At 36.6% G+C, this 144179-nt stretch overlaps 1 protein-coding gene across 1 annotated transcript; it reads right to left on the bottom strand.

Moving 5' to 3' along the window:
• Positions 1-12507: 12507 nt before the first annotated feature.
• Positions 12508-71058, bottom strand: LOC131027217 (uncharacterized). The gene is made up of 5 exons (XM_057957223.2): positions 70668-71058; positions 34084-34335; positions 33712-33780; positions 13475-13667; positions 12508-13146 (listed from the first exon to the last, which is right to left on the bottom strand). Exons 1-5 carry the CDS (start codon positions 71031-71033, stop codon positions 12686-12688), a joined length of 1341 nt encoding a protein of 446 aa, XP_057813206.2. The 5' UTR covers positions 71034-71058; the 3' UTR covers positions 12508-12685.
• Between the last annotated feature and the right edge of the window lie 73121 nt (positions 71059-144179).

Consider the following 144179-nt stretch of genomic DNA (forward strand, 5'->3'; position numbering starts at 1 on the left):
TGTTCATAAGGTAGTACCACCCTATATCATGGGGAGAGATTATCAATGATGCTTTGTGCGAACAACTTGCAGCAGTCCCTACTACCATGACTTTCTACATAAATGCATACTTAATGTATTTAGCAGCATCACTCAGACATTTCCCTGGTCTTTCTACCAAGGGTGATCGCTCACTTATACTTGTGTGGGAATATTATGATCAGTTGCCCTTGAGACCCAGCAGATTACATTTCAGGAGGGTTCAAGATGCATTCTTTGGTTACTTCATGTGCCAGTTTGACAAGACTCTAAAGAACAGAAGGGTGTCAGATGAAGCATGGGAAAGAGTGAATGAGTGTGGGTGCTTGTTCCTTCAATTCTCGACTTTCACTTATATAAGAGTCGGATGCTACAATGGGAAACCATGCATGCTTCCTAGATATTCAACCGATAAGATCATTCTTATGGAGTTGGCAAGACAAATCATGGTTGTGCACGCTCATCAATCTATCAAACATAAGGTTGGGATGGGGATTTCTACAACTAACCCATTGAAGATTGGTCGGTATTCTCTTGTCACATTCGTCAAAGCCAAAGCTATGGAGACCAAGATGCATGAGATTAAACTCAAAAGGTTTAAGTCAAGGGCAGATTTTGACTACCGAGCTATGAAGGAAAAGATCAAAAATTCCTTCATACATGTGCATCGTATTGAGGATATCTGGGTGGATCTTCGTACAGAAATGGAGGTTCTCAAGATGGACTACTGCAGGCTCAACCTTGAGCAGGTTATTGATTTGAACCTGGTAGACATTCCACAAGGGATGATTGATGATGGGAATGTGCTTGATCCAGAGTATGTCTCACGAAGGGTTGAGGAAGCCCCACTTCCTTTAATCCAATGGTCACATAAAGAATGCACTTCCATTCTTGAAAGATTTTATCCTATCTTAGCTAACACCAACACTTGGCTCAAAGGTAATGGTGTTAGGCTCATCAAGATCAAGGTTGGAAAAGAAGATGAATTTATGGGGCCTCTGTTGACGTGTATTTTGTACACCATCATACACAGAATAAAATACCTAAGGGCATCTTATCCTCTCTTGAATAAAGTCGCTAACTGCTGAAGATTCGCATGAAGGATCAATTAGGATGACTTCAAGGTTCCTTTTGGTAGGGTCTCTACATGTGGATAAGCTCCAGTGGTATGATGTGATTTGCTGGAATCACAAGGGGACTTACATGTGATGATTGAACTTCCGATCTGCTTTGCTGGACACAGGCTCTTACTAACTTAGATTTGAAAAAAAAATGAAAAAAGGATAAGGGCGAAGAGAGGATCTAATCCTAATACTAAGAATGTAGGAGCAATGACTTGATTTTTGATGAAACTCTAACTAGATCTTGTTTTGACATCAATGGAACATCTACACAAGACTAGTGCGATCTTCTAAGGGAAGCTTTATGATATTCAAATCATCACCGCTGGCATAGATACCATCCAAGTTGATGCATATCAATGAAGAGGCAACAAATTGAAATTGAGCTTAAGCTGAACGATTCCAGTTGACTACACAAGGCAAGTTTGCAATCAACAAACTGCTAGTAGTATGGATATACGAATTTCCACCATTAATCAATCACATTTCCTCCATTCATCTAATCATCTACCATCTAGAATCGAAGACTCAACAAGAAACCATGCAAATTGCAAGAAACGACACACTTCACCATTACTTCAATGAAAATGGAGTTTGTTTACAATCAATGGCAACAATTTCTTGCCTTGTCCTCCTATTCTACTCTAATTGCTATTCTATCAACTATATTCTAACTCTTCCAACTATTTACATACTATCTCTAACTTAATGCTAATTCCTTACAACTCTCTCTAATTGCTAATTAGCCTTTACAAATGAAATGCCTGGGCTTATATAGTGCCCACAATACAATTTGATGGCTTAGATCAATTCGAGATCAATGGCCAAGATTCAACAATGAAAACCCTAATTAGGGTTTGTTACAACCATTACATAACATTTAATGCTTGACCAATGATAAAATTGTATTGCTTGGACACATGTCCTCTCTGGAAAAATCGACCAATGGATAGCCAGGGTAGGTACATCGGAGTTTGTGCCACCTTCCATGAGTTAGGTACATTGAATCTGGACATGCTGAGGTGGACCACACTGACTGGAGGAGTGATGACTAGGATGCCACCTCATCTGATACTTGTAGCTTGCTAGATATTCAATTTGATGTCGTTGAGAGGCTATCTTTAATTAACTCTTGTCCTAACTCCTTTTGTCCTTGATTTGCAAGATGATGATGTACCTCGCCTTGGAACGCTGGATTGAAAGAGGTCGCCCCTGTCCTGGCTTGATCGTCCCAGCGAAGACCGTCCTTGATCCGGCTTGATTTTTCTTTGATGAGATCTCCATTTGATGCCTACACAACATTTCAAAATTAGGAACATGATTTTGCAATATATAACATAAATTAGAAAGCAAATTTTAGGAAACTTAATGATTAGTCCTTTATTAATCATTTCCTAAAAACGACTATTGAGCTATGAATTCAAAATTTCAAAATTTCAAAATCTAAGCTATGACGATCAAAAACTAAAACAATAAAACAAATATCGCCATACCTCAGTAGAGAGCTAACTCTAAAATGCAAAATGAAGAAAATCGCCTAGGCAAAATTGACGTTAGATCTCTCTTCAACGTGATCTCTTTTTCAAAATAGCAATTTCGCCACCTTTGATATATCCTTGACGTGATCTCCTCTAAATGATCTATCTTTTATCAATTTGCTCAAGTGAAAACTAAGTTCGCTCCCCTTAGATGATCTTGGCGCCTTCCTTTGCTTGAAATGACTCTAACACACAACTCGCACTTCTCCTTCCAAGATCGCATGTAAGATGGTGAAATGATAATGTGAAAATAATGATTTTCACTTCTCCTTTATAAGCGCTCTCACCACAATTACCATATAGGCCGACTTTGGAAAAATTAAGCAATTAAAACGATTTTTACATCAATAACAAGGCCGACCTCATAACCTTAGCGCTCCTTTTGTTTTTTTATTAATTAATTAAATGCCTTTGTCATTTAAATTAATAAATTCGGTTTTTCTTACAAGGCAAAATAATTAATTAATACCAAACGCAATTTTTAAATGCTTTCAATTAAATATCGATTTTTTTTTTAGCATTTAAGATAAATTCAAAAATATTTGCTTGAGCGCCAAATTTTGAAGATGAAAATACGTACCTCATCGCCCTGGTCCCTGACTGAGGGACAGGAGCGATCTACCTTCTTGGTCTTGATTCGTGCAATTTTGACGTCCAAAGTATTTATTTCCACGTTGAATTAGACATTTTTGCAAGGATCTTTGAGCTTGATTGTCTTGTTCTTGCAAATGAATGTCCTTTTGTGGTGATATAGCCTTGGTCCCTTGGAGAGGGACAGGAGCGATCTTGATCTTTTCACTTGAAGTTCTTCGTTCTTGATATCAACTTCTCCTTTATTACCTTTCAAACAACGCTTTGAACCCTTTGCAAGTTTGTTTTGTCATGATCTTCAAAGGAAAATGAGTGCTTTGGCAAATATCGCCCTGGTCCCTTCCTGAGGGACAGGAGCGATCTTAGTGTCCTGGCTCAAATTTGCAAACTTTTGATCTTCGTTCTTCGTTCATTGCCTTCCAAAGGACGTCCTTGACCTTGGCTATCCTTGCCTTGTCTTGGTTTTGAAGGAGCATGAGTGTTTTAATAAAAATCGCTTTGGTCCTTGTCCAAAGGACAGGAGCGATATAGGCTCCTTGGCTCAATTGATAACATTTTGACGTCAAAAACCTTTGTATATCATCTTCAAAAGACATCTTAGACCTTGTATGACCCCGCAAAACCTTGACTTAACATGATTTTTGAGAGATTTGGCCAATATAATCAATATCGCTCTGGTCCCTTCCTGAGGGACAGGAGCGAACTTCAAGTTTTTGAGCTTGTCCTTGCTTCCATCAACTTGCCATCACTTTCATCGCGTAGAATGAAGTCCCTTTGATCCCCTTGGATACTTGATGTTTGATAAACTTTCAAAATTTAGAGCTTCATGAGGATTTCGCTCTGGTCCCTTGGAGAGGGACAGGAGCGAACCTAGGTTTTTAAGTGCAAATCCTTCATTTTGGCGATCCTTGTAACTTTGTGCTTGATTGAGACGCTTCGAAATGTCCTTGCCACCTCTCTCCTTGATTTGGAGTGGTTTGAATTTGAGGAAAAGGCAACATAACTAAGATATCGCCCTGGTCCCTTGGAGAGGGACAGGAGCGAATTTGTACTTGTAGTCTCCATCACACTTCGCCAGCTTCCAAATTTATCTTCAACGGTCTCGTAATGTCCCCTTTCATTCATCCATGCCTTGGAATTCATTGTAACTTGGCAAGAAATTTGTCTAAGACAAAAATCGCTCTGGTCCCTTGGAGAGGGACAGGAGCGAACTTGGGCATTTGGGTCCTTTGTTGACGTTTGATAATCTTCAATTTGTCTTCAACGGGTTCAATTCATCTCCTTTCTTGCCTTCAAACATAAAAATTGCTTGATCTTTGCCCAGATCGTACCTTATGAAGAATTTCGCTCTGGTCCTTTAGTGAGGGACAGGAGCGAATTTGACCCTCTAGGCAAAAACTTCATCATTTCATTGTTTTTGATCAAGTCTGGATGCTCCATCATGCTCATTTCGTCCTTCACCATGCCTTTGATGTCTCAATTCGTCCAAACACGGTCAGGAATAGCTCAAATAAGTATTTTCGCTCTGGATCCTCAGTGAAGGACATGAGCGAAATTTGACTTTTCGCACTCTCTACCAGGATAATTTTTATGGAATATAACATTTAAGTATAAGTGACATTTCCTTCTATGTTTCTTCTTTCTTATACTTTAAGTTATATTCCATATATACTTTCAGGATGTTTGAGAGTGGTTTCAGACCTCCAGGAGTTATATTGCAAAATCTAGTTTTTGGAGGTTTTTCAATTTCCAGACTTAGTCAGATTTCAGGATCAGGACATTCCAGACTTAGCCAAATTTCAGGATCAGGACCTCACTCAAGCCGGACTTGCTACCCTATTGATCCCCTGGGCGACGTTCAAAATGCAAAGGCCAACTAACAAAACCCTAAAAAACCTAAAGAACAAACCCTAAAAAGCAAAAAACATGGGTCCCCATTTGCAATGGGGCGATGTGTGAAAACGTCACAATAGCCTCTTGGACGTAAGTTTGAGATTTAGATTGACAACAAGGAAGGTGCATCATCTTCAGGCACTAGGATCAAATTGCGGGTTAGTCGGGCAATAGTACTTCCTCCTGAGGAGGCAACAATTCGTAGAAAAGAAAAGTCCCAGATTCACATTCATGTGATTGATCCCGATAATCCGAAGGAAGGACAACAATCGGATGATGCTCCTAAGTCACTGGCTTCGGAGTCACCTCATGAGATTCCCTCCACGGTTTCCATGGAGTTTCCTCTATCTCCTCTTGACATAATAGTAGAGGAGTCTCCTCAGAATGTCATTCCTATTTTAGCAGTTGAGCTACCTCTTGATCATCAACAAGAGAGTTTGTTGGAAATCTCTGAGGATACTCCTGCATGCATCCATTTGTCAGAGATTGATACATCTACTTCTGGCTTTGAAGAGTTTATGAGGCAATATGCATGCCCTTTAGTTACAGAGAAAACCATGGTTGCCATCCAGACAGATACTCCTCCCAAGGTGGCCACGGTTGTTCAAACAGAAACTACTTCTCCTTTGTCTTCGGTAGCTACCACAGGAGAACTAGTCGTCTTACCTCCATGGCTTAGTTCTTTTACTCCAAAGAGGAAGAAACAGGAAATCTCTCTTGATGTATTTTATTATCAGCAACTCAAGCAATCTAGGCCTAAGGTTGCTAAAAATGCCAAGACAATCTCAAGGGTAACTATTCACAACAACAAGATGAAAGTCGCAGAAATTGTTGAGCCTCTTGCAGATAAGTCGTGTGAGGAAATGCAAGTTGTTGATTATAGGGTTACAAGGATAGAATTGGGTAAACAAACGCATGAAGTGGTCAAGCATGATGCCCAGCAATCTGTAGCCTCACTAGTACAGCAGTATGATGAACTTCTAGCCAAGAAAGACAAGCTAGAAGAGGAGAATAGGCAACTTGTTGCAGCTTTTCATAAAATTACAAAACCTGTTGGTGAAGGGATTAATCCTACAAGTTCTTCTGGTTCACAAGAATAAATCTGGGGAGTTGAAAGAGCTACTCAGAAGGTACAAGCATTAGATTCTTGAGTGGATCAACTTCATGATCAGTGTGCGCAAGTGCTGAAAAACATATTCCAAATTATGTCTAAGTTGGAGACCATTGAAGAAAAATTGAATAATACCTGTGAGACTTTCAAACAGAATTTGTAAAGGGTTGAAGGTAGCTTGACAGTTTGGCGCAAGATGCCTCGACAACAGTTGAATGTTCTTCAGGAGCATGACATTATTCCTTCCAGGGTCATGTATTTGGAATTTGAAGAACTTCTAGAGAACAAAGCCCTTGTTCTCAAATCCCTCATTGAGGATATTGATGACGCAATGAGATTGCGAGTTGAAGTATTCCAAGGTGTTGTTTCTCATTGTGAGAAGGCCTCTTGCAATATAATGAGTCGGAATGGAGAGTTGATACAAGAAGAAGAAGTGCTCGCATATTTACAAATGAAGATTCATAATGAGTGGAGAAGCGAACAATTTTCAGCTGCCTCAATTCAGGTTTTGATGAAACATCAAATCTTCTTGCACGAAATCCAGTCCACTTTGGAGAAGAACAACTCTATGCTTCTTCAATGTCATGATACCATCGTGAAGACCATGGTTGTTGCCAAGAACACCCACGAACCGAATCCCACTGAGCTACAAATGATCATCCAGAAGTTCGAAGGATTCATGTCTTCACATGCTACAACTTAAGTGTTTTTCAACACTTGGTTGCATTTTTTCAGAATTGTAATCGCTTAGTTGTAGTTTTTCTTTTGACAAGTTACATGTAAAAACATTTTGTAAATTGCAAGTCAAGTCTTTACTTGCACTTTTGTAATTACATGTAAAGCAACTACAAGTTGTGTTCAGTTAGGACTGTAGTTGGAATAATTCATAGTTAGTTATTGAATAAGTCTTGGTGGTTGAGAGAATCTCTCAAGCTAGTTGGGATCCTCCCACCTTTTTCTCAAGACTCCTCCTTTATAAATACTTGAGGGATCTATTTTAATCTTTATCTTTTAGAAAGCAAGCAAAATCTCTGCCAAATTTACAGCAAAGAAGTCTTTGAGCTTTCATGTGTGAATTTAAGAATTGAAAGAAATGGAAGAAAATTGCTCAAGCCTTGAGTCTTTGTGCTACATTCTTGAGTTTGTGTTCCATATTATCTTTCTTGCAAGTGTTTCTTTGAGAGCTTAATCGAATCCGATTTGCAGTCTTTGAGCTGCAAGTATTGGAGATTAATTTAGTTAAAGTAGAAGTTCTATTGAGAAAAGTTGTAAGATTTTGTGCTTGCACTTGTTCTTAAGAGAGTTTAGAATTAGATTTTGTAAGAAATAGTTGTGAGTCTTTGAGCTCTTACTAGTTCTTATTGTTTCACGTAAAAGGAAATAAGTTCTTTCAGACTTTGTGTTGTTATAATTCGTTCTTAATATCGTTAGAATAGAAAAGGGTAGATAAGACTTCACATAGTCAAGACTTTGAGCTTGATATTAATGTCTCGTCCCGAAGGAAGTGACGGAAGTCTTTGAGCTTTCGGGAAACTTCATTTCCTTTCTCTCATTTCATTTCAAAAAGTTGTTATTGTTGTTTTATGTTAAATTGCTATCACTTTACTATGAAGAGAAAAGGTTATTGGCTTTCTTGAAAGAATTCTTCAAGTTGTAGATAGATAGGGGGAGCCTTCCCTTAATTATGAGAGTTTTACTCACACATTGTGGTTGAAACCACAATTTTGTATATTTCCCCAAGTGTACAAAATTTTCAACCAACACTTCTCTGCTTCCCATTTCCATATCTGCACTTGGGGTCAGCATATCTATTCCAAAATTGTTTGTTCATGCTAATCATTGCTAATTATACATCATTAGCCTTAATTCATATTGACTCTTATTCCCCTTTATGTGATTTGATTGTGAATGGGTTTATTTCCTAGTTCATATATAATTAGACTAGTGAACATCTCATTTCACAATTTGTTGATATTGTCAACTTGTGGTGAGATTTAACATTAAAACTTATTCTTAATTTTGACAAACTGGGCTAAAAATTTTGTGTATCCTCTGCTTTTGTCCTTCGTGTAAGTAAGGAAAACAAAAGTGAAATCCTTGATTAACAAAAAATAGTTTGAATTTTAATTTTAGAAATTTTAAATTTTAAATTTATATTGTTTATTAGTGTCACAATGAATTCTCATGGCATGAGTGAGGATGAGGTTGAGGTTCACAATGAAATTATTGAATCTAATTATGTACCTGAGGCTGAGGATGATGACTATGAGGTTGAACCTAAAACCTAAACTACTAGTTCTATGGCAAGTGCAACTACAAGTATAAATTACCCCTCCACATTACTAGCAAAGCATGCTAAGGGTCCTTTTGATTGTAAGTCTCCTTTCAAATAATTTGCAACAAAATTGCACAACGAGACTCGAACATCTAAGGGGCACAAGGTTGTGGAAGTGCAACTTTTGTTCGCTTCAATTTTATGCTAGTATTACTAGAGTTAATGTCCACCTTCTTCATATTCAAGGAAATGTTGTGGAAGCATGTGTTTTCTTGGGGAGACTGGCAAACTTAAAATACAAAATTGAGATATACAAGCTATGGGGTGTCATTGATGACAATGCAACTACACCTATGTCTACTTCTTTGTCTCATAGGCCGCAAGCTTATCAGAGCCAACCACATGGTTCTACTTATACTTTGTAGAGTAGAGTAGCAAAGATGCTAGGTTCTTCTCCAAGGGCCCATGTGGGAGAGGCTAGGGGGACACACAAATTGACAAGTGATGCTCATACCCCAAAGCTAATTTATTCAATGTGCAACTAAAGGATGATATATATCATGCCATTGGCAAAATTTTCTTCGTCAATGGCATTTTGTTTCATGTGCCTCGATCTCATTACAAGGAGATGATGGTGATGGTAACAAGGGAAGGACCGTCATATGTGCCACTAGGGGAAACCAAATTAAGGACCACAATCTTGGATAAAAACTATTCTAAGGTAAATGTGTTATGGAGAAAATTAAGGAATGTTGCATGAAAAGTGGATGCAATATGGTCATGGATGGATGGATGGACATTACGCATCATCCACTCATCAATATCATGGTTACATGAACATAGAGCCTATATTTTCTTAAGGCAATTTATTGTTCAGGGTATCACAAAGATGGTGATTTTCAGTTTCAAATCCTGAAGGATGTTGTTGAAGAGGTTAGACCACAAAATGTGATCCAAGTAGTGACAGATGCGACCTATGTGTGCAAAGTTGCAAGGAAATTCATTGAGGCAGCTTATGGAAATATTTGGTGGACTCATTGTGTGCATGCAATGAATAATGCACTTAAGGACATGGAAAAGATTGGGTGGATCAAAGCAGTGCTCAATGATGCTAGAGATGTGTAGATGTCTATCTACAACCACCACACTTCACATGCACTCTTCAGGAGCTTCTCCAAGGAGTTCTTGAAACTTGTTGAGACTAGATATGCATTCCATTTCATTATCTTGAAAAGTATGTTTGAATTGCAAGAGGTATTGCAAGAGGTATTGACAATAGAATGGAATCAGCGGCCCAAGTCTAAAACAAGGCAACGGGCAAGATACAATGAAGAGAGATGCTTTTTGGGGTGTTACAAAATATAGTCTCCATCATTACTCTAGTTTTATAGGTTATTAGATATGGGGATGTTGATTCACCTAGCCTTGGAGAGGTGTATGAGTGCATTGCTTCTATGCTTGACCATGAGGGTTGTCATGCGAGAGGACCCCAAATTAGCATTTTACAATGAGCACATTCAATCAATCATTCATCAAAGATGGTAGAAGCTCAACACTCCCTTACACATGGTTGCATATGCATTGAATACCAAGTGGTACAAGCATAGGCCTAGTAGAGTTACACCTATATAGGATGTTGAGGTAAAGGTAGGGTTCTTCAAGGCCATTGAAAAAATGTATGATCTTGTAGAAGCCAACCTCAGTCGTACTAAGTGGGCAAAATTTGCCACTCTTAATGCTTATTTAAGGTGGCCAAGATGGTTATGGCAACTATGGCACAAGAGAACCCAATTTTGTGGTAGAATTGTCATGGACTAATTTCTTCAACTACCACTTTAGCCATTTATTGCTTCAAGTTTCTAGTTATTTGATTGCTGAGAGGAACTAATCTACTTATAACTTCATCCACTCTCTTAAGAGTAACAAACTTACCTCTAGGAAAACATAGAAGTTTGTGGCTGAACATAGTGCTTTGTGTCTCATTGATAGCAAGATACTTGTGTACAAAGAGAAACCAGCAACACAATGGGATGTAAAGTCAGAGTAGCCAACACAAATTGATGAGGATGCTACAATTACAAAGATAGGACTGGTTGATATTAGTTTGGCGAACCTTGACCATGTGCAATCCAACAATTCTAGTGATGAGGAGTTTGGGAATGATTAGAGGCTTCCCTTAACTACATTTTGTTATTTTGACATCATTGTACTCATTGTAATCATCTTTACGAAACCTTGAATATAATATCAATTTCAAATTTAACATTTTCATTGTTCAAACTTCAATGTTAAATTGTTAATGTTGATGTCCGCTTCAAATTTTAGTAGTATTCAAATATTTTAGTATTTAGTATTTACTAATTTGTCAAAATTTCATTTGAAAATTCAAAATTGTAATTTGTATACATCCTTTTATAACTATTTTCAAGCCCAACCCCACCACCATACCCGTGCTGTCCCCAAACTTAGGCGCTTGGTCCCCCCATACCCTATCAAGAAACTTGGTGGAACATTGAATATTAGTGAAGCACCCTAGATGCCATTTCCAAGGAGGATTTGCCCCTCTTCCCAAATGGCAACTCCACACCTCCACAGCAATCAAATACCTTATCCACCCCTACTAAAAACACACAAGCATTCACCAGAAGCTTATTGCTGCCCAAAAATGGGCCTAAGGCAGCACTGCCCTGCACAGGGTTCGCTCAGCTGCTCCCCATTGAATATTGAGTACTAAATAATTAAAATAACATACATTAATGATTATTTTTTAAAAAAATCTATTTGCATTTTGAATTTGTGATTGGCAATAAGTAGCAGGTTGCTTTACTTTGATTTAATCCTCCTCTTGTTATTAATCCACAATTCATCTACTTAGAAAGCGATAGAAATTCACAAAATTTGGTCAAAGGATTCATAGTTATTATTTTTAGATGATGGTCATCTTTGCATTTTTTTTCTTTTAACACATTTTATTCAACTTCAAGTTTATCTGACATGAATTTTTAGTAAAAGATTTTTAATGGAGATACATAAAATGTTGATTTGAAAGCCAACTTAGTGGAGAATCAAAACAAATAAGCTACCCAAGACATTTGTATTCTTGATAGTCTGCAATCCTATCACAGAGATATGGCCCAGCAAGTGAATTATTTCATTTGATTGCCTTCTATACATATGACTTTGGTGCTTAACTCCATAACACTAAGAATAAATTAGAAAAAGAGAAGTGAAACAGTAAAAGGCAGGATTACAACCTGGAATTCAATGATTAATGATGCCTCAATGTCTCTCCTTCAGTTTTGGACAATTCTGGCACTGACAAAATCTTCCAGGACTGTTCTCTCAGTATAAAACCTATATAATTGCCAAAATAGGCTCAAATTTCGTCTCAGTTCACTCATATGAGATGGTGTACATGCACTCCAAGCTCTTTGGAATGCACCCCAAGTTCAGGAAGTTGAGTTCCTTTAGTGAACATAATTAACAGCCAAGGGTCAGATTTGATGGTCGTATGAATCTATTTTCACATTTAGAAGTAAAAACTAATCAAAGTTTTTTGGAAGACTAGATGAGCAAAAGGGGGATATTTTGGGCAGACTGTCAAAAATTCTGAAGGGATTATAGAAATATATATTTGGAGCTCAACGTTTTTTCTTAGCCTTCTACCATGAAACCTTCTTGACAGGGGTCAACCATGAAATTTAGACCCTATAATAGCAGCCAGAACTACTAGAGCGTACATCAGACAAAATCCCCACCTCTTTTACCGAAAACAATGCTTTAATTCCTTCACATTATGTGTTACTGTGTCTATACATCAAATCGCCATATATGGGTCACTGTAAAAATTCAATCTTTTGCTTCAGAAGATTCATTATAGGAAAAGATGTAACTGAAAACAGATGCAAATAGCAGAAATTCAAGTGATTCATTTTCTTTTTATGCAATGTCCCTGTCCGATTATGCAAAATGTAAAATCTATGTAGTATTAAACGATTCAAAACCAATATCAATACAGAAACCACAACCATAACTGCATAAGATATACCCCCCATATACTTGATTGGAAAAGAAACCATTTTACTTTGGGAATTTTGACTAGAAAAGAACCAGCTAAAAATAGGTGCAAGACTTTACATCAATTTTTCTCCAGCACTCTCAACTTTGCACTCCTACATCTCGTGTTTACATTTTCCTCTTCTTTACTGGGTATTATAGGTCGTTTTGTTAGAATCTTGCCATATTTGCCTTCTACTATGTGTTGCATCCATTCTTCACAGGAATCATCATTAGAAGCCTCTAGAGTTATTCTTTTTCTTCTGTATTTATTATATCTGGTCTTACCAGATATATGAACAAAATTTGCATCATATTCTGTATCATTTTTTTTAGAAGGATCCTTATTAATGATGTTCAAAAATGACTGCTTTACTATTCTGTCCTCCAAGCTATGAAAGGATATAACTGCAAGCCTTCCCTTTGATGACAGACATGTGAAAGCCTCACTAAGAGCATTTTCTAAAGTCGTTAGTTCATCATTTACTGCAATTCTCAATGCTTGAAAGACACGAATAGCTGTCTTCATCCACCCTTGCCTTCCTGCAAATATTTGGCAATAGACACCAACATCAAAAAATTTACTCAAAAACTATAAAGCCTTACTGTCTCATCTTCATGCTATAAGTATACCGTACTGCTGAAAAACTTTCATGGTCAGTTTTCTCTCTGTTGACAGTAGTAAATAGGGAAAGTCTGCCACTTTGTTGAGAAAGGCATAAAATTATAGACTAAAGATGAGATGTCAAAATACTGAAGCAGCAGCCAAAAGAAACACCAACTTAAGAAATATCCTCTTTGCGTCTCCCCTCCCTGTTGGTTAATCTTGCCTACATGAACATAGACACCAAAATATTAAAGACATTTGTACCTGAAAATTTGAAAGCAATGTTACGCACAAGCTCCACCAACTCGGAAGTAGAATGTATGCCACCAGCTAGACGAGCTTCTGCAATCTTTCTCTGAATTATACGCCACCGACTTTCTTCTCCATAATCACGTAAGATGCGTCCCAGCTCTGCTTCGGGCCATGTGTTTACTATTTCTTCTGCTCTGAGAAGAGCCTGTCATGTACCTTCACTTGTCAATCATCTTCTACAAGACTCCTAAAAAGTAAAAGCTGGTATGACCATTACATCTGAAACTACTCTCAACATACAATTAAACTAACTAGAGCACAGAGGCTTCACAGAACAAGAAAGATACAATATTCAGATTCTTCTAAAAAATATTGTTACGAAGAACTGATTTGAAGATTTCCTGGAAATATTGTATATTTTAAATGAGGCACTTTTAAAGGTGTTGAACCTAATTACTTTTCTAAGATCTTTCCAGTAAAGTAGCATATCAAGGGAAATTGTTACAAACTACATAATTTTCATATTTTACCTAGATATAATAAAACTGTAAACTTGGTTCCTGATCAAGTGATAACTTCACAAGCTAATCCAGCTTCTTTTTTCTCATAAAAATAAATTTAACACCTTCAGCAATAGACCACTGAATCCGGTTTCACCTATTTTGAAATAATTGAGCTGTTTCATTACAATTACTTTTAAAACATGTGTTTACGTGGTTAATATTAGATTTGCAATCCATGCATTACTAAACTTGAATGACATCAAAATCTTTAGTAATACATTCCATTCAAAACATATTTGATATTAGTCCTTATCTTTCTTAGCGCTGCTAAAAGAATTAAGTCAATCTATTTCTTTGTAACGACCTGTCATCTTACACAGGCATTCCAGAGTGAAGTAGAATAAAAGAATCTAGAAGCATTTAAAAAAAAAAGAATTTAGCCCGGTTGAAAAGCTAGTGATGACATTTTTACAATAATTTTCAATATTTGTAAAAAAAAATTCATAAAGATTTTCGAAAGCTAAGGACGATACATTCAAGGCCTCAAGAATAAGAATCAAAGACCTTGGTGTGACAAAGAAAATTGTAGTAAAATATCCTTCTATTGAGAATGCATTTTATATTACTGTGTCTTACTAAGGACTAAAACACAAGATTAATTTTGACTTTCTATTGTCAAATGTCCCCCTCAATTTTTTTTAAATTTTTTCACACAGTACATTCACCCATTAGCGTTAGCATGATAAAATGTAGAGAGCAATACAAATTCGCGGTTGGACCAACCACTTCCACTTTTCAGCGGAATAGAGAAAATTGGAATTTAACTACTACTTGGCGGTGTAACCAGCCAATTACAAATCCAAAATGATTGAAGTAAACAAACAATCACTCAATCACTTATTCAGTGGGGTAACTGTAAATAACAATAACTATCTACTCAACCACTTATTCAATGGGAGGACTGGAAATAACAATAACTATCTACTCAACCGCTTATTTAGCAAGTGGACAGGAGTACAATGAAATAAGATAGGCAGCCAAGCCAGCCTCTTCCACTTATTCAGTGGGTATTGTGAAACAATCCAGAAATAAAATAGCTGTTAGTACTACTAATCAGCTTTACAATACATAACATGGATTTTCAGATCAAGAAATATCACTGCCCAAAGCTGCAAATGATGTTCAATTCACTTCAAAACTACAAGAGACTAACTACCCAAAAACAACCCCCACACTACAAAATTCTAAATCTGATATACTTTTCCAGCAAACTGAAAAACACAAACCAGCAACACCAAATCACACTAAAATGCTCACAACTTCTCCCAAACTCAACAAAATGACTCAAAATTGAATGCAAATGAATTCTAGGAAGGAGACACCTTAGCCAAGACCGACAAACAGATGCAAACCTGCTCAAAACATTAATACATACATTCCAAGACAGCCCCAGACATGGTACGGCCTGGGAAGGGGGCGATTTGCTATAATTAATTCACAACTCCAAATTAGACTCTGAAAACTAACATGAAGGATCACCTAGGGCTTAGGAAAATATAGCAAGAATACCCAGAGGCCACAAAAATTCACCCTTGGACTTATGATGAAAATACCACTTTAGCTCTACAACCGACCTGCAATCTGAAAACTCACACACCCGAAAACACATTAGAAAACATCAAAAGTTACTACATCAACGAACTCCATCTGTTCTTCAGTGTAAAGAATAGTCTCACAATCTCAACTAGTTGCTATCTTTCAAGCAAGAAGCCAAGAACCAACTAGGAGGTATGCATTCCTTGAATGCAATCAATCGGAATTTCGGCAACACATCGTTGCGAATAAACATGGATACCAAAAACAAGAGCCCAACGCTCTTATTTATAACTTTTTGAAGCTCCAAGTTCAAATTCATCCCTCCAATTGCCATGAAATGAAATGAAATTACATCCAATTTGGACACCCAAGCAAAAATAATATTTGCCTTTATTTTAAATCATGTACTTCTCCAAAAGGGACGCCCACTTAAGTCAATAATACTTTATGAAATATTCATAAAGTGAGATATGGCATCCAAGGAAATAAAGTGAATTATTTCATAAAATTAACATATTTCTCTCTAAGGCATCCATCATGCCTTAAAAATAATTCACTTGTAAACTATTTTTTCTCAAGCATAAATCGCCCAAAATAAGCTCCAAAAATGTTGGACGACAAACTATTCAAACTGACCTACCAGAAATAGCCATCCGAATTGACCTGTTGAACCCCTGCTAAAAATAGTACTGCTAAAAATAGCACTTACTAAAAATAGCATACTGTTAAAAATAGTAAGTGTTTCCAAAGTGACTTTAACCACATTCTGAGCAGCTATCACAACTTACTAAAAATAGTAAGTCCGGAAAAGTCTTCAGATTCATTTGCATGTTACACCATTGCAAAGCTCTCTAAAAACAAAAAAAACCAGAGAAATAAGCTGCCCACGCCTCCATTTACTAAAAATAGTAAGTTCATCAAACTTCACTACTTGCTATGCATGTACTATCATTGCGAAGCTTTCTGAAAACCCAGAAGGAATCCAGAACCAAAACTGACAAACTCTAACATGCAAGCCACCAAAAATGCCGAAACATCTCCTTAGATGTAGGAAACCCTAATTTATGCTCCTTATTAGCCTATGGGTCTCCGGGATAGGCTAACGGCCAACTAAACTGGTCACTGTTGAGAAGGGGACATTACATTTTGTTTTGATAATGCAACTTAAATTGCTTCAAAGAATAAATGCTTCCATCAATCTAACAAAAGCATTATACAACAAGTCTCATCCTTAAAAACCAAAGAAGTTAACATATGAGACTAAGCAACAAAAGGAAAGGGTGCAAGTTGTAACATCTTTAAGGAAATAGAATTTTAAAAATAGCTAACTCCTACTTGAACAGACTTAGCTCTCCTATGCTGAGGAGGAAAGGGTCCCTATGCAAAGTATCATTACATGTTGACTTCTACAGGAATCCAACAGCAGTTAATTGTAATGCATGCAATAAAAAAATTGCAGTTGTCCTTGATCATCAAAGTAACTCTAATGACAGGACCTCTTCAAAGCAGAAGGTACTAGACAAATAATTAAATTCAACTTGAAATAAAGGCCAAATGTTTTCTTTAAAGGACATATCCAAAAGACATGATCCACAGATTCCTCTACCAACAATATTGCTTAGAGAATTTGTAGCCCAAATTTTTGAAGTCTTGACTTGGATGCCAAACTAGAATGGATTACTAACCACCCCAAAACTTTGTTGGAAAGAAGAGTATAATTTCTATATAGACATGCACATTGTATCCACGAACCCCCACCTCTTGTTCAATGCAAAGCAAGAGATGCAATGTGTCTCATTGAGTTGCAAATGTCACAAATTGCACAAGGCATTCCATTAAAACTCCATTTCCATTCTCTCCAAAAAGGAACTATTAACTTGTAGCTGCATTTTAAAAAGACAACTTTCAAAATCATTCTATAAAGATCTTGAAACAAGTTTGTCCACTCTATTTAACTTCAGCTCAATTTTAACTCGGCCAATTTTTCTTTAATTGAAACTAATGACTTAACCAATCCATGAAATGGAAAAAAAAAACACTTTTCTAACTAACTCTTTTCCAGCAAACGTGGTCAATGACTAAGCTGACCTCTTGAAAAGTGAATGTCCAAATAGATCTTAAAGCTAGATCTCAAGTATCCTACAATCCTAAAAATTTCCAATGAATAAAGGCAAACACAAAATTCCAAGAAGCCCCTTCTTTAAATCATTTTTCTATTGACACATTTCAATTTATCCTTTTTGAATTTGATGATATTGTTGTATGAGGAAAGTTGCTTAATGGGTCAATTTCTTCTAAAAATGTGGATGGCAATATAAAAAGACACTATTATTTGTGTCTAGCACAAATAAACACATGATAATCTAAAAAGATAGTAAGCAATCATCAATTTTCTACATTTACCCTTTAAAAGGCATTAAAACATTATCCTTGATTCCAAGTACCTAGGCAACAATATTAGTCAAAATCAAGTTACATGGCTTGTTGAGTACATGACGAGACCACTAGTTCTAGGCCCAAGTAAGCCAAGACAAGGCCATCCAAACTGAATCGCATACCTCAGCAATTTTTCTAACAGAATTGTGAGATTGTCAAACTCATCAAGTCTCCTAAAATTCAGAAGCTATAAAATAATTTCCAGTGTAGCGTTAGCACTTGGGATAACTTCTCATCACTCCTTGTTTACTATTTACTACACTACCAATTGAAATAATATATAGACACATAGTAATACATACCAAATTGATTGTACAATAATAACATAGTAAATGCTACTTGCTTGCTTGAGCTATTTGCCTATCTGGTTGAGCTACCTGGCTGTCTGGTTGAGCTGAATTGGATGAATATCTTTAAGTTACTGATTATTCTTCAATTTTTGGTTGAGTTACTTGTTTACTTGGTTGAGCTGCTTGGGTGTCAGTTTGAGCTACTTGCCTACTTGCTTGAGCTACTTGCATGCTTGCTTGAGCTATTTGCTTATCCGTTTGAGCTACCCGGTTGTTTGGTTGAAGTTCCTGGTTGTGTGTTTTAGCTAGCTGCTTGTCTTTGCTACCTACAACTAAAATGAACAATAATCAATAACTTAAAGATATTCATTCCAATTCAGCTCAACCAGACAGTAGGACTTGCTTGAGCTACTTGCTTGCTTGCTTGAGCTACTTGCCTACTTGCTTGAGCTATTTGCCTATCTAGTTGAGCTACCTCGCTGTCTGGTTGAACTGAATTGGAATGAGTTACTGATTATTCTTCAATTTTTGGTTGAGCTACTTGTTTACTTGGTTGTGTTGCCTGGGTGTTAGTTTGAGCTACTTGCTTGAGCTACTTGCCTGCTTGTTTGAGCTATTTGCCTATCTGGTTGAGCTACCTAGCTGTCTAGTTGAGCTGCTTGGTTGTGTCTTTGAGTTGGTTGCTTGTCTTTGTCACCATCTCTCGCCCTGATGATGGATCATGGTGTTTGATCCGAAACATTGGCAACATCAAAATCTACACGGTCAAATCCAAAAGAATTAGAAACAAATCATTATGGACTAGGGAAATTTCATGAATTTAAGTAGGCAAGTAGCTCAAACTAACATCTAGGCACCTTAACCAAGTAGCTCAACCAAAAATTGAAGAATAATCATTAACTTAAAGATATTCATTCCAATTCTCTTTTCAAAAACCAACCAACCATCCTTTGACATCAATGACAAAATCTGTAGCATGCTCCTCATCAACCTATATAGCATCTTTGAGATCAAAATCCCACCATGAGGTTGGAGTCTAGTGATACTCTAGGATCTATCAATCTTGTAGCTACAAGGCACTATGTATAGGCACTTTGTAGTACAAATAAAATAAAGCGTTCAGCCCATGAATTGTACAAATGAAAAGTTATTCTAAAATAGCATAATGCAATGTAGCATGTAAGCTTTGCTAGTAACTGATTCTTTGGTAAGTTTTGTATGAAGTTGTTAAATTTATTGCTAAGAGATTTCACTAAATGATAGTCTTGTATGATGTGAGTGGATGGTAAAATGTTACTAACAACACTACATTCCAAATTATTATTAATATCAAAAACATGTTTAATCATAGAGATTGCACCATCATAAAAAGCTTTGAAACCTTCAAAAACTTAGTAAGACCTCAAAACAACTACAATAAACTTGTTTGTGTTCCAGAAGGATAAAAAAACTTTTTATCAATGTATTGACTTGTATAAAGTAGAAGTAAAAGATAGACAAAACACATTTTAGGATAGCCATGCATAATAAGCATACCAAATCACAATGACCAAGACTTTGATGTCTCAAAGATTGGACATCTTGGTGCAATAATGGGTTATATATAAACATCAAGCAAATGTTTTTATGTCGCCAAAGGAATTTTTTCTACAACTCGTGCAAAGGATAAAATATTATAGAGATAAAAGATGAACTAGAAATAACATTACCTCTTCACTTCTAGTAATGAGACTGGTTAAAAAAAATGAAAGTAGCATTTCCATATTCATCATAAAAAAATGAAAGTAGCATTTCCATATTCATCAAGCAAAGCAATGATATGACAAAGAGCCTAAAATATTATAAAATTCAAGCCATTTAGCTAGGAATATGAGTTATTTCTTTCCAGAGAGCTGATTTACAACGCTACCACCATAGAAAAAGATAGCCCATCAAATGTTATTTGGAACAAATCACCGACCAATCTTCAAAATAGCAAACGTAGTTGTGTAGAAAATCAAGAATGATAAGGACATTCAATGTAGATAAGAAGTAGACACAAAATTTAACCATTTGTGACAGGATATTGACGATACTAACAGAAATCCAAGCATCTAAATATATATAAATTAAACCATGATAAAGTAGATACAAAATATGAAGTATGAACAGCAAGCTAAAATATAACAATAAATTGATATCTCTTTGGATGGACCCCCCACCAAAATAAAATAGATTTAATGTTATTCGTTGTTAATTTAAATTGAAAGATCCTTTCATGTGCACATTGAAAAAAAAATTTAACAAATTATTCATCTATTTGTATGAACTCGTTGAAATTTGTGTAAATACTATTTATATAGCGTGAAATTATAGACCGTATTTGCAAATTGCAGCAGTGTTACAGCAAAAAATCACCTACCTCTGGCTCAAACTCATTGCCTCTCAACTCCCTAAAAGTTTACGATTAGTTGCACCTTCTATGCACGTACTAACAAGCTCATGTTTGTAGTCATGCCCTAAAAATGTCACTAAATTACATCATTGATAAAATATCTTGCCATTTTGCAGCTTCTGAGGATTTCACAAGTTGGCGATAGATCAATTAAGGTTTCAAACACAACTTAAACATGATTTTTAAGTGATTTAAATACAAAAAAATCATTGAAAATCGTAGTCAACTGTTTTTTAAATAGACGGAATTATGAGGGAGAGGATCACTAGCAGAACAAATTCGCAAAAAATCAGGTATAATCCTGATTTTTTAAGTTTTTTGCTTCTCTGGGTTGAGGAAGTCCTTCCTCAAAAAACTCCTAAACAAAGCAAGTGAACTGTGATGGTTGCAAATAGCGTCCACCCATCCATGATGATGGAGCAGCCATCCTTATCCAAGTTTGCCTCATTTATTCAATCAACACACCTCACCTTAGAATATTCCCTATCAAGGAGAGTGATGTGTAGCCTATGTTCTCCAAGTGGGACAAATGAAGGACCAATAGTTGTCAAATCTTTGAACATTTGTTTGAAATAAGAAGAACATACCACAAAGGGCTAGGGCCTAGCTCAATTGCCAAGAGCTTCCAATGGTTAATCACGATGTCACGAGATCTAGTCTCCCCCCAGCCCACGTGGTACCAAAGAACGTGTCAGACCAGCGTCACCGATCACGTTAAAAAGTTTACCAGGCACATTGCAGTTTATAGGGGCATGCTGTAATATCCCTTGCTAGTTCTAACCTCAAACTGTTGATTAGAGGCTCAAGGAATATCATCAAACACTTTGCATACAACCTCTATGCTTGCTGGATTTGTGTTTCAATATGTTTATGCTTGCTTGGAATGATGTCAAATGTGATTGAAATGCTTGCAAAAGATATTTTTGAATACTTCTAGTGATGCATGATTGGTTGATAGTATAATAGAAATGATATACTAACTGTTTTTGACATTTCTCATACATATAAGTGACTGAAATGAACTTGTACAGCGAGTTGACATATTGTCAAACACTTTCCATGCAACCTAGGATAACCATATGCACCTACAGCAATTAGGTATTAATACAAACACTTAGCATGCATCTTTCAATTCCCAAATGCAAATCTTTATGCCAATTAGTCACTTACAGCAATTAAGCATTTTGAAAAACAAATGGCATGCAACCATGTATCTCCTTCATTTATATGCTAAACCATGTATAATGCTGATATACAACTAATCTAAATGCGATGCCAAGTCTCTTGGCTTACAATCAAAGGTCATTCCAATGACTGATATAAAATGTGCACCTACAGCACTATTGATGGCAGCGATCAGATTTATTTCTTTAGACAAATAAAAATGCAAGTAATGAACCTGAAGTGATATGCTGTTATAAATCGATGATGCCAAGGGAGACCTAGCAGCAATGAAGATGCCTCCACAATGAAGAATCTGAAGAAACACGTCCCTATTGTAGCTGTATATAATCTGCAAATTAAATGCTTGATTTCCTGTAGTACAATGGCAGCCAATTTGAATCTCCAAGTCTGCTGTAGATATATCTCCCAATCCTTCAAACCCTAGATGAAATCTTCCACCTATCAGCACAAATTGGACTCCTGGATGAAGCCCACAATCAAGCAATAATCTCAACTGGTATCTCACGGCCTCAATATTACACAAACACTGAAGAGTTAATGTTCTCCAATGGCTAGAAGTGCTGAAAACCCTTGGTTTCTTCCCACCACTCAAGAAAGAGGAATAACAAATGCTCAATCATAATCAATTCGATCTTCTCTTGGCACTTTATATATTTCTCATGAAAGGGTCGATTTCCCTCTAAAAAGCACCTTTTAAATCATTTAATAACATTACCAAGTTTGCAATTTATTAACAATTAATATCCTCCTTGGTTTAGGCACCTAAATAACTAAATAACATGGCCCCCCTTTAATGATGAATGGACCCTTGAGTTATAAAGTGCAAATATAACATTAAGATATAACTTTTGTATTAATATTTGACTTAATTTCATTAAATGTCCCTTATATCATAAAGTCCAAATATTAATCATTATTATTCACTTATAATTAATTATCATTAACGTATAACTTTAATAATAATTAAAATATCATAACTCCAATAATAACCATTATTTCTCAATTCTGCAGACACCATAGGGTAGCCCACTATGACAACTGTTCATCTGGATGCGTTACTAAAAATAGAAAGGGTCCCTCTCAATCAACCACTGACTTACCATAAATAGTAAGTGTGTGAAACTGAGCCAAACAAAGAGCAATCCTAAACACTTCTAACCTCCAAAATGGGAATAAGCCTCCTGCACTCCCAACTAGGACCCTTTGACCATCAGTCTTAGCCTACGAGGGACAATAATAGGCTAATCCAATCATAAATCATATCATCCCAAAAAGGGGACATTACAGTCCGCCCTCCTTGAAATTGCTTGTCCCCAAGCAATCTCAAAAACAAAATAACCCACTAGTCCACTCGGGTCCCAAAGGAAGAACTGTGTAATGTCCCTGCTAATACCAACTAGCTCCTGTAACACCAACATCAGAATAACTGACAGTACCTGCCAAACTAGAAGGTTGACAAAGTTTACTTCCCATAACTACGCAAGGTGAACTATCATACACGCTATCTAACAAATCCGCAGTTGAACCATGCATCCAAAAGGGGTCATGCACATGAGGATCAAAAGTAAAACTATAGGCACTACTCACTATGCAAAGACCTGAAAACTCCTCTGCAAACCCTGTCTGAAGACCCGATGCACTAGAAGGGTTCCAAACGCTATGATCAATGCTCATCTCGGGTTAAGAGAGTGATCAACATCTAACTTGAAAAGGGGATTATCATAAGACGATGTAGCATCTGCCTCAAACAAGGGGTTGTTCACAAATTGAACAATACCTCCATGTTGAACTATGTCATACAACTCTGAACCCCTAGAGTCATAAGTGGACGCGAACTCCTCTTGGATCATCTCACACTCCTCCTGAATAATCTCATGCTCTATCTTCCTACTCCCCTTACTAACGAGAGAGATAGTACGCAAGCTCCCATGCAAGTGTTCTGAACCGAAATCTGCAATTTGATATGAGGCTGTATCCACATCACTCACCTCATGGTAAGCAGCATCGTGTACAATCACCAGCGCACACATCAACAACTAAGGTACTACTGCTATGTACCTCATAGGATGGCTTAGAAGACATTGTAGAAACTGCTGATTTACAAAGTCTTCGCACTCTTCCTCTTCCACAGTAGTTGCATGTCCATCCAAAACCTGGTCCAGGGACTCATTCCCAACCAATGAATTTTCTGATTTATTTTCCAAGGTCTGATTTGCAAAATCAGACTCATCATGACATGAATCTACATCACCAATCTTATTTTTAGCACCCAAATCTTAAGTACCTTCATGTGGCAACAAACTAGAAGCATGTTCCTTAAGTGAAATGGCTGCTACCTCATGATAATGCAAAGAATTCTAACTGCTGCTACAAAAATCAGAACTGATAGAGCTTGTATCCTCTGCACATTCCTCATCTTTGGCACTTCCAACTTGTGTGCCAACGTTGGTAGATCCTTCCACAACATTTTTGTCATTTACTGACACGTCTACAACATGATTAAGCTCAATAGTTTGGCTACAATGTAAATCAGCACGTGTATAAGTCTCCTTAATCTCAATGGCTTCATCATGGGATCCCCTTCGTCCGTCCAAATGATGTGACTCGTGAATCCAATCATCTTCATGCAACAAGTGCATCTCCAAATCTGCCTCCTTCGTGGCTTCCTCTTCAATGCATCTAAGGTCTTCCTCAAGCCCCTTTACCTCATTATCTGTGCATTGGTGGTTAGGCTCCCAAAAACCCTTGCAAGTGAAGCATAGACCTTGTCTTCTCATTTCATTCCTGCTCATTATGGGAGTTCCTATAACCTGATCATTAAGTTTGGAAGTAGAACCACCTTCATAATTTGATTTAGTAGCTCTACCATACCTGCTCACACTATGCCCTTGGCTAAATGTTTTCCCTTCAAATGAAATTGCCTCATTATACACCCTCGTAATGTCCAATACCAACCCAGTCCTGTCAAGCCTCAAGATAACAACAAAGTCTAGAAAATTATTAAGAGTGTGTTGTGCTTTAAAAGCATCTGGCATATTCCGATAGTCCTCAAGGAGTCATGCAACTTCCTGTTCACATCTTTCCCTCATCTTAATGGCATCCTGATCAATCTCTTCCCCGGATTTCACTACAATACTGTAATAACCCATAACTTAAACTTGTGAGTGTTGGTTACTCAATTTCCAAGTGTGTGACCCCAATGATTTCCAACCCCAGCAGGATGGCAGGAAACCACTCTGATACCACTATAATATCCCTTGCTAGTTCTAACCTCAAACTGTTGATAAGAGGCTCAAGGAATATCATCAAACACTTTGCATACAACCTCTATGCTTGCTGGATTTGTGTTTCAGTTTGTTTATGCTTGCTTGGAATGATGTCAAATGTGATTGAAATGCTTGCAAAAGATGTTTTCGAATGCTTCTAATGATGCATGATTGGTTGATAATATAATAGAAATGATATACTAACTATTTTTGACATTTCTCATACATATAAGTGACTGAAATCAACTTGTACAGCGAGTTGACATATTGTCAAACACTTTCCATGCAACCTAGGATAACCAATATGCATCTACATCAACTAGGTATTAATGCAAACACTTAGCATGCATCTTTCAATAGCATGCATCTTTCAATTCCCAAATGCAAATCTTTATGCCAATTAGTCACTTACAGCAATTAAGGCATTTTGACAAACAAATGGCATGCAACCATGCATCTCCTTCATTGATATGCTAAACCAAGTCTAATGTTGATATACAACTGATCTAAATGCGATGCCAAGTCTCTTGGCTTACAATCAAAGGTCGTTCCAATGACTGATATAAAATGTGCACCTACAGCAATATTGATGGCAGTGATCAGATTTATTCCTTTAGACAAATAAAAGTGCAATATGCTGTTATAAATTGATGATGCCAAGGGAGGCATAGCAGCAATGAAGATGCCTCCACAATGAAGAATCTAAAAGAAACATGTCCCTGCTGTAGCTGTATATAATCTGCAAATTAAATGCTTGATTTCCTGTTGTATAATGGCAGCCAATATGAATCTCCAAGTCTGCTGTAGGTATATGTCCCAATCCTTCAAACACTAGATGAAATCTTCCACCTATTAGCACAAACTGGACTCCTAGATGAAGCCCACAATCAGGCAATAATCTCAGCTAGAATCTCAGAGCCTCAAAATTGCACAAACACTGAAGAGTTGATGATATCCGATGGCTGGAAGTGCTGGAAATCCTTGGTTTCTTCCCACCGCTCAAGAAAGAGGAAAAACAAATGCTCAATCATATTCAATTCGATCTTCTCTTGGCACTTTATATATTTCTCATGAAAGGGTTGATTTCCCTCTAAAAAGCACCTTTTAAATCATTTAATAACATTACCAAGTTTGCACTTTATTAACAATTAATATCCTCCTCGATTTAGGTGCCTAAATAATTAAATAACATGGCCCCATTTTAATGATGAATGGACCCTTGAGTTATAAAGTGCGAATATAACATTAAGATATAACTTTTGTATTAATATTTGACATTATTTCATTAAATGTCCCTTATATCATAAAATCCAAATATTAATCACTTCTAATTAATTATTATTAAAATATAACTTTAATTATAATTAAAATACCATAACTCCAATAATAGCCATTATTTCTCAATTCTGCAAACACCATAAGGTAGCCCACTACGTCCAATGTTCATCTGGATGCCTTACTAAAAATAGAAAGGGTCCCTCTCAATCAACCACTAACTTGCTATAAATAGTGTGTGAAACTGAGCCAAACGAAGAGCAATCCTGAACACTTTTGACCTCCAGAATGGGAATAAGCCTCCTGCACTACCAGCTGGGACCCTCTAATCGTCAGTCTTAGCCTACGAGGGTCAATAATAGGCTAATCCAATCATAAACCATATCATCCCAAAAAGGGGGCATTACACGTGCTATACCTTGTTGGTTGAAAATTTTGTACACCTAGGAAGGCATGCAAAATTGTGGTTTCAGCCACAGTGTGTGAGATATACTCTCCTAATTTCAAAGGGAAGGCTCCCCCTTTGCTTTCTACTTCAACAATTCAAAAATAAACTCCAACTCTAAATCTATTCTAAATCTGGGTGAAACTTTGTCTTGTTCTCTATTTTCAGAAAAGACACTTATTCTTTGCTCTTATTTCAGAAAAGAATCACATCTGAAAGCACAAATAAATAATGAAGTAAATTAAATAAAGAAGCAAAGTTTCCATAAAGGCACAAAATCCTTTGTTGCTTCTCCAAGACGGAAAAACAGAAAGAAAGCTCAAAGTCTTCAACCATCTACTCTCCTATCAACCTTTTTATATGATTTTCTGGTAACCTAGCATAGTATATAGTAGCTCAAACTCTAACTACATGATGCACCTCTTATGCACAAACATTATAAATAAAAGCAGCACAAAGCCTGCAAGCTACCCCCTTTGCTTGAGCGTCCTACAATAGTTTCAAAAGTGACAAGCAGCTCAAAGTCTGTAGTATCAAATCTTAAAACCAATCTAAAACTCCAAACAAAATAAGAAGCTCAAAGTCTGCAAGGTTGAGCTTGAATCCCTCTTGTATAACACCCCAAAACTCACAATCGATCTCCAGAAAATATCGTCACATAACACCTTGAATCAACGCAAAGTTTGAAAGCAATTTGCCTCTTTTAATTGATTGCAATCTAATTTACAACTAAGCTCAAAGTCTTAGAGTGTACATACAAACTAGCAGAGTCTTGTTGCATTGCCAAAAGATATCGATTACAATAGACCCCCTCAAGTATTTATAGGAGAGGAGCCTTGAGAAAAAGGTGGGAGGATCCCAACTAACTTGAGAAATTCTCTCAACCACCATGACTCATTCCAACTACAATCCTAATCTAACTCAACTTGTAGTTGCCTTACATGTAATTACATTTTACAAAAGTGCAAGTGAAAGTAACACTTGCAATTACAAAACTTGTTTTTACATGTAACTTGTCAAAACAAAATTACAAATGCATAATTGAAACTATTCTATGTATCCGAAGACATGACTCTAACTACATCATCCTTTGTCTGTGATGATCTTCATGGTGCTTCGGGATGCTAGAACTTGAAGTATTCAGGATTGGTGAAGACATCTCGAACCGGAACGGGAATTTGCATCCTTAGTGATCTTTGTGTCTTTGGCCAACGAACTTCAATCTTATCTTCTTGCTTGGGGTAATACTGGCTTTTCAAGAGGGAAGCTCTTTGCAAGGCTGAAGTAAGAAGCCTATCTTTGTCTTGAAAGCATTCTATGCTCTCAATCATTCATATCACTTATCCATCTCCTTGTATGACTCCATCATGTTGTTGTTCTTTCTCCAATCTTGGAATCTGCTTGCAAAATAAGGCCCATGCGTTAATTTATTGATTTGGTAGGCCGTGTGTGCAAACAGGACTGACATGGGTTAGACAAAGGGACTGCAAAAGTGGGGCCAAAGCTCAATTTCGGATTTTGAAGGCATTACATGTGTGGAAAAACAAGAGCATTGACTTGCAATTAGGGAGGATGAACATGCAACTTCATATGTGTAATGGGAAAATACAAGTTTGCACTTGTAATTAGACCCTAGAGACTCATTTTCAAGTGTTTTTTAGTGCATTTTAGACCAATTTCAGGTTTTGGGAGGCTAACTGCAAGTGGAAACCATTGCTTGCAATCGGGTCTCTGGACCCCGATTGCAAGTAAGCAAGCTTGTGTGACAATAAGAAAAATTTCCAAAGTTTGCTCTTGAAATCGGATCTTTAGAACTTGATGGCAAGAAGGCAAGTTTTACACATTTGAAACTATTTCTAATCGGATCTTGGAGACCCGACTACAAGTGCACATGGTTTGCAAACAAAAGGGTAGATGACTTAGCCAAGATACTTTTCCATTGCTTGAGAATAAAACACCTTTGGGAAGACAAATCAGGTCTCATAAAGATGAGTCGGGTTTTTGACTATATATGACACATAACAACAGCAAGAGGTTATAATTGGGTTTGTTGGTAACATGTTACACATCTTCAACAAGACAAATCGGGTTTTAAGAGAGGCATTACATGTCTTTTGAGAACAAATCAAACCTTTTCTAAGTCATTACATAAATCGGGTTTTAAGAGAGGCATTACATGTCTTTTAAGAACAAATCGGACCTTTTATAAGGCATTACATGTCTTTTAAGAACAAATCGGACTTTTCTAAGTCATTACATAAATCGAGTTTTGGATAAGTCGTTACATGTAGAGATAACTTGCAATGAAGAAGGCATAATGAGACTTGCAATCGGATTCTTAAGACCTGACTGCAAGTAAATAAACTTGCAATGAAAACATGTATCTTTACACTTGCAACAATGGACATTAAACCCCCACTTAACTTGTAACTTGACATTTTAAACAATGAACCAACTTGTAATTGGGTCTTAGAGACCCGATTGCAAGTAAGTGCATTTACTTGTAATGAGTTTACTTGCAGTGACATCCAAAAGTTCCCCAACTTGCAGTGACTGCTCTGAAACCCGAAATTGCACAGAAAGTGACCAAAATGAAGGCAAAAACTAACCAAAACTTCACAGACATGGAAGATAAGCTCTTAATTGATTTACCATCAAGAAATGTAGACTCTCCACCTTGGGAAGTGTGCCCTAGAGCCTTAAAATCTCAAATTTCAAGCAAAAATCTTCTACTTGTAGTGACTGCTCTGAAACACGAAATTGAAGAAAAAGCTAAGAAAATGAAGGCCAAAGCTCACCAAAACTTGGACAACAATGGCAAAGACACCCCTTGATGATCTGACCCTATCAAATATGAGTTTTGCACCTTGTAAAATGTGCCTTAGAGACAAAAATGACACATTTTGTGTAAAAATTCATACCGGTTATCAATTTTTTGAAAATCCAAAAATTGGGACAACATACCTAATTCCTGCAGTCTAAAAAAAAGAACATGCCACATTAATGGGTTTCTTGAACTTGCAGTCCGTATTACACTCCCACTCCCAAAGAAACCCCAATGGTAGCCATACTTCTATGACCTCTAGTTCTTTGTTGCATTTCAACTTCAATCTCTTCATTCTCACTACTCCCCTGCTGCTCATCGTTTCTTTTTGTTAAGAATTTAAAACACAATTGCAAATGCAAACATATAACAAAAAAAGAACAAAAGCCAAAAAAAATACAAAGGGATTTGAACAAATGAATAATAGATGGTGAACTTTCTTCAAATAACATGGATTTAATGCTCTATTGTCTTCTTTCCACCACTTTTTTCCTCTTCTCACTGCTGCTCCTCTTTCTTTGCTTCTTCACAAATTGGAAAATGTCAAATGAGTTCTTTTTGGGTTTTTAGTTCTTTCAAGGGTTGGTTTAAATTTAGGTTTAGTTTAAAGGGGTGTGAGAGTCCTTGTGGGCCCACCCATGCCTTTTTTAAAACTCAAAATTGTTTTTTATTTTAAAAAGCACCCAAAATGTCTGGTTTTTAGTTATTTCAAGTGTTGGTTTAAGTTTAGGTTTAATAAAAAGGGGTGTGAGAGTCCTTGTGGGCCCACCCATGCCTTTTTTAAAACTCAAAATTGTGTTTCTTTTTTAAAAAAGCACCCAAAATGTCTCTAGGTTGTAGGATATGGCTAGCTATCCCCAAGATAGATTGGGAGAAGCAAGTGGTGGTTGCATTTTGTTGCATTTTTTTATTTTATATAATATATTAATATATCATATGAAAATTGATGGTGAATTACGAAAGCAACTAGATTGTGACATTTGTTGATTTGTTTGATTCTCATGTGAACTCTCAATTGAACTCCAATGTTATATATCAAGAATCTATAATGTGCACGATGAATGCCTTATCAATATTATCATATCAATATTTGAAATTTCCCTATATTTTTAATAAATTTCCTATCTTTAATATAGCCATCCCCCTTGCTATCCCCCAAAATGGCCTCAAAAACCCATCCCCAAAAATCATCCCCCATCCCCATTCTAGAAACTTACTGGAAAATAGATATAAGCTAAATATCAAGAAGCTTGTGTTGTTGTTCTTTAAGTGGTTTTTATAAAGACAGAGTTGGACAGAGAATTGTGGAGCTATTTAAGAGCAGGAAACAGTGATGACAATTGCATAATACCAAATTAAAATCAATCGCATAAATAGAGAAAAAAATGAAATTGCCTTAAAGAACACAATGTAGTAAAATTCCAACAAATTCGATTGTGCCTCCTTATATCAACCAAAATCAGAAAGACATGTGTAATGTCCCCACTTTGAAATATAATTTAATAAAAATAATAGTAATAAAATTAAAATACAAAAAGAATAAAATTTAAAAAATTAAATTAAAATATTAAAAAATATAATTAAAATTTATGAATGGTCAAAAGGCATGAAATGACAAGTTGTGACCCGCCCCCGCCCCCAAATATGAGGTATCAAAGGGAGAAGAGAATTCATTTGAAGGGGGAATAATTGGGGAATTGGAAGTGCAGATCTGAGATAAATAGGAAGTGCAGATCTGATTGTGAAAGGTTGTATCCCTTTCAAAGGGCAGAAATAATGAAGAGTTGCACTCTTTCAAGGGATGCTAATGGTGAAAGGGTGTGTCTCTTGTCAAAGGGCATACATGATGAAGAGGTGTGACCTCTCCCTCACATTGAGAGATATAAAGGAAAGGAATCAAAAGCCTCCAATGATATCACCATCGATCAGAACAGATCAGAACAGCTATTAAGTTACAGGCAGTAACATACTTGTTCTTAGTGGCAGCCTCCAACAAGGAATTCAAACATAATCCAGGAGGAGAACAATCAGACCAAGGCAAGTAAGAGTTGGAACATAAATCCAAGAGCAGAACAAACAGATCAAGGCAACACATCATAGAATCATCAAACCATTTTAGCGGCACATCCCATTGGATCGAAGGGTCATAACCCTGTTGGAAAGTGCGGTGATAAGAGAGATCTCTCTTTCTAATAACACATCTCCTTCCAACAAAGAGACACAGCCAATCAGGAGTTTAAGAGGAGCCATCGGATGCCAGGGAGAGGATAGGGACACAGGAGAAGATAGATCGCACAAGCAAGCAAGTTCAGGATTTAGACAAGCAATACTCCAGCAACTCTGCCACAGTAACATCATTCTGATTACTTACTAGCATCATATCTGTATGCTGTTATGATCCACAGTCACAGAATTACAGTCATAGAGGAACAATATTAAATAACTTCATCAATCATAAGACAACTGGCACAAATAACATAAGCAGGTTAATATGCTGAATACTGATTTACAATTACTGGTAATTTACACAATCAAATAAATACTATCTCAGCAATTATTAGTAATCTCATACAATGAATACAAGATGTATACAGTAATATGAAAGGCTATGTAATGAATCATGGATTCTAAAATTATTAAGAACATGCTGATAAAAATATAAAGTATTCAAATCAGAATTACAGTGCTTACTTGTGAGAGAGGGAATGAAGGTGTAATGGAGAGGTTAGGAGAGACTCATAAGTTGGCTGTCCTAGAACGACCCCAGAGGCGTCTAGGACCTTGAGGAGTCTAGCAACCTGGTTACAGCCTCATCCCAACTCACAAGGTAAGTAAGCCATGAAGAAGGTTGATATATGAGGATAACCGTAGAGTCACCAAGTGGAGCAAGAAGGTTGAAGGAAACAACCTCTCTTGGGCTTGGGTAGAGAGACTCCACAGCAGTCCTCATGGTATCCTCCTTCCCCACTTCATGTTTATATAAATTGGAATTCGTATCATAATGTAAAACTTGCATGCTTATTTATCAAAGCAATGTATCTATTTACATATGGTTTTCTTATTATGTGCAGGAATCTATATTTAATCTTATGTTTCTAAGTTGACAAGGTATAACCTCTAACCCTAACTATGTAATTTATGATTTATAGGTCTGAATTTAGAAGGGGACATTACAACATGCAAGCCAATTACTCTCATAAAACCTCTAAGCATACTCTAGGACTTTTATAGCACTTCTACAATACTCTCACGAGCTTGACCTACACTAAATCTCACAGAAAACAAATTAAAACCCCATTGTCAGTTGTTCAAGCATTCTACAACTGTAGATGAGATCATATAATCTCGATGGGCATATCTATGCTTCTACATGACCAGTCAAATGCAAAGAAGAAGCAAAACACCTTGTCAACTCAACACTAGGAAGGTGGTAAGAAAGGCTTCTATAAGTTCTCGATGCCACAGTGTCTTCAAGGCAACCCCATGACAGCAAATATCCATCCTATGCCTCCTCAGTACAGCAATCATCGAACACATTTTCCATCCCGTGAGATGCAGCCAAAGGTAACATTGGTGGGCAGTAACTCAGTCCAACTGCAATTGGGGTCATAGTAAGTCCTTTCATAGAAAATTTTCGAAGTTTTTCTTCTTCCAATAATTTTACTTAATGTTGAACGTGTCCAGAATCTTATGTAATGTTAGGTTGTTATTCTCTGACCTTAGATTCTGAGGTACCTAGGAGTTAACCACAGATTCCTTGTATATATGCATATAAAATAGAAATATTGTTTACCGCAATTGTTTGTTCTGTAGGCTGAGAAGAAGTGCTTTAAGAATTTTAGTAGTTAGAGAAAATGGCACCTCAATGTGTTGGAACTAGGACCATTGCAACTGAAATGCTGATATGTAATTCAAATTCTTAAAAAAACTTTTGTAATGACCTCAGCCCTCTCAAAAAACAAAAAACAAATTAAGAGCTCAAGATCACGTCTTACTGTAGGATCCATACGCATATCAAGTGGTCCATCATATAGCACACTAAAGCCCCTTTCTGCATTGTCTAACTGTGAAAATATATCACAAAGAAACAAAGACCCCATTAGTTTTGAAGCACCTCAACGCTGTGCTTTTTCATTAAAACTAACAAATTAGAAGATCAAAAATCGAAATTAAAAAAATCCATTATTCTTGACATTAAAAAATACCAATTTACCCTACAAGTGCAATTATTGTTTCATAGATAATTAAAAGTGTAACAAAATGGGAACAGTTGGATCTGTACTATTTTTTGAAGTTGTTGGCCATAATTAAGGGGTTTTCCAAATGTTATCTGAATCTATACCATATCACATTGTCTGAAACAATACCTGCATTGATGACATGCCCAAGTCCATCACGATCCCATCAACTCCATCCACTAATAGGGTTTTATCCACTTGTCCCACAACACTCTTGATCTCTTTAAAGTTGTTGCAAACAATATTAAGTTTCAAATTTGAAGACACTGAACTTTGATCTTCATCAAGGATCGCCTGTAATTTGGGCTTTGCCTGCTCATGTGCTGCAGGATCTACATCAAGCCCAATGAACATTTGTAGCTCAGGATGTGCTTTAATAATCTGTACGTTAAGGTCATTATCAAATATATTAAACCATAGTTCATTAATAAAATCAAAATGCAATGAAACTAAAATTATTAAAACACAGAACAAGATTTACCATACCTTTGGATATAACTTATATGTAGTAAAAAGAAAACTTGGACTAAACATAAAGCATCCTACTGATACAATGTACTAAACGTTGTTGAAAAACTCAGACTTGGCAGACCCAAAAAAATTCAGCAAAATTTCTGAACATTAAAAGACACAACTTGTAAATCTATTCTTCAAAAACATACGTGGTACTGAATTTTGGTAACATATTACTGATTTCCTTAAAAAACTGAACTTGCAAAAAGTGGGGACTTTGAGACAGGCTTTGGCATTATGAACTTGTCGAGAAGGCCATAGCAGAGCTACTCAATTATTAAATATGTCCAAACAAGCCCAAAAGTTGAAACAATCTCTCTTTTTGAATCTGTCTTTTAGCAGTAGCTATTATTTCACAATTAGTGGACATTCTTCTTCTTTTAGATTATTCATCTTTTATACCCTATGCCTAGGAACGATTGTTCTGAGTTTATTATTTGTGGTGTGTTTGTAGAGAAGGAAATTTATGTATGTGACATCTTTCTGAAGAAACTAAGTGGCATTACAGATCTGTTCAGTTATGCAGATCTCAAGACTGCTACAAATGACTTCAAAAAGTGGGGCACAATTCAGATATATTTTTCAGGGGATGCTCATGGATGGGAAAAAAAGAGGCCATGAAATGCCTGTATAGAGCTGAGGAGGGCATGGAGGAATTCATTGCATAAGTCATAAAACCCACCTCGCTCAACCACTCAAATCTTGTTTGCTTACACAGCCTCTGCATTGAAGATTCTTGTTAATTGCTTATCTAAGAATTCATTGAAACCAGCTCTCTCTATGACTAGTTGTTCAAGGATAGAAATAAAACCATCAAGTGGAGTGCTCTAGCCTGCTAATGCACTAGCATATTTGCACAAGGAGTCCACCTCCAACATCTTGCAGACCAAGAGCAATGTGGCATCAAATTGGGCGGAATCAACTTATGCAACGACAGGTGAGTTTTGGTCTGATGCCCTAACTTATTGACAAGTTATTCAATGATTAACTTGCAAGCGAGTTTTTTAAGATTTTTTTAACTATGATACTAAAGATAGAACTCAAGACTAACAATACAGGATTCAATCACAAACTCAAGCCAACTCCAAGAGCAATATAAGTGTTGCACTTGGCAGGAATCACTCTTCCAGATTGCCAAAGACAAAAGACCCCAAAATACATAAGCTTAGACAGAAAAAAGTCTTTTTCTATTAGTCTTACCATGAGAAAACCAGTTTATTTCATCATAATCAATTCCTACCAAGCACCATACATAAATCAAATCTAAACATATTTACCAAAAGGTTAGGCTGAAGGATCGATCGCCTACAAACATTGGTTGTTTCACTAACATCAAAAGTGGTGTTCCTAGCTAGAGAAAAAAACGATAGTCTATACTCACTATTCAATAGTGTCATTATTATTAAAATCATAGTTTAAAAACTCAGACTCGGCAATTACTCAACAGACCAGAAAAATTTAAAATCTCAGGGACTAGCTCCGCAATATCTTATCTGTCAAAACCTTCAGGCATGTCTGATGAGGATTGGAATAAACTAGATAAGAAAGTAAGATGTATTATCCATTTGTCTTTCAGATACCTTATTAATGAATGTGTCAAAAAAATATTCTTTATGTTTTTCATGAAAGAGGATAAGAACCATGTATTAGTCTAAGAGTGTTATGAATAAATTGCTCTTGTAAAGAAAGTTGTACTCTTTAAAGATGATAGAGAGATATTGTAAATGATCATCTCAACACCTTCAGCCTAATTTTAAGTTAGTTAATGTCAATAGGAGTCAAACTAGAAGAAGAGAACAAGTGCATAATATTGTTTTATTCCTTACCTCATTTATCGGAGAACTTGATTATGATAAGCAGTGGTAACTATTCTTTGCCAAAATCAGAGGACAAAGCAAGTGTCTTGTTAAGTGAAGAAACTAAGAGAAAATCCATAGATGAAATCTCTAGTGATACTTTGGGTGTAAGGTATTGGTCAAAGTTTAGAGAGGATAAGAAGAAGGGTGGAGACAAGATGTCCAAGAAGCACGGGTCAAAGTCTCACTATAAAGCCAAAGTAAAATGTTGGAATTGTGGCAACAAAGGTCACATAAAGAAGGAATTTAAGTCTAGGAAGAAAGATGATTCCTCTAACAAATCCTTGAACAGTGATGAACATAATAGTGATGTTTTTTATTCAACTATCATTATTGGTGATGATTTTTGGTTAACTGACTCAAGTGCATCATACCACATGACTCTTCATAGGAAGTGATACACTAAATATAAGGAGTATGATGTAGTACAGGTTTTCCTTGGTGATAACAACTCTCTTAAGATGGTTGGTCAAGGAAAGATGAAGGTATCTTTTATGGATATAATGTTTTTCTTGTTCTGAGCGTAGCAAGAAATCTTATTTATGTTTTAGCTCTGATGAAAAGGATTCTAGGTTGTTAGAGGAACTTTGGTGTTGGCTACAAGTATTGGACTTGGAACATTCTTAAGACTAGAATCATCAACATTGTGGAGCTTATTCAACGTAAATGAGCCTAAATCAGGTATTTTCTGGCACCACAGATCAACTCACATAGAAGAAAGAGGCTTTAAAACCTCGGTAAGAAAGATTATGGTGGAAAGTCTTTCAAATTGTTCTGTTAGGTTTGAGCTTTGTCAACATTGTGTATTTGGAAAGCAAAATAGGTGTGCAGTTTGCTTCAAAAAGCACTAAATCAACGGAGATTTTGTACGTGATTAATAGTGATGTCTTTGGTCTTATGGATGTGCACTGCATTGGTAAGTCTCAATACTATGTCTCCTTCATAGATGATTATTATAGACATGCTTGGGAATATTTTCTTCGGAAGAAATCTATAGTTTTTCACAGGTTGGAGTTCAAAGCACCTGTAGAGAATAAAACTACTAAGAAAATTGAAGTGTTAAGCCAGATAATGGTGTAGAGTATTATTCTAAGAAATTTGAAGCATACTGCAAATGCATAGGTATTGTTAGGCAAAAGACAGCACCCTATACACCACAACAAAATGGAGCAGCTGAAAGGTTAAATAAAAACCTTGTTGAATTGAACCAAAAGCCTCTTAAGTAGTGATGGTCTAGGATACAATTTTTGGGCTAAGGTAATAAATACTCCTCATTATTTGAAAAACAGGTCTCCCACTTCTATGCTTGAGGATAAGACACCATATGGGTGTGGATGGGTGAGAAACTTATTGTTACTTTCAGTAAGGAATTTGTTCATGTGACAAAGGAGAAACATTATCAGTTGGGTTATAAGGTTGAAAAGTGTATTCAAATTGGGTATAGTGAAAACGTGAAAGACTATAAGCTTTAGAATCCGGTGACACTAAACATTCTTTATTTTAGGGATTTTATATTAAGGGAACTTAAAGAGTTTTATCCAAATAGAACTAGTCAAAGGCAAATTAGATTCAAACTATACATTTTAAACATGGAACAGAACAATAAATAGCATCTACATATGAACAATCAAGTAAACATAACAATGTGGATGGAGAGAATGTAAGCACATTTGATGCAAATTTTGATGAACTGAATGCAGATGTGGCAACATCTCCAATTGTGACTATAAGAAGGTCTACAAAGAAAAAAAAATTACTTGATAGTGTTAATGTTATTATAGCTATGGTCGGGTTCCTTCAGGCCGACATAACCAATATAAATGCCTAATTGGCCTATCGGCCTTAGACATTTATAGGTTCGATTTATATATGATGCTGACTTTGCATTTGTAAATTAAATAAAATGCTTTGAAATATAACCAATTGTTAAACCTGCCACCCTTGGTGAGAAGACGAGTTAGTTATAATGAAACCAATCCTTGGTGAAGAGACGTGTTGGTTAATGATAAGCCGACTCTTGGAATGGACATGATGCTTGGAATCACCCACATATGGGTACATATAGATCGACTCCCTCTCTCCACAAGTATCGAATAAGATAACAAGCAGATCAATTAAGACATACAGCAGATCGAATCATCTACAGCAGTTCAAAGTAGAAGATTTTCGGCTCTCCTTCACACTACATTCAGACTTGGGCATATTCATCATCTTCATCAAGGAGATCAAAGTTAATCTAATAATTGGCACCATTATAGTTGCAGATCGGCCTTTTTGGTGGCCTCATATCTGTGTGATAGCCATATTGTATTCATTCACTTCATTAATTATTAGAGATTTATAGCTGGGTTTTTCTCCCTCATGTTGGAGGGTTTTCCCAGGGTACATGCTGTGCATTTTTGATTGAATTATCTTCTATCTAATATGATCATTAAACTTAAGAGATAGGTATAGTCCACCGAATTTCCATTGAGTTTTTTATCTAACTTGAACTAATGATGGCCCAAAATTTATAAAAGAAGCTCTCTCTTCTAAGGATAAGTCTTGGAAATCTGATGACAGACCAAATATTGCAATTACACCAATGTAAGACTTGGGATTTGGTTAATCTGCCTGATAGAAAGAAGCCCATTGGCTACAAATGGGTGTTCAAGAAGAAGTTCAATGTGGATGGTAAATCAGAAAGGTACAAGGCAAGATTGGTGGCAAAAGGGTATTCCCACGTTGAGGACATTGAGTTTTGTAGGTGAGAAATTTCGGTTAGATCTATTCTCCTACAGATAAATTAAATTGCATTATAATGTTGTTTGTTGTTGTGTATAATGCCCACTAGCATATGTGCCTTCTGTGTTATTTGGATTTTATAATATAGGTTGTATTGAGTGATTTGACAGTGTATTATGGGATACATGTGTTATGATCTTCTATATCGAACTTTCCAACGAGGTATTTCAATTATGCACTTGATTTCACATGACTTATCATTATATGTGATGCTATAGATTGCCATCAATGTACGTTATCGATGAGGTTTTGTATTGGCTTATGTTGTCTAACTATGTATTAGTATACATATGTCGTAATTTTATATGTTTAGAAAGTTAGACTATTATAGTGTTTCAGCTTCACAATGTTTCAACTTATCATTTTCACTACATACATTATGTGTTGAATATTTTTATCTAGTTTAGCATCATAGGTTATTTTTATTCCGCATCTTGTCCTCTAAATCATGCTAGTCGTAGATGATTTATGGTTAGATGTGATGGTTCCGTATCATGTTAATAGTTATATCATGTTCAATGTTTTATGTTGTGCCTTGACTATTCATTTATTGTGCAAGTATGCCTAAAGTTTCACCTAAGTATGTAGGTACAAGTTTCTCCAACAATGATTCATTGGAGATGGTTGTCTTGGGTAAAACATGTTTTCTTGACCTCCATCTCACTCAATTTGTGTTGCAAGATGACCCTTGCGAGCCTCTATGAAACTTGGATCCCAATCAATGATGATTCTAGAATTCATGTGTTGTGTTTAAACATACGTAACCCGAGGACGCATCCCCGGGCTGAAAAACCCTATCCTGGTCCTAGGGACGTTTCAAGGACTTGGGGATGACCAGGGGACGTTTGCCCCCCATCCCCAAAATGTGGGAATTTGTTGGGGATGTCCCACAAACGAAGGGATGTTTACCCCAACCGTGGGGGACGTCCATATGTCCCAAGGACGGAGGGGGATGGTTGGGACGTCCCCAATCCGTCCCAGGGACGGCCAGACGTCCCCCATAGCTGGTTCTAGTTAAAAACATTAAAAAAATGTCATATTTTAAAAAAAAATTCCTAACATGGGCCCCAGATTATTTGCCCTAAATCGTTCCAATTATTAAGAAATTTACAAGGCAACGATATTAAATTATTAATATTAGTCTTGACTATGCGATAATTCATAATATCCTGCCTTATATTAAAATTTAATACAATCTGAAGATCAAGATTGCGATAAATATTTATGTTTCATATTGGGCCATATTTCATGTTTGACTATATGATATACTTAAAACTTTAAAAGGGAATGATATAAATATTTCAGCTCTTACCATATGATATTCATATATTTAAAAGGGAAGGATATGCAATACGGGCAATAAAAACAATGATTTCCAGCGATAATTGTTTAAGCAAAGCGATCAGATTTTCAGCAAATCAAACAAGTGTTGGCATATTGACAATGAATTTTCAATTATGAATGCATATTGAGTATTGATAATGAATTCTGAACACAAATGTGGTATTTTAAGGTTCTATAATGTACATATAGCTGCCTTATCCATATTTTCATATGAATATAATGTATATATACATGCTTTATCTATTTTTCATATGAAAATTTAAATTTCCCTATATAAATAAACTTTTCCCTTTATTTTATATTGCCGTCCCCCCACCGTCCCCAAAATTGGCAAAAACATTTGCCATCCCAGAAACTCGTCCCTTGTCGTCCCCGTCTTGGAAACTTGGGGTAACATAGGTTTAAACACATAAAGTGAGTGGTTCTTGGCGTGTGTTTGTTTTTTACCTTATTACAATTTCAATTAATTTTGAAATCCATGTAATGTTTGTGGAATATGACTTAATATGCTTTTGAATAGATGATAAATCATGCCTTAGTAATAAAAGTCTTATGTATTATTTTATTGCATGAAAAATGAAAATTGAAATGAATTTGATTATACTATGAAAATAAAATATTTTGCATATAGGAAATAGAATTGCTTTACAATTAGAATATATATGTAATTGCAAAGGCTAATGGAAAAATATCTAGTATGAGTTGTCTATACCATAATAACTTCATTGAAATATTTGCATAGAAAATATATATTTTTAAGAAAGGCCATTCCGAAATGACGAGTTCAAATATAAAAAGGAGAAAAAGGTGTAAAGGGGTTTAGAGAATTTTGGACAAAAGGTAAAGGAAAGTTGCTTTTACTTCATTTTGGCATTTTTGTTTGAAACCTCTCTCTCCTCTTTTGAAAAGAAAAATCTACATCTTTAAGAAGTGTTTTCAAATTGTTTGAACTTAGATGGGCTTTGGATTGGATTAATTGGGAGTTAGATAAAATTGCTTAAGGTGTGCTTGCTTCCAATGGCTTCTTCCTCCATTGTTGTAAGCTTGTTTTGAAAAGGTAAACTTCCTTGTTATGTATTTTGACTGAGATTCCATGCCCACAATAGGTGGATGCATATGGCTCTATTGCCTAGAGAAGTTCAATTCATGAATTAAATGTTAAGTGAATTTCATAGGTTGCACTGTTTTCATTTTGGAAAATATAAAAAAGAGCTAAAGTTATGGAAAAAATTTCCCTAATCATGATGTGATTTGAAAAACTTTTAGTTGTACATTTTCTGCTTCTAAAGGTATGTTTAAAGATTTGATGTTTTGTGTAATTTATAATTTTAAGTTTCTTTGAAATCCATTAATGGTGAATTTGAGCAGATTAATGAAATTGGAATTTTTTTTAAAATGAAAATTTGAATTAAATTCATGTTAGCTTGTTTTATTTTATCAATGCTTTCTTTCGTATATGTATTGGCTGGTGATGCGAAATTTCCATTACCTTTGAAGTTTAATAAAATTCCTAGTTTATTAAAATCCCTTGGTGTTGTAGCATGTTATTCAAATTATCATTTGTTGTGGCTTCCCTTTATTATTTAATGTAAAACTTCCTACCCCCTTTATAAGAGGGGGTGAGGCAAGATGCATAAAAGGAAATCTGTTTTAGGTTTAGCATGCTGAGTTATTTGGTCCCTTGAATCACCCTATTGGATCAATGGTTGAGATTGCTCCATCTTTTTGGCAATCTATATGTAGAGGTTTTTCCTCATTTCTAGCATCTTTTTGGCTCTTGATGAATGGAAGTGTTGTTTTTAGTCTTGTTCTTTATATCTCATCCTAAAGAGTTCCCCTTGGTCTAAGTTTTTGAATGTGTTTTGTGCTTGTCTCGTGCCCCTTGGATGAGAGCAAATTATTTGTTGTTTTGCACAAATAGGTTTGTGTAATGTAAGTTACAGCAACCCTACTACAAACAATTAACTTGTTCATGAATTAATATTGGTTATGTGTGTAAGGGAGGGCCGACCGATCACTTTCCTTGGCGTCCCACCATCCAACATTATTCTAACCCTTTTCTTTGCACCATTTGTTTAGCATAAGTTAGGTCATTATCTTAGATAGGAAGTCGAGCTTCTTTGGAGGCTGCTTGGATATTTGAAAGTTGTATGTGTGTATTCGAAACTATGTTACTCCCAATTGGACATCACTAGCCTTCCTGACCTTGGTTGTTCATTCGAAGCAACCAATAATTTGTTTGGCATGTCTGGTGGGACCAAAGTTCCAAGACTCGCCTGGACTCGACAAGTCCCGAGCTGGGTGACCCTAGGCGAGTCCTAGGGGCTCAGACCTAGACTCGTAGAGTCCTAGGCAACTTGCTGACCCGGCCCGGACCCGGCGAGTCCCAATGCCAGGACTAGGCCGACGTCAGCCCACCTGAAGAAAGAAAAAATTAAAAAAAGAAAAAAAAAAAATATTAGAACTTGTTTTAACTTGCTTTTTTTTTCACTTATATTTTCTTCTCAAGGCTAAAAGTCATCTCATTTCATTCTATTGAAAAAATAGGAGGAGAAGAATGAGTTGTGAAGAAAAAGAAGAGTGCATAGTAGGGCAACCAACAAGGAGGAGAAGCAAAATTTCTTCAACAAATCACATTGGGGGTAGTGTACTACTTGCATTTGGTGCATCAAGAGCTTGTTAGAGAGAATTGGAAAGAGGTTGCATTTAATTTCAACCTTGTTCTAAAAGGTAAAATTGAAATTTTTGGGTTTTTTTGGTGTTTTATAAACAGATTTACATTGTTTTTTAATTTAAACATTTGTCTTCATTTTCTTTCAAAGAAATCAAACAAAAAAAATGTACATTGTAGGATTTGCTGGTTTCTTTAAGTTTAAAAAAAAAAAATCTACATGGTAGGGTTTATTGATTTCTTTGAAAGAAAATGAATACAAATTCTATTACATTGTTTTTTTTTTCAAAACAATTCTAATACATTGCTTTTTTTTGTATTAGTTTATAATTTAACAATACACAAATGTTCATTTTTTTGTAATTGTGTCTTATTCCAGCAACCTTCAACTTTTAAAAACCATATTTTTCTCAATGTCTAGTTCTACTCCTACCCCTAGAACTTACCCGGGTAGAAGAGATCCAGCTTGAAAACATACTAAATATTTTCCCGAACAAAAAAGAGGAGAGGCAAAGTGTAAATATTGCAAAACAATCTTTCATGGATGCATAAATAGATTGAAATACCACATTGCCAGCATACGTTGCCATGATGTTGATCCTTGTGATACAGCAATTCCTAAGGCTATTCGTGAGTGCCAAGTGCAAATAGAGACATTTGAGACTCGAAACGAAATGAAAAATAGGCAAAGGGAGGAGTTGGCTAGCATTGGTTCAGGTTGTCTTGGAGATGCTTATTCCATGCCTCCATATCGTCCTAGTGCGAATGTTGTTACTTTTGTTAGTGCTAGTACTAGAGCTAGTGGGAGTGCAAGCATTGGTCCTAGAATTCATAAATCTAGGATGGATTCATATTTTGAGCCACGCACTACTCCTGATGCCCAACCTTCGCTTGAGAGCATGGGTTGGAACAAGGAGGTACACAATAAGGCTAAATGTGCAATTGAGAGATTTTGGTACTGGTGCAACATTTTTTTCTTTGCAGCCAGGTAATTCCTTTTAGTTTTTATTTGATTGTTTTAACTTTTTAATATTTACAATTTGTTTTGTCTAATGAATTTTTATTGGGCATAGAGTTAGACATACTTATCTTATTTAATTTATTTGTGATAGGTCTCCTTATTGGCAGAGCATGGTTGATGCCATCACTATTTGTGGGGCGGAGTTCAAAGCCCCTTCTAATTCTGAGTTAAGTGGCCAAATTTTGACAAATACGGTGGCTGATGTAAAAACCACATTAGAGGACCAATGAGAGATATGGAAGAAGGGTTGCACCATCATGACCGATGGTTGGACCAATAGAAGAAACCGAACGCTCCTAAATTTTCTTGTTTCTTCTGCAGGTGATTGAATAACTTGAATTTTATTTAATGATTTGTATTTTATTTTTAATTTAAGATTTATTGAATGATCATTGATTTTGCTTTGTTTTCAAATTTCAGGTGGCACCATGTTTTTGAAGTCCATTGATGCTTCCGCACATTCCAAAAATGCCACTTACCTATGTGAGATTATAGAGGAGGTTATATATGAGTGGGTGAGGAGATTGTAGTACAAGTGATGACCGATAATGCAGCAAATTATGTTGTTGCAGGTAAACTTTTGATGGAGAGGCACCCATCTATATTTTGGTCTCCATGTGCTGCCCATTGCATTGACCTCATGTTTGAGGACATTGGTAAGATTGCATGGATCAGGACATGTGTAGAGAAGGCAAAAAAATTTGCAAATTTGTATACAATCATGCATGGGTCCTTAGCCTAATGAGGCGATACACGAGGTAGAAGTTGTTGGCTCGTCCTAGAATCACAAGATTCGCCACCAACTTCATCACATTGCAATCCTTGATTCGGAGTAAGGCAGCTTTGAGACGTATGTTTGTTGGTGAGGAGTGGACTTCCTCATCCTACGCTAGGATGGATGCAAGGGTTGATGTGGCAGATTGCATTTTTTATGAGCCAAGCTTTTGGACCCCTTGTGTTGAGATTGTGAAGGTAAAAATTTTAAGCATTCTACATTATATTTTAACTTTTAATTTTTATTTGTATTTTTCTTTTATTTGCTTATTTTCATTCACAATTTCACACTTAAGTTAATTGATATTAGATAACATTTCACAATATTTGCAGCTCATAGAGCCCTTGGTAGTTCTCCTACGAGTTACTGATGGGGAGAAGCCCACAATTGGCTACATATACGAGGGCATGGATAAGGCCAAGGAGGGCATCAGATCTGCCTATGGAGAGGCTAAGAGTAAGTATCGTCCCATTTGGGATATCATCGATAGGAGATGGCAGGTCCAGCTTCACAAGCCCCTCCATGCAGTTGCTTATTACCTCAATCTAGCATACCATTTCCGCCCTGATTTCAAGGCGGATGAGGAGGTTCTTAGTGGGCTCTACTCAGTGATAGAGCGAATGTTGCATGGTCATAGTAGCACTATAATCCATGAGGTAGAGGCCTTTTCTAATGCAAAAGGGAAGGTCTTCTCTTGTCAGCTTTGCAAAGACAATCGAACAAAAATGCAGCCAGGTAAAAATATATATTTTAAGAAATTAAGAGCATAATTTCAATTTCTTATTAATTATTGAATGAGGCTAGTTTTTTTTCTTTTTCTCATCTCAAATAGATGGTAGCAGATGTTTGGTCCTAAAACACCAAATCTTCAACAGATAGCCATTCGTATTTTGAGCCAATCATGCAATGCTTCCGGTTGTGAGTACAATTGGAGTATGTTTGAGCACATACACTCGGAGAGGTTGAATGATCTAGTCTTTGTTCATTACAACCTTCGTCTTTGACAGAGACAAGTTATGGACAATGACACCACACCAATCACGCTAGAGGAGGTCAATCAAGAATCTGAGTGGGTCAGTGAAGCTACAGATCCTGTCTTTAGTGATGAGGACTTAGATTGGATCGACTAGGAAGATATAGAGGCTGAGGCTATAGCCATGGCAGAGGAGGAGGTTAGAGCATGAGCAAAGCTAGAGCCAGAGCCAAACACAGACACAGCTGATGTTGGTGAGGGTGGAATGGAGTCACGGGCAGAGAGTATGACTGTTGAATCATCCAAGACCTACCTTAGACGCCTTCATTGGAAGGATGCAGGCTCCTCTAAGCCATAGACTTGTAGTTGTTTTGATATTTGTGTGGAACATTTGATGTCATGGATTTCATATTCCATGAGTTTTGTAATATTTTTACATTTGACACTATGACTATTTACTAAGTTACCGGTTCGGGTTCGGGTTCGAAGAACCCGGTACACCGGTACGGCAAAATTTTGAAAAGGGGTTTGGGTTCGTTTGGGTTCGTTAGTACAAAAACATGTAAATTATATATATATGCAGCCTATAAGCATGAATTAAGATTAGCATGTCACATAGCATCATATAAACAACAAAACCAACATAAACTTGTAATCGTAGCATCATGGTCATACCATAACAGCATCATATACATCAAGTCTAATATCAAAATGATAAAATATTCAAGTATCATTGTTTCAACTTTCAACAATTTAAAGTTTGATCATTAAATGGATTCAAACTAAGAACATCCAAGTTTAATTTTTCAAACTGAGGACCTGGATTTTGCCGGCAACGCCCCCAACGGGGTCAAGGGGCAGCGCCCCTTGCGGGGGTCTGGGGGTAGCGCCCCCAACGGGGTCAAGGGGCAGCGCCCCTTGCGGGGGTCTGGGGGCAGCGCCCCCAGCGGGGTCAAGGGGCAGAGCCCCTTGCGGGGTCGAGAGGCAACACCCCTCACAAGGTCCCAGGGCAGCGCCCAGGGCGTGCTCCCTGTCGCGGTACAGGGCGGGGTCGAGGGGCAGCGCCCCCGCCGCCAACACCAAATCACAACCTTCAAACCCACACGGAACTCCATGGCGTGCATCAGTTTTCTGTTTTTTTAAGACGTCTAATTTTCTGCTTTTTAAGGTTATAACTTTCACTTTTTACAAGGCGGAATTGAAAAAAAAATTAAATTTGCATTGTTTTTTGACTTTACGAGCCGCCCAGCCGCCCAAGTTCGACTGGGTCCGCCCGGGTTCGACCCCGGGTTCAACTGGGTTCGACCAGGGTCGAACCCACTCTGGGTTTTTCAAACCCTGGTCGAACCCAGGTCGAACCGGACCCGTACCACGAACCCGGTCGAACTCGGACCCGTACCAGGGGGGCCCAGAGGCGAACCCGGTAACCTAGACTATTTATATATCTGTGTTTGCTATTTCCTTCAGCTACAATTTGCGTTCAACTTTATACTAATGTGATCGATGTATACATGTGTGTGATCAAATTAGCTTCTATTTGATGATGTTATTGTGTATTTAAAGTTTATTAAATAAAGGGTGCATGAAACAAGTTTTAAATCCTTAAAAATTTCTAAATTTCTTGGGTTTTTCACTTTGTCGAGTCATACCGAGTCCTAGCCAAGTTTTTTTGCGGAGTCCAGAGTCCCGAGTCGAGTCACCCTTGCGAGTGCAAGCTGAGTCCGAGTCTCGTTTCTATGGGTGGGACTTCCTTCTTGAAGTTCTCGAAAAATACTTTGTTTGTTGGTTCTTCTTTTTCCAAATGTAACTTTTGTAACATCTCAAGATTTTGGGTGGAAATTTTGAGGAATTTGTTTTCTAAAGCAAAATCTTGCCTTTGCTATTGAAACCATAATTTTAGTTTTGATACCTTTATTTTTAATGTTCTATAGACCTGTGTATTGCAACAATGATTAGTTTTCACATGCAAATCCCCTGCTGTTGCAGTCTTCTACAACAACCAAATACACTATCAATACCCATATATATTTGCCATGTTTGTCAAATGAAGCATTGGATTGTATTTTGCCTTTGATCATTTTGCAGATTGTGTAACAAATGCATTCAAAGGAAGAATGCAACACCAAAAACTTTTTAGAAGCAGCATGTTTTAAAAGATCTATTTGAAATGCTCATATAGATGCATAAAGACAGTGAAAGATTGGATGAGATAAAGAGATAATGCTTTGCTTGCAGAAGTTTAGATTGGAATGATGAGGCCATGCTTTATGATAGGGATGCATTGAGGCAGCATAATGTGGTTACACTTGTAGGGGTACAAAAGGTTGAGAAATGCCTTAGATCTAATAGAAAGGAAGTGAACATATGAAGCACAACAATAGGATTAGAGACATCAAGAAGAAATGGGCAAGATACAGCTCTATTTTCAAGAACTACATTCTCATTTCTTTGTTGTTCCTTCCAAGCTTCCTCAGTTTTGGGAAATCAATCCCTATTGTAGATGATTGATAGATTGGAATATCAGACACTTTAAGATAATGTGAACAAAACCACTTCTGTTTGTTGTTTCATTTCATTTAGCAGCATTAAGAAAGAAAATGAAAGATTGTGTAGATCACATAAACATAAAAGGACTCTTTTTCTTCATGTTCTAGGCTCCAACTATAACAACTCTTCAACCCACACCTCTATTCCATCCTTAATAACTATGTCACCAATTTGGGCCCTAGGGCCTACCTATTCAAGTCCAGTTCAACTCCCGAGTACAGGTCGAATCCAATCCGACCTAGGGATTGTCTAGGGTCCTGCCCCAAAACTACCAGTTCATTTGGGATAAACCCAAGCAAACCTGCAGCATATATGATGGGTTTTCACACCCAAGCGACAAATTAAAGAGTGTGCATGTGTGCATAGTACATATAACATATGTGTATACATCTATATATACATGTGTACTTATGTGATGTACATATATGTACACACACACACATACATATAAATATATATACATATACATACATATACATATATATATATGTGTGTATGTGTATGTGTATGTGTATGTGTATGTGTATGTGTATGTGTATGTGTATGCATACATACATACATACATACATATATATATATATATCATATTTTGGCTTCCAACTTTGACTGAAAACCCAAAAAAATACCCTACCAAACCCTAAAACATGGATTCAATGCATTTTAAAGACAAAAACAAGGTCATTTTTCTTATTGTATATGCAAAACAAACAAAAAATCCTTTTGTTGTGAATGCAAAAAGATGTGTGTCATCAAGGTCTATGTGGTTTTGAAGATCTTAATTTCAACTTGGTGGCAGGGGCTCTGCCCCTTAACCCTGCCCTCTATCCCTTAACCCTACCCTCTATCACAACAAGGAATGCACTAAAACTGTTGCCCCTAGACCCCGCAAGAGGCATTGCCCCCAAACCCTCGCAAGGGGCACTACCCCCACCGAACTCATTTATTTTCCAAGTACTCTCAAAGTCCAAGTTTATGAGCTACGTTTCCAAGTTTGCCTACAGGTCTTTGTCTACAATATTGTATCAGAATGGACAATCTTCCCTGATGTTACTTGATGCTGACCTACAAAGAGCAATGCAGCAATGTAGTTGATTTTAATATATTATAATTATATATATCATGATATTCGAGTTTGACTAATTGACATTGTAATGATTATATTTAAATTATTTTTATGGTGGTTTTGTTTATTATAGAGTATTTGATGGTATGTGTGGTATTTTGAACTTAACTACTGATGCAAATATATATATATATATATATGTATGTATGTATGTATGTATGTATATATGTGTATGTATATGTGTATGTGTATGTGTATGTGTATGTGTATGTGTATATATATATATATATATTTTTATATGTATATGTATATGTATGTATGTATGTATATGTATACATACATACATACATACATACATATATATATATATGGATGAACCCAAAACAAACCCAACCTCAAAAAATATTGATCAAACCTGCAAACCAAACCCCCAAACCTGAACCAATACCAAGACTGATAACTTAGCTCAATGACTTTGGGTATCAATATGGCAAAACAAAAACAAATATAGATTTTCTAGTTCCAACTTAGTGATGTGTTTGCCTTTCCTATTTCGTGGAGACCTAGGGAAACTCCTTAAACACACATGCAAATGCTTCAATCATGTACTAAGTTTGTTTTTGTCTTCTTTATCATTTTGTGTTAACCTTGAGGGTCCAATCTCTTAATGGAATTATATTCTACCATAAGACCCAACTCTCTTTAATACAGTTGTTTGGCAATCTTGAATGCTAAGATCAATTCGCTCGCACATGGGGGCATAACTCTAATTGTTATCATTTGCCCTCCTTTCCCACTCAAACAATATATTTCACCAACATGATGCAATCCCTTCATAAAATTTATTAAAACATAACACCCAACTTATTTTACCTCATTGTTTGGTCGTCTTAGGTGTTGAGATCAGTTTGCTTGCACCTAGGAGTTTAGCTCTAGTGGTTAGCAGTTGCAAGCCTTTTTCAAATTTCATGTAATATTCGTTATAGTGCATGCAAATTTCACCCAATGTCTCAGGTTGTTTCGCCTCCATGATTACATTTGCCCAGCCACATAAAAACCGAATTTAGTTCATAGCTATCTAGTTGTATTTCAAGTCGATTTACCATCCCTTAATATTAGTGGTTTAAGGTTAACCATCATGCAATGGTTTGCCTTTATGCCTATAGATTTGAATTTCACTGAATTTGCATCAATAACATAAAAAGTGTTGAATCCCCCATTAAAGAATCAATAGCCAGTTATATTGAAAGTAACAAAATTGATCTGAACAGCAATCTAGCAAATGAGTAAAATAAAAAATGAGAGCCCCCTCCTATAAATGTAAGATTGAATTTTGAAGGTGCATCCTAGGGCAATCTAGGTAATGCATGTGCAAGATTTGTTTCAAGGAGTTTAAGATGGTAATTTTATGTATGGAGGTTCACTCTTCTTGGGTGTTAGAACCAATAATGAAGCAGAGTGGGAAGGTGTGGTGGCAAGCATGGCTGCAACAACTTCCGAAGGAATGCAAAACTTAATTGTTGAAGGGAACTCCTTGCTTCTTACCAATGCACTTTTCAAGGGCTCCTATCCAAATTGAAAGTTTATAAGATGTTGGGATGAAGCTTTTGCACTAGGATCTAAGTTCTCTAAAAAATAATGTTTCAACATTGCAGGTGGAAGGCACATGTTGCTGTTGATTTCCCAACTAAATATCAAGTGATCAATAACTCTATATAGTCCCATGATATAATTCAGTTCATATGTTATCACCTTTTATTCAAAAAAAAAAACTCGATATAGTCATGTATCATTGTCTTTAGAGGGGCTATTTCTTATTTTTAAGCCTCCATAATTTGTTTTGATACGTCATTGTTTTGAGGCCTAATGGTCTGAGAGCAATTATTTTTGCATGAGTTGGTGGTTGTTGATCATATGATATTAGTATTGAGGTGTACAAAGGAGGAGTCTTCCATCAAAAGGAATATGTAAAGTTTCTATTTGAGGCCAAGGCTGGCAAATAATGTTTATGTAATTGTGGTGGTGGTTCATGGCTAGGTGGCTGAGCAGCTTGTCAGTGTGGTATGTATTTGTGTTCTCTGTAAGCTAGTTGGCATTATCGCCCATAAAGAGATTGCTCAACAAGTGAGGGATCCATTAAGGAAAGGTGTGGTTTTCAATAACAAGTCTGCATCCATTTTCAATTGTCAATCACCTATGCTCTAAGATTTGTTAAGGTCATTCTTTGGGAGGCTGGGATGAGTTTACAGGGAGCAACATGATCCAAAGCCACAATTCGGCATGATTTTGTCCCAAAACTTAATTAACTTTGAATGCCACTCAAAGGGTTTGGCTTCTTCAAATGCTAATACAAGACCAATTTGAAGGTACAACAATGCTACCCCCTACGATGGAACTAAAAGGTTATAGATAAAAGCATGAGATGTGCTTGGGGAGCAAGCATTTGGGAATAGTGGTGTTGTTGATGATCAACTGCAATTTCTTTGTTGAGAGGTCCAAGTCCTCGAGGCAGATATGGGCAAAGTTCTATTAGGCCTTATGGTCATCCATAGTAAAGGCCATTTAGAGGTGACTAGTGACTGTAGAATTCCTATTTTCTATGACAAGTCAACGCATAAGGCCAAGTGGAGGGTAGCACTAATTCGTGGCATTTGCATCACTTCACTAGACCCATTTACTAGGAGTGAAAGTAAACATCTGTAATGTCCCAAATGCATTAGCGATGGAGGAAACAAATGACTAGGGAGGTGTTGCAGCTTCTAGTGTGGGGCAATGTGGTGTTTGTTGATCATGAAGTTTTGTTTGCACAACAATTTTTTGATAGTGGGATTTTTGTTCTTGGTCTTTAGGTGACAAGATTGCCATTTTGTTGGCTTTTGGTTGTTCACAGCCTTGTCTATGTCCATGTGCTCTACCCCTTTAATATTTTGTATTGGTGTTTATGAATTTTTATGTGATGAAGTTTATGCTTCTTAGGTGAGCTCCCCTATAGATATCCCCAACTAATCAATCTAAATTAAAAACATTAAAATTGTTGACTACATAGATTAATGCCATGGTTATTTATTTCTTGACCTTTCATCTTACTATCAAGTTAATGAGTTGTACCAATTATGGCAATATGTAAACATTAGGAAATTCATAATTGTCTTGCTTTCTTCATCCTAATGCACTCCACAGGTTTTGATTTCTCTCAAATGCCACAAATGTTTAGGTTCTTCAACTACAATTTCAATCGTGTGAATTTCTTTCAAATCCTTCCATTTATGTTCCTTGCATCAAACTTCCTTGCAAATCTAGTATAGCCCTGTTGTGACGTTTTCACACATCGCCCCATTGCAAATGGGGACCCCTGTTTTTTGCTTTTGGGGGTTTGTTTGTTTTTAGGTCTTTTAGGGTTTTGTCAGTTGGCTTTTGCATTTTTGAGTGCTGTCGGGGAGATCAATAGGATAGCAAGTCCTGCTGGAGTGAAGTCCTGATCCTGAAAATTTGGCTAAGTCTGAAAGTCCTGATCCTGAAATTTGGCTAAGTCTGGAATGTCCTGATCCTGAAATTTGACTAAGTCTGGAAACTGAAAAACCTCAAAAAACTAGATTTTGCAATATAACTCCTGGAGGTCTGAAACCACTCTCAAACATCCTGAAAGTATATATGGAATATAACTTAAAGTATAAGTTCTTATACTTAAATGTTATATTCCATAAAAATTATCCTGATAGAGAGTTCAAAAAGTCAAATTTCGCTCCTGTCCTTCACTGAGGATCCAGAGCGAATTTCGCTCCTGTCCCTCTCCAAGGGACCAAGGCAAAGCGCTCCTGTCCCTCACCAAGGGTCCAGGGCGAAAAGCCTTATTTGAGTCATTCCTGACCTTGTTTGGTCAAATTGAAACATCAAAGGCATGGTGAAGGACGAAATGAGCATGATAGAGCATCCAGACTTGATCAAAGACAATGAAATGATGGAGTTTTTGTCTACAAAGGTAAAAGCGCTCCTGTCCCTCACCAAGGGACCAGAGCGATTTTCTTTATATACACATTTTTAGACCTTTCTTAGACTTGAACTCTTATTCATGGCATGTAACAAGATGATATCTTCCTTAGCCAAGACATTTCATGGTGAAAAGTGAAGCATTTTGGCCTAGAAGACAAAATTCGCTCCTGTCCCTCACTGAAGGACCGGAGCTTGAATTTCAAATTTGCACTGTTCTTGCAGGATCAAGACAATTTTATGATTTGAAGAGACCAAGGAAAACATGATTTATCCATTGAATATAATTTGGAAGGCTAACAAAGGATGGATAAGCTTGGATTTGCAAAATCGCTCCTGTCCCTCTCTAAGGGACCAGGGCGAAAAGCCTAATATCCAGTCCTTCTCACCAAGTTTGGACAAATCTAAGCCAAGGCGCGAATTTGAAATGATGTTTAAAATGCCTTGAGGTTGATATGATCAAGAATTTGTGCAATGGATGCAAAAGGCGCTCCTGTCCCTCTCCAAAGGACCAGGGCGATTTTTATAAAATCAACAATTTCCCTCCGAGATTATGCTAAGGCAAAGTTGAGCAAGATTGGAAAGGTCTTCTAAATCATGATGAACAAAGGTTTGACTCCAAAAACTTGATGATCCTAGGCCAAATGCAAAAGGCGCTCTTGTCCCTCACTGAAGGACCAGGGCGAAAATCTCTAGAACATCAATTTTGCCTTGCAAAAAACGAGTTGAACATGCACTGAAGGGACGAAAGGGATCATTGCTAGCCCCACAACGTGAATTGGCAATTAAAAAAATGAAGGATTGAGGACAAAAGTGAAAAGGCGCTCCTGTCCCTCTCCAAGGGACCAGAGCGAGGTTATTTACATTCGTTATTTTTTTACCATGCTTGGGCGTTAATATCCTCCAAATCGCATTAGATGCCAAGTTCGCTAAAAACTTCGAAATATTTGAAAAAAAATTAAATTAAATTGGCATTTAATAAATTGATTTTAGGCCTTAAAAAAAAAATCGAACTTTTATTGTGAAGGCATTTAAAATTAATTTTTATTAAATTAAAATTGAAAATAGGGCGCTTGAGGTATCATGTTTTATTATTTTATTAGGTCGGCCTCTTGTTTTTGCAAATTTATTTATTTTTTGGCCTATTTTGCCAAGTCGGCCTATGGAGAGATGTAGAAGGTGAGCGCTCTATATATTGGAGGTGTTGTTTCACAATTCAAATCATTCAATCATCCTTTCAAGTGCGAAATTGGAGAGCAATTTGTGGAGCGAATTTCTACTAAGTGTGGAGAAGCTAGTGGAGGGTGAAATTCATCTTGAAAGCTATTGGAGAGGCGAATTTCTAGCTAGATTGGAGGATAATTTCCAGATTTTTTGAAGACATTTGAAGGCGAATTTCCAGATTTTTGAAGAGGCTAGTGGAGTTTATTCTTTTTCAAACTAGAGGAGGCGTACTTCATCCAAGGAAGGACTATAAATCTTGCCCAACAAAATCCGGTCCTCTTCCTTCATTTTTCAAGGTTTTGTACTTAAATACTCAAAGGGAAGGTATGAAGAATCATTTTTTGAAGTTCTTATTCAAGACTTATGATCCCATTGCAATTTTGTAAAGTCTAAGTCTTGAAGATCCAAATTCCATTCATTATTAATTTGAAAATGTGTAGTTCTTGATTTATCGTGACTTTTTTCAAATTAATATCTTAAGTTTTACCGTTGAAAGGTCTTAAATTTCATGCTTTGAGGTTTGATGCTCAAAAGACTAACTTTAATATTTTGTGTAGGCATCAAATGGAGATCCCGGAGTTGTAAAATCAAGCCAGATCAAGGACGGTCTCCTCCAAGGACGATCAAGCAAGGAGAAGGGCGACTTCCTCCAGCCTAGCATCGACAAGGACGGCTTTCTTTGGACTAACGTCATCAAGGGCGACTTCTCCAATCCAGTATTCCAAGGCGAGGTACATCAATAATCCTGCACATCAAGGACACAAGAAGTTAGAACAAGGGTTCGTTGAAGAAGCAGATAGTTCCAGATGAAATAATTAAAGCTAGCTTCTCAACAACATCAAGTTGAATATTTACCAAGTTACAAGTGTCAGACGAGGTGGCATCCTAGTCATCACTTCTCCAGTCAGTGTGGTCCACCTCAGCATTTCCAGATTCAATGTACCTAACTCATGGAAGGTGGCACAAACTCCGATGTACCTACCCAGCTATCCATTGGTGGAATTTTCTAGAGAGGACATGTGTCCAAGCAATACAATTTTATCATTGGTCAAGCATTAAATGTTATGTAATGGTTGTAACAAACCCTAATTAGGGTTTTCATTGTAAAATCTTGGCCATTGATCTCGAATTGATCTTGTATTGAGGGCACTATATAAGCCCTGGCATTTCATTTTGTAAAGGAGTTAGTTAGAATATAGTTGGAAGCAGTTAGAATATAGTTGGAAGCAGTTAGAAGGTGATTAGCTAGTTGATAGAATAGCAATTAGAGTAGAGTAGAGAGAGAAGGCAAAGATTGTTGCCAAGGTGTTGTTGTAAAAGACTTGTAACTTCATTGAAAAAATGGTGAAATTTATGGGTCGATTCGACAATTTGCATGGTCTCTATACTTCTCGTATTTGATTTCATGTTATTAGATGAGTGGAAGAAATGTGCTTGATTGATGGTGGAATTCATATATCCATACTACTAGCAGTTTGTTGATTGCAGACTTGCCTTGTGTAGTCAACTGGAATCATTCAGCTTAAGCTTAACTTCAATAGTCGCTTCTTCATTGATATGCATCAACCTAATGGTGTCTATGCCTGCAGTGATGATTTGAACATCCTAAAGCTTTCCTTCGAAGATCGCACTAACCTTGTGGAGATGTTCCTGTGATGTCAAAACAAGACTTAGTTAGAATTCCATCAAAGATCATTCATTGCTCCTACATTCTTAGTATTAGAATTAGATCCTTTCCTCACCCTCCTCTTTTTTCCTTTTTTTTTCAAAGCTAGTAAGAGCCTGTGTTCCAGCAATATTCAAAGCAGATCAGACGTTCAATCATCAAATGTAAGTCCCCTTGTGATTCTAGCAAATCACATCATACCACAAAGAGCTTATCCACACGTAGAGATCCTACAACGAAGAACCTTGGAGTCATCCTGATTGATCCTTTTTCGCGATATCTTCAGCAATCAGAGGCTTTATTCAAGAGAGGATAAGGTACCCTTGGGTATTTTATTCTGTGTTTGATTGTGTATAAAATACACGTCAACAAGCCCCTTCAATGCAAATCTTTCTTGATATAATAGTGATTTCACCTATGTGTTGTGACGTTTTCACACTACCCCATAGCAAAGGGGGACCCCCACATTTTGTTGGTTAACATAGGTGTTTTTCTTTGTTAGTTTAGTTTGGCAACATTTCGTAGTCGTTGGCTTTAGAGTGAAGGTTTGATTGTGTCAACTCATGAGGGTGATTGAGCGATGAAAGTGTGATCTTGACTTGTATGGAAGTGTGAAAGTGATGTAAGGAGAATGAATGTTTTAAGTTTGCATTGAACTTCAAAGTCCATTCAATAGTGTAAACAATTTTCAAAAGTGCAAGTGCAAGGTCAAGTTTTACATTGAAATGGAAAATTAATTGCAATTCCATTAGGAAATGGAATTGCAAGTGTTACATGCAACCTTGAGATAAATTGTTCAAAATGTGTTTGAAATTGCAAGTTAACATTGAACTCACTAAGACAAAATCTCGCTCTAAAAAGTTGCAAATGTTGTACTTTGATGACAAAAATGTTGAAATCAACTTTACACTTTTTCATTCAAAATATTGATCACCTTTGCAATTGCGTCACAAAATGTTGCAAGGAAATGTAAAAATCACTCCCAAAATTGCAATAAGTAACAAATTGCAAAGAGATGTTGAAATGGCGCCAAAATTGTAAGACTTAGTTGCATTTTCATTGCAAAATGCAAGAGCACCTGACATTTGTGCTACACATTGCAAGACTAAGAGTGAAATGCACTACAACATGCAAGACAATCTTCAAAGTGTGCTCAAAAAATGCAAGTGGACCCTCTAATTTGTGCCCATGTAATACACAATGCAAATCAACCTCTCAAATGCACTCCAAGAAGAAATTGCATGACAAGGTCTCAAATGTGCTCCAAGAAGAAATCGAATCGCAAAGTCTCAAATGCGCTCCAAGAAGAAATCGCATGACAAGGTGTCAAATGCGCTCCAAGAAGAAATTGCATGACAAGGTCTCAAATCCGCTCCAAGAAGAAATTGCATGACATCTCAAATGTGCTCCAAGAAGAAATTGCATGATAATGTCTCAAATGTGCCCAAAGGTAAGAAGGAAGAACATTTAGAGTGAGCACTATTTCACCTCCATACTACAATTGCGCCCTAGCTAAATTTCCTATCCCCCTCTAAAACACATTCCAAAGGAAGATAGATTGCCATTGACATCAAAGAGATGGGCTCTATTCCACATGTATAAAGAAATCACGCTCCTATTAACTATCCAAGGTGGCCTCCAAGAATATGCTTAAACAACAATTGAAAAGGGGTACGTGTTGTTGGTCTCCAAGGGCAAATTGCACCTATACCTTGCAAATTGCCTAACTCAAGTGCAATCCCGTCCAAGTGAATTCCTCCATCACCTAGGAAATGCACTCTAAAATTTCTTTAAGTGCTTCAAACCCGCTCTCCTATGAGCACTACTCCTCTTGGATGCTGCAATTGCACTCTACGGAAGGAAATTCTTTCCACATCAAGGAAATGCGCCCTCCTAGATTGCTAAGTCCACTTTCTTAAAGGGACTTTCAAAATTCAAATGCCCAAATGCATGTGATTGAACATGGCCGACCCAAATATGATTTCAATTAATTAAATTTCAAACAAATAAAAGGTCAGGTGAGCCCTAATAAGGAAGTTATAAATTCAAACTTGAGAGGGCTATAAAAGAGATCAAGATCTCTCATTCTAAGCATCAATCTGCAATTCACTCAAAGCAAATTATAGGGAGCAGACTTAAGCCAAATTGGAGTGGATCTAGGGCAAGTTTGGGGGCTGATTTCCTAAATTAAATTGTCATTTCCAGACCTGTAATGTGTGAGCCAGATCCGCGATATTAGTATTTCTAAACTTGAACTTCCACTTCCAAATTTGCAAGGGTTATGAATGATGAAATTTGTGAAGGATTAATGTTGTTTCCTTCATTTCATAATGTTTTGATTCAATACTTGTCTGTTTTGCAGATCTGATGCAAGGACCAAGACAACATCAAAATGTTCAAGGAAGGACAAGCCCAAGAATTGCAAAGGGATTGATGGAGGAAGATTCAACAATGCAAAGGAGGGCAACCTCAAGATGTTCAAGGAATTCAAGGTCAAAGATTTACAAGCTCCAAGTCATGCGAGAGGTGGAGATGAAAGTGCAAAAGAACATGAGAAAAGACAAAGCCAAGACATTGCAAAATGACGGAGAATTCATCAACAATGAGAGACAACATCCACATATGCAAGAAGATGAACAAAGGACGCAGTCAAAACATGGAAGATTCAACAATGCAAGCTTTCTCTATGATTGAAGAGGACTCGTCAATAACCACAACAATCTTAAATTTCCTTCAGAAATCCAAGATCCCAAGTTCAAAGTCAGATACATTCAAGATATCATTAAGATGATACTACTACAAGGAAGTCAATCATATCAAGGAAATATTCCACATCATGAAATCAAGAACTACACCAAGGAATCCAAGTCCAAGGCCAGGAATTTAAAGATCAAAGAGTGTTAAGGAAGTAATTCAAGATTCTGGAGTTGAGGATGGAAATGCATCACAAAAAAGGAAAATTCCCGAATGTGAAGATTGAAAAGTGAAATGCAAGAATGATCAAGGAGTAAAGATAGTTTAAGAAGAGTTTGATAGTTAGAAACTTGATCATCAAGATGATGCAATTTGGGAATATGAAACATCACATCAAGCAATTGGATGATGTTGAGTATCAAGAGATATTGTTAGGGATATGTGCAAGCTAAGGAGGTGCCCGTTCATCATCAACCAATTTAACGATGCCAAGTCAACATGCCTAGGTGCATTGAACCTAACTCATCAAAGGAGGAGCAAGTGACATGTGGCACTACATCAAATATTGTTCAATGTACCTAACCTCATTTCTCATTGATCCAAATTCAAGGGAAGGAAATATGTCCAAAATGTTGTAATTTTCTCATTGGTCAAAGAGGTGTTAGTCATGGTTAAATCTCGGCCATCGATTTCAAAATCAATCTGAGCCCTTGAATTATAATTCAAAATCTATAAAAGGATTTGCCTGTTCATTTGTAAGGGTTAACAATTAGAAATTAGGAGGTAGAAGATTCAAGTTAAAATAGAAGAGGAAGAAAGAAGGAGTTGTTGCCAAGACTGTTGAAAAAAATACATGATTTTCATTGAAGATATGGTGCATTCGTGTGTTGTGTTTCTACATTATGCAAGGTTTCTTGTTACTTCTCAAAGTTAATTGAAGTTCATGGATGCATGTAAAGATATTTGATGATTCATTTGGTTCATACCATTTACATCTTGTTCATTGCAAGTTGTTTTGCATGGTTAGGCTGAGCCTTGATATAGTGGCTAAGTTCTATTGTGGATATTTGTTCAAGTTGCGCCAACATTAAGTATTTGGGTGGATGTTTACAATGTGAAAATCTTTCGCTACCTTAGGAGATTGCACTCTTTGTATGGCGTTGTGAGCTATCTAGTTATGTAGAAAGTAGTTCCATATAGAATATGTCTATCGAAAGCATTATCCATTATCATCATTGTCCTTAGGTCTTAGATTAGATTTCCTATCCCTTTATCCTTTTTCATCTTTCTTTGTTTCATAGGAGTTGAGTTAGTTTCCAAGTTCCAACTATTTTACAAAAGCGCAAGTCCCTTTGTGTTACCAACATATCACATCATTTCAACTGAGTCTATCCAATTTGCATGTCAAGACCTGACTAAAGAAACCTTGGGGTAGCCATACTTGATAATATCATTTAGCATATAAGGTTTCCTTGTTCAAGAGAGGATAGAATGCTTACTATTTTATTTTGTGTTCGAGGTGTCATAAAAAACACATCAACAGTATGTACTTTGCCAACCCCCATCAAACTCTTAGTTTGTGCAGATAAAACACAGGTGTATAGTCAAACTCTATTTTCCAGCAGATAATAAAATAGTTTTTTGCAAGTAATTTCAAACAAAGACTGGGTATGATTTGAGATGAGAATAGTGAGTGAAAGGAAAATTGGATGAGATTTTGGAAATGGAAAGGAAATTCCCTCATCAAGCATCTCAGGACAGTATGGCACCTTGTAATATGGTTCTATACTGGTTGCTAGGATAGTTTTTGTAGGCTGAGAAGTAGATGAAAGCCCATGCTATGAGCTGATTTTTTGTCAAAATGAGCAAGCACAGTTTCCTTTTTGGTTTGCCATAATGTTTGCTAGTTTGTTGACATGCATGCAAAGATGAAGAAGTGAATTGGACAGTAGAGCTAATTTTTCAGCTGGGTCGTAGCTGTAAATGTTATTGCAATTTCCAATTTAATGGACAAGTTATATGGTAGATAGTGTATTTACGTTTTGGTATTATTTCTATGACAATAATATTATCTTATTTCTTTTCTGCAGGTCTGAGGAATGAACATGTATCGATTTCAATGTCATTCATTTTCTTTTGAATGATGTATATATATCAAGGCAGCCACGATCAAGTGGCACCTTGATCGGACATGTCTTTTAGACATGTCCGACCAAGATGTCACTTGGTCGTGACTGTCCACCGATTCACTTCGATGTTTATGATAACAGTTCGGTATCATTTGCATATGTTAATAGTTCGATAGAAACACACCCGATGATGAATCAGTGTCAAGGCATATTATGATATAAGCACACCCGATAATGAATCGGTGTCAAAGCAGATTATGTTATAATCACACCCGATAATGAATCGGTGTTAAATTAAACAATAACAATAACTAATAGCATTATATGCTATCGAGTTATCAGCCCGATAGCATTTAGATCAACGCTTAACATAGTTAAGCAGGTCGTCGATCTAATCCATATCCATTATCAATATCATAATCAAAATCAAGGTTACAGTCTGATAAACATATTCAGTTTAGATAATCTAATAGCATAGATGAATAAATCAAAACAGAGGAGATTAATGAGAGAGGAAAATCTTATCTTACAAAAGCTACTAATGCATTAACACTCCCTCTTAGCTTTGGAAGATAGTAACCTACATCACATTTCTTTTCCATAATGTCAGTCTCCAAGAATATATATCATCTATACATATGATATGAAGTACCATCAGGACATAAGATACAAATATAAAACATCACTCTAAGTATGTGACATAGAGTATCACCTAACCATGTGATATAAAAGATTTATCATTTTATTATGACAAGATATCACCTGTACACATGATATCAGTATTGCCTAAACACGCAATACTAAGGATAAACATATGAGGATGGTTAAATTCTCATCTTATCCAGGTTGTGATATGTGCACAAGCATTTTATACAAATGTTTTATCACAACACCATCATGGCACATCCATGACATACCAGAGATCCAACATGATAACTGGTTTGAGAATCATAAGATTGTCACCATATGATGTCTGCATACAAGTGTTCATAATTTGAGAGATCGTCACCTCTTAGATATGAACACAGGGGGTAAAACCCAGAATGTCTCAACATGACAAAAGAAGTTTACATTTTCAACATCTTATTTACAAAGCAGATTACCCTTCTATCATACCTAAACCCTTTCTAAAGTGATCAACCTTCACTCTGGAAAGTGGTTTGGTCAGAATATCTGCAGTCTGATCTCCCGTACTAACATATTCTAATTTGATCACATTTTTGTCTACCATGTCTCGTACATAATGGTATGGGATCTCAATATGTTTGGATCTATCATGGAACACTGGATTCACTGAAAGTTTTATGCAGCTTTGATTGTCGCAATGGATGATAGTAGGTTTCATCGGATTACCAAACAATCCCATAAGTAACTTTCTAAGCCACGCCGCTTCTCGGGCAGCCATGGAGGCTGCAATGTATTCGGCCTTGGTGGAACTTGCTACGGAAGACTGCTTTCTGCTGATCCAGGATATCATGGCTAATCCCAAACTGAAGCAACACCCAGAGGTGTTTTTCCGGTCAATCACACTTCCAGCCCAATCTGAATCTGTGAATCTGTGTAGATTAAGATCAACTTTCTCATACTTGAGACCAAGATTTAAGGTGCCTTGTAAATATCTCATAATGTGTTTTACTACGACCAGGTGTATCTCCTTTGGCTCACACATAAACTGACTCAAAGCATTTACTGCATAGCAGATATCTGGTCTTGTATTTACCAGATACATAAGAGACCCAATCATTTGCCTGTATAGAGTGGGGTCAGTAGAAGGTGATTATGCTGCTACTTCTTTAAGTTTATGAAGATTGGTTTCCATTGGAGCGGTCATGGGTCTGCAGTTTAGCATTCCAAATCTCTTTAGGATGTCCAATGTATACTTGCCTTGGTTTAGAGCAATGTTATCAAAATTCTGCCATACTTCCAACCCTAGGAAATAATGAAGGAATCTCAAGTCCTTCATATCAAATTCTTTGGATAGCTCTTTCTTGCATTGATCTATAAGGTGATCTTCTCCTGTGATTAATAAGTCATCAACATATAAAATCATTATTAGCATATTACTTTTATTCTGTTTGTAGTAGAGATTAGGATCTACATCATTTTTAGAGAAGCCTAGTTTTGATAGATATGTGTCAATTCTTTCATACCAGGCCCTGGGAGCCTGTTTGAGCCCATATAGAGCTTTCTTGAGTCTACACATATGAGACTCTGCATGATGGATCTCAAACCCTTCAGGTTGCTCTAGGTATACTTCTTCAGATATCTCTCCATTAAGAAAAGCTGTCTTTACATCCATTTGATGTACCTTCCATCCCTTTGCTACTGCAATAGCAGTACAGTCCTTACTGAGGTATATCTAGCTACAGGAGCAGATGTTTCTTCATAGTCTATTCCTTCCTTTTGAGAAAATCCTCTGGCTACAAATCTTGCCTTATATTTTTCAATGCTGCCATCTACTGCATGTTTGATCTTAAAAAGCCATTTAGAAGAAACAACAGATTTCTTAGTTGGCCTAGGAACAATTTCCCATACATCATTTTTCATTATGGATTGATACTCTTCAGACATAGCATTCTTCCATACTTGATGTTTAAGGGCATCTGTTACATTGTCAGGTTCGTTTTTAGATAGATCATTCATAAGAGCAACATAGCTAGTAAATTTATTAGGTCTTTTGCTTTCTTTGAAGGTTCCAGAAGGAGCAGCAAACCTCTGAGCTTCTTCTACTGTTTTGGTGGCCCATAGTGGTCTTTTCTTAAGATTTCTAGGTGAGTGTTCATTTTCATTTTCAGTTTCATCTAGATTCTCCCTCTGAAACTCAGGGGTAGGATTTTCATCTAAGTTAGAGGTAGGGACATAGATTTCGGGTTCTATGAAGTTCTGAGCTCTTTTGAAAGCCAAGTCCTCCTCAAAGATTACATCCCTACTTAGTTCAATATTTCTTTGACCAAGTACATAGATTCTGTAGGCTTTGGAGGTTTCACTATATCCTACAAGCAATCCTATTTTTCCAGAAGGCTCTAGTTTTAGTCTCTTTGCTTTAGGTATATGGATATAGACAGGACATCCAAATATCCTAAGGTGGCTAATATCTGGCTTAATTTTAGTGAATACTTACTCAGGAGTTTTGTCCTCAAGATGGGAGTGAGGGCATCTATTCTGTATATATACAGCGGTGTTGGATGCTTCTGCCCAAAGATTTGCGTTAAGGTTTTGATCTAGGATCATGGCCTTGGCAGCTTCAACTATAGTCCCATTTTTCCTTTCTGCTATCCCATTTTGTTGGGGGTTATAAGGTATAGTGAGCTCCCTCTTAATCCCATTATCTCTACAAAATTCTTTAAACGAATCTGATGTGTATTCTCCCCCATTGTCGATTCTTAGGGTTTTTACTTTGTTTCCTGAGTGGTTTTCAATTAGTGATTTAAATTCTTTAAACCTAGAGAGGATCTCTTCTAATTCTTTACTTTTCAGAAAGTAGATCCAAGTCTTCCTAGAGTAGTCATCAACAAATATTACATAATACAAGAATCCCCCTAGAGAGGATACAGACATAGGTCCGCATACATCAGAATGAATTAATTCTAGAATTTTACTAGTTTTCCTATTACTATTTTGGAATGCACCTTTGGTATTTTTACCTAGGGCACATCCTTTGCATGCCCCTGAATGATCTTGCTTTAACTTGGCTAGACCTGTGACAAGGTTTCCCATTGAAGATAAAGCCCTAAAATTCAGATGGCCTAATCTTCTATGCCAAACTTCATTTGCATTAGTGGCTTCATGGATTAGGGCTAGGTTGGGTTCCGTGCACAGCTCATACAAATAGCCCCGTCTTTGTCCAATGGTCTTTGCCTTCTTGATAGAGGAGTTCCTTGGCCAAGCCAATACTCTAGTGTCCATGAATGTCACTCTGTATCCGTTATCTTCCAGTGCCGATATAGAGACTAGATTTCTTTTGATGCCGGAGACATACAGTACTCCTTCGAGCCGCAAGGTTATGCCTGTCTTCAATTTGATGGTGCAGGTTCCTATTCCTCTGACTGGATGTGTGGAGTCATCTCCGATGGTTACGTCCTCATCACTCTCCTCTGTCATGGAATCAAGTACTTCTCTAAACCCAGTGATGTGCCTGGATGAACCACTGTCAATCACCCATGAGTTGATTTTGTTAGAAGCTTGGCTTGTTAGTGCTGAGTAGAATACGTATTTCCCGGAGTCATCTTCCCCTTTAGTCCTTCCTGCTTTGGCAAATGTAGCATGTTTCTTGGTTCTTTCCGAGCACTTTGCAACATAGTGTCCGAACTGATCACATCTGTAACATTGAATGTGAGATAAGTCCTTCTTTGAAGTATTCTTGTCTTGACGACCTTTTCTCTTTCTAAACTGCCTTTTCTTGTTTTGCTTGGTGGAGTTAGTGTTTAGGACTTGTAGGTCTTCATCTATATTCTTATGTTTCATTCCCATCTTGTTCAATCTTGATTCTTCTTGGAGACAATCATCCCTTAATCTTTCAAACTTAGGATATTTGGACCTTGCACTGATGCCTTGAACGAATGTGCTCCATCCACTAGGCAACCCATCTAGAGCAATGAGTGTTAACTCTTTGCTTTGGATCTCGTAGTCCAGAGTTGCTAGCTCATCTTTTAGAACTGATATCCGCATAAAGTAGGCGTTGATTGTCTCCCCCTTGTTCATGGTGATATGATTTATTTCTCGTTTTAATGCTAGAGTTCGACTTGCATTTGATATCTCAAATGTGCTTTCAAGTGCTTTGAACATTTTATAGGTTGTTTGATGTTTTCTTATGATGGGCATTATGTTGTTTCTCACCCCATCAACTATTATTTTATTGCCTTTTCATTTCCCTCAATCCATGTTGTTTTGTCAGGTTCATTTTCGGGTTGATCATTTTTAGTTTGAACAAACGAATCCACTTTGTTCTCCTTTAAGATCATTTGAATTCTGAATTTCCAGGCTGAAAAATCATCGCCACCTCCAAGTCTGTCTTCGAATCTGATAGCACTGGCCGTTGGAGAAATGTGATGTAGTATATAAACTTGTTCTTAAATTTGTTTCACGAAATTGAATAGCCTCAAGTTCGATCAACTTGGCTCTAATACCATGTAAATGTTATTGCAATTTCCAATTTAATGGACAAGTTATATGGTAGATAGTGTATTTACGTTTTGGTATTATTTCTATGACAATAATATTATCTTATTTCTTTTCTGCAGGTCTGAGGAATGAACATGTATCGATTTCAATGTCATTCATTTTCTTTTGAATGATGTATATATATCAAGGCAGCCACGATCAAGTGGCACCTTGATCGGACATGTCTTTTAGACATGTCGGACCAAGATGTCACTTGGTCGTGACTGTCCACCGATTCACTTCGGTGTTTATGATAACAGTTCGGTATCATTTGCATATGTTAATAGTTCGATATAAACACACCCGATGATGAATCGGTGTCAAGGCATATTATGATATAAGCACACCCGATGATGAATCGGTGTCAAAGCAGATTATGTTATAATCACACCCGATAATGAATCGATGTTAAATTAAACAATAACAATAACTAATAGCATTATATGCTATCGGGTTATCAGCCCGATAGCATTTAGATCGACGCTTAACATAGTTAAGCAGGTCGTCGATCTAATCCATATCCATTATCAATATCATAATCAAAATCAAGGTTACAGTCTGATAAACATATTCAGTTTAGATAATCTAATAGCATAGATGAATAAATCAAAACAGAGGAGATTAATGAGATAGGAAAATCTTATCTTGCAGAAGCTACTAATGCATTAACAGTAGCTCATGGTCAAATCAAGTCTTCAAGAGTATAGATGCACATGTTCGATCATTTTAAGAATAGATGATTCAACAAACACCATTCCTTGCAATTTTAGATAGCTCTTGTGATCAATAAATTAGTCTACCTTTTTTTAAATAGGGGGGAGAGAAGACAAGAAAGAGGAAGAAAAACTCAAATACAAGGTGGTGGCATGCACAAGGCAAGCCTAATTTGAAAGAGACAATCGTATGGAACAGTTTGAAGAAGATTCAGTAGTGAGTCATGTTGTAGTGTCACAAATTGTACTCCTTGAATTATGAGTCCGATTTCACACTCTCCTTAGCATTTATTTTAATTTTTCCACTCCTCTATACGTTATAGGACCTTTTCTAGCATTAAAATAATATTAAATTCAAGAATATCAGTCCTATTCTATTTTAATACATCAACACTTTCTTGTTTGGGCACTTATTTTAAATGTGCCCTTTATCTAGTTTCATTTTAAGCTTATATGGATTCTATCTCATTTTAAAGTTCAATGCACTTTTTCCCCCACTTGAATATTGTCATTTTTCATATAAATTACAGTTCTGATATTAGGGCCCTATTATCTCACAACATTAAAATTCGGGCCTATTTTATCAGGACACAAGCAACCGTTGAACAATGTTTGACACTTTTTGGCCAAAATTTCAAGAGGATAATGTCGGCTTTGGTATTTTCAAATCTATATTCAATGCAAAAAAAAATGATTATTTTAAGTCATCCAAAAGATGATTTTATCTTGAGAAACCTATATAAGACATCACCCCTAATTCATTTCATCATCTCATTATTATCTCATTCTTCCATTTCAAAAGCAATTATTATGATTCAAGAGCAGATCTAGGTTCAAGAAGCAGCAAGCTACAACAAGGCATCTTCTATTATGTTTTCATGATGAATTTATGATGGATTTTATGATGATTTATCATGTTATTGCATCAACACATGGAGGACTTATCCTAAGAACATTGCATCATCAATTGAAGGTATAATCATTTCAATTAAACATTTCCATTCAAGCATTTCATTTCAGATTTCTATTTCTATTCATATTCATCATTGTTGTAGGATTGAGTCCGACCCAGGGTTTGATTGAGGCGAGCCCATATATAGCCCAACACCATTTTTCTCTCCTTTTGTGCAGATCTAGGCTCAATAACAAATTTCAAGTTTAGACAAAGTACACAAGAGCACAATGCAAATAGAGACAGGACCAATGAGACAAAATTCAGCAAAAAAGAGGAGGACTAGGGTGCCTAGCGCCAGAGTCCAAGTGGTTTGACCTAAAATTTGACCAAACAGAAGATTAGAGGCTCCTGAGTTCAATTTGACCCCTATTCTACACTCGGACACCTATCAGGACTATGGCGCCTAACCCCATAGTCCACCCATTTTGAGCTCAAATTTTTGTGACAGGTTCCTCTTCGCATACCCTTTCAGATTTGGGTTTATTCTCTGATTATCGGTTCTCTATTTGCCTGTTTATGTTGTTTATTGTCAATTTTGCACCTTTTATCCTAGTTCTTGCATTCAACTTATCCAATCAATCAAATCAACATAAGAGAACAATCAAAACCACAAGTGCCTAGCTCTCCCAAGGGTTTGTACTTGGGCCTATTGGTTGTTCTCCAATGAAATTGATGGGATTGGGTTTGATTCCTAGTTTGCATGTTAGACTAGTGAATCCCATTTTCCCAACATTACACTTGTGTTCATTCTTCAGAAGACTAATGCCTCATTTCCAACCTAAAAATGGCTAGAGGCCCCTGATCCAAGATTGCAGCAGTGCTTGTGTATAATCTTATCATTTGAAGGTACTTTTCTTATTTGGTATTATGCTGTCTACTAATGGTTTTAAACTCTATTTTTTCAGAGCTCTAGGTCCCTAAACGTACCTATCTTCACTGGAAAAAAATTATATCATGATGTACTCTTGTCTAATATATGTAGTGAGATGCATTTTTCATTTTAAATAGCATAGATCCACCTTAAAATAGATTTGATATGCACTGAGAGGTATCCAAAAAACTCAAGGTACCAATCCTCCCACTATATAAGTATAAAACCATGAGAATTGGCACCTAAAGTCCTCCCAAGGCATATAAAGCCCATATTAAGATGGATCTGTGCTAATTGATATAATTGGTATAATTACATGTGACGAATAATAATAGAAATATATCAAAATTCACACGCATGTAGCCAATGTTATTAATCAAAGTTTTCGTACATTTTTCTATATACTAACCTTTCGGGATAGTTTGATCTTACATTTGTCTCTCTTTTATTCACCATTATTAAGAAGAGTTATATATCTATAAAAAGATTGGACGTCAATTCCCCATGCATACGCTCTCCAACCACACCAAAAGTCCTAGTTGATGCAGCCTGTGGCTCTGTAGAATGTGCCTCCTAGCACAAATTAATAAGAGTTTAGATTAATATGTTAATTTTATTAAATAGTTACCATAATTTAGCACGTGTACACTATTCTGATGTAAAATCAGATATTCTAAATCTACACATAGTTTAATACTGTTTACTATTGTTTTTGTTGTTTTAGTATACAAGGTTGAAGAAACAGTCTATTGACAAGATAAAGCGATTGGCATGATAATAACTTGGGTTGAATCCTTATGAACATGCTCTGTGTTAACAAAACTGTGACAATGTGTAGTGCACAAATGAAATAATTTAGATGAATGAAAAAACGATTCCATGAGAATAACTTGAGTTAAAGCATTTGAGCATGCTCTTTGTTAAATCCCCAAGGGAAATTACAATTTACATTTAAGGAATAGCCATATCCCTGTAATAAAGATACAATCACAAAAAACTATTGAATTAGATACAAGTTATGATTAATACATCTTTCCTATAGAAGGAACTGAAAATTGTGTATTTTGCAATATGGTTCAAGTTTCTGTCAAGCAATCGTTTCCATACTGAACAGTGAAAAACTTGGATAAGTAAAGTACAATTTGTTTTGAAGTCGATTTCTTTTAAACCCCATATTCATGCACATAGACACGTCCCATCAAACTAAGTTCAAAGTGCAGTTTCAATTGAAAGCCACACCCTAATTCATCTCCCAGCATTGTACTGCAACGGATTATAAATCCTGTCAAATCACCATGGCAATTACTCCCCCTTACTACTAGACCACGGCCACGTGAAGTTTAAAAGGAAACCACGGTATCTAGTACAAGACACAAAACATTGCAAAATATTCAGCTCCCTAAGATGTCTTCTATTTTATTTGTCAAATGCTTGGGAAACCTGCGAGGAAATTTAATTATCAAACGTATCTACAAATCTTTCAAGACAAACAAACAGTCAGCTCTAAAACATTTGTCTCCACATCTATCTACATTATATTATCGATTTGTACTTTTCTCAAATTTCTATTGTCATAAAATGGTAAATGTTTTGAACTTTAACCAATGATCCATATTTTTTCTTAATTTTATTTAAACAACCTCTGTATTACTATTCCAGTACAATTATGCAAAATTCCGCGTTACCATTATAGTTTGTGAAAGAGCAAAAAGATGAGAACCCTAAAAATTGATTTAAAAAAACAGATTGTGCAAGACTGATACTGACGGCGGAAGAATGGCCGGCTGCTCCGAGAGTACAATCTACAAAAGAGCCCAGAGGACGAGCTTCAAAGACCTTCAAAACCTCCTTCAACAGAACGGGAGAATGCGCCTCACCGAGCTTCTCTTTCTTCAACTCTTCAAACTCGTCGTCTTTTGCCAAACTAGTCTTTGTATGGTTGAGAGTGCAGCAGGTTTTTACAGAGCGCTGAGCATTTGGGAGAAACAACATTTTGGAATTGCGAGTTAAAATTTGAAGTTTGCAGGCGCGTAAGGAAGCCATAAAATCCGATGAGATGGGCAGCAGACTGGTCGGGGCTCCTGTCAAGTAAGGAAAACCTTCCATGCTCTGCTGTAGTGGAGGAGATTCCATGGTTTATTAATTTGTAGTAAATTTATCCATTCTCTCTTTTAATCTTTAAACATTTTCTTTTATATTTAAAATTTAATTTATAGAAGGAAGGAGGAATTATGGTGGCAAATTTTTAGATTGCTATCATTTATATATTTGTTACAATCTATGAAGATATAGGTAATGGAGTGTTTTTACAATCTATGAAGATAAAATGGAGTATTTTTAGATTTATATGTAAATTTTATTTCCACCAATATTTAGGATCATATTTTGTCATATCAATATTTAGGATTGCATAATGATTGATGCAAAAAAAAAAACTCACAAAATGAAATTCAAGAACACTTCAATCCATTCTCTATGTAACAATGATTTTTTTAGTTATAATCATTGATAAGTTTTTAGATTAATGTTATTAAGAGAGAAATAATATTAAACATTTAATAAAATTACAAGAGGGTGGATTGAAATTTGCTTAGAGAGATTTAAATTTATAGAAGTAAGGAGGAATTATAGCGGCAAATTTTTAGATTGCTATCATTAATATATTTGTTACAATCTATGAAGATATAATGGAGTGTTTTTACAATCTATGAAGATAAAATGAATTATTTTAAAATTTATATATAAATTTTATTTCCACCAATATTTAAGATCATATTTTGTCATATCAATATTTAGGATTGCAAAGTGATTGATGCAAAAAAAACTCACAAAATGAAATTCAAGAACACTTCAATCCATTCTTTAAGTAACAATGTTTTTTTAGTTATAATTATTGATAAGTTTTTAGATTAATGTTACTGAGAAAGCAACAATATTAAACATTTAATAAAATAACAAGAAGAAGGAATAATGATTTATTTTTATGTAGCAATGGAGTAGTTTACTAAAGATTATGCTTAATGATATAAAGTAGTGCTATGTGATTAAATGTAGGATTTGTATGCTCTATCAAATTGTTGAATGATTTATTCTCTACTCTAAGTCACTTTTGCATCTTGGAAATGATCTTCACGCCTACAAATTTAAACCTAATAAATGGATTCAACATTTAGCTTTGAGTTAATCCCGTAGTGCAATGGCAAGTTGCAAAACCGTGTTGATGCGGTATCCCGAGTTTGACTCTCATGCAAGTTTATCCACCTAGGCATGCTCGATGGCTTCAAAGGAGGTTGGTGTGTGGGGACAGTGCACTGTCCACGTTGGTGATCCATGTTGGAGCTTCGTGGGACCTAAAAACCTGTGCAGATGTAACTACTAACTAACACAGTCCGTTAGAGGTGCAAAGGTGTATGGAGATGCTTGGTGAGGATCACAGTGGTGGTGGGCGATGTTGCCATGCCAAGAGGAGTGATAAGGAGGATTGGAGAGATAAGGAAGGATAAGGGGAGAAGAAGACCCAGATCAACTCGAGACAAAATAGGGAGGTTTTAATACCTCAGCAGATCAACAAGATGTAACCGATCAAAAAAAAAAAACATTTAGCTTCAAATATGGCATATATACTTTTTTATCTCTTATAGTCTACTTGCCTTGGTATTTGGACTATAAGTGTCCAAAAATAAATAAGCTAACATGGCAAACTTGATGATGACTAAGATTCAAAAAAAATCTATAAAGTCTAAAATGCAAAAGTCTCTAAAGCAATAGATCATATGTTGACTCTTAAACTCCCCATGTGTAAATTAGGTATGTTGTTTGTCAACTTTTTAGTGTATGTATGCTCAGTTGTCCTAAAACCCATGCTTTCTAGCCTTAGTTACATGTTCGCCACTTTACTTGAGTAAAATAAACTTATTTTTACCACCATGAATGTTGTTCTAGTAAAGTACTAAACTTGTCAAAGTTATATAAACATGTGATTTATTATAGCATGAGTTCACCTTCAATCCTTGGTACAATTATGACCATTTTAAAAATGTTATTCATGCCATTGATTGTAATTCAATGAGTTTTTAATAAATATATGAATCTTAGCCTTTTCACAAGTGTAGATTTTAAGAGCAAAATACACAACCCATTATTAAGCCTTTCTTTCTTGAGACCATTTTTTATCTACAACTACTTGTAGACACCTAAAATATGTTGTGGTCCAAAAAAACCTAGTAATTTCACCACCTAACCCTAATCAATCAATTCCATCAATTTCACCTAGTCTCAATCAACTAAACCCATGACATAGGACAAGTTTTTTTCCCCTAAGTTCTTCCACAATTAAATAATCTTATTGTTTGAATCGTCGCCTTTTTTCCATCACATTTCATAAATAAATAAATAATTACCTATTTCCATATATTTTCTACCTCACACGTGGCTAGAAATATGCCTATATTCCCTCAACACATTCCAAGCATAAAGGGGACCTACAAACACTTGTCCTTATGATTCCACTATTCCCTCCACCAAACTGGGGAATATAGCACCATTAGATGCGCATGTCCCTCATTTCCCTCATCCTAACAACCACTTACTCAATTTAGTAAGTTCATCCTAGTCTTGCACATTCCAACTACCTCCATCTCAACCCTTTATTCCCTCCTAGATCCTAGGAAAATCCTCTTGACCATCCTCCACCATTGATCTCAATATTAGATCTCAATCATTCATTTGTCCTTCCAAAATTTCATAAATTCCTCACCCATTTCATTGTCCATTATCATATGTGCTAAGTACATTATGTCAAAAATATTCCAGCAATGGAGTAATTAATATCTGTTGATTTTATTTCTTATGTTATTGTGTTGTTTGCACTCTCTTGTTGAGCTATATATAGAGTTTTTTTTCTTTGGTTTGAGTAGAAACATGCATGCTTGTTTTCTTCCATTTAAATTTTGAATCATTAGCACTGCATTATTATTAAGTCATTACCAACCATTTTGCCAACATCCTTGATCTATTTTGTAAACCATTGCCATGTTCTAAAGATTGACCCACCAATTGATATCACGAAAGGAGGAATCTAATTATATATTGCAGCTTTGAAGACTCAATTTCCTAAATCAACCTTGCTATACACTTAAACCAAACTAAGCAAAAAATTATGTTTAATTGGATTAGATTTATTTTCAATAATTTACAAAAATTTTGAAAGATTATTTTCATTAGTATAGTTTTGATTTTTTAGCTTAGTAAATTGTTAGGATAAAGAAATGTTAAAATAATATTTTATTATTACCTGTTAATGGGTCTTTGGGGGTTGATCCATCTTTTTCTTTAGAGAAGATTAAATGGGAACCACCGAGCAAACAGTGGATAAAGATCAATTTCGATGGTGCATCAAAAGGAAATCCAGGAACCTCAGGTGTTGGAGTGGTGGCGAGAGACGACAATGGATTTATCCTATTCAAAGGAGCTCATCGATTGCAGGATGGCACTAACAATGAAGTAGAGGTCCAGGTGGCTTTTCTTGCAACAGAACTAGCCTTCAACATGAAATTCCAACGACTGCACTTAGAAGGGGACTCTCGGATAGTTATCAATGCAATAGCTAAAGGAAACACGCCATGTTGGAAGCTAAACCAATGGGTGGCTATGATCCAAGAGAAACTCAACACATTTGTGGAGTTTTGTGTCTCGCATATTAGGAGGGGAGCAAATGCAATGGCAGATTCGTTGTCAAACATTGGAAGTGAACTGGATAGTTGCGTGGCCAAATGGTGGAAAGGTGATGGTCGCGTGTGGAAATGGTACTAATTGCATCTTTTTAGAAATGTGCAGTCTTCAACTTGTTAATGTGAGCAAAATTTGGCAAGTACATATGCCTAGGTGGTGATTGCTCTTTAAAGAAGGAGTTGTCTATGGCAAGTCGCACGATCAGAGTGAGGGGAAGATGGCAAAAAATCTTGCTCTTGATCTCATGGTATTAATGCCTTATCCTTCGCACTCATTACCCGTTCTATATGATGGAGGCAGAATTTATTACCCTTTGAGTTGTGTGTCAGGGTTTGTTTGAAGTAAAACTAATTGTATCTCTGTAGCTTTTGTATGACATTGTATTGCAATAATTGCTATTTTGAAATTGTAGGTGACCATGGAGACTAATTTCACTCTGTGAACAGACAAGAAGTTGGTGCCCTTTTTGGGCAAGGTATCAAATAAGCGGATGCAGGGACTTTTTCGGTATAAGGAGGAGAAGTTGTGGGCGGCAGCTCGTCTTATGCTTGCGGAGGAGGTGGCTTATATCCATCACCAATATCAAACTAACATGGAGGTGTACTCTTTGCTTATGGCGTGAGCCTGTGAGTTCGAACCGAAGGTGGAAAAGGTAAAACTCACACTGATCAAATTGATCGATGGGGAGTTTTTGATTAACTTGGATTTAATCTTGGAATGGGTGGTACCGCGAGTTGGCATTCGAATCAAGGAAGGGGACGACTAGGAGGAATTGCTTCCTTTTATTCGTGGTCTGGAGGATGCAATCAAAGACCAGTGTCGTGAACGTGCTCGAGTGGGGTGGGAAGCGATGAAACTCTTTGTGAAATTAACCAGAGTGGATGAAGTCCTTAAGGCTCTGCATGTGGTGGCAAGGATGGAGGTTGGCAGGGACCTGAGAGATAGATTTGAAGAAGGAAGGGCCATTCAGTTTCTGGCGAGCTTGGAGGGCGACCCTGACTTCGGATGTCTGGACTACATCCCAAAGATGAAAGCTGAAGTGGCAAAAGGAAAAGCACCAACCTCTGAGGATGAAAGGGAGGAGGCGACCCAAGGGGATAGTGAGTGAGCGGCCTATCGGCTTGTGTTTTTTATTTGCTCCTAAATATTTTCATTTGTTAGTTTTTACTCTAAAACTTTTGTTATTGCTAGAACATTTGGTTTGGAGAACCAGCAAAGAACTGGTTTTTTGGTGCTACTATAAGCTGTAGGATAGGGTAATTCATAAGTTTGGACTGTGGGTAGTATGGGTTTCATATTTTCTACGTTTATGCATAGTGTAAGACTGAAATTTTTGTATATTTAAATTTTTGTATCAATAGAATGAAAAAAAAAAATTACCGATAAAAAAAAAAGAATATTTTATTATTATATGTATATTTCTTTAAAGTTTTTAATTCATTTTTCTTTTATATATTACATAAAAGAAATACAAAGAGATTATATTAAGATAGACTCACAAAAGATCTTCCCTTTGTGAACCATTTGAGATTTATCAAAGGTAAGTTATAAGGAAACATTAAGATTATTGTCAATAGTTTTTAGTTATATCTATCAACACATTCAAAATTAAATCAACAAAATTTTCAAGCAATAACTCAACAACATGCAATTTCAATTAAAATTTGATCTCATTCATATTTAAGGAAGCAATTTATTTCTTTCAAAAGGGGATCTATGTGTATCACTACAATGTTGAAGTTTTTCTATTCATTTTAGTTATCTCTTAATTTGGAAGAGAACATAGATCAATTTCTTGTTCCTACTAGTTTTAAATTACTTTTTTACTAAAATTCTAGAAAAAGTAAAGATTTATTCACAAATTAGATAATCACATTTCTTGAATTGACTATGTTAAAATAGTTAAGATAGCTTTATTTTATTTATTGTAATCATTAAAAGAAGGTATATATGGGGAAAAAATGACACATTTCTATTATAGCCTTGATAAGGACAATATCATTGGAACTTCTAATCGATAGTTTTTTTTTAAACTACCCTTTGCACTGGTGAAAGTGATTGTGAATGTGTTGAGTGAATATTTTGCAACTAACTTGATTCAACAAATAATAAAATAGTAGTTTCAACCACAATGTGTGAGACACGGTCTCTCCTCTTTGTAAGGGGAATCTCCCCCTATTTATTGCTCTGAAAATCGCTAACACTTAACTAGGAGCTAAAATTATGTACACTAAGCTAATCGATAAGGTGTTACTTTCACCGAATTCTCCTTTTTTGGAATAGGTTTTCTTCCTTCATCATATCCTCTTCTTTCAAAATAGATGATCCTTTCTTACAATAAACCTCCAAGTACAACCAAGTAGAGTTAGTAACCAAGAAGCTCATGAAAGCTCAAAGACTTTCCATGACTTCCTATAAAGCTTCAATAATTAAGATGAAATACGTGTAGCTCAAAGACTTGAACATACACTTCACCTTAAATGCACAAATGTAGAAGGTAAAAGCAACACAAAGATTGCAATTTATCTCTTTGCTTGAGCATGAAACATTAGCTTCAAACATGATAAGTACTCAAAGACTACAAGATCAAGTTTGACAACATAACATTAATTCTAAACATAAGAAGCAGCTCAAAGTCTACAAGATCGAGTTTAAATATCTTACAAATAACACCAGAATACTCACAATCAACTCTAAATAATGTCGTCACATTACAACTTGTTCCAACACAAAGATTGAAAGCAACATGTCTCTTTTATTGATTGCAATTTGATTTACATCTAAAAACAAAGTTTTAGAGTGCTTCCCAAACTGACAAAGTTTTGTTGCGATGCAATGAAACCCCTCATATTTATAAAGGGGGGCTTATAAGCAAAAGGAGGAAAAATAGCAACTAACTATGACTTATTCAACAACAAAATCCTATTTGACTTTGGAATTGTGTTGTTGTTACATGTCATTTTATATATACAAAAAGACACCTAAAGAGTCGATTGAAAACTACAAAAATGCATCTACAATTGAAAGACATAAAATTAACTAGGTTTCATCAGACATTTCTTTTCCATTTTGATCTTGTTTCAAAAACTCTTCATGATCTTCTTACTGGGAGATGGCTTCATCATCTATCGGGAAGCGGGAACTACAACATTATTTGGAACAAATATTCCAGAGTGAGATGAATACCATTATCATTATGTATTGAAAAGAAGCCCATGAAAAACACTCCTTCAATTTGTAAAACTTGCTTGAAGAAGACCATTTGTAGTCATGCTCCGGATTCATAAAAACTGGGTTCAAAAATCCACATTATGCCTTGAAAATACCATGGTGCAAATCCGGCTTGTAACTCTGATTTACACTTAGTACAAATTTGGATTATATCTGAAATGGTGTAGTTTGGGTTTATAACCCCAAACTACACTTTGTTTATTAGTGGACCGACTAGGTGTAGTTTGGGGTTGTAAACCCGAACTACATAGGTGAAATGCTTTAGGTGTGGTTTGGGGTTATAACCTTGAACTACACATCGTGAGTGCAAATAGGAGTTTATTGTAGTTCGGGATTACAATCTCTAACTACATGATGAAAAGATCATGATGTAATATCAAGTTCGACATAGTTTGGGTTTACATCCCCAAACTACACCATTGAAAGTTTGGGCTTCGTGTAGTTCGGAGTTATAACTCCAAACTGCACATGGAAAGGGAAGGACTTTGGTGTAGTTAGGAGTTGTAACTCCAAACTACACTTAATGGGTAAGATCGATGTAGTTTAAATTTGTAACTTTGAACTACACTAGTGGGAGGACTTTGGTGTAGCTCGGAGTTGTAACTCTGAACTGCACCTATTCTTCAGACATATGCAAAATCAGGTTTTGACTCCAATTATGCATAAAGAAATAAAAAATAACTCCTAAAATAACAATTTAACAAATTTAAAATTGACAAATTGAGACTCAAATCGGAACAATTTCTTGATGTGTTTAGAGCACGGTTGGATATTGTTGTTGGTATGTTGCAAATATGTGCTCTAATGATATTTGAGAAATGTGTTGTCATTGATGTCAACGTATTTTCTCTGTCTAGTGCAATGATGCAATGGAATTCAATTAATTGGTTCATATTGTATATTGATGATCAATGTTTGCGGATTAAAGGGTTTGTAGAGTGATGTCTCTAGTTTATTCAATGCAAGTGTCAGAGGTCCGCATGAAGATTTTAGTGAGTTATGAGTATTAGTGTTGTGGCTAGTTTTTTTGTTATTAAGTATTGTCAAAGTTCAGTATTTTGATCTGCATTGCTCTGCATTGTAATATCTTGGTTTGCGAATTTGGAAATATGTTTGGGACATTGATGTGTGTCCTCAATTCAAGTGGTTTGTGGTTTGGAGCTCCGCAAGTGATTTTTCCAGGTTGACAGTTAGTTCAATTATTGTTCTTCAAGTTCAGTATGATGATGATCTGATTCTAGTAATTTGATTTGGTGTGAATGTTGTTATTGTAATTCATGATGCTTGTGGATGTTTCTAGATCATGTGTTATTTGTGTTGGTGGTTCGCATTGATCAGTGAGTGCATTATTGATAATTTTCTTTAGTCTGGTGGTGTTCGTCGTTTTCTTGTCCAACTTGATGATTGTAGCATGTTGCAGATGTTCGAGGCATAATTCTTTGAGGTGGTGATTTTGGTCCATGTTATGTCTTAGCCAACATTGTTTTGGTCCGCATGTGATATTGTAGCTTGTATGGTTATTTTTTTGTGATATGTGTTGAGCTGACCTTGATGATACTGATCCAAGGTTGATGTCATGTATAAATAAATATAATATCTATATAATTGAGTGTGTCATGGATGAGTGTATGTGCGAATAATGTATTGATCTTCCGGAGGCTGAGCACAAGTGTGAGAAGAAGAAGTTGTATATGCTTAACCAGAACTGTAACTAAGCATTAGGAGATGCTATTTATTCAGTTCATGATCTTCCAGATGTAATCCGAATGTGTTTGTAAGATAGTGAGTCTTCCCAGGGTTGTTGTCCTTTGTTGTTTTTGAGTAGTGAGCTCTAGGCAGTGTGTTTGAATGCATGTGAATTCCCCATTGTAATATTTCATATACTTCTAATAGGGTATCATCATATTATGGGTAGGTTCCCACCATGGTTTTTTCCTTGACCGAGTTTTCCATGTCAAAAATCTTGGTCTTATGTGGGTTCATGTTGTGTTCTTTATTTATACTTTCACTGTTATTTATCAGATTTGAGATTAAAGTAAGTTGTAAAAATTAGTGACAACTGATTCACCACCCCCCCCCCTCTCAGTTGTCTGTCCTATTTTCACCAGAGCACATGGGCTACAAATTGGAAAAAAATTATAGGGGTCATTCCACAAATTTGAGTGAGCTAAAATTAAGGATAACAATTAGCTCTGACTGGGGAACTTTGATCATTCTTTGAAATTATTGAAGGGAGTAGAATCTAGAGCTCTAAGTTCCTTCATCCATCCATTGGGATACAGAGTCAAACAACAAAAAGGATCACATGATTGACTAAAACAAAACTCAACTCAATGTTGTGCAACTGCACTTATGGAAATAGAAACTAACCTATACTAGACTAACCAACAATGAAAACTTCTTCAAATGAAACCATTAACTGGTACTCCGAAGTAGCTACCTTTCTTTAGTAAGGCAAAATGTGCTACATGATCGTAAGCAACCACACGAAGATGAAACACGAACAATTGTACCATAAGTTGAGGCAACACTCCTTGGAAGAAATTGACAAATTCACTTGTCACCTCAAAAGGTTATATTATATTGCTGCTCCAAAGTGAATCAATGAACCAGGATTGCCCTCGCTCAACTATAAATGCATCTTTGGCCTCACTCTCGACTATATCTTCATGTTCAAGAACAAGAGTGACCTTTGGCATCCCGTTGACTTCCAACTAGACTAGATTGCTTATGGGAGATTCCCTTGATAGGACAAAGACGAAATTCTTCCTACTAGTTCCACTTATATGAATTGCTTTCTCAACCATATCCTCATGCCAATTGAAATGAGTTTCCTTGTGTGAGTCAAGTGAAAACATGGTTGCATAGCTTGCTTCATCATGTTGTTCACAAACTTCAAATTTGGGAGATATTGAGTTGTCATCAAGACTTGAGAAAGACTCCTCTATTATGTTTGTGAAAAGGTCTTCATCAAGTTCTTTGGTATTTCTCTCATGCATAATAGGTTCAAGTTCATGACCTTGAAATATAGATGCATTCTTTTCATCTTGTTCAACTTGACTGGTACCTTCAAGCACATTCATATTTTCACAACCCATGATATGATGGTCCTCATTTACCAACACCTTTGAAAAGTGGCCTTCAACCTCTTGTTGTTTATTCCCCATGGTATCCTGCATAAACTCTTCTTCTTGTTCAACGACTTCTTCAGAATGCATTGACAAGATATGAGTCACCAACTATATTTGCTTCCTTCACTTAGAAGAGATTAGCAAGATCACTTTGTTCAGATTCAAAGTTCCCCATTGTTGCATTTGTTGGTGGTGCCTCAAATGCAAGACTTTTTGGTGGCAAAGTAATCTTGTTCTGATTCTTGGCCGCAGAATTGGAAGCATTATTTGTATAGTACTTGGGATATATCTATAAGAGATAAAAGAAGAACCTTGTGATAATTGCTTCTTAAGGTCTAACACTTCATTGGCCAGCCTCTACACCATGGGATCTGTTATGTTCGTAGAAGATGATTCCATAGAAGAGTTTTCTTTGGACCCATTTGGCTCTATCCTTATCTTTGATTTTTGATAGGTAATAATGATATATTTTATTAATATTAAAATAGGGAAATTACAAAGTTTATATTGCCATCCAAAACTAACTGGTTTGTAACTTTAAAAGACCAGTATCCCCCAAAATAACAATTTGTCATGAAATCCTATCGATGTTATAAATTGCCATTCAAAAACAACCAAAAATATTATCTGCTACAAAAATCCAACACCCATTTTGAACCCTAGAAACTACCCAAACACCACCATTTGTAACACAAAGGGGTACAAAAATTAAAAAACCCTATCCTGTCACTAGCAAAGAACTACACACCAAACCCTCAATACATACATTGTAATAGTAGGAACAAATTTATATTTTTCGAGTGCAGAAAAAAAAAATGGAGAAAATTTTCACTATGTTCCCACAATGCCCACCTTTGTAAATCGTTTCTTTAGCTCCATCACCTTCGTCTTCCTCGCACACCACTTCCCTTCACCCTTGGTATTCGCATCAACGACCACCAATGCACTGTTTGACATGGCCTCATTCTATTGGATGCAATCCTTCAACGACTCCCACCCAATTAATGCCTTAGCATGTTGCTTGTCCCGTTCCACCTAGTTGGCCAATGCATGAAGCGAAACAACTCATGCACATCCTCTATATTTGAGCAATCAATACCCACTCTAATGTCAAACCCCACTCTCGAGACAACCCACTCCTGAGAAGAATCCAACCCAAACATCCAATCCTCCTCCAAAATCACTCTCGTCACCCATCTAATGGTGTCCATGACATCGCCTAAGTCCAAGCCCCACACAATAATTATGGTGGCGATATCCATGTTTTTTTCGTACTGATGCTTGGCCTAAAGAAAGAATTCTCCCAACAACAATTCCATCACCTGCACAAAATTCGCATCCACAAATTTGAAGAGGCTTTTCAATCACTTCATAGAAACTAGCCCAAAAAATGATGCCTATTGCTAAGAGGTAACCAAGGTGAAATTTTCCTCCATTTCCTTGTCATAGCCAAATCACGTTTGTTTCAATTTGTAGAGGAAAAACACTCTTCACCACCTTTTATCACCACTTTGAGACCCTTGTCCCATTAAACACCTTCCCTTGTTGTCTCATAAATGCGCCATGTGACTATGTGCCAATGATCTCAAGTATCAAATGTGAGAGTACAATTATCCTCAACTCTCATCTCCTCAATATCATTAAATTAAATGATAGTGCCCATTCTGATAAAACATCAACCACCTTATTTGTCGAACGCCATACATGGCTAATTTGGTAACTATCAAAAGTTGCCAATTCATTTTTTATTGCACAAATGTACTTTTGCAAGTGCCAAGCTTGCACTTCACCTGAAATAATTGCATTAATGGTGATTAAAGAATCACCCTATAGGTGAATTTTTGAGTCCCAAACATTTTCTGAATTTGACCGCTTGAAGGGATGCCATTGCCTTTGCCATATTACACATTCCATCCTCTAGCCTTTTTGCTCCCATGGCAATGATATTTCCTATCCAATCTCGTGCCACAAATACAACACCCAAGGGACCTGGATTGACCTTAGAGACGCCATCAAATTTGATTTTAAACCATCCCTCCATAGGTTTTAACCAAGTGACCTCCTTTGTTTGGCTTGAATTTGAATTAACCCACTCCATCCTATTAACAAGCTTAAGTTCAATGCTTGGCCATTTCATCTAGATACGTTTATCTCACAAGTAAAGGGAACATGAAGTCTAAAAAATTGAGAAGCAATTTCTCCCACTATTTCTTCAATCAAATGGTTAATTATAAAGCATATCAACTCCATTGATTCCTTCTTGTCTTGAAAGATGTGATTATTCCTTTCCTTCCAAATCTCCCAAATAATAGTTGATGGACAGATTGCCCATATACAAGAAAAACTTGATTTTCTTCCTCCATTCGCCCACCCAATGAAAAGTTATTTTAGGGTTTTTGGAAGAGGTCCCTACCATTCCAATTTCTACAAAACCATCTTCCAGTGTTTTGTTGCAACCTCATAGTGAAGGAGAAAATGATCGACAATCTCTTCATATTTTTCACGCATCACACACTTCGATGGTCCATGAACCCAAGTCTTTTCCTTCTTTCTTTTGTCAAAATTCTACCTCTAATTGCCAACCATGCAAAAGCCTCTGCCTTTGGACGACAATCCTTCCCCAAACATAAACGAGATGAGTGACATTCCTCTCCATCTCTTCTATCCAACAATTGATAACCAAGTTCCACTGAGTATTTACCATTGGTCACACCACACCCCACCAACTTGTCCTCTGTGTCATTCAACAAAATCTTCCTCCCATTAAATATTTCAAACATATTTTTTATTTTCTCATTAGTCAGTCTCTCATTCTCCAGTGATTTCCAAGCCCATTCCACACCATCTCCCCCCCTTCTTATCTCCATATAGTCCCCTATTTTATTCCCCCATCTTTGACTAAGAAACAGTTTTAGATCAATCAAGTCCCCATTATCACTCAATGACAGATAACCCTCCCAAGAGTCATCCCAAAACTTCACAAAGAGATCATTACCAACTTCCCAAGTAATGTGATCAATAATTATCAGCATACAAGACAAGATAAAGCTTCAAATCGTAGAGCCCTTTGGGGGATTAAGAATTGCAAATATTTTGTGGTTCTCCTCTATGTCCAAATATTTAGCTTTCAAAATGTTAACCCACAATTGATTCGGATTTGAATAGATACTCCAAACTCATTTAGCATCTATGGCTTCATTAATTATCTTCCAATCCCTCAATCCCACTCCTCCATCCTTCTTAGTTGTACAAATATTTTCCCACGCTAAAAGTGGAATTTTGTCTTGCTCTCAGGCACCATTCCAGAAGAATGTCCTCACTTTCTGCTGAATAACCCTCACAATTTTCATAGAAAAAATGGGGATTGCTAAGATAATAGATTTAAGCATAAAAATTCTACCAGCCGAGGTGAGCCATTTGCTTTTCCACCCATCCATCTTGTCCATGCAACAATCCACTAAATATTTCCACAATATGGATCTGCAAGCACCCCCAAATAGAGGTGTACCAAGGTACTTACAAGGTAAGGCACCAAATTTCATTTCAAGAATTCTACATATCTCCCTTTGTTTCAGACTCTTCATGTTAAAGAAAAAATATATCTAATTTCCTCCAGTTAATACATTAACTAGACACCCTGTTGTGCTTGTCAATTGTTTCCTTCATGATTCGTGCTTCTCTAAGGGTCACCTCCCCCATCAAAAGAGTATAGTCAACAAATTGCAGGTGTTAAATTGGATCCACGCCATGAGCCACTTTAATCCCTATCCAAAGCCCATCCACCATTTTTTAGAAATAAACCTTCCCAAAGCCTCTACCATCATGATAAAAGGGGGAAGGGGATAATGGATCCCCCTACCTTAGACCGTTATGGGAATCGAAGAAACATCAAGGAATCCCATTCACCAAAACAAAAAACCTTGGAGTATTGATGCAACTCCCAATCCATTCCACCCACTTGTTGCTAAACCCAAACTTGCCAATAATCATCAAAAAGAATTCTCAGTTCACTTCATCATAGGCTTTTACAATGTCAATTTTTACCATCATGTATTCACTTCTTGCAACACTAACTGAATGGATAGTCTCACATGAAATAATGATACCTTCGACAATCAATCTATGTGGAGAAAACCCACTTTGTTCATTAGATATGACCGACCCCAAAATGGTTTTCAATCTATTGGCAATAACCTTGGAAATAATCTTGTACACCATGTTGCATAATGAAATCGGTCTGAAATCTTCAAAATATCTTTATCTTTATCTTACCCCCAAGGATAAGATCATCTTCAATCTCAATTGCCAAATTTTGTGCTACTGCGAGATTAACTGGAGTTGCTCTTCTAAATAGAAAACTTACCTCAAGCACTTGAGCATTGATAAAGAAACAATTCAAATTCTTGGCTATAGGTTGAGCAATAGCTAGAATTTTATGTGTCAACTTGTTGAAGTGGCCAATGAATTTACTCATAGGTACATGAGATTGTTTTTTCAATTGGATAAGCTGAGTCAATAGAGCATGAGAATCATCAATAGGCTTAAACCGTGCCTCAAAATTAGCTTTGACAGTATCCTAGTTTGTGATGGTTTGTGGTGCGAGGCGATAAAACCAATCTGTAGCCATACCTTGTAGAGTTTCAATGAAAAGTCTCACTGAAACATCCTCATGTTCCACACCAATCACACCTAATGCAATATAGAAAGCATCAATGTGCTCATTTGGATGTTGTTTTCCATCTCCACAGAACTTGGGGAATTTCTTTTGCGAGCCATTAGGAAGAGCATGTAGAGGTGAAGTCGGATTCAATGCACCAAAAGTATTCCCCCAAAAGTATCAACCAAAAGCTCGAGGCCTTTGGATGTGTATCATATGCCCAACAGAGTCGCCAAAAACTGTTGGGTGAATATTTTGCAACTCACTTGATTCAACCAATTGCAAAATAGTAGTTTCAACCACAGTATGTGAGAAACATTCTCTCCTCTTTGTAAGGGGAGCCTTCCATGTTTATTGCTTCTAAAAACCACAAACACTTAACTAGGGGCTAAAATTATTTACACCAAGCTAATCAATAAGGTGTTACTTTCATTGTATTCTATTTTTTCAGAACAAATGTTCTTCCTTCAACATATCCTATTCTTTAGAAATAGATCATCCTTTCTTACAATAAACTTCCAAGTACAACCAAGAAGAGTTAGTAACCAAGAAGCTCATGAAAGCTCAAAAGCTTTCCATGAATTCCTATAAAGCTTTGGGAACAAAGATGAAATACATTTAGCTCGAAGACTTCAACATACATTTCACCTTAAATGCACAAACATAGAAGGTAAAAGCAACACAAAGACTGCACGTTGTCTATTTGCTTGAGCATGAAACATTAGCTTCAAACATGATAAGTAGCTCAAAGACTACAAAATCAAGTTTGACAAATAACATTAATTATAAATACAATAAGCACCTCAAATACTATGAGATTGGGTTTAAATCTCTTTCAAATAACACCACAATACCCACAATCAACTCTGAATAATGTCATCATGTTACAACTTGTTCCAACACAAAGATTGAAAGCAAATTGTCTCTTTTATTGATTGCAATTTGATTTACATCCAGAAATAAAGTTTTAGAGAGCTTCCTAAATCGACTGAGTTTTGTTGCATTGCCAAAAGATGATGATTTACATTGAAGCTTCTCATATTTATAGAGGAGGGCTTATGAGAAAAAAGAGGAAAAATTGCAACTAACTATGACTTATTCAGCAAAAGTGTCCTATTTGACTTTGGACTTGCATTGTTGTTATATATCATTTTATATATACAAAAAGACACCTAAAGATTCGATTGCAAACTACAAAAATGCATCTACAACTAAAAGACATAAAACTAAGTGTCATCAGACACTTCTTTTCCATTTTGATCTTATTTTAAAAATTCTTCATGATCTTCTTACTGGGAGATTGCTTCGTCATCTATCGGAAAACATGAACTACTACATTATTTAGAACAAATCTTCTAGAGTTAGATGAAGACCATTATCATTATGTATCGAAAAGAAGCCCATGAAAAATTCTCCTTCAATTTGAGAAACTTGCTTGAAGAAGACCATTTGTAGTCATGCTCTGAATTCATAAAAACTTGTTCAAAAATCCATATCATGCCTTGAAAATACCATGGTGCAAATTGGCCTTTTAACTATGATATACACTTAGTCCAAATCCGGATCATATTTGAAATGGTATAGTTTGGGTTTATAACCATGAACTACACTTTGTTTATTAGTGGACTGACTAGGTGTAGTTCGAGGTTGTAAATCCGAACTACCTGGGTGAAATATTTTAGGTGTGGTTTGAGTTTATAACCCCAAACTACACATTATGAGTGCAAATGGGAGTTCAATGTAGTTTCGGGTTACAACCCTGAATTACACAGTGAAAAGATCATGATGCAATGTAAGTTTTGTGTAGTTCAGGTTTACAACCCCGAACTACACCATTGAAAGTTTGGGCTTTGTGTAGTTTGGAGTTATAACTCCAAATTGCACATGGAAAGGGAAGGACTTCGGTGTAGTTCGAAGTTGTAACTTTGAACTGCACTTGTGGAAAGACTCTAGTGTAGTTCAAAGTTTTAACCCTGAACTTCACCTATTCTTGAGACCTATGTAAAATCAGGTTTTAACTCTATTATGCACAAAGAAATAAAAATTAACTCCTAAATAACAATTTTACAATTTTAAAATTTACAAATTGAGACTCAAATTGGGATGATTTCTTGACGTGCTTAGAGCACATGGGCTAGAAATTGGACAAAATTTGTAGGAGTTATTTCACAATTTGAGCAAAGACAAAATTAAGGTTAACATAAATCACATACAAAATGTATTTTAATTTCTTCAAATCAAATTTTGGAGTCATCACTATTGCTTCCAATGTTTGAAAAGAGTGCATTTTTTTAATTGGTAGTAGAAGGGTTTTTTGAAGGAGCCACAAGACAAGAAGGAAATGAAGTTAGTATATACAAATCATGGAGGGAATAGTGTCCATGTTTTTTTGATTTAATAGGTTGTGAAGACCCTAATTTTAGAGCTTGGAGATGAAGTGAAAGAAGAATTAGAACTCTATGCAATAATAGCATCAATAAATATAGGTTTAACTCTTTACGGCCCTAGTTATCAAATCTACATAAATGGGTAAAGAAAACATTATCATTTTTCACCAAGTGCTTGTAGTGATTTATTATTATCTATGATTCTGAAATACAAAGAGAAAATATTTTAGGTAAGGACTTGTGGTCACAGAAGAATTTGTTTCCCTCTATACTAAATTTTTGCTCCTAGTATTTAAACCCCTAAAGGATTTTTTTAAAAGTTTTTGCCAATTTTAGTTAGGCTAGTGAATTACCACTTCATTCGTGGATTTCATCCTCATTAGTTACCATTTTTAATTCTTTGTGAAAAAATATTTCTATCTCTATATATTCATTTATATTCTCATACTACATATACCATCATTTTGGTTTAGATAGATTTTCATCAGGTCTTTAAGTAGCGATGTGGCTAAAAATTAGGGAATCAATATGGAAATAGTTGTTTGACTAAGAGAAAAAAACATTTGAGTGTTGGAACTAATGTGGGGTTAGTCACATGTTTGAGTTATGTTTGAAAAAATAAATCAACCAAGGCAACTTGATGGCTTAACTCAACTTGACAACATCAATAGATAAGGTACTCTTTAAATGACTCCTCTTCTAGAGAGAAATAATTTCTCATAAGGAAGATGAAGGGTGGAATAGAGATAAGATATAAGAAAAGAATGATGTATTTAAATATTTATATTGGATTAGCTTATTCTTGTTTCATTTTATTTAAAGAAAATTGCTACCATGGGGGTAGCACCCTTTTCATTAAATCATATTAAAAAAGCTACAAAAAAACATCAACAAAGAGAGAAAGCTAGGACTCTAATGACCTCAATGACCTCCTGTGATCTCTCCAGCTAATTAGGAGTGAACACATTTTATTTATGTTAATCATGCATTCCTAGGTCTCCATATTGCTCCTGCTTAGGCCATCTCTCATCGCTGCAATGGTATCTTTCATGTCCCCATCCTTGATAGTTGCCTCAATATTGATGGCATCTATGACTAGACCCTTGAATGATTATGCTTTTAATTTCTTCAATGCCTTCACTACCAGCTCCTACAACTTTGAAATGACCAAATGCCAAACAAACTTCTTAGTCATTGCATTATCCCTGGTGGTCCTTGCAATGTTATAAATAAATTGTTGTAGGAGTTTGTCATTGTGGACATGAGGACCACTGAGCACCTTGATCTGAATTATTTTTCTAATTCAAGGGACAATACCCAAAGAGGAATTGTTGGTATTGTAAACACATAATAAACCATATAAAAATTTCATTTCATTGAAAATATGTAAGAACCATACAATTTTTGGCAAACTCTGTGAAAGAGAGTTGTATGCCCGAAATCCATTCAATTTGGGAAAACTTTGTGAAAGAGAGTTGTATGCCCAGAATCCATACAATTTGGGCAAACTCTGTGAAAAAGAGTTGTATGCCCAAGACCGTACAAGTTAGGCAATCTTGTGAAGGAGCGTATGCATGTGGACTTCATGAGAGTTGATACAAATTGGATAACTCGATAGATGAGATGCATGTCATAGCTTTGCAAACTCATCCTAAGAGTTGTATCCCTGTAACTCTTTAACTCTCTAACTCCCTCTAATTGGATTCGAATTGGGCTTATTTATAAGCTTTCAAAGAAGCTGAATAGCCACTACATTTATGTCCTCATCGGAAGTCAAAAAGACAATCCAGTATTGAAAGGTTATTACATTTATATGAGGACAAAAATTAATTAAAGATTAAAATATTTAATACTTTGACTTATTTATGATCATTACTCCCTTCTTGAAAGGCAATGGGCCCCATTGCTCGATCATCTTCCAAAAATCCTTCCATGCAACTTGAAGGTGCTAGATGAGAGCCTTTGCTATAGATTCCTTTAAAAGCTCTTTGATTCCACTAATAATCAAAATCACTGCTTGGAAAAACATTGATTCAATGTTAGCACAACCTCCTTGTGTAGCCTATCCATCCTTGTTCCATAAGCTCAGAAGCACTTTCATATATCATTTTATCTTGGTTGTATTTTCGCACCTATGCCATCAAAGAAGACTCAATTATGCCCCCTCGCAAACACAACAAGAGGCATAAGCTGGATTTTTTCTTGATGTTGTAGTCTATTTCAGACAAGATTGTCACAGACATTGATAATAGCTCTTGAAAAATAAGCCTCCTGCGAATTTTGTGTGCAACAGAGGACATGGTGAGAAGATGAAAAGGTTGAGACCACAAAGGCCTATGCATAGAATAAACCAGTGAGAAGAAATCGAAGTAGAAATTTTTGGGTATCTTGGATGCCTTATCTTCCATCCATTATGAAGATCTTTTCTAGCCATCATGAAGAGCTTCTTCTTCCCATTATTGTAGTGTTGACGCTTGCACTTTGGCTTCCAACTAGAGACTACCGCCCAGTTGCTTCTGCTTCCACCACACCTAGTGGCCACTTTCATCAATTAGATCCTAATGGAAGATGAAGTTTCATTGAATGAAATGGCTAAGAAGAACTAGTAGATCCATCATCACTACAGTCACTTGTGTAGGCTCATGGAGAACCAAGAATGGTCTCTCCTCATCATTATGGAGGTGGTTTTGAGTTCTACATTGATGAGATTGATGTTGATTTTCAAGGAGATAGACCATCTTAAAGAACACCCTTCATTTAGGAGGGAAACTTGCTTGTAGATGAACCTGAAATGATCGAACTAGGATTTGATACCACTGATCTGAATTATTTTGCTAATTCAGGGGACAATACCCAAAGAAGAATTGGTGGTATTGTAAACACATAATAAATCATATAAAAAATTTATTTCATTGAAAATATGTAAGAACCATACAATTTTTGGCAAACTCTGTGAAAGAGAGTTGTATGCCCGGAATCCATCCAATTGGGCAAACTCTGTGAAAGAGAGTTGTATGCCCTTGAATCTATCCAATTTGGGCAAACTCCGTGAAAGAGAGTTGTATGTCTGGAACCCATCCAATTTGGGCAAACTCTATGAAAAAGAGTTGTATGCCCAAGCCCGTACAAGCTAGGCAATCTTGTGAAGGAGCGCATGCCTGTGGACTTCATGAGAGCTGATACAAACTGGCTAACTCAACAGACGAGATGCATGTCATAGCTTTGCAAAATCATCCTAAGAGTTGTATGCCTATAACTCTATAACTCTATAACTCTCTAACTCCCTCCAATTGGATTCGAATTGGGCTTATTTATAAGCTTTCAAAGAAGCTGAATAGCCAATACATTTATGTCCTCATCGGAAGTCGAAAAGATAATCTAGTATTGAAAGTTTATTACATTTATATGAGGACAAAAATTAATTAAAGATTAAAATATTTAATACTCTTATTTTTTATCACACCTTCTCACCAATTATATTGCATATGAATCCCTTTTTTCACGTCTCTGTTGAATTAAAAAATCTCCTTTAAACAATCCCCATAAACTTCTTCAAACATCTGCATTTACACTTTGAGATGGAGATGAATTCTATCTCCCCTGCACTGGTTGTAAAAGAACCCGCCATTTCATGTAGAAGAATGATAATTCTCCACATCGATCCCACCTTCATAGAAGCATACAATATCACATCAAGTCCCAATGAAGATGGTGTCGAAGATGTGCAAGCTTTTATGCTATTCTCGTGAGTTCTCCATGACTTTCCATGTGATTTTTGCATAGAAAGGATTAATCTATCTCTTTAGCACTTTTTAGTGGAGGCTGATTGCAAACCGCTATCATTTAGGTCTATGACATTCTAATCTATTATATCATTTAAAATGATGGTTTCATGCTCTTGATCAATGCAATGATTAGAAATAAATTTTGCCACTTTATGTGCCTCCTCTAAATGTGCTTAATCGTATAGTTCATTCTATACAGAGACTCTTGAATCCCTTTCAACCACATGGTTGATTTCCAACTTGGGGAATTAGCTATGATCACAACTCTAACCACATTAAGGTAATCACTTTCAATGTTAATATGTCGTAGTTTATTTTTCATACATAGTTTTAGGTTGTCAAGAAGAGTCATATATTCAATATCATTATTTGTCCCATCAAGAAGTTTTATTGACCCCCCCTCCCACGCTTCAAGGTGCAACACTGGGACTACCCAAGTTTTTAATTCTTATTTAAATAGATAATCATTTGCTAAATACAAAATTATCAAATATAATATAAGACCTATAAAAATAATAGAAAATTATATATAACATTCATAAACAAATCATTCAAAGAATCTACACCAAAATTTACAAATTGTTCAACAAAAACACCAACATCAAAATAATCCAATATAAACACATGAATATTTGTAAACAAGTAAAATAATACATTTACGCATCTAACAAAAAACTTAATCGGATTTCACATGTCATAGGCTTTCACTTGATTTATTAAGAAAGACGTGGGGAGAGGTTTAACATGTTCCTCTTGTTCTTCTCCTTAAGTAGCTCAACATCCTAAATAACCACCCATTGAATATAACCATCTAAAAAGTGTATAATGATTTACATTCCATCCAAACGACACCTCTAGCACGTATCATCCATTTTTTATGACCATAAAAATTTCAAATAAACAATCAAACTATTAAGAACACAAATATACTAAGAGGGAGGGTGAATCGATATGTACCAATTCAAATTAATTCAATAATAATTATTAATAATTTCTCCAAGCATCACAAAAATAACTAATCAAAAAATGCTCACTCGTCAACACAAAGAACACTAGATTTGCACATAAACATGAAAGGGAAAAACACAATGAGGATAGCTTAATGGATCAAATGCCCAAAGCCAACCTCACAAAATATATTAAAGAACTTACAATTTTTAGGAGGTACCAACCTACAAGGGACACAAATCCCAAAAAAAATTTACAGACACCAATTTATAGGAGACATCAATCCTCTAATCCAAGATATGAGCACCAACTCAAAAAAAGAAACATAAATCTCAAATATGTCAAGATATAGAAGATATGTTGTGCAAAAATTCAAGGCTAAATTTTCAACATGTCCTTGATTTTATCAACTTCAAAATACTCTCACAATGTGCATGAAATTGTCAATTAAGTTTACACACATAACCTAAATTGAGTAACTAGTTTCAATAACTTTTGTTGGTTATCAATTCTACTCATATTGCACTCAACCATAATTGGAGTGAAAATGAACAATAATATATATGCATTCCAATAATAATTACCACCTTATGTCAACCTAGATCATTAATATCATCTGCAAATCAACCACATGCACACATTAAACCAAATGTGTAGTTGACTAGGTCCTAGAGCCCACACATTACTCCAAGAGTGAGAGCACACTATGTGTTACCCAACACACACTCTACTTGCCCTAATTAGTATTTAGACACTTCATCTAGTTGTTGTATAGTGTTTTTATTGTGTCTTCCAAACACTTGAAATTGAGGGGAACATAATGACAATTTGTGTGCATTCATTACTAACTTATTTGGATGTTTCGCATGTTGAATGTCAGAAGTAATTAACATTCCAACAACCTCCTCAGTACCTTGACATTAGTAACAACACCAAATGTACACAATGTTCAACAATCTTGCCCTTTGTCATTTATGGCAAATAACAAAATGCTACAAATTAAATAAACAACAAAATTCCACTAACGAAATGCGATAAGGTATTCCCCCTTATGTAGCAAATTTTCTTCCAATGTAATTGGACTTCCTTTATCCTCAAGTTTTTCTTTTATGCTTCTTGATCATATCGGCTTCTTCTTTAGAATCCTCTTTCTTCTAGAATCCTTTTTCCCTCTTTAACATCAATGGCAAAGGGCCGCATTGATTCTTCTATTAGGGTTCTTGCTCCCCCTTGAGAAACTTTGTACTTTTCTATAAGACTACCAAGTGTGCTTGTGGTAGGGACTCAACAATCCCCCTCAATTTGTACTTCCTCTTGATTTGAGAGGAAGGAGATACCACTCCAAAATTCTTCCTAAGATAATAAAATGTCTCCTTTAGAAAGGGTTTTGTAAAGATGTCAACAATTTTCTCCTTTGTCTCAACATAATCTAACTTCACTTCTTTATGTGCAACCTTCTCTCTCAAAAAGTGAATTAATTGAAATATGTTTTGTCCTATGATACATTACTAGATTGTTTGATATGTTTATCACTCTTGTAAGTTATCACAAATAATAGTAATGGGCTCATCAAACTTAATTTTTATTTCCTTCATATTTTGTTTCAGCCATAGAACTTGGGTACCATATGAAACTATTGCAATATATTTCACTTATGTTGTGTAATGCCCCGCTAGAAACCCTAAGGAAAAAACATCTCAATCTATGCAACTAAGGGTGAAATATTTTTTTTTTAAAAGAACAAGTGCTTGAATTAAGCCATTGCACATCTAATAACACAGCGGAAGTCTAACTCCTGAATTTCCTAAGGGTCACCAACGAAGATTACTTCATAATTATATTAACACCACGGAAAAACCTATTGTTCAACTTTATAGGAAAATTAAATGTTTAAGATAAAAATTCCACAATGAAAGAATTCAAAGTACTCCAAAGCAATCATTTAATATAAACAAAATAATTAAGTAACTGAAATAACATGCATTCCAATATTTCTCTGTTTTACAATATTCGAAAATACATGTTTACAAAAATTACACCATGAATTAAAATGTTACAAAATGAAGGTTACATAAAAGTTTCGATACAAGACCTCAAGGTTTCAATTGAACAATGGTCACAGACATGAGCTGGTACATGAACCACGAACCATGAACACTAGCGAAGCCCTTCCTCACCTGAAGATACTTTCCAGAACATCCGATGTGAAGTGGCACTACCACCCGACCATATGATCCCGAAATGGAACCACCCCACCGTGCTAGGAGATAGTAGAAAACCCTCAGGCAAGCAAAATAAGACAAGTACAAAAGAAATACATGACTCTGCTAACATTCATGTGACTCAACTCACAAAACACTAGTGACTCTAAGGAGAGAGTGTCATCGCATAGCTTAAGATGGATACCATGGTACAACCTCCTAGGTCCCGACTCTCTGTCCTGGTAACCTCTCCCGGCTTCTGGTGCCAATTAAGTCTCATGTGAACCCTACCAATCCTTTCATGAAGACAAGGTGGTAAGTTTGCCATTCCAGACCTTTTCGTAACATTATGAGCCCTGTACAAGCACTACGCCTATGAACGAGGCACATTATCTTAATTAATGTTTATCTCACCCATCCCAAATCAATTATTAGGTTATCACTTTTTATCCGACTTTTGACGGGTTATCCTGTCATCCACTTCGGGCATGACCCCCACTCGAAAGCCACTCTCTCTCATAGGACACTATAGGAAAAGTCTTTCTACAAGAACTCTATGGTGAAATAGACAACCATACCTAATCCTGACAAACCACGGGTGAAGGATACACGATTTACTAACCAAAGGTTGACCATTTGGACAAAACACACAATGGCTCACATCCATAAAGTTATACATCGACACCTGACCAAGGAAACATAATAACATAGGACACAACAAGAATTGGAATTTAAACTTGACAGAAAACACCATTTACACATGATCCTAACACAGGCAATCTTTCCTTAAAACAGTCAAATGCATAAACAACTTGCAAATAAAGACTTCTGGAAAATAAGAATTACAACTATATTAATACACTATTTAATAAGTCATAAACCTAATGTTTCAATAGTAAGCCATTACTCCCCAAACTCTCCTATAGAAGTGACTAATAAGTCTTCATACCTAGGTTCTAAACGCAAGCATAAATTTCTTTCATATAATAAAAAGTGTACAATATGTTCTTAAACTGCAATATTCTAATCATTTAAACAAAATTCCACTACTATAGCTAATAACTTAATTACATCTAAAACCCTATGATTTTTCATTTAACTATCCCAAATGATTGATGATACCTTTCCATAACCATAATATAAGCAAGATCATAATCATTACTTATAACAAAGACTTTGTAAATAATAATGATCCAAAACTAAAGAAATTCCTGACCTTTTGCAAAGTTGACCCGTATGCAAAACCTCAATGCCCTTCTGCCGAATGATAACGCACCTTGCTTACCAACCTTATCTCCAATATACTCCCAACTCTATCTCAAAAACCAACTCTCTTTGATACTTCCAAAAGTATCCTCTCTATCTCTCTATTCTACTCTATTTTTCTCCTCTATTCTATTCTTCCTTCTATTCTATTCTTTCCTCTACTCTATTCTTTTCCTCCCAAGGTCTACCGTCCTTCCTTGAAAGCGAATGAATCTCTAATCCTTCGTTGCATCTCACCTCCCCTTCTCTTCCAACTCAATGGTCTATATATAGGGTTGTCATCTACCCTCTTTCCTATTTTCGGGCTATCTCTACTAGAGGTGGATTGATTCTAAGTGACACCACTCAAGATTTAATTGCATCATAACAGTCCTAATCGTATATGAACACCTATGTGTTCACCATGTAAAGTTATTCACTATCCATTTCATGACACCACACCACTAATGTGATTAAGTCCATATTTATAGATTATCCATGTGGCTTTTAACTCCAAGACTAAGTCGACTTTATTAAAAATAACTTCCTAAAAACATGCAAGGTTAACTTAAACTACTTCTTACTATGCATGTTGATAAATATGTTGGTGAGTATATGTGGGTTGGTAAACCACATTATTTCCCAAGTTACTCCCTACATTACTTCCTACCCCTACATTAACTCCTTCCACCACATACCTTAATGAGCAAGGTTTGCATAGTAATCGATGCCACTTTCTACTTAGGCGGGTATGTTGCACCGTGGAGAAGTCTTTATTTAAAAAGGGAGGAAGCACGTATAATAAAACGGAGGGGGGTATGTATAATGCAAAGGGAGGAGGGTGGTCGGTAGTAATACCAACCCCTCCCTTTTTTTAAGGGGGTGGTCGATATTACTATCAACCACCCTACTTATTAGTTTTTTAAAAACTTTATTAAAACTTACAACCCGCCACCTTCCTTTATAATAATTTTTTTAGTTTTTCATTTATTTTAATTTAAATTTAAATTTATTTATTTTTTTATATATTTTTAATATATATAATTAATGACTAATATATATATATATATATATATATATATATATATATATATATATATATATATATTATATTAATCTTTATTTAATAAATTAAATATATATGCAAATATATATTTCGGTTTTTTTTTCATTAAAGTAATCACGATAATTGTATATATATATATACGATCGATTTCACAATTATCTAACTAATACTTATATAAAATTTGTATTATTGTAACCAAAACGATGCTTAATAAAGATGTATTTCTTTTTTGTACGAAAGACAATAAACATTCGATATATAGTACGTTACATCGTAAAATCCAACTTATAAAAAATCCTATTAAGAATGATCAACATAATTGAATATGACTCATAATTACCTACGCGTATATGAATATGTATATGCCTGAGTCCGAATCTACATATTAAATACGTATAATGATAGTATAAATTGAAAACAAATCATCAAACATAGTTTTCGATAATTCGCCTACTTCTACACGAAGGATGTTAAATCCTAGCGTCACTATTTGATTCACATTATCAATAATCTTTCACCCTTCATAGACAAATAAAACATAACATGAAGTAGTTAAAATCACTAAACACACAAACTGAGAAAACATCAAGCAATTACGCATAAAAGAGCAAACAACAAAATACGAAGGCCGAACAAACTGACCGGACGACCAACTGACGACACTCACACGAGTGTAACTGAATCAAATAGGATCAACTACTATCTCCTCCACTTCCATCGGAAAATATAAGGCACGCTTAGACCTGTGAAGCCAGGTGGAGACGATACCCCGTACCTACCCGGTACTTGTACCTGCAATTATCCTGCATCACCGAACCACACATGTATATATATAATATAGATAACACGACATACACATCGATGAAGGAGAATCGCGACATTCCCTATCTTACCAAAATGAGTGAAGGAAAATCGTCCCCTTGCATCCAATACACTCGTAGACACACAACATACATTGCATAGATAAGGTAAAGTGTCCGTACATAGCAATAGTCCATATAAAAATGCCATAAATAACAAGTACTGAAATACTGTAAATTAGTTAAACATCTCCTATCCAGATGAAGCATGAAATAATGTCATATAAGCCTGAATAACAAATCATGGTAATGTATCCACTGAAAATAATCAAAATAAAATATGAGTCCAAACAAGTAGGGGTACTACATGTTGTAGACGAGGACACCAAATCCTACTTTTTTCTCCACCATGATACAATACTATCACCAAGAAAGAAAGATATGTCAATCGTACTCTTCTGATCATCAATGCTTCTGACCCAATCTACATTACTGTATGTTCTCAAACTAAAATTATCACTCTTGGGATACCATAGGTGAAAATCCAACGTAGCTTTCAAATACCTAAATATCCCTTATATTGGCTTTACATGGGTTTCCTTGGGTACTACCTAGATACTAGCCACCATACCCATTGCTTGCATTATATCTGGTCTAGAAGAAATTACATACAACAAACTACCAAACATCACTCTAGGGGATGATCTCAACTCCCATATTTCAGTGAAGTATGTTAGCCGCAATATTGTACGCAAATAAAACTAGTTAATTAAGTCGTAAGTTGTAATTGTCTTTGTTAGTCGGCAGTCGAGGGATGGTAGTTATCGTGTGACGGTTGGCACTCGTACCCCCTTGGTATCTTTATATACTTCCGAATGTAACTTGTGACGGGGGATTATGAATGGAATAACATCTCTTATATTTTATCTGATGTCTATGGCATTATTATTTTGCATTACGTGTTTTATCTGTATGCTTTAAGCTATTTACCCGAGAGGGTAAACATTGGCACCGTTGTCTAGACATACTCGAGAAAGGAAGGAGCAGATGGCGTACGGACATGATGGGCCTATTCGTCGGTGAGATTAACTGAGAGGCCGATGATGCGCAAACAGAACAATCATCGTTGGGATGTAGAGCATGATGGCACGAGGCGAAGGGGAAATTGAACCCTGTAATAATCCTGACATAATGTTGATATAAATTGTGGTCGAAAGGGAAAATAATTTTTAAAAAAAATTCTTTTTTGTGTACATGGTGTGTGCTTGCTATGTACGGAAGTGATTTATGCCAAACATACTAAATAAGGACAAAAACAAAAAGATACAAAGTAACAAATGGGAAGTGGCACAAAGAGCGTTGAATCTTAGACAACAAATAGCACAAAGGCGTAGGCTAAGGCAGCTTGCCAAAGGACGATCGGCCAAGGGGTTGCTTGAAGGGAACCTAGGAGGTGTCATGGAGGTTGCAGAGGTAGAGATACACGGAGAGAATTACACTCTCTACACTGTCATAGGGTTGCCCGAAGGGAACCTAGGAGTCACGAAGGGTGCTGAAGGAGAACTCTACAGTTTGCTGGAATACCACCGTAGGGTAAGAAGTCGTGAAGAGTTGGTGGAACAAACAAGGTGAAGTCTAAACTTGATCGACGCTACCAGAGACCTACTAATGAACTTGTCCATTTGAGAGGACAACCGGAGGGAGACGACCGATGGTGTCGAGAGATCACAAGGGTACCATACAAGAGGCAATTTGTTCGGTTTGGGGTCAACAACCTTCTCCGAAGGACCCACGAGTGGAGGGTCAGGTGCAGGAGGCGGAGGCGGAGGATCACCACGTACAAGCACACAAGGCACCAAAGAAGCGAGACCCAGTGGTGGGATGGAAAGTAAGAAGAAGTTGCCAAAGTTCAATGGCGATGGGAAGGAAGATCCCGTCTGCCATTGCCGCACTTGTGAAACCATATGGTCAACAAATGGTGTTACCGACCAGGACGAATGGGTAACACAATTTCTAGCAACCTTAAGGGGAGTGGCCATCAACTGGTACTCCGATATGGATAAGACCAAAGTCGGCACATGGCCCAACCTGAAGAAGGAGTTCGGGATAGAGTTTCGCCTCCTCAGAGACGACAATGAAATAGTAGCCAAAATCTATGGCACAAAGCAGAACAAGAACGAGATTGTCCGAGCCTATAGTCGGTGGCTCAAGGAACTATTGGGGAAAATGGAGAGTCAACTAGCGGATGGGTTGAAAAAGAGATGGTTCATGGAGGGACTGAAACACTCCATCCAGAAGAAGATGAAAATTGTTCCACCAACCTCGTACGAAGATGCATATAATAGAGCGATGGATCTCGAGAGCGAGACCAAGACATCCAAGAAGAAAAAGAAGAAGGATAGCTTGTCCAAGGATGATGACTCTTCTGAGGGAAGTAGCAGCGATGGCAAGTCCGATAAAAGGTGCAAGCCCTGCAGAAGGACATGCTGAGGATGATGAAAGAGATGAAGGTTATGAAGGGAGGTCCAAGCAAGACCGATGAAGGGGAGCTTTGGTGCACGAAATGTAAGACGGACGACCACACGAAAGGCTCCTGCCAAAAGAAGGCCTATTGTGATATATGCCAGTTGATGGGGAATCCCACTAGGGAATGCCCCTACAACATGAAAACACAGAACCAACAAGTATTGCTTACACAGGAACAACCAACTACATCGGGCGGTACCGGTAGCTCCCAGGCGAACAACAATGCAACATCGGAAGGCTACCGAGATAACCAGTGGGGAGGAGGAAACAACAATAACAATACAAGGAGCTAGATTCAATATGACTCCAAAGGTCGATCGATGGTACGATACAAAGTGTGCAACCAGTGGGGGCACTTCGCCCGAGACTGCCCGAAGGGAGAGGCCACACAATATTTGTGCAAATGGTGTGGACTGGGAGACCATGAAGATGCCACCTGCCTGAAGTTCGACATCAACTTGCTCAATATCGAGGAAACCAAAGAAGAGGAAGTACTAGCCGTAACCCGTGCCCAAGCTAGACACGGAATGTGCCCAGACTCGGAGACGGAGAAGCGAAGGGTATGGGAAGCACAGGAAGAAATTGAGAAAGAGATACGAGAAAGGGCGAAAGCGAAGGGTACGATGGGTACTTCTAACCGACCGGAGGTGGTGGAGGCTATACTAAATCAAATTTTAAAACTGGAGGTGCCTGTGAAGGTACACGACCTCCTCCAGACGATGCCTCAATTATGAACGACGTTGCTGAATAATCTCTCCCAACCACGCACCAATACCAACCACCACACATATGTTTCTGGGCGGTCTGCAATAGACCCCATGCTGCTGGCAGTTAACACTGGAAGGAACCCGACCATTGTGGAGATGGGTATCCTTGGCACCATTCTAACTGATACCATCGTTGATGGTGGATTAAGAGTGAATGTTCTTCCAGAAGAAACTTGGTGGAAGCTAGGGAAACCGATGCTCTGGCCATCTACATTCAATCTACTAGGAGCAGATCAACATGCAATCAAACCCATCGGGACACTGATGGGCCAGCAAGTTACCATCAGGACGCAACCCTTCATACTGGACTTCATGGTAATCCCACTAAAGAAAAAAGAGTATGATGCAATCTTAGGGAGAGGGTGGTTGGTGGCAGCTAAGGCCACCCACAACTGGAAGAAGAACACTTTGTCTGTGGAGAATGGAGGAAGGAAGTTTATCATAGACCTTGGGACACAGTTGGTTAGTGAGGAACTGGCATCATCTTCAGAATCAAAGGGTGAAGGAGAAGGCGACCTGAGGGATGAAGGACGGGGCTGCAGGGAGCCCAACGACAAAGGGATTCTCAAACTAGGAGAGTGCTCCAAGGATGAGATGGGGTCATTGAATGGGCTCTTCCACTGGCAGATGGAGGATTACGAAATGTTCCAGAGCTACAGGCTCGAAGTAGAGGAACCAGAGCAAGCAACAAAGGAGGTGTACCTGCCGAAATATAGAGAATATTGGAAGGGAGACACCCCAAACCTCGGTGACATAGATAATCCCAAGATCATTCATGTCGACAATGATTGGAACCCTGTGTGGAAGGCCACAACCTTCAAAATCTTTATTATTATTCTTCTTGTGTACAGGAAGGAGACCATGGTTCCTGTAGAATTTATGGTTCGAGGTCTTCGGATGGCCATTGAAAATAGACTTGCCATCAACGGATCCAAATTGAAACCCTACCACGAGAAGCACGCAGGGGACCTAAGAGGCTGGAAGGACACCCGAGAGTCCGGAGGGGGACTCGAGAGGATGGAAGGGGACCTAAGAGGCTGGGCAGGTGACTCGACTGACACGGGACCAAAGCAGGAGACTCTTGGGCGAGGCAAATCGAGAAAGGGCAATCCCAGAGGCATGGGACCCGAGCCAAAGACTAGATTAATTGAAAAAAAAACAAAAAAAAACTTTGAAAGTGGCGGTGGGACCACCGTACGGTGGAACCACCACAGTGAGACCACCATGTGATGGAACCACCGTACGTTGGACCACATGCGGTGGAACCACTGATGACGGAGGATACATGCGGTGGAATACCACCATACGGTTGAATTGCGTTAGGCATGCGGAAGGAGGACCGTACGGTGTGGACGGTTGGTCATGTTGTTTGTACAGTGTGATCCATACGATGGAGAGGTGACCATATGGTAAGGAGGGTGTTGACCGCACAGGAAGGTGGTCGTACGATTGGAGGTGTCAGTGCTATTGTTGACCGTATGGGGAGGTTGTATGGTTGGGGTGCCATCAGGGACATTACAGGGAAAATTAAAAAAAAAAAACGACGACCAGATTGAAAAAATCATTCGATGATGTCTGGAGCCAGGATGCTGAAAATATTAGAGTGGAGAAGAAGGGTTTTGGCATCTTAAAATATCACAGAAATAATGTGCGTCATGGACTTTCATATGGTTCTGAGGGTTGTAAATTGGTGTTGGCGATGGGGGCGCTGCCCCTCGACCCCACTGGGGCACTGCCCTAGACCCCACTAGGGGCACTGCCCCCAGACCCCCAGTTTATTTTTGAGCTACAATACACTTTTTGAGTTGGGCGAAGGTATCAGAGAAGTCACAGTAAGTGTTGGGTTGTCTTACTGTGAGAAAGAAGCCTGAAGCTCAGCATTGGCGGGAAGCCATAAGCCGTAGAGGGAGATGGATTTGGAGGTTGCAAACAAACAGAGTCTGGGGGAAGGCATTGTAGGCACGCTAAGTCATACGGCACCAGGGAGTTATTTAATTCAGTTATCAACCTTTGGGGAGTGTGATGGAGGATTTGAGGCGTCTCCTAGCCTTTATGCCAGAGGGTTATGGCCACTTCCTGGCAGGAATGGTATGCTTTGAGGAACTCAGAGTATGTCTCGGCTAGATAAGAGGTTGCCTTGGTGGATGCACAGAGGGCTCGGGAGGAGCTGACCACCAGGTTGGAGGTAGGAGTAGCGTGAGACTTAGCTCAGCGTACCCAAGAGTTGGATGCCGAGAGGGCAGCGCAGGTGGCTATCGAGGACAAATTGGCTAGGGAGACAATATCATTTGAGTAGCAATTGGTGGAGGCTGAGAGTGAAAAGCGTGTTTTGCAGACAAGTTTGGTTTAGGCACAAGAGGACTGTGATGTCAAAGGAAGCACTAATGGTGAAATCCGCACTTGAGCATTGGATGGTAGTAGAAAAGGGTTTTCAGGTGAGGACGCAACAGGTGTATGAGTTCCACGCTCGACTAGCGTTCGCAATACTACCACCATGGTATACTGCCATCGGGGAATACCTCTCCACCCCCTTCTCAGTCTTGAGTTTTATGTTGTAATTCAGTCGTCAGGAGACGACCTTGTTTTTTTGGGGGGATGATGTTAGCCGTAATATTGTACGCAAATAAAACTAGTTAATTAAGTCATAAGTTGTAATTGTCTTTGTTAGTTGGCAACCGAGGGATGGTAGTTACCGTGCGACGGTTGGCACTTGCACCCCCTCGGTATCTTTATATACTTTTGAATGTAACTTGTGATGGGGGATTATGAATGGAATAACATCTCTTATATTTTATCTGATGTCTATGGCATTATTATTCTACATTACATGTTTTATCTATATGCTTTAATCTATTTACCCAAGAGGGTAAACAAAGTATAAAGAGTGGGGGTGAACCAAAAGACATGCCTCTTGGAAGCGGAATCTAGTTAATCCTAAGAATTGTATACCTTAGAGAAATGAAGGTGGAGACTAGGTTACCCTCTTCTCCTAATTATTCGGCATTATTCCCTTTCATCTATGGATTAGGCCTTATGCACCCTTAGGGTACATATCCACCTCATATGATTCCATAATAGGCTATCTAGAAGAATTTGGCTCACGAGTAGTTTCCATCTCTCCCACCATTCCTTTGTCCACTAAAGCTTCCTAATGAAAATCCACACTATTCCCATCAAATAATTCATCCAATAATGACACCTTTTAATTTCACCCCTAAGGGCTATCCACAACAGATAATCATGAAATCCAAACTAATCCTTTTCTTGATACAAATATCTTCTATGATTCAAAAATCCTAGACTCAATACCATAATGCACTATATTACAAATCAATTCTACTCTAGGGAGTCCTATTAAAAATCCATTCCTATCATGCCAAAGTATTGAATCCATCTAATAACCCCACATACATATCCAAAATCATACCTCATTATTATGATTGGGTCTATATCAAGAGGATAATCCAAAGCATGAAGAAATAAGTTTTAGAAATGAGTCAAGATCGAGATACCAAAACTCTCTAATCCCATCCAATTGTTGATCAATATATCATCTCTTTATAATATCATGGTCCTCTTCAATATGAATACCCCCTTCCATCTGAAGAGAAAAGTATCCCACTGGGTCTCATTCATAATCCACTTCCTAATAAAGATCATGATACCCCTTACATCCCATCCAATTATCCTATTCAAAACCAAGAGAAAAGCATCATTTATGCTTCATCCAATGATCCCCTTCTAGGTCAAGATGAAAGTATGCATTCATCTCCATGTCATAATCCTCCATATCCACGGCAAGATCCAACATCCCTCTTAATCCCCCTCATGATCGTAATCCTTTTCAAGATCCTATGAACCCTACCTAAGCTATTGATGAACCCATTTCTTATCAAATGACACTTTCATCTATTTTAGCTCACTTCTTGAGCTTATCATTCCTTCCATACCACATCCTCCTCAAGATGGACTTGCATCCTATTCCAAAAGCAACAAGTATTTGATTCGTAAAAATATTTGTCAAAACATGCATTATCAAGGAAAAGGGTTTAACCTCTGTGAACAAGGCATATTAGAACTCCATATCAAATCAAATCCTAATTATCATGGTCTTGAATACATAGCTTTCTCTCAAGACATCGGTCTCCCTATTAAATCCCAAGTTCGTCCATCTAAACAAAAATATACACATTACCCATCCTCCAAATCTATTTTGGGTCACTATATCCCAAAACCAAATCCTACATTCCTTACATACATCTTAGGTCCTTATACCTCTCTATAAACTATCCATATTGCTAGTTCACAATGCATTTACCCTATAATAGATAAAGATCAATAAATGCACATGCCCTCGAGAACCTTCCAACAATCTACCTACATCAACCCATACATCCCATTGCTATTGGAAGCAATTTGGATGTGAAGCATAAAATCCATAGTTCCAAAAATCCACATACATTCAAGGATCAACATGTTCCATCTAAAAGACATGTAAAAACAAATCAAAATTTGATCCAAAAGGAAAAAATAAAAATCCAAAAGGCCACAAAGGCCCATCAAGTAAAAAGAAAAATAAAAAATCATGTAGATTTGAAATTGCTCATGAAATCAATTCATTCCAAAGAACAATAAAAATTGGCATCCAAACTTGCTATTCCAAAAGCTTCCTTCATTTCCTTATCTAAAAATTTCCAACCTTTCAAATCTATTTTGGGTCATTAAGTCCCAAAATCCACTATCTTAAATCATCCATCATCTTGTCCATCTATTTTGGGTCCTTATGTCCTAAAATCAACGTCCACTCAATCAAAATCTCAAAATCCAAGATCCACTTTTACTACATCACTCCACCACCCCTCAAGGTGTGTGCAAATGTTGATCTTGCCAACATTTCCATCTACATGTGTGTGTGAAAAAGTGGTCTGTAAGCTGCAAGCACAACACTTCAATTAAGTCATTATATGCATGGTTAGTAATCAATAATCAATAAGTAAAAACCATAACAAAGCGACTAATCGCCTTTTAAAAGATGTGAGTATAAGATTGCTCTCAGATTTTTATAAGCAATACCAGTGACTAGACTACACCAAGACGAAGGATTTAATCTATATGATATTTAACTATATGGATGCAAGATGGATGTATAATTCAAGCAATAATGGATGTAAAATGGATGCAAATAATCTAAAAAAGCACAATAATCTTCAATGACTCCAGAGCGAAATTAGCGTGATAATAATCTCCAAGCGTGTTCTCAAAAATCTCTGGGGTAAATTGGAATGAGAGCTGAAGAATGAATTTATAGAGAATTGCAAGAGAAAAGCTCAATTTAGGATTAATTGAAAATAATTGAGAAATCAAGTTTAGTTAACCTTGAGATAGATTCCAATTATAGTTTAATTGAAATGCATTCAAATTAGAAGTCCAAGTTGCATTGGAAATAATAATAAATTAATTCCATGCATTTGTGATAAAAATAGATAATTCTTTTATTTATTCAAGAAAATAGTCTTTTCAATGCAACTGAACTTCTTTTTCTGAAAAGCTTTCAATTCCAATTTTAGAGAATAATTCAATAATTCAATTAAATTGCTTTTCTGATTTCAAGTTCTAAATTGAGAAAAAAATAAATCTCAAGTTTGATTTCTCTCTCAATTCAATTCTTTTTTGTTTAATTTCAATTCAACTCTTGTTTTGTAATTAATTCCTCTTTTGTAATAAGTTAATTCCTTTTGCATGATTAAATGGCAATTTATTAATTAATTAAATATGCAAGGATATTTAATAAATTAAAATGGGATAATTGACCAAAAATGATATTCTTGGAAATGATTCAATTAATTAAATAAATATTTAATTAATATTGAGTAATTGATTTGCCATGTGATATTTGATGATTAAAGAATCAATAATGTGCTCAAGATTGATTTAATTGCCTTTGGTTAGGACCTTGGTGATGTTGTCGAGATTAGGGGCCCATGGTTTAGATGACCATTTTTAGGGTATTACATTTGCCCCTCTTTGAATTAATGTGCGAGTAGCGCGTTGGTTCAAAAAATATGTGATGTCTAGGAGATGCCAGTTCTGAACTTGAATGATCACAAACTAGATGAAGAGCAAGGTGTTTAGCTTGATTCGAAGCGACAAAGCTGAATGAAGTTTGATTAAAGCGATACCATTCCCGAACTTGATTGAACTAAGGAACGATAGAAAACAAAGATACCAAACTTGAACTTGATTGATCAAGAAGCGGATCTTACTGATCTAGAACTTGATTGAACTTAGATGCAATGAGTGATGATAAAAATCAATCTTGAACTTGAATGATCAAGACACAATGAAGATAAATTGTTCATGTTGATCAAGAAATGAATACTGAACACCTGCTTAGATTGAGTGTGATCAAAGATACTCTTTAAACTTTTGATTGAGTTCAAACGAATAATCAGCTTGATTTGAAGCGATGAAACTGATTAACGTTAAGAGATTAATTCAGATGAAAGACAAATATCAGTTTGATTTGAAGCGATGAAACTGATATGCCCCTAGCGATTGATTCGATTCAGACGATCGAGAGATCTCAACTTGATGTGAAGCGATGAAGCTGAGATGCCCCTTAGCAATAAGAATTGATTTTCTTTAGTTGAAAAGATTTTGCTCAACTTTTGATGAAGATTTGCAAAAAATTCTCGACTTGTGAGATGTGAGGTCATAAGGTCGTGAGTATGCCCCCTCGGGAACGAACTCGAAAAATAACGGGGGATTGATGATAGGGAATTGTGTGGCGAAAATAAGTTATTTGAGCACAAATTAATTCTGAGGAATATTTGAAAAATTTAGCGTTGATTTATGAAATTGAGCGTAGAGTTGATCGTAAAGTTGGTGTGTAGAATTGAAATTGAATTAAGATTCAACATTGAAATTTGAGCTCAATTAGAAGAAAAATGAGCATTTTGATGAAAAGAGCGCTAAGTGGTACAAATTGTGAAATTGGCTAGCAAAATGATCTCAAATTTCGATTTCGATCCCGAAAATGGAATCAGAGCGATCAAATTAGCTAAGGGTACAATTTTCATGTCCATCGGAGCAAGTTGAAAAATTAGGTTTTTGGCTATATATGGGACAAAAGTGTCATTTTCAAATCATTTTAACCCTCCAAGTTTGAAAATTCAAAAAGCCTTCTGCGAAGAAAATGATGGTCCCTACTCGTCAGCATTGATTCAAGCGCCAAAGACGTCATAATCGACCCCAAAACTATGAGCCAATGGTAAGTGATCGATCTTAAGCCTCTTTATGTTTTCAATTTTGAATTTTTTTGTTCATTTTTCAAGTTTTTCGCATGTGTGGGGTCGGGTTTCACGTTTTATCATACGAGACAGGATCCTGTCTCGTACGAGTAACTGGCAAAATTTCTTTTATCATTTAGGGTCATTAGAATTGTCATTCGGAATGCACCCTCGTATTGTACGACAGGTCTGTTAAAAGACCATTTTGTCGTGCAGGAGCCAATAGTATGTCGTTTGGGGTTGTTTTGTCATGCGAGAGCTAATCCTGACTCGTACGAGATTCTGTTTCTCTATGTTTTGTCGTTCGGGAGACAGTGAGCATTTTTGAAGCTCCAAACGTGAAATTTTGCTTTTGCATGTGACTTAGTTGAATTTGCGTGATGTTTTACTTCTCTTGTAGGCTCATTTGGAATGTTTTTTGATGCTTCCTTGTTGGGTTTTTGCAGGTTCGATTACCTCCTGTGCTGTTTAGATGCATATATCCTCTTACTATGGCATTAGTTCAACATTTATCTGAGGTTGACCAGGCTCATATTGACTTATGCAGCTTGACTCATCTATTGAGATTACCTAATATCTATGTGAACCACGGGATGCTCACGACATTGGTTGAGCGTTTTCATTCAGAGCAGAACACATTTCATCTGCTGGTGGCGGAGTTGACTATCACTCCCGAGGATGTATATAGGATCCTCTATATCCCTTTTGCAGGGGATAAGGTGGATTATGATTCAGGGCACCTTCCAGGATTACAGGCAATGAGGCATGTCTTCAGTGATCCTGACATTTTGACTCGTTCCATTAGTTGGGACATACTAATGAGCAGGTACAACGAGGAGTATCCTCTGGCATGTGTTCTACCAGGGTTCATAGGCTATTTTCTAATGCCAGATAGAGGGCAGCAGGGTTTCCAGTGCGGATGGGGCCAGATGCTAGAGAGATTGATAGAGACCCCTCAGAGACTTGGCTGGGGTTCGTGTTTATTGGCCCACATGTATCGAGAGATGCATGAGATCGTGTATAGAGATGGGCAGAGCATGGCCGCTGGTGTATATATTTTGTAGGTGTGGGCTTGGGAGCACCTTCCCGTTTGTTAGCCTATAGTAGATGACAATAGAGAGCTCAGGCAGTCGATTATATATAGGTATGTCGGATACATTACGCAGCCCCATCTGGGCAAGACATATTTTTGGAGACGACAGCTAGATGACCTGATAGCCATTGAATGGAGACCGTATAGAGGCTTGGAGCCATGGGATGACTGGTGGATGGTTCGCAGGGACCTTTTTATTATGTACCCTCTTATCGAGAGATCACAGACCATTGTGGAGCGATTCATCGTTTCTCGAGTGATGAGGCAGTATGGCCGGCCTCAGGGGATCTCACAAGAGTTTATAGCGTATGCACATTATGCAGATGAGGAGAGATAGGGATGGTCTCCATGGTTGTCCTATGCTTTGACGATGCAGGAGATGACTAGTTTACATCTCCTGAGGTGGGATTATATGGATGATGTGGCAGATGCAGGGGTATTGCCCCAGTATAGAGATTGGTTTCAACAGCATCCGTTCCCTCGATTCACAGATCCAACAGAGCAGGCTCCTCATATTGAGGATGTTGAGGATGATGCCCCCGCACCGGCACAGGGATAGGGACAGGCACAGAGAGCTGAGGCTCAATGACGGAGTGGTGATGATCCTGGTGCTAGCAGCAGCAGAGTGCTAGCTGATGTTGGACAACAGAGGGGTGAGGGTGGATCCCTAGGGCATGTAGGAGTGAGATTGGGTGGGACTGAGGAGGAGCGAATAGCTCCGAGACAGGTCCGGCAGTGGCGGGATGAGAAGGGTGGAACTACAGGTGGAGATGGGGGTGGAGAACCTGTGAGTGAGCAGGGGACTGACGCAGGGCGATCAATAAGAGCATGTCTTGCAAAGCTACAGTCACAGTTGACAGTGGCTTAGACTCAACTGTCAGAGCGAGACCGACAGCTTGCTAAGGTGAGGGTCGAGTGTGATCGCCAGATCGCATCATTGAGGGCAGAGTCGAGAGCAGAGATAGAGGCTTTACGACAGGAGGTCCTTCTCCAGAGTAGTAGGGCAACTTATTATGTGGCAACATATAGTGTCGCAGTTCCTGTTGCGCAACAGGTGATACCCTACTCGCAGTATATGGCACAATCATAGGGAGCTCAGCCACCTCGTTAGGATCCTGGGCATCAAGCTCCTCCTCCACCAGGCGATGAGGGAGAGGGTGCTAGCTAGATTACTTCTTTTTGTAGCTCAGATATTTTTTGTAGACACACCCATTTTTTGTAGCCTATACGATTCTTGCTCTGATGAGATTTTGTATATGTCATTCGACATCATTTTGTACTCTTAGACTTGACATGATATATATATATATATATGAGATCCGATTTGACTTCATCGTACTTGTGTTGATTCGTTTATGAGATGTCTTTTATATGCTTTATTCTATATGTATGCATTTCTTTTCAATATGAATGTATGTAATGCAAATGATTATGAATGTCTATTTTTATTTATTTTTCATATGCAAATGAATGAATGAGTATGAGTAATGAGTAATGCAGTATTTTCATATTTCTATGCAATAAGATGAATGCAGATGAGTAAATAATGAAATGTATGAAGCTATATTAAATGTTATGTATGCAGCTAAAACATCTCAAAACACAAGTACTCGATCGAAGAAATGATGATAAATAGACCGCTTAGCGTAAGAAATAATGATGCTTTCAGCTCTCATTCAGAAGATAAAGAGATTATTACCATACCAAAATCACTCTAAATTCAAAAAAATGTAGAATGATATGCAAAATGATATGCAAAATGATATGCGAAATGATATGCAAAATGCATCCTAAACCTAGTCACTAGATTTAAAATACTTAAGATTCATCACTGAGCATAACAAACAGAACAGGCAAGTTAGAGTTCCTTTCTTTTTCAAATGTGCAATATTAATTATCTTGTCTGCAATGACCCTTTTCTCTTTCATATCCTTGGACAGATTTTGCAGGGACCCGAATTGCATCATAAAGAAATTCCCTCAAAACAGACAAAGAAATGATATGGACCTCCCCGTAGCATACAAATAAGTGGAGTCGAGGTATGTGAGGCGATTTCACCTTGTTGTGAAGGCTGTTATCATAGACACCCAGCTAATTTATATGTTTCTAGATCATTGGGATCATTCCTACAAGCAGAAAACAAAGAAAATATTATGCCCCCAATCCTTGCTCCGCTTAGTCACAATAGACTTCCTCGAGTTACTCAGAGGGATAATAATCGAAAACCAATATAAAAGACAACACACAAACAAAATTTTCATTCATAGCTCAAATTGTTTAGTGATTGTTTTCCATTATGTTATTTTGCTTGTTTACTTAGTGATAAAAGAACTCTTTGGTAGTTAGGAGACAGGTGATTGACTTAGAGTGGATGACCAGGTTTCACTGACGAAAAGATGACTTGGTTGACACTGCTTAGGATATGTAATGTGCTATGTCAAGTAACCTAATACTAGGACGTTGATCAGTTTCAAGTCATGAGGGTTCCAATGAACTAGGATGTCACAAAAGTTACTAAAAAATATGTACAAGTGAAAGCAAAGATGCATGAAAGCGGGAAATGCCAACGTTGCGTTGATAGATGGAGCGCTTGAGTACAAGAGGCACCTGTTTGCCAGGTTTTCACCTGCTTGGCAGAGATTCATTTTTTTTTACCAAGGTGCTTATTTACCAGGTTTTCACCAAGGCATTTTCTCTCTTTTATTTTTTATTTCTTTTGATGATTTTTCCTTTTTTTGTATTTTTTTCTTTTTCTTTTTTTTTTGTATTTTTTTTTCACGACTTTTTCCAGCTGTACAAGTTGGTGGCACGGAGAATGCTAAGCGAAGAATTTCTTCAAGTGGATGGTGTTAATCGGTTCATGGAGTTGTTCTCCTTCCGAGTTTGAGAGTTGACTGGCACCAGAGCTGAATACTGCAGTAACAATGTAGGGACCCAGCCAGTTGGGTTCAAACTGACCTTTATTGTCGTGAAACTGTTGATTTTTTGGATTTTCTCTCAGAACTAGGTCACCAACCTAAAATTCTTTTTGTCTAACTTTCTTGTTATATCCTCTAGACATTCTCTTCTGATATACTTTGAGATTATCAAATGCCACTTGTCGACGCTCATCTAGCAATTCGAGCTCTTGCAATCTAGATATTCTATGATCTTCATTAGTAACAAGACCTTGCAAAGAAACTCTTAGAGATGGTATTTCTACTTCAATAGGTAGTACTGCTTCGGACCCATACACCAAAAAGAAAGGTGTAGCCCCAGTAGGTGTTCTGATACTTGTTCTGTAAGCCCATAGTGCAGGATTGAGCTGCAGATGCCAATCCTTCTCAGATTTGTTCATTGTTCTATGCAAGATAGTCAATAGGTTTTTGTTAGACGCCTCGGCTTGTCCATTACCTTGAGGGTAATATACCGATGACCAATGTTGCTTTATTTTAAATTTCTCACAAAGCTCATCCAGATCTTTATTCTTAAACTGTCCTCCATTATCAGTCACGATGGACGAAGGTATCCCATACCTGCAGATGATATAGTTTAGGATGAACAAGGCGACTTATTTACTGGTTGCTTTAATGAGCGAAACTGCCTCTACCCACTTGGTGAAATACTCAGTGAGAGTTATGATGAATTTATGTTCGTTGGATGAAGCAGGATATATCTGACCAATGAGATCAAAGACCCATTGCTGAAAAGGCCATTGTGTTATAAATGATATGAGGCCCTTGCCGGGGCATGTATGAGATTTCCATGAAGCTGACATTTCTCACAAATCTTAGCAAATTGGATGGCATCTTTTTCCATGTCTAGCCAGTATTAGCCAGCCTGTAATAGTTTCCGAGCTAAAGTAAGACCATTCGAATGAGATCCACAAATACCTTCATGGACTTCTGATAATGCACATTTAGATTCTTCAGTTTCTAGACACCTAAGCAATGTACCGTCCAAACCTCGTCTAAATAAATCGTTAGCTATGATAACATACCGCGAAGCATTTCGAGTTAGGTTTCTTTTCTCATTTCAGGTAAGATTTCCAGGGATAATTTGGTCTTGTAGATAGGAATAGATGTGGTTGTATCGGGATGAGTCATGTCCAATAATAGAATAGACTATTTGGGTCTCAGGAGAATCATAAGAAGGGTAATATAACTCTTCCACTAGGAAATCAAAGTGAGAATTGGACTCCTGTAACTTAGGTATAGATGCCAAGGTAGCCATAGCATCTGTTGCTCTATTTGTGGACCTAGGAATCTGCTGGAATGATACAAAAGCAAAATACCTTTTAAGATCATCAACCATCCTCTTGTAAGGCATCAGTTTCTCATTTCGAGTCTGATATGTATCATTGATTTGATTAACCATCACCAAAGCTTCATATTCTGCAATGTTGTTTGTGCAAGGGAATAGAATCTTATAAGACTTTGGGATTGAATACTTCTGAGGAGTAATGAATAATAAACCAACACCTGAACCATTTTGAGTAAAGGACCCATCAAAGAACATTTTCCAAGGTTGTTGAGTAAGGTGCATTATAGATTCATCTGGGAACTCTATATGTAGCGGTTGAGTGTCCTCAAGCGGAGCTTCAACAAGTTGATCAGCAATTACCTATCCTTTTATGGCTTTGCGTTCCACATATTCAATGTCAAACTCTGTAAGGATCATTACCCATTTTTCCAATCTTCCTGTAAGTGTTGCCTTATTGAGAAGATACTTGAGTGGATCAATTTTGGCCACTAGCTTGACTGAATGTGCTAGCATGTAGTACCTTAGTTTTTGTGATGCAAAGACTAACGCCAATAATGCTTTTTCTATTATAGTGTTGTTCATTTTACAAGACACCAATGTCCTATTGATGTAATAAATAGCTCGTTCCTTTTTGTTGTCATCCTGTTGTGCCAGAAGTGCCCCCAGTGATGAATCAGTTGCTGATATATATAAGATTAGCAGTTTACACTGAATCGATGGCATCAATATCAGTGGATTCGACAGGTACTCTTTGATTTGATGAAGATGTTGTTCACACTGCTAATCCCAGTTGTATATTATTCCTTTTCTCAATACCTTTGTGAAAGGTTGAGCTTTGTCTGCTAGCTGAGAAATGAATCGTCTGATGGATTGGAGACATCCCTGTAGACTTCTCATTTGACTGATGTTCTTCGGAGGCGGCATTTCCATTATAGATTGAACCTTCTCAGGATCAACCTTGATTCCCTTCTTTGAAATAATGTAGCCAAGTAGTTTACCAGATGTCACTTCGAATGCACACTTCTTTGGATTTAACCGGAGTTGGAACTTTTCCATTCTGTCTAGTATAGGACCTAACTCTTGAATATGCGTTGATCTTTTCATAGTCTTCACTAAGGTGTCATCAACATAATCTTCCATATTCTTATGCAACATATCATGAAAGATGGTTGTAACTGCTCTTTGATAGGTTGCTCCTGTGTTCTTTAGCCCAAATGGCATGATATTCCAGCAAAAGGTTCCCCATGCACAGGTGAAAGCTGTCTTTTCTTGATCTCCATGAGCTATTTTGATTTGATTGTATTTGGAGAATTCGTCCATTAGTTAGTACATTTCATACCCAACAGTCATGTCGACTATCATATCAATATTTGGTAATGGAAAGTCGTCCTTCGGACATGCTTTGTTAAGATCTCTGAAGTTAGTACAAACTTTGATAGACTTGTTTGCCTTTGACACATGTACTATGTTTGAAATCCATTCGACATAATCTATAGCTCTGATGAATCTAGCTTTGAGCAATTTTTCTAGTTCAGCCTGGACTAATAGTGCTACATTTGGGTGCATCTTACGGAGTTTTTGCTTAGCTATTTTTACTCCTTGTGTAATTGAAAGATGGTGCATAATGAGATCAGGATCCAAGCCTGGCATATTAGGATACGTCCATGCAAAGTTTATTTTCTTTTCTAAGAATAGCTGAGTGAACTCCTTCAATTCTTCTACTGATAGTGATTGAGCTACATGAATGATGTGTGGTGTCTCTTGACTCCCAATGTTCATTGGCTGAGTTGGCTCGATCAATATGGAGGACCTTTCCTGAAATGACTTGGCAATATATCAAGTATCTCACCTTCAGGCGCCTTAGAGAGGTTTTCACCTTTAGGGACGTCCTTTATTTTCTCTTTTTTAGATTCTGACACCGCCACAATGTGGTTTTCGCCATTAGATCTTTTATTTTTATTTTTCCTATTTTTGCGACTAAGATACTTGATATCCGCTTCAGTCATGTTTTCACTCTGTTCACTGGTGGAAGAGTTTATAGGTTCAACTGCATTGAGATAATAGGCTTGCGTATAGTCATTGGCAAAAGTAGGTATACTCATGGGCTGGTTTTGTAAAGTACAGTCAATCAATTTGGGATGTACTAAGGATAAATCTTGGATAGGTTCAAGAGCATTCACGGTATTGTTTTCATAGTTGCGGATCAAAAAGTCGACTTCCAGAATGATACCTTGCATAAGTGTCTCGAGACCAGGAAGAGTCAGATCATTATTATTAAAGTTCACGTTAATATGTAGTTGATCTAATCCGATAGACATACTTGTAACATCGTTCACTACGCCAGACTGGATGTCATATCGTGGTTTAACGGCGATAAGATCAGTAGACAAATTTTCATTGTTTGTATCAGATGATTGAGAATTTGAGGCTGAGTAGATATTATCCTGAATAGGACTGTCATTAGAGTCATCAGGTGAAGTTTCTGAGTCTTCTTCAAGTGATTTAGTAAGCATTTGTATGGTATCAATACCAACATCTTTAATGTTGCAAGTTTCTTCATGTTGTGGTTCATTTGTCATTTGTATCTGACACACCTGTTGACATGATCTTGATGTTTCTGTGATTTGTTGTCTCCTACTCCATTCAGCTTCTTCTGGACTGATAACTAGTTCTTGTTTTGTAGCTTCCAACTCTTCTTGTGTAGTGCTATACCTGATTTGTTCTATTTTAGGATAGGGGTACATAGATGAGAAGCTTTTTGGTATTCTTCCTTCTTTCAGTCATTGTTCATAATTTGCTTGTCTCTTTTGTCTAATTTCCTGTATTTCTTTCTCTAGTTTTATGTGCATTAGCTCTTGAGTATTATCTATGACACCGCTAGACTCTTCTGGAGTTTCTGTAGTGGATGTGTTTGAGAGGTTGTCAGGACCCCATTCATACTCGTTTGAATCGGTCTCTGAATCGTCTACTTGTTGTCTGCTAGTATATGTGACTGGAACTTTTAGTGGTGCAAACAATTCTTTGATTCTTACTACTTCATCTCTTATATCTTCAGGGACCTCAACTTCCTGTATTATTGTCGCTGATACCATCAAAGCTTGAACACTGACTGTTTCTTCTTTCTTGACTACTGATTCCTCTTTCTCTTTTCTACACTCTGCTTTTGTTTGTTGAGTGTCTACTTCCTATAATGTTAAAGGCGATATTCTTTTCTGCCACTTAGACTTAGAAACATGTTTTTGATTTGATGTCTTTTTCAGATTGTAACCCAGTCCAGCCTTATCATTTGTGGATTTGGTTTGTAGCTGAATTGGTTCAGTAATACCTTCTTTTTGTTTGCCAAAAGGACTAGTACCTAAGTACCCCATGCGTTGAATCATTTTGTATCTAGGACCATATTGGTTTGAGGAAATCTCACAATGTCGTACCTCCTCATTTTGACTATCTTCCTTAAAGAGCCAGTTAAGAACAACATCTTCTTCTATTTCATCCACCAATGAGGTAGAAGACTGTACAAAGAGACCATCATATCTGGTATTCAGAGCTGAAGTTTGTGTTCTCATAGCCTCTGATGGCTTGCCCAGCTGTTTTAGTGATGGAGGGAGAGAAACTACTGAAAGTACCGGTTCTATATTGTAGCCATCCATGCTGGTATTTGTAATCTTCAATCTCTTTTCTAAGTCTTTCATTAGTGCTTCTAGATCTACATTTGGAGAGGCTGCCCTATTATGAGGCACAAAAGTGTTGGCATATTCACACTCCAATGAGACATTGTAGGTGATTGAAGGTTTTGTCATTGATGGCAACCTTACAATCCTATGACACCGGCAAGGCAATCCACCAGCACTAGCAAAGTTAGATTCTACACCAACACTCAGACCACCGGCACCAGCAGTGAAAGGAAGCATACCGGCACAAAAGCCGACAGCAATTTTGTTATTAAGATATTTTGTTTATTATTGTAAAATCATTGTAACCCGACTTGGCAAGTTGTAAAATGACTCTTATATAAGAGAGATCATTGTAGAACATTTTGTAATTGAGAGAGGAATATAATTAGGTGAAATAAGGCAGACCTATTATGTGAAATATAGTTGAGGGTTTATGTAAGAAGCAGAGCAGAAACCGATACTGGATCTGGCATTATAGATGCTATTTTGAAGCAGTACAAGACACTGGATTTATATAATCCATTTTGTAAGTCAGTGAGACTTCCTATTTTGTATTTGAGCAGTGAGTTCTAGGCACTTGGCCTTCCTGCATGTGCAGGCCCCTCTCATAGTAGTAATATTCTCTTATTGGCCAGTAAGCAAATATTGTGGGTCACAAATCCCACCGAGGTTTTTCCCACACCGGGTTTCCTCGTTAAAATATTGTGTTATGGTGTGTTTTTCATGTGGTCACTTTTGTCTCTGTTTATTGCATTACTTTCTGTTTACCGGTACATAGTATTAATATGCTCTACATGTTTTAAGTTAAGAAAATCTTATAACCAGTAAGATAATGATTCACCGTCCCCCCCTCTCAGTATCTGTGGGAATCCTAACAATTGGTATCAGAGCCTGGTCCTCTATTTTCAAAAGCCTAACAACTTCAGGAAGATCTTGACACCGGTAGAGATGGAAAACTTGATGAAGCAACTTGAAGGAGCTCTCTCAGACTATGATGTGGAAAAATTGAAAAATATCAAACTTAAAGATGATCTAAAGGCTGCTCAGGATATCATTCAAGCACTTCAAGAAAATCTTACTATTTCAAGAAACAAGAGAAGAGAACTTTGTGAAAAGATGCAAAATGAGAATGATGAAAAAGAAACCCTTAATGATATGATAAACAAGTTGAAGCAAGAGAACATGACAACAAAGAATGAGATGCAAGATATGACTATGAGATTCTGTAAAGAAATTGAAGATAGAAAGAAGAATGAAGAAGATTTGACTAGAAGACTAAGTGATGCTGCAAATGAGAACACAACACTTAGCTATGAAAATGATTTGTTGAAGACAGATCTGAAGCACACACAGAATGACTCAAATGAACTGATGAGGCAGAAAGAAGTCTTAGAAAGAGAACTAGATAAAGCAAATCAACATAAAGAGAAATTCAAGAAAAGCTCAGAAGAACTTGGTAAGTTGCTGAAGAATCAAAAACCTAAAGGTGACACTTGTGGAATTGGCTTTGAAGTTGGTGAAAGCTCTGGTACCGCAAACACACAGGATCATAGCAAACCAGTAAGACAACCTACTACTTATAAATTCAATGGAAAATGCTTTAACTGTAACAAGTATGGTCATAGAGAAAATCAATGTAGATCTCCAAACTATCAGAATACCAGTGCACCCACTGGTCAATGTTCTAAATGCAACAAAGTTGGTCATAACTCTAAGAATTGCAGAATGAATGTAAGATGTTATGTTTGCGGAAGATTTGGACACTTATCTAATCAATGTAGAACATAAACCAGCATAGGTTATGGAAAGGCTATTCAGAAAAATAATGTGACTTGTTATGCTTGTAACAAGATTGGACATATTGCAAAATTTTGCAGAAGCAAGGCACCACCGGTAGACAACAAAGGTCCTAGTTTGAAAGGAAAAGAAAAAGTTGAAGAAGTTAAGCAGGAATTCTCAAAACAATGGATCAGGAAATCAAAACTGAATGGTGTTGGGAATACTCCTCCACCAGTAGAACCGAGCAACACTCCACCGGCAGAACAGAGTAGCACTCCATGGGCAGGAGTCTCTTCATCAAATTGAAGAAATTTATTTGAGGGTTTGGCAATCATATGCTATTATTCCCTCGGTTGATGGTAAGAAGTTGAAACTACTTCTATACCGGCAGTTACGTTAAGTGATTACTTAACCAACAAGCATTAAATGTGGTAGTTGGCAGTTTGACATTATAAATTAGTATTTTTGGCTCCATTTCACTTAACCGAGCATTCAAACATTCAAAGAGCGTGAAATTTCCAAAGCTAAGGCATTTCGAGCAAAGAGGTAAATTAGTTCAACAATCAATCTTTCCAAAGAGGTATTTATAATCATGGCATCCTTTTTTGTACCTGAATTCATAGCAAACCCTACTGTAGTTGAGGTAATTAAATGCCCTAGGCTCGTATTTTAGTTAGTTCCCGAGATAGCTAAAAAGGATGATAATATTGGTGCATTTTCTCAAATCCCCAAAGGAGTTGTTTTTGCAGAAGACCGTAGAATGTATATCCATTGCCACATAGAAGAATTAGGTGATGAGGAAGTCAAAAACATGTACAAGACTGTCATATGTGATGACTCCGGAAATGTAAAACCTGAACACAAAATTGTTGAAACCCTAGGATTCATTGAGATCCTCTGCATTCCAGACTTTCCTAAGGAAGTTATTAGGATAGTATTGAGCAGGGTACATGGTGCATTCTTTTGGTTAGATTCGGTTCATAAAATTACAAAGGAAGCTGTGAAAGCTATAATAGGGTTACCTTCCACCAGTAAGAGACCAAACAAAACAAAGAAGGTCTCAAATGACCTGGTAATGAACCTAATAGGTGCAACATCCGACAAAAGGTCTTTAAGGGTGAATGATGTAAGTGACATAAATGTGAGATTCATTAGCATGATTCTAGGTTACAAAGTAACACATGCAAACAAACTAAACTCAGTTTCCAGCTTATGCATAAAAAGTGCTCATGATATGGTTAAAGATAATGTGAAAATTGATGTATGTGAATGGTTAAAGGATGAACTTATTGATAATCTGGGAAAGATCAAGAAGGATAAGAAAGGGACATTCAGATTTGGTAACTTACTTGTATGTTTAATGCTACATATAACCAAACAGGTGCCCGATATAGGTAATAAGAACCTTGGATTTGACATACCAGTAGGCAAACAATTATCTAACTTATTGAACAACATGGGTGAAAGCAAACAAAAGAATATTGATGACTATTTTCAAGCACTAAAGGCCAAAATGAACAAAAGAGTCAGTCTGTCATAGGAAATTGTTAACAAATACAAAGATGATATATGTTTTGTGATTAAAAAGGACGAGATTTGGATGGAAGCAGTTATCCCAAGAACAATTTGGGTTACTGAGATGGGTTATGAGACCGATGATCACATCATTGAAACATATGCAAAAGCCCTTCTGGAAGCACCCAAGGAACCCAAGGAACCCAAGGAAGAGGTATTTGGTAGTGCTGAGACCATTGAAAGCCAAATTCAATCTAAGAAGAGAGTAAAGAAAGTTGAAGCAACTGTGAGAAGAGGTTCAAGGCAGGCTAAGGCTATCAAAGAAGATGTACTGAAACAAACCGGTATCACTGAAGATGAGTTACAGGCACAACAACCAGAAACTCACCTTTCACCAGTAGCAACTTCTTCAAAAAGTGACATGCCAACTGAATTTAAAAGAGTTGTGAGGAAAAGACAACCTTCACCAGTATCCATTCCTTCACCTAGAAGAACCAAGCAAAAACAACAGGCAATAAGGCCCTCGGTCAAGAAATCTACTCCTAAGAAGAAAAAGTTGACACCAAAGAAAAGGACTCGACAAAATATTTCTTCGATTGACAGACTATTGGATGAAATCATAGAAGAAGGAAAACTTAAAAACATCAACAAACTATATGACTCACTATCAGTTGATGATAAAGAAAAGGTTGAAAACAATGTTATTTTACACTTGGATATCTACAAGAAGTTTTTGATGCAAATTGTAGATGAAGTACCAGATGAACTATTCAAGAGACTGGAAGCAAGAAGACAATTTGTTATAGAGCTTGACAAGAAAATTAAAATTGAAAAATTACTTGTTGTTTACCCAGTTAACTCACCGAAGGAGATAGATGATCTAATTGTAGAAGCCAACCAGTAAGTATTTTCTACTGCACACAGACATATTGCACTAATGGTTGGAAGAGTAAATGAGGTTGCAGAAGAAACTGAAAATGCATGGGATATATTCCTTGTTGAGAAGGAAAAATGGGAAGAATACAAAAACCCTAAACCAATAAAAGTATATCAGAAGACAAGGACAAAGGTAAAGGAAAGGTTGGTGGACCTCCTAGTATCAAAATAAGAGATAACTTATCCCCACCGCCTCTGATTACTCCATCGGTAACAACAACTAAAGATCAACTGGTAGATGAGAGTATGGATATAGAGGATACAAATCCTAATCCTAAGGTCTTATACACAGTTGATGTTGATACTCAAAAGGTCAACATTATGATAGACAAGGACACAACTGGTAACACAGATATGGCTAGTGAGCCACCGGTAGCTATAAACATTGATAAAACTGAAGGTAAACTGACAGATGGGAAAATAGAGACTCCAACAGATCAACAAATAGAGAGAAAAGCGGAGCAACAGGCTCCGGAACAACAACAGGTTCATGTGGAAATAGTGCCACTGGCAACAGGAGAACAACAAAAACCTTTTCTTAAGGAAATGGAAACATAGACTGACCTACCAGAGGTCAGTACAAGCAAGGATATTACTCCCACCGACAAAATTCAGAATGTTAGCTCTTCAACTGAAGGATTTAAATCAACAAATGTAACTGAAGTTCTTTTGGACTCCATTAAGAAAATAACAGATTGCAGTTCACAGGCATATAAAGCTATAGATGACACAATTCCAGTTTTGAAGATGATAGCTCCAAAATGCAATGTAGATAATAAGGATTCATTGAGCCAACTCGACACTTTGTCTAAGTACATTACTAACAACACAGTGACAGTTGAACAAATAAAGGATGAAGCATTCAAAGAGAGGTTAGAAAAGGAAAAACATAAATTCTTTGAGGAACAAATAAAGAAGTGTACAAGGCAGTTTGACACACTTCTACCGGAACTGTGTAGCACACCCAAGGAGTTCAAAACTTTGTACAAAGACACTTGTAAGAGAAACTTTTTAACACTTGACATAAACAAGAAAATGAGCAAGGTACAAGAAGAAATAAATAAACTTGCTGATAATTTTATTAATTCATCTGATACATTATTAGTTTTTGAGCAAAAGTTAACTGGTTTTGAGGAAGAATTACTGAAGCTAGAGAGAGAAGAGGAGAGAATAAAAAACAAGGCTAAGAATCTGAGATTAAGACTAAGTCCAAGACTGGACTATCTAGCATCTCTGAGGAAGGAAATATCAGAGGCACTAGTACAAGGACAGAAAACACCGATAGAGCATATGCAATACCTCACTGGTACAGTTCAAAGAATAGTGGCAGCAATAAAAGATAGTAAGAAGTTTTTGAAAGGCATAAATTTGGTTTTGGCGGATCTTTTTCAAATTGTAACCACCCAGTTACAAGGTTGAGACAGAAAACTACAACTCTATTAACACTTAGACAACCTTTGTCATTGATGCCAAAGGGGAAGTAGTAGTATGAGAAAATAATTAGCAAAAGACTTATCTACTCAGGGGGATCTCACATATTTTTGGTACACAAATTTTGGATTACAAGTTTTGGATACACTTTTTGAATTTTCTCATGAGTGTTGCCATCAATGCCAAAGGGGGAGATTGTTGGCATATGCACACTCCAATGAGACATTGTAGGTGATTGAAGGTTTTGTCATTGATGGCAACCTTACAATCCTATGACACCGACAAGGCAATCCATTGGCACCAGCAAAGTTAGATTCTACACCAGCACTCAGACCACTGGCACCAACAGTGAAAGCAAGCATACCGACACAAAAGCCGACGGGAATTTTGTTATTAATATATTTTGTTTATTATTGTAAAATCATTGTAAGTCGACTTGGCAAGTTGTAAAATGACTCTTGTATAAGAGAGATCATTGTAGAACATTTTGTAATGGAGAGAGGAATATAATTAGGTGAAATAAGGCAGACCTATTATGCGAAATATAGGTTAAGGGTTTATGTAAGAAGCAGAGCAGAAACAGGTACTGGATCTAGCATTATAGATGCTATTTTGAAGCAGTACAAGACACTGGATTTATATAATCCATTTTGTAAGTCAGTGAGACTTCCTATTTTGTATTTGAGCAGTGAGTTCTAGGCACTTGGCCTTCCTGCATGTGCAGGCCCCTCTCATAGCAGTAATATTCTCTTATTGGCCAGTAAGCAAATATTGTGGGTCACAAATCCCACCGAGGTTTTTCCCACACCGGGTTTCCTCGTTAAAATATTGTGTTATGGTGTGTTTTTCATGTGGTCGCTTTTGTCTCTGTTTATTGCATTACTTTCTGTTTACTGGTACATAGTATTAATATGCTCTACATGTTTTAAGTTAAGAAAACCTTATAACCGGTTAGCTACTGATTCACCCCCCCCCCCTCTCAGTATCTGTGGGAATCCTAAAAAAAAGTATCTACACCTTTTGTCAATGCATTATAGATGACATTTGTATCACCAGGAATACTGACTTCAGCTCCGTTATAAGGAAACTTTAAGCATTGGTGATATGTTGACGGTACTGCCTTCATTTCATGAATCCATGGCTTGCCCAATAATATATTATATGACAATGGAATATCAAGAACCTAGAAAATAACATCTCTCTCTACTGGTCCCACTCTGATTGGTAATGACACTAGACCTTTAGAAGTCCTTTCTTCTTCATCATAGGCTTTTATTGTTATTTTCTTGCCAGGATCAATGACATTTTCAGAGAATCCTAGTTGTGTAAGCAGACTGTAAGTACAGATATTCAACCCTGCGCCTCCATCTATCAAAACATGTTTGACTCTATGTTTATGGATCATGGCTTCAATATGCAATGGCTGGTTATGTGGATAATTTAGTGAGTTGTGATCTTCTTCTGAGAAGGTCAGATAGTGAGGTGAAGTCAGATGACCCACCATAGACTGAAACCGATCAATGTCAAAATCTTTTGGAATGTTGGTGGTGAGCAATGCGTTGTCTAGGATCTCTTTGTGAATAGATGAGAGTTTTAGCAATTCAAAGATTGAGATTTGAGCATTTGTCCTTTTCAACTGTTCAACGACACTATATCCAGAAGATGATGATGAAGTTAGCCTTTTAAATTTGTCCAAGCTTGATTCTTTTTGTTTGTTTGATTGGGCTGGTGAATTCAATGTTGCTTGAGCTAGATTGGAAGAACTAGCTCCTTGGAGAGTGACTTTCTTCTGAGAACGTGTCAGAGCTCTTGCATATCGTGATTCATTTGGTTTATCTTGGACTATAATCACATTGCAATATTCTGAGTGGGAAGGCTCAATCATGTTGATAACGTTGTCCTGATTGACATAAGCATAATTTACCTTGGCACCTCCTTTGGTCTTTGAAGAATCACCTTGTTCATAAACAAGCAAAGGGTCTTTAAATGCTTTATGATCTGCATTAGTCAGATGATTCCCAACAACAACTTTACTAGCGTCTATGAGATCTTGAATCTCATGTTGTAGCTTCATGCAATTGTTTATGTTATGACCTTTATTCCGATGGAAGTCACAGTATTCATTTTCTCTCCACCATCTTGGTTTGACAACTAGATCATATGGTCTGGAGTTATCTGGTAGCGTTATCAAGTTGTTTTCCAACAGAGATTTGAAAGTGGATTCATATGATTCTTCGAGAGGAGTAAAATCACGCTTAGGTTTGGAAAGCCAAGGCTTTTCTTTGAACCATTCCTTTATTTTCTTTGGCGGATTTTCTGTTGCAGCCTCAGCGGCTTTAAGTGCTTGTGTACCACTAGCCAAGTTGAATATTGTGGATTTTGAGTTGGTTTTGACAGTGTCTACTACTCCATCATTAACAACATTCTTGTTATTGTCTTTGCCAAACTTCCAATACTTGTTCTTCTCTTTAGAGCTAGATCCTGGTTGTGTTTCTTTCGAAGGTGTGATATCCCCCTTCTTTATGAGCACGCCTTCAATTCAAATGGCATTATCTACCATTTTGTTAAATGATGGGTGTACTTGCATTTATATACTATATTTCAGCTTGGGGACCAAGTTATTGACAAATATATCCATTTTATCAATCTAGAATAGGTCAAGAATACCTAGAAAACATCTTTCTCCAACGTTGGAGGAAATTAAGAAGAGGTTCCCCTGTTTTTCGTTGAGTATTACAAAGATCGATCATAGTCACAGGATGTTGAATGTTGTATGAATATTGTTGTAAGAATAGTTTGATTAGTTCTTCAAACGTTTTTATTCCTTTGGGTAAAATTGAGAACCATTCCATTGCTTGACCCCCTAATTGGGATCTCCACTCGTGAAGGAAATGGAGGCATGTGTAGATTCTTGTCAAATGGAAAGGGACATATTGTTTCTAGAGAATATTGTTTTAGGGACTTGTCCTTATTCTTCAGTTCTGAGACTTCCATCCATAAGGCTAGTAATTGTTTGTGTACCATGAGTATAGGTGACTCTTTCTTTTTAGTAACGAGTGTTTGAACATCATATCCAATGGGAAGTTTAGCACCTTGTTTTGCTAGTCCTAAGAAATAGTCTTCCTTCTCTCGGGTCATGATAGCTTTCATCATTTTTCTAAAGTCTTTGTCCTTTTGATAGTTAAGGATTTCTTTTTCTGGAGGTTCAGTGTCTTCGTCAGCCTTACTTGATGATGAGGAATCATTATCATTTTTGGTTTTTTATTATCGTCCTTGTTTCCATCATTGTGTTATGTCTCATATATAGTGGAATATTTAAGCTCATCAAAAATTGGTTCGCCTGATGACGACGGTATGTTAGTGAGTGGATCCTTTTCGTAAAATGGATTGTCGGTGTATGAAAAGGGTATTCCTTTGCCTTTGTCTTCTTTATTACTAGAACTCCTAGTTTGTATAGGCATTTTTATCGATTAGTGAGACCTAAAGCTGTTTGTGATGCAGAGGTCAAGATCAATTTCAGAGCTAGTTGTTCAGTTAATGTATTGTTTGGGAGAAACAACTGAGACTGAGATTCAGTCTGGTTTCAGGAACGATCTATCCTGTATAAGACGTTTATCTAAGTTGATTCTAAGCGTAGTGTAAGATTCAGTCTAGTTTCAGGAATGATCTATCCTGTATAAGATGTTATCTAAGTGACTAAAATTTGATAGGTAGTTGATTAAACTAGCTGAAAGATGATCGACCAAATCGTGCAACGCAAATGGCAAAGGTACACTGTCTTGATCTATTTATGCTCAGGAAAATTGATAACCACTATTATGTTCGCTGTAGACTATTTTTAGGCAAGTTTGACCATTCTGTTCTGACAAAACTAGAGACTCGTACGACAGGATTTTCTAAACCGAACGACAATTTAGTAGTTACAGGATGACAAAATTTCTGTTTCGTACGAGTTGTTGTTTCTTACCGTACGACAAATGGGTATGTGTAGGATGACAAAAGACTTAGAGCAGTTATGTTTCATATGACACAAGATACATAACCAAATGATAGATTAAAATGACTCGTAGGACACAGGATCAGGTCTAGAATGACAAATCAGAAGACTCGTACAAGACAGGATCAGGTCTAGAATGACAAATCAGAAGACTCGTATGAGACAGGATCAGGTAAAGCACGATAAATTATCAGACTCGTACGACTATTCACAGGACAGAGCCTAGAAATTCTAATTTTTTTCGATTGCTCATTATGATAACTGAATATGACCAATTCTAAGATGGACTGATTTTGGACCAGGATACATAATTTCGACTTAAGATGGACAAGTTTTTGACACGGATAGAGTTTTGACTTAAGATGGACAAGTTTTTGACACAGACAGAGTTTCAACTTAAGATGGAAAAGTTTCTGACACGGACAAAGTTTCGACTTAAGATGGACAAGTTTTTGACACGGACAAAGTTTCGACTTAAGATGGACAAGTTTCTGACATTGACAAAGTTTCAACTTAGGACAGACTAGTTTCTGACACAGACAGAGTTTCGACTTAAGATGGACAAGTTTCTAACACGGACAGAGTTTCGACTCACTGAGTTGTTTCTTGTCTTCTCCAATTTTTGGTATTTCAGTTTTTGTTTCAGGGATGAAAACACAGAAAACAAGTAGTACGTATAGCGACTCCAATCATAGCATGCAAACCTTAAGGAATTTGGTGAGGAAAGAAAACCTTTGCTTGTAGACTCAGGTACACACCCAATAGCTAATCAAAATACGACCACTGAGTCTCATGCAATGGATTCTCAACGTCGTATTATCCGACTCCAAACGCTAATGGGGGCACGAAATGACAAGTATCTTGGGAGAGTTACTATCTCTCTTGCACAAAGATTATCCCCCTTTCGAAGGTGAACCGGGTAGCTTCTAATTTTGAATTGGATTTAGTCAGGGATCCGTTCGGCGCGTTGAGGTATAAACTCAATTAAGAGGTCTCCCAGCCTTGAAAGCCAAGGTTTAATATACCCGAAGGTACGGAGGAGAGCTATTCCCGAGCACTGCTGTTGACTTGATTTTCATCAAATCACATTTATTTTATAGTGGGTTGGAGTACTTGGCGTCTAGTCGTTCCCACCTAGGTCATTCCCCTCACACCGGCCCTAATTACTTTAAGAGTTTTTCAACCCCTCGAGAGGGCAGGCCTGCTAAAGATGTACAAATCTCAAACAAAGAAAAAGCCTCAAGGGTTTGGATTTATGATTGTCTAGAAAAAGACAAGAGCATACTCTCCTACCTCTCAGAATCTTCTAAAAACACAAAAGATAGATTTGTTGTTTAACTAGATAGCAAGTTAGGTTCCTAAAAAAAGAATTTAAAGAATACACGATATTTAGTCGATTCTCCTTAGGCAACCTGCAAAGACAACAAATTAGTAGTCATATTGTCTTTGTGCGACAAGCATATTCTTTGACAAGCATTCTGCAAAAATTGATTAGGCTGTGAAAAATTCTAAGATAGACAGATAAACAGTCAGGGTCAGTCGTTAGAATAATCAATAAAAATCATGAAATTTGCCTTTTAACCAGAAAATACAGAGTCATACAACAGTATAAAAACTCGTACGATACAGGATCCCAACTCGTACGAGACAGGATTCCAGTTCGTACGACACCTGTAGTTTGTCATTTCAGCCTGTGGGAATTGTTGTACGAGATGTACGGACGAAAAAAATCAAAAAAATCCAAAATCTGGAAAATAACAAAAAATAAAGCAATCAATCTTGGAGGCAGAAAAATGTAGTCTTCGTGCCCCGCGGTGGGCGCCAGAGATGTGTGTGTGAAAAAGTGGTCTGTAAGCTGCAAGCACAACACTTCAATTAAGTCATTATATGCATGGTTAGTAATCAATAATCAATAAGTAAAAAACCATAACAAAGCGACTAATTGCCTTCTAAAAGATGTGAGTATAAGATTTCTCTTAGATTTTTATAAGCAATACCAGTGACTAGACTACACCAAGATGAAGGATTTAATCTATATGATATTTAACTATATGGATGCAAGATGGATGAATAATTCAAGCAAAATAATCAATTCAAGCAATAATGGATGCAAATAATCTAAAAAAGCACAATAATCTTCAATGACTCTAGAGCGAAATTAGCGTGATAATAATCTCCAAGCGTGTTCTCAAATCTCTGGGGTAAATTGGAATGAGAGCTAAAGAATGAATTTATAGAGAATTGCAAGAGAAAAGCTCAATTTAGGATTAATTGAAAATAATTGAGAAATCAAGTTTAGTTAACCTTGAGATAGATTCCAATTATAGTTTAATTGAAATGCATTCAAATTAGAAGTCCAAGTTGCATTGGAAATAATAATAAATTAATTCCATGCATTTGTGATAAAAATAGATAATTCTTTTATTTATTCAAGAAAAGAGTCTTTTCAATGCAACTGAACTTCTTTTTCTGAAAAGCTTTCAATTCCAATTTTAGAGAATAATTCAATAATTCAATTAAATTGCTTTTCTGATTTCAAGTTCTAAATTTAGAAAAAGAAATAATATCTCAAGTTTGATTTCTCTCTCAATTCAATTCTTTTTTGTTTAATTTCAATTCAACTCTTGTTTTGTAATTAATTCCTCTTTTGTAATAAATTAATTCCTTTTGCATGATTAAATGGCAATTTATTAATTAATTAAATATGCAAGGATATTTAATAAATTAAAATGGGGTAATTGATCAAAAGTGATATTCTTGGAAATGAATCAATTAATTAAATGAATATTTAATTAATATTGAGTAATTGATTTGCCATGTGATATTTGATGATTAAAGAATTAATAATGTGCTCAAGATTGATTTAATTGCTTTTGGTTAGGACCTTGGTGATGTTGTCGAGATTAGGGGCCCATGGTTTAGGTGACCATTTTTAGGGTATTACACTACACATACAAAAATGTTCGAACACTTCATCTATTATCTAACAACTATTCTCCATCCTTCCATCCCTCTCATCCAATCCTTTAAATGAAATCTTTTTCTCCCCGCACATTTCATCCCATTACCATCATCCTACCAATGTCTATGAGCATATCTTCTATCATCATGGTCCATAATAGTGTTTTTCTAAGGATACCATCCAAGGAACATGATGCTTGAGTCCTTCCTCTATCTCCTATCATACATCAATTGTCTTCTAGAAAAGTCACTATGGTGAACACCTAGAAAATAGGTGTAATGTTTAATATAAAAAACAAACCAAAGAAAAGAGAAATGTTTTTTTATAAATGAAAAAAAGTAAAAATAAATAATCTATCCAATGGTGAAAATCACTTCTTGTGGTGCCTTGGGCAAGTACAATGATGAAAACCTATTAAAAAGACATCATGCGTAATCCATTATCCTCTTGCACTCTATACTTTGAGGCAAGTTTCATCCATGTTATCCTACCTACCACACATTTTGTTATCCCTCGTTCCCCATTCATCACTCTACCTAATCCATGTTTTCTTTGCCACCTTTTATCTTGATAAGGGTAAAGTCTCTCCATAAGCATCATGTATCATATCTAGTTTACCTTATATGAACCCTTAAGCCTATATCCCTTATCTTATCTATTTATATTTCCATCACCCATTCCCACCTTTGATCTTAATTATCCTGCCCATGTCCTAAATCCATCCTATCCAAATCCATCCCTTGATCTTGATCAACACTAGGGACATATACTTGAAAAATAAGTTTTTGGAAAGCTCAACATATCCATTTATTTTGACCACATACCATTTAATGCACCATGCCATTACCTACATAGCCATATTCAATCACTTGCCTTGGATAAAACACATTATCCCATTGAGAGTTAGTCCTTGGAGTATTGAATCTAATATGATACCATAATAAGCTACCTCCATCCTTCACTTATTCATTTCCATCACACTAGTTTATTCATCCATTCAAAATGTTCCATGCCTTGCAAGACACTAGGGGCAAGTGAATACACCTTGCTAAGGAATAAATCCTGATATATTTCTTTTACATTAATTAGTGATCTAGATATCTTCCATGAATTCAAATATTCCAAAATTCCAAAAAAAAAAAACTTTCCAAAAATTTTAAAAACAAATGTTTCAAAAATCCAAGAAAAATCACATATTCCAAAAAACCAAAGAATAAAATATTCCAAAAAATCATATATTTCAAGAATCCCAAAAAATCATAATATCTTGAAAATCCAAAAAATCATAATATCTTGAAAATCCAAAAAATCATATATCTTCAAAAGATAAAAAAGAGTGTCAAAAATCCAAAACTATCTAACCATAATAAATGGTCATTTTCCTAGAGACTTTAATACTTGACAGAGAACTATCCAAGCATTACAAAAAACATCAAGCTATCGTGAACAATCGCAATCAAGAGATAACTGCTAAGCTAGCCTATTGCCTAAATTGATCAATTGCCAAACCAAATTTATCCATCTTTTATCCAAACTATCAATGTCTTAATGGATACATCCTACCTACAATGGGCATTTGTCTTATCCCAATCACTTTTGTTTATGGAAAGATATCTAAATGGTTGTTTATGTGTTTAATCGATCAGCCTTTTTCTGTTTGTTTTATCTTTTTTTCCAATTCTAATGCTAACTTAAGACCACATTGACCTTTCTATATCTTGATGTGTTTAGAAAAGAAAAGAATGGAGCATGATCATTGTTTTATGCTATGATTGTGGGATGTTCTTGTAACATTGATATGGAAAATACATTCCTTGTATGTGTTGAATACATTATAGTACATCATTTGTCTTTTGCATCAAATCTTATCCACACCTTTTGTGCATTAGAACTATCATGCTCTAAGACCAACTTTCTCACATATTCTAACAAGGCTATAGTATGTCTTGTATGAATAAGGACAAAAATTTTGTTTGTAGAGTCAAAGTCCACGCTTTGGATACATAGTCATCTTGGTTCCTCATACCTCAATGCATAATATCCATTTTCTATATCAAAACAAGGTTTTTCTTTATATGACAACATTAGTATTTGTAGTCACTATTTCATCCTGTTAAATCATTTCCACCGCAAGCTTCTAATTTCTTTCTTGTTTTACCTGATGTCTTCTCTTGTTGCTAGCATTAATGACCATAAGGAGAGCCCTACTTTCTTGGTGCTCCATGAGGGCCTTATTATTCTCCTCGTGGAGTATGTTAAATTTGTGTCCATCCCCCTCAAGTCTCCTATGGGTAAACACAAAATAGAGTATGCCCAGAATGTAACAGTCCATTATTCAGATATATCTATTGATTTTGAGGATAAGTGTTAGATGAGGAGGCCTACTAACACTTAGGTAATAGGAAGAAGTCTACTTCCCAAAATAAATCTAATAAAATCCCTTCACGTTATTTATCTAAAGGCTTTGAAACTGGTGATGGTGAGGTGGAATTTGTTTCCCAAGTGATATCTAGCCCATTTGGGGACTTGTCAAGGAAAGGGGAGAAAGAGTAATTGCCTAGGTCTATTCCGAGCGTTGATGTTGGGGAGCCTTCTAAACCCTATAAAGTGAAGAAGGTTCTACAAGGTAAAATGACCAAGAGGGTTAGTGTAGGATTTGAGTAATGTCTATGTATGAAAAGCCTAGCTATGAGGAAATGGTTGTGGAAAGATATGAGGACTATCAACATGATGGATTGCAATCCAATAATGTTACCATGGTGGTGCAGTGGAGGATTCTCTTGAGGACAACATTCATCTTGGTGGTGCATAGGAGGATTGCCTTGAGGGAAATCCAATGAATGATAATGATGTTGCAATTGTGCTTCTCTTGAAAGTTGTTGAAGAACACGAGGATTTCCTTGAGGGAAATCCAATGAATGATAATGATGATGCAATTGTGCTTCTCTTGAAAGTTGTTGAAGAACGGGCCAATTTGGATAATTGGTTTATTTATGAGATTAATGCTATTAAAAATAATTCGTGTTCTCTCATCAACAAGGTTGGTAGTCTTAAGATCGCTAGGAATAGGGGATTGGAGATGGAGGAGTCCTAGAATATGTTGGCTTCGATCGAGGCGATTGATAATGATGTTAAGCATATGAAATTGAACTAAGAGGAAAGAATCAAAATGTTGGAAAGCTTGATCAATGAGGTCAACAATAAGCTCAATGTTGTGGTTAGTGTCAGCAAGGATCTTGTTTAGAGGAATGCCAATTGAATTCTCGTACTAGATGAAAATCCTAAAGCCTAGGGATAGGTAAAAATTAAGAAGAAAGACAAGACCTTGGTAGAAGGTGTTGATGTCACTGGAGAGGAGGGGGGGTTGTTGGTCGTGTTGTTGAGTTTGGTAAATAAGTGTCTTCCAAGATATAGGGGCCCTCGACTAGGACCCAAAACCAATCAAAATCTTTAGATGATCATGCTTAGGTTATCAAAGAGGTTACGATTATGCATGACCAAATTATTCACAAGGACATGAAAGCTACAAAAATTCTAACAGAATTATAGTAGGTTGGTTCGATCTTTGTCCCTATTTTGTTTTTGGTTATGTATCTAGTTTTTACTATTGTTGTTGGTTTGTTGCCATTTTTAGTCTTCTTTTATCTTGTGGGCAACATTTTGTTTTAAAGGGTTTTGGGGCTCCTTCCAAACTTATTTTACCTAATAAAAAACAAGATTAAGCATGTTATGTATCTTATTTTCATCTATCTATTTTTTATCCATTTCAAATTATTTCTTAATCCATCCTTTCATCAATATATATCAAGAGCTCACTTGTATTACTTTTTACATGACTTCCCTCTCAAGGTGCATCATCATTTCATTATTTGTTCATCCTAATTATCATTTCATCATCTCATGGATGGGGCATATCATCTCTCTTCCACATCTCTTCCATTTCATAATAATTACTTTTTATTTTCTTCAAAACAATGCTACTTCAAACATTGTCTCAAAGAGGGACAAAATATAGACACCTAAAAATGTCCACTTAAGTCATATCACCTAATTCATATAATCGTCACCTAGGCCTCGATTTCATACAGTTCATCTTATCATTATATCACTTAGTACACATGTGACACCACCTTATCACCTAAATGCCTAACAAATTAAATAAATAATTTCTAAGTTATTTAATTAATGTTTTTCACCAAATTAGCCTTTTCACTCTCTTAACTTCAAATATTTTTAAATTAGTCAACTAATCCATATTAATTAAATAATTTTTTTTATTTAATATCATCGATTTCTCCTAGTTCACTATAACTAAATAATTATTTTTAATTATTTGTTTAGCTAACTATTCGTCTATAATTAAATAAAGTTATTTTAATTAATTTTAATTCATCTTTCTAAATATAATTCTTTTAAAAAAATAAAATGTGTTATTTTATTTATTTTTCCATCATGCACATGGAATTAAATAGTTTATTTATTTAGTTCTATTTTTATTTCTCATGCACATCCACTTCTTCATTTCAACTAATACTCACTTCTAGTCTACTCATCCATTGTTCCTATATGCAGTTAGTTCAATCATCTATGGAATCTGTTGACTCACTAAATTTATCCCTCTTGTATTGTTAATCATTTATACGTGTTGATCTTCTGATCAACCTCTATTATTGATCAATATCATTTCAAATTTACAAATCAACCCCTTTCAACAATCTTAGTCTCTCTCACACACATTATCAAGTATCAATATCGTATCAATCTCATATCACAGACTTCTATCGTAATGTTGATGAATCAAACAATCAACATATCAAAATATTGAAGCATATTCGAGAAAGATAGAGTATGAATAAGATCTTTGTGAAGGTAGTATAATTTTATCATCTTATTTTATGCTTTGATCATATAACTTTAATCAGTGATTGATTGAATCGTGAATTGGGTACTTTCATTGTTATTGTTCCTGGTTTTGATAATTTGCATTTAGTTGTCCCCATCACTAAACTAAATAATGATATTTGAGTATGCTTCAATTCTTATTATTTAAATATAGCATATGTTAAAGATAATTTTCCTCTTCTAAATATTGATGTGATTGTAGACTAAAATATAGGCCACACCTTTCTTTCTTTTATGGATGGCTTCTTGAGCTATAATAAGATCCTTGTTAATATTTTTTATCAATATCAAATTACTTTCATGACCCCTTGGGGTATCTTTTTCTATTTGGCCATGTCATTTAGTTTAAAAAACGTTGGCACAACTTACCAATTTGGGCCACTATGATCCTTGACTTCCATGATTTAATTCACAATATTCTAAAAGAATATCTTGGACGATTGTGTTTTGATCCAAGGTCACATTCATAATATACTTCTTATATTTGAGTGACTTTGATTACATGAAAGATAATTGAATCCCCTTAGGTGTGTCATTGGAGTGTCTTTGGAGTAGATCATGGATTTTTTTTAGGATTTATCATATTGAATCATAGTATTGAGGTGGACATAAAAAATAGTCACTATTGTTAACATGCCACCTCTATGTAAAAAAAAATCATAATCTTTAGCAAAATATTCAAGCTATTTTTCAATTATAAAATAAAAACCTCCCCAATACACACCACCTCAAAAAGCATGTTGATTTAATTGGGATTGGGATTTTAAAAAGGATTTTGAAAGTATTTAGATCTATTTGGCTAATCCTCCTATTCAAACACTTATTATTTAAGGCATGTATCCTTTAAATATTATGATTGTCTCATGCATTAGCCATCCTATTGTCTTAGCATGATGTTAAAGTTAGAGAAATATACTAGATTACCAAACTTAACATTTTTTATTGGAGAGAAAATATCTCACATTAATGTTTGTAACACGTAAGACATTATCTTCTCTGCATAAAAATGAATTTAGTTGTTAAATTTTGATTTACTTAAATATTCTTTTCTTAAATTTACTTATGCACGTGATTAGCTAAATGGGTCATGTTATTGACTAAATTCAACCTCAAATTTATCTCACAAGAGATATAAAGGGACATGTTTTGTGTTATAAATCTCAATTCTTTTACTAATGATCATTTTCTATCTAGATAATGATCATCAATGGGAGTTGTTCTTTGATTTATCAAGGTGTGAAACTAGCTTTAAGGTTGGCATGATATTGATTCACCCCTATAGCTAATCAATTATTCTTTCTTTTCACCTCAACTTTATATATATAAATAACACCACTAAGTATGAAACCCTTATTGTTGCCTTGTGTGCTACACTTTTTATTAATAAAAAATATATTCACATCTATGATTATTCTTAGTTAATCATAAGATGAGGTCATTGATACCTTTCAAGCAAATAAGATAAAATCTATCAATATTATGACTTGGCTTTATCATTGCTTCATTGTTTCTCCTCATTCTCTACAGACTCTATCTCATGTAAAGAAAATCATCATGTAGATATAATGGCTAGCACTAATTCCCATGTTTCCTTGTTGTTTATAATAAAGTAGCTTGAACTCCATTATCCTATATCTACCCTACCAGACAATTGTCGTCCATCTACTTCATACCCAGTCGTTATAGTGATCTATATATTTTATCAATCTTAGCAAAAATTAAATGGGCCCTTGGCCATTACAGTAAATATTCATTTTTTCATTACAAATTTTTCTTCCTCTGCATCTCTCCAATCCAATAATCCTTTGCAGCAAAATTGATCCTTTTTTTTACTGGTGCTCATCCCATGCATACCTACTCAGTGCGCTCCCTCTCCAAGTCTCCAATACACTGCTTCACAAATTGCCACCCAATCTTGACTTTGGCTCTCCTATCGTCAATAGAACTCCCAACCTTACACAAAATTAATGGACACGGGAGGATTAAACTCCACAACATGTACCCGTTCACCTTTAGGTACCACAAAGCCTTTCCCTGGATTATAATCTCCGGGAAATCTTCTATACCCTGACACCATTCACACTTGACCATAGCCATCATGATCCATCTAGTTTCATGTTTGATTCCAAACTCCAAACACCAAGAAATATACATTGATACAATATCCACATTTGTATGGTAATGGAACTCAAAACCCATGAAATCATTTCCCAACATCATTCTAATTGTTTGAAAAAACATTGGATAATCAAAACTAAAGATTTTCCTCATTCGAATATAAAGTTTTTTACCTAAAAAAGCCAGTTGTTTCTTCTTTGTGTGCAATAAGAAATTTGCTTTCATCATTACCCTTTCTCTAAATCTCCCACAATCTTCAAAGAGTATCTATTGTGCGCAATTTTCAGAGCTCCCATAGATTTGATGGGATATATTTGATGTTATCAATGCTCTCATATTTGAGCTTTTTCACACATATTAGACGTCTTTGGATGTGGAGACACAATCAATAGAATTTACTGTGCATCACCTATAGCTTGCATTTCATCATTTTTTACCTTGATTCTCATGCCTCAAAAACCATTCCAGGAAAAACCATCATTTCTATTGTTAAATGTGCACCCCAATTTGGTAGGGTATTTGTCACCTGATTGCCATCTCATCTTCTATGAGTTATTTTAAAATCTTCAAATTGATTTAATTTACTCCTTATTAATAAGATATTGGAAAGTTGAGGGAGAAAAATCAATCTTTATGTGCTATGGAGCTCCAATGGTCGTTTTGTGCTCTACTAGGGTTTTGATTGCTTCTATTTTCTATTTGTTTTTTTGAGGTGGGTTTGTTATCATACAACATTTATTACTGGATTTTTTTGGGTTTATTATTGCCTCGACTAGCCTCAACCCAATATTTGATGTTGGTGATAGAGCTTAGGCACCTAGAAATCACGACATCCCTAAACAAACGGCCCAGGAATTTATTCCTAAAGTCTTTCACGAGGTATGTCTATTGGGTCCCCTACTATAGTTTTGTCCATTCAATATTTTGATAGTCCATGTCAATAGCTTGAACAATTTACTTTGATTAGGTATTTTGTGGGGAGGGTTCCACTCAAAAGCATGGTGTGACTGGGTCGTCGAGACCTAGGCCACTCATGGGGTCTGTCTTGATGGTGTCCAAAATCTCACCAAATGATTTTTTTTGTTTCACTTTGTTGAGTCTAACCATGCTCAAACCATTCCTCAGCACGAGCCTTGGTGCTTTCGATCATATTTACTTCTTTTTTTAGCCATGGTCAAGACACTTCTCTATCTCTGATGACAAGAATCTCAAAGTATTGGTTTGGATAGAATTTATCAATCTCCCATTGCCCTGTTGGCTATTTTATAAACCATTGCTCGATTTATCAACAAGGTTGTATGTGTTGAGCCTGGCCAGTTTTATCGTGCTTTCCCTCTAAAGAGGGTCCGTGTAGAAGTGGATTTGTCTCATGACCTCAAAGAGACTATTGGTATTCAAATATGAGGTCTCTATTACTCATGAGTGCTCTATCTAAATTTTCCCAATACTTATTTTTGGTACTAGTCTTCAGAGAACAAGATTAAGGATTACCCTCTAGCCGCTCCGCGAGTGAAAACACCTCCCAAGGAGTCTAAATCTTCACACTCATCTAAGGAAGGTTGGACAACTATTGCTTGTATAGGAAAGAATTATTCATATGCTTTAGCTTCTCATAAGCAAAAAAAATTTTGTTGTCTTACAACCATAGCCATTGTTGCAACCACAACTTGTTATTTCACTACTCCCACAGTTGCTAATGGCTCTGTTTGTACCACTTGGGTTAAATCTCCTCAACTTTCCTTGATGTTAGCTACACAACCTGGATCTCAAAAAAAGCACAAGGTTACCTATCTCAAATTCCAAGTGGTGTCCATTCTTTTGTAGAATAACTTATCCTCTCTTGGGGATGAGGATACCATACATGAATTTGAATCATGATTTGTATGTTTGTGGAATGTCTAAGGTGTCACTAACCTTACTAGGAAGTATTATGTGCGGGATACTCGACAAAAATATCTTGGTTTAGATGCCTTTTATCTTTAAGAAATCAAAATTGCTTCTTTCATTCTTGTTGTTGCATGCAGAGTTATTTGGCTAGTTGGCTTGGTTTTTTTGCTTCCAATCACGAGGCAGGATAGAGAGGTTTTGTCACTCTCCTTACGCCACATTGACAATCTTCTATTGTGGCTCATGGGTTGGATCCTTCTAAGCAGATAGTTTGGATCCTTATGTTTGTGAAAAATCATTCCTTTGGGATCATTAATGTTTATGCTCCCAATGATGTTGTTGAGAAATCTTTGTCAGGGTGGTGGATTGCAAATTCATTGCCACTCACTATTTAGGTGTTGTGTAGTGACTTTAATAGGGCGGAGGCCACCTTTGACAAAGAAGGTTTAATTCCTTTTTGATGGAGAACTGATGAATGGAGGCATTATTTTACATGTACAATAAATTGGGGCTTTTCTTATCACAAAATTGTCTATCATCGTCCCCATAGCATTTGGCATACATGGAGTAGGTTTCAAGCTGGTATTAATGGAGTTTTTGAATGTCTTGATCATGCTAGCATGACGACACAATCTTTTTTCTCTTTTGGGGCCTATAAAGATCTCTCAATTTTACCTCTCACAAAGGTTACCCTATTAGATCACTATCCAATTAAGTTTAGAACTCAATTGCAAGTGGGTCATGTACAACCATCTAAGAATCAATGTTTTTAAACAATTCTTTGTTGAGTTACCAACCCATGATGACCCACATTCAGTGGATTTGGAATTTAGAGAGTCATCCTACTCATCAAGTTGGGTGGATTTCTTGGTGGAAAGATGTTATTTAGAGTGTGACTCATTTTGTCTAGATTTACGACATATAGCTGGCCATCTATTGTTGGCAGTCATATGAGGTTACCACCTTGGAACTATGTCATGCCACAAATACAACCAATCCTTTCTCACCCACCTTGCAAGTTAGAGTTTCAGCCATCAAAAGTATATTGTTGATAGTGATGCTACTCGAGGAGCCTACATCAAGGCTTTACTTCACTAGCTTAAGGTTGGGGATCGTGCTTCCAAGGAATTCTTTCTATCTCTTCGTGAACATCACTCCTCACCTAACATCAATAAAATTAAGGGCAAATGGTGCTTTTTGATCTAACAAACATTCTCAAGGCATTTACTCACCACTATGAGAAGGTTTTCACTGCTCAAGATGCCTTGCTTGAGCAAGATAGAGCTCTATAAGAATGTCTCTTTATTATTCCCTCGCGACTTTCTGAAGCCCAAAATTTTTTCTGTGATCAATTACTCACCATCGAGGACCTCAAGAAATCTGTCTTTCTCCATGGTGTATGATAAGGCCCCTGTGTGTGATGGCATTCCTTGTGAATTTTACAAAATGCTATCGCCTTGTGTGGGACCTGATTTGCATAAGGTCCATTTGAAAGCCTTTCATTATCAAGCTTGTCAGTTTATTAATAAAGAAAATATTAAGTTCATACCTAAAGATAGTGACCTTGAAGACATTTGTAATTGCCAACCTATCACCCTACTCATTATTACTTATAAGATCATTGCCAAGTCCATGCCATTGAAAATGCATTATCTTATCCTGTAGATTGCCTGCCCTGAACAAAATGGCTTTATCAAATCTAGATTCATTCTAGATAGAATCATTGTGGTGTGGGAAGGAATAGGGTGGGCTTATCGGTCTAAGAAAAATGTCAAGATTGACTTTTTTAAAGCCTATGATCTATTTGAATGGCCTTTCATTCTTGGAATGTTGGGAGATCTTTGTGTGTTCTTTAATGTTTTGGCCCCCAATTTATCAAATATGTGAAGATACTTTTTGAGGATGCTTCCATTTATATCATCATTAGTGGCCGCTAGTCCTTCACTTTTGGGTTTTTCAGATTTATTTACCAGGGTTGCCCTTTGGCTCCTTCCTTATATGTGCTAGTCGCCAAGGAATTTGGGTATTTTCTTGATAATGCCATTTTCATTGGGTGGTTTAGGGGAATTTATCTACTCGAGTCACCTTTTTGGCTTGTCAATGGCCACTTTGTGGTTGATTCTTTTTTCACCCTCATTGAAGATGAAAACAATGTTCGAGAGGCTCTACAATGCCTTGACACTTCTTGTTTAGCTTCCAGAACATAAATTCAATGGCACAAAACATAGTCTTATTAGCAATCCTTCCTTTCGACCCCCTACTAGATGCTCCAGTATTGGTGGAAGTGGATAGGTCATGGTGAAATCTTGCAATTTTTTGAAATTCTTTTTGCCTTTTAGGGATCTCATATGGATCTTTGGAATGTGATCCTTTCCAAAATAGATAAGAAGTTGGCTTATTGGATTACCAAACCGCTTTATTTAGTTGGGAAGTTTTAGATTTGCTCAAAGATTTTGGCAGTCAACCATGTTCACTACTCTTCTTGTTGGGCTCCATCAAAAGCTTCTCAGAGATTTCTTATGGGCTGCTTTAGTTGATCACCATGGATTTCATAGAGTGGCTTGGTAGTTTTGATGTTTCTCATGGGAGTCCAATGGACTTAGGTTTCTTTCTACTCAGAAGCAAGGTCTTGCCTTATGTTTCAAATGGATCATATAGGCCATCTCTGGTAATAAATCCTAGAAAATCCATCTTTGGTATTGCATTTATTTAGGGTTCCCTGCCAACAGGGATTGGCTTTCAAACCCTTATCACTATGAAGGGTGTTGTTTAGATAGCATCTACTTTTGTGGCCAAAAGCATTTGGTGTGCTTGGGAAGTTATCAAACTTTGGATTTGGTGGGATGGATATGGTTTAGAGATGGTCTCTCATTCAATCAACATAACATTTGGTGCTTTCCGCTCATTTAGATTTAGGGGCTCACCTTGGCCTAGGTGCTTGGAGTTTATGCTCTACACTTTCATAAGCACATCATCCATACTCTTTGGGACTTTTTTTCTAGACCTACTATAAGTCTTCACTCATGGGAAGATATACGAACCTAGTTACAACTTATTTAGTTAGATCACAAACATTTGACTTTATCGTATTTGCTTTGCCTTTGAATATGCAACACAAACTGGGTATTTATTATGTGAAACCTTGGTGGAAAGAATAGTGTTGGTTTTCCAATACCACCTTTTGTAGCTACAAAACCCATATGGGATACTGTTGGCTCTATTTGCACCTGCCTATGGTGTCAACTTTGAATCTTCAATGACATCTATAGTCCTCCCAGATGATTTGGAGTTGCAGATTCCACAATATTTGTTCTACTATCCTTGAACCCAAACTTGCTCATTTTTCTTGGTGTATTATTTTCCAAGGATTGTCTTTGGGTTCTTATTTGAGGCATATGGATATCCCAAATTTGTGTTGCCCCTTCTGTGGTTAGCTTAAAACTTTCATTCACCTCTTTTAGTTTTGTCGCCATGCTCAAAACTTGTGAAATTGGATTCATGATTTTTTCGGACCTTTTCAGCTAGAGCCTTTTTCTTGGCATATGACCCTTTTATGGGATTCACCTTAGATCCCTTTCAAATTTTCCCAAATTTGACATGCTTTCAATGTGGAAATCCTCTTCACAATTTGGAAAGATATAAATGTTGTTTTATTTTCTCATATCTCTATTGACATCCATGTCTCACTTTTTACTAAAGCCTGTATATGTGATAATGTCATTCTATAGATTCTAGTGCAAGCCAACAAGGTTACGCTAGAGGTGGCCCACCTTTAGGGGAAATGTCCCTTGTACGGTTGCCATAGTGCCACCAAATCCTTCCACTGGTACCTTTGCTGGTCCCTTACCCTCCCACGATCAATCTTCGCCCCATGGCTATCAACGTGGACATATCTTTTCCACTCGCCGTTCTCAAACCTCATGGTCTCATGCTCCTTGTCACCAATCTAGTGGTGGTAGTTCTTTCAACAGGTGATGCTTTGCCTCTCCACCATGCAAGGGTCTTGGTTCTGGTGGGGCTTGAGGGGTGCGGACCCAACCTATGGTGGTGCTAATGGGTGGTCAACTTCAGGTGGTGCTTTCGATTGGCCAACTTCTGGTGGTGACAACAAACAACTTGATTCTTCCAAAGGCTTCTCGCATTTGGCTTTGGCAATCTCACCCTCTCAGATAGATCAGGACTAGGAAAATTGGAGGTAGCTACTGAAGAAGAGTGGTCCCTTTTGGACAATAACCCTAACCTTTCTATTATACGAGGTCTGAAGGATGATAAAGATCCACCTCCTTTGGCCACTCCTTTAGCCACTTAAGCAGTTGTTTTATGTTTTCTTCTCTTTGGGCTTCACTCTTGTGTTTTTTGATTATTTGAGCACTGACCGTTTGACTCCTAAGAGGCGATCTTGTATCCCCCTATATTTTGTGAATGGCTCACTTTGTCTTATTAATGGAAATGACTTCTATTCATAAAAAAATTACTCATTTTTATAAATTTATCAATTTTCCAATTTTTTAGTTTTGCCTTTTGAAATTGCTTGAATGATAATTTGTGAGTCATCATTTAAGTGAAACTTGGAAATTGAAAGCTTTGAGGCTGGAATGACTACAAGGAGCGTTGCCTTGACTTGAACTTCATTATTTGTTCCCTCTGACGATTTTGGAGCACCAATCACCAACATGTTCCCATTATCATCCCTGGCCACGCACCCCGCCCTTGAAGGGCTTGGGCTACCCTTTGAAGCTTCGTTAAAGTTGACTTTAACCCATCCCGACTCAATTTTTGACCACTCCACAATTTCATAGGATTTGAAGATGGCTTAGCTGATTGAGGCCAATTAACAAGAAAATAATATAATTGCTTGTAAGTATTATATATATAATAAAAAATATATAAGTATATTTATAGAAACTTTGTAACAAATTTTTATATATTATTATTAGAAGTATGCATTCATTAGTTTTAATTATTATATTAGCAAATGTGAAA

The sequence above is a fragment of the Cryptomeria japonica genome, chromosome 2 (assembly GCF_030272615.1).
Source record: "Cryptomeria japonica chromosome 2, Sugi_1.0, whole genome shotgun sequence".
Lineage (NCBI taxonomy): Eukaryota > Viridiplantae > Streptophyta > Pinopsida > Cupressales > Cupressaceae > Cryptomeria > Cryptomeria japonica.

Excerpts from the sequence above, each read along its gene's own strand:
- LOC131027217 (XM_057957223.2), bottom strand. The coding sequence starts at position 71,033 with ATGGAATCTCCTCCACTACAGCAGAGCATGGAAGGTTTTCCTTACTTG. Across the intron at positions 33,781-34,083 it reads TGGGCATGTCATCAATGCAG|TTAGACAATGCAGAAAGGGG; the intron begins GTATTGTTTCAG and ends ATATTTTCACAG. Across the intron at positions 13,668-33,711 it reads ATATGCGTATGGATCCTACA|GCTCTTCTCAGAGCAGAAGA; the intron begins GTAAGACGTGAT and ends GGTACATGACAG.